This window comes from Panthera leo, chromosome D1 (genome assembly GCF_018350215.1).
Source record: "Panthera leo isolate Ple1 chromosome D1, P.leo_Ple1_pat1.1, whole genome shotgun sequence".
Taxonomy (NCBI): Eukaryota; Metazoa; Chordata; class Mammalia; order Carnivora; family Felidae; genus Panthera; species Panthera leo.
In genome coordinates this window covers 1,109,479-1,252,667 of record NC_056688.1, presented here as the reverse complement: position 1 = coordinate 1,252,667, position 143,189 = coordinate 1,109,479, and the positions used below count along the sequence as shown (strand labels likewise).

The 143,189-nt window shown below is 47.2% G+C and overlaps 4 protein-coding genes and 2 long non-coding RNA genes across 7 annotated transcripts; 4 read left to right on the top strand and 2 right to left on the bottom strand.

Moving 5' to 3' along the window:
- Window positions 1-4,278: 4,278 nt before the first annotated feature.
- MMP7 (matrix metallopeptidase 7) lies at window positions 4,279-13,449 on the top strand. Its single transcript, XM_042906422.1, has 6 exons — window positions 4,279-4,386; window positions 6,625-6,851; window positions 6,938-7,086; window positions 8,898-9,026; window positions 11,347-11,508; window positions 13,064-13,449. Exons 1-6 carry the CDS (start codon window positions 4,279-4,281, stop codon window positions 13,090-13,092), a joined length of 804 nt encoding a protein of 267 aa, XP_042762356.1. The 3' UTR covers window positions 13,093-13,449.
- Window positions 13,450-20,596: 7,147 nt separating this feature from the next.
- LOC122200553 lies at window positions 20,597-23,309 on the bottom strand. The gene is made up of 2 exons (XR_006193852.1): window positions 22,436-23,309; window positions 20,597-22,186 (listed from the first exon to the last, which is right to left on the bottom strand). It is a non-coding gene; the product is annotated as an uncharacterized LOC122200553 (long non-coding RNA).
- Window positions 23,310-23,315: 6 nt separating this feature from the next.
- On the top strand, window positions 23,316-38,392 carry LOC122200554. 2 transcript variants are annotated; one of them, XR_006193853.1, is made up of 3 exons: window positions 23,316-23,629; window positions 29,764-29,884; window positions 37,769-38,392. It is a non-coding gene; the product is annotated as an uncharacterized LOC122200554 (long non-coding RNA). The 2 variants fall into 2 exon arrangements; XR_006193854.1 differs by having other exon boundaries at window positions 23,317-23,629; window positions 29,792-29,884.
- A 6,154-nt stretch (window positions 38,393-44,546) lies between these two features.
- On the top strand, window positions 44,547-103,039 carry TMEM123 (transmembrane protein 123). Its single transcript, XM_042907124.1, has 5 exons — window positions 44,547-44,720; window positions 49,753-49,809; window positions 98,261-98,521; window positions 99,418-99,571; window positions 101,111-103,039. Exons 1-5 carry the CDS (start codon window positions 44,621-44,623, stop codon window positions 101,133-101,135), a joined length of 597 nt encoding a protein of 198 aa, XP_042763058.1. The 5' UTR covers window positions 44,547-44,620; the 3' UTR covers window positions 101,136-103,039.
- Window positions 103,040-108,685: 5,646 nt separating this feature from the next.
- On the bottom strand, window positions 108,686-135,878 carry BIRC2 (baculoviral IAP repeat containing 2). The gene is made up of 9 exons (XM_042904650.1): window positions 135,755-135,878; window positions 132,112-134,258; window positions 131,921-132,020; window positions 128,246-128,324; window positions 127,599-127,647; window positions 111,998-112,240; window positions 109,942-110,196; window positions 109,631-109,672; window positions 108,686-109,521 (listed from the first exon to the last, which is right to left on the bottom strand). The coding sequence occupies exons 2-9, from the start codon at window positions 133,007-133,009 to the stop codon at window positions 109,328-109,330; spliced, it is 1,860 nt and encodes a 619-aa protein (XP_042760584.1). The 5' UTR covers window positions 133,010-134,258; window positions 135,755-135,878; the 3' UTR covers window positions 108,686-109,327.
- LOC122200244 (proline-rich protein 2-like) lies at window positions 134,052-135,869 on the top strand. Its single transcript, XM_042905720.1, has 2 exons — window positions 134,052-134,059; window positions 135,098-135,869. Exons 1-2 carry the CDS (start codon window positions 134,052-134,054, stop codon window positions 135,867-135,869), a joined length of 780 nt encoding a protein of 259 aa, XP_042761654.1.
- Window positions 135,879-143,189: the final 7,311 nt, after the last annotated feature.

The following is a 143,189-nucleotide window of genomic DNA, read 5'->3' as shown; positions in this document are numbered from 1 at the left end:
ATACAAAGAACTCCTACAGCTCAACAACAAAAAGACAAACAACCCAATTAAAAATATGGTCAAAAAGCTTGAATAGATAACCATCTAAGGAAGACTTACAAATGGACCGCAAGCACATAAAAAGATGCTCCACATCATTCATCAGTCATTAGAAATACAAATCAAAACCCTAACGAGATACCAGTTTGTGGTTTTCAAAAAGACAAGTTTGTAAACCCAGAAAATAACAAATGCTGGCGAGGACGTGGAGAGCTGGGAATGCAAAATGTGCCGTCTCTGTAGAAAATGGTTTGGTGTTGGCTCCGCGGTCCCTCTCACAGGGACATGCCTGAACTGATTGAAAGCAGGGATTCAAACAGATACGTGTATGCTGAAGATCATTGCACAATTGTTTATAACAGCCAAGCAGGAAGCAACCCAAGATGTTGACAGATACATTGATAAATAAAATGTGATACATTCACAGGATGGGATATTATTCAGCTATAAAAAGGAAGCTCTGACACCAGCTACAACGTGGATGAACCTAGAAGACATTGTGCTGAAGGAAATAACGCAAATGCGAGTGGACAACCGCGACTCAGCGGGCAGAGCATCTGACTCTTGATTTCGGCTCAGGCCGTGATCCCAGGGTCGTGGGATCGAGCCCCGTGCTGGGCTCCACGCTGAGCATGGAGCCTGCTTGGGATTCTCTCTCTCTCTTTCTCCCTCTCTCTCTGTCCCTCTCTCTCTTGTTCATGCTCTCTTTCTATATATATATAAAATAAAAAATAAATTTAAAAAATAGGACCACCATGAGATGAACACACTTGTACGAGTTGCCTGGGACAGTCATATTCAGAGATCACCAGGGGCTAGGAAGATGGGGAAGCAGAGACTTATCATGTGAATGGTATCGAATTTCTGCTTGGGATGACGAAGAGGTTCCGGAAGTAGATATTGGTGATGATTGTAAAATATAGTGAATGGACTTAGTGCAGTGAACTGCACCCTTAAAATGGTTAAGATGGCCAATCAGCAAAACTAAAAGGCAACCGACAGAACGGGAGAAGAGATTTGCAAGTGCCATATCAGATAAAGGGTAAATATCCAAAATCTATAAAGAACTGATCAAACTCAACACCTAAAAAAACAAATAATCCCGTGAAGAAATGGGCCAAAGACATGAATAGACACGTCTCCAAAGAAGACATCCAGATGGCCCACCGACACATGAAAAAATGCCCCACATCACTCATCATCAGGGAAATACAAATCAAAACCACAAGGAGATACCGCCTCACACCTGTCAGAATGGCTCACATTAACAACTCAGGCAACAACAGACGTTGGCGAGGATGCGGAGAAAGAGGATCTCTTTTGCATTGTTGGTGGGAATGCAAGCTGCTGCAGCCACTCTGGAAAACATTACGGAGGTTTCCCAAAAAACTAAAAATAGAATTACCCTACGACCCAGGAATTGCACTAGTAGGCATTTATCCACGGGATACAGGTGTGCTGTTTCGAAGGGACACATGCACCCCCATGTTTAGAGCAGCACTATCAACAATGGCCAAAGTATGGAAAGAGCCCAAATGTCCATCGATGGATGAATGGATAAAGAAGATGTGGTATATAAACAATGGAGTATTACCCGGCAATCAAAAAGAATGAAATCTTGCCATTTGCAACTACATGGATGGAACTGGAGGGTATTAACGCAAGCGAAATTAGTCAGAAAAAGACAAATATCATATGACTTCACTCATATGAGGACTTTAAGAGACAAAACAGATGAACATAAGGGAAGGGAAGCAAAAAGAATATAAAAACAGGGAGGGGGGCAAAACAGGAGAGACTCAGAAATATGGAGAACAAACTGAGGGTTACTGGAGGGGTTGTGGGAGGGGGCATGGGCTCAATGGGGAAGGGGCATTAAGGAATGTACTCCTGAAATCATTGCTGCACTATATGCTAATTTAGATGTAAATTTTAAAAAATAAAGAATAAAATGTTTAAAAATGTTTAAGATGGCAAATTTTATATTACGCAAATTTTACTACACTAAAAAGTGCATGGTTTTCCTTCTTTTGAAATAAGTCACTCACAACCTGTATCTGCAAGACCAGATCACCCCCATGAGCTCCAGATCTGATGTTCCCACTGAACACACCCAAACTCAACATCCAAAACTGATGTCATTGCTTCACCACAACCAAGTCCCTGCTTCCCTTGAAAAATTTACTTCTTGTTCTTTCTCCCGAAAGCCTTGTCCTGCAATGACAGCACTGCCCTCCACTAAATCCATCAGTCTTTAATTCTCTCTTCCTCACTCCTGCCACCAGTCAGCAACTCGGCTTTTGATTGGCTTTCTCTTCATCGGTCCCACCTTCCGGATGGATCTGGAACCGCCTTCCTCCTTCTCCTCCCAGCAGTCGGTCCTGGTTCAGGACTTCTTCTTTCCTCTCTCACCTGGATTATTGGACAACTTCTTCTTGACCTTTCTGCCTCTCTCATATCCCTCTACGGAGAATCATCTGTCGTCCCCGGCCCATCCTCAGAACAACCACCAACATTTGCTCGCAACATCGCAAATCTGAGAATGCCACTTTCTTCCTCTGAAATTTTCCTTGACACCATTTAGGAAAAAGTCAGAAGCCCCTAGCACGCAAGACTGGCCCTTCACAACTGGACCCCCCTCCCTTCCCAGCCACTCACCTTCCAGCAACACTGACGGCTTGCTCTTCGTGCTGTCTTCTTCCTTCGATGTGCTCTTCCTATAATGGCTACCCTCCCAAATCCAGCTCAAAGGCATGGGTCAATCCTCAGTCCCCATGGGAAGGATTAGCCGCTCCCTCTGGCTGGTAGCATTGCCTACTGCAAGCGTTTGTCCCACTGTTTTAAGAGTACTTCCCTCCCTGCACCCCTACCCTAGAGCATAAACTCTGGGCAGGGACTGGGACTTGATCCCACTTGTTCATTTTTTCACAAATTATAATTCAAAGGAACAAGAGAAGAAAAGACGTCTTTCTTGCAACCCAAAAGTGAGTATTCAAGGGAGTTACTAAAATTTGTTTAAAATATTTGTAACCTCAAATGCTCTTTGAATTACTAAAAATAAACAGAAATAGAAAATATAATATATAGGGAATGCTTTGAACTTTAATTCCAAGCAAAGATCACAGAAAACCTCATATTACCATACTAGCTGATCCAAATCCACACGCAAATATTTATCTTTATAACCACATATTATGCACCCGTTACATGCCACACACTGACTAAAGACACCAGGTTCTCAAGTATAGTTGAACTGTGATGACACAGAATTAACGCATCTACATAAAGAGAGCGTATTTAATTTATTTTTTTTTTTTAAGTAGGCTTCATGCCCAGTGCAGAGCCCAGCATGGGGCTTGAACTCACGACCCTGAGATCAAGACCTGAGCTGAGAGCAAGAGTCAGACCCTTAGCCAACTGAGCCACCCAGGTGCCCTGAAAACTTAATTTATTCATCTGGAAAGTTTACCTTTGCTGACTCACCACACCCAACCTCCAGATGATTTGGGGGATGTTTGAAGAATTAAATTTTTCAGCTCCAGCATATCTGAGGGGTTTTCCATGATGTATTCTAGTCAAAAGCCATGGGGCTCTCCCAAGAAATGTTGACTATAATGACAAAACGAGCTGATGATTGGTGTGATAGAAACAGCTCTGGGCTGGCTGTCAGGACCACTAGCAAGTAACCCTGTGACCTTGGGGAAGTGAGTCATTTTGGCTACTGTCATTTTGGCTTCCATTTCATCTTTGATAAAAATAAAGAAGTTGGACTCAAACCTTGACTTTGGTGTTTATTAAAGAACGTTTGCTTAATAATTAGTTGATTAGTTGTATGTTTTTTGGTAATTTTCCTTGCATTTCACACTCTTAAAAAATTCTTTTAAGATGCATCCTGCTACGGTAAGTCCTAAATGATGCTCCCCAACATTTTAAGTTGAAAAGACGAGTCTAAGTAGCAATTTCATTTTGGCAAATAAAGTATGTTTTCTCATGGTTAAATTTATACACCAAAGGCGGGGGGGGGGGGGGATCCTTTGAAAAAAGGCAAATACATTGTGGGCTTCCTGCCAATAAGGACATAAAACTTCCTTGTGGCCATTAATGAAAACTCACACATGCTTCCAAAGTTCTGTAGACACCGAAAAGAAAGAAAACACTCAAATGAGTCACCGGTTTCCACATGCAGGGCTGACAACTATATAAATCTCTGCAGCGGCCGGCAGAGAATGCGGAGCGACCATGCGGCTCGCGGTGCTGTGTGTCCTGTGTCTGCTGCCCCAAAGCCCAGCCCTGCCGCTCCCCCGGGAGGCGGGCGGCCACAGTGAGTCACAGTGGAAGCAGGCTCAGGTATGTCCCTGCCGCTCGGAAGCGCGTTTTTCAGTTGGGGTAGTTTTTCTGATTATGTAGAATATGGGTTTCGATCGGGGAGCACTGCCCAAACTGGGCTCCCGCTCCCGCCCCTCCTCCCTCACCACACAGACGACATGAGAAGGTTAGTGCCCTTCTGTGAGCTCTGGTATTCCCCGTGCAAACCGGGGACAACGGTGCAGTCGACCCACGGGGGTGCCCCCTCAACAAATTGAAGTTGTTGATATCACTTCTTGTGGCTGGAGATTCTTTCCATAGAGAGCTGAGTGTCACTCTTAAGGACTCCTGGTGGTGGCTTGAAATCAGAAAACAAGGGTAGAGTTGGCAGCTGTCCGCTTACAAGCCGACGGGGACGGCGGGCGGGCACGCACTGGTGACTTCGCCCAAGGGGGACACAGATACTCAGCTCATGGGATTGTTGTAGTGAAGAAGCGAGTGATAACAATGCCAACTATCGTGCAGGCCGTTTCTGATCATACGGGCTGCACTGTGCTGTGTGTCAAGGAACCTGCAGCTCTATCCCAGGACACGGACGGAAAGTCACGCGGATTCCCGTACTTGGTCATGGTAACAGGAGTCAAGGGCAAGTCTTGCTGGTTCAAAAACCATGGTCTTTCCAGTATACGACTTCACAAGCAAACTAATAAGTATAAGTAGTTAATTTTCGGTATTTTTCCTCCCGAGCAGGGAGGAAAAGTTTAAGTTCATAAACTTAAGCCTTAAGCATAAGAAAAGTCTACTTGTGTCTCACGTTAACTCTGACTTTGAGAAACTCCCCGTACCGTGCGAAATTCCTAACATTTGACTGTTTTTTACCTGCAAAACAGCGATTTCACAAGGTTAATATAACTGGTTCCCCCGAAGCAGTACATTTGCAAGAACACTGAGCCCCTGTACTTAGTGCGCCGGTTTCTAATAAACCAGAGAAAGCAGGAAAATTGATATCAAGGATGCAAAAAGATCTCTTCCAAAAGAGTGTCTTTGTAAAGCCTGCAGTTAAGGAAGGGATAAAAGGACTTCTTTGCAGAGCACCTGGGGGCTTAGTCAGTTAAGTGTCCGACTTCGGCTCAGGTTATGATCTCAGGGTTCATGGGTTCGAGCCCCATGTCGGGCTGTCTGCTGTCAGCACGGAACCCGCTTCAGACCCTCTGTCCCCCGCCCCTCCCCTGCTCTCTCTCTCTCTCTCTCTCTCTCTCTCTCTCTCCCCCCATCAAAATAAATAAATACACTTTAAAAAAAGAAAAAGAAAAAAGAAAACAAAATGTGTCTCCTTTGGTTCCTCATGGGGTGACCCTGTGCTGATTTCCTTCTCTGAGCCATGACTCATCATGACAAAGCCGTCCCTACTTCCCGGGGTGGCTCGAGTTTAAATGTATGTGAGGATCCTGGTCTTGTCCCTGCCAGTGACAGGTGCTCAGTACAAGCTCTCACGAAGCCGCTGGCGCTGTTGCATTCACTGTTTACTTTTTGCTACTCAGGCTGCTGGACTGCCATGCTCCTATCCAGACACTCGGGTCCCTTAAGAAAGTGCCAAGGCCCCAGCTGTACATGGAATACACCTGGCAGACCTGCCCTGTCCTGCAGCCTCGAGGTGTGGGCTCTGCTGGAGCTTTAGCAATGAAAAGAACCCAGCACGGGCAGTGAGGGGACAGGGCCAGTTCCGGTACTAATGTAATGGGTGGCCCCGAGCACATCATTCAGCTGTTAGGAGCTTTGTTATCTTCCCCCGGAGAATATGCACGTTCAACAAAATACTTTCACAATATCCTTCCCAGGGCTAAAACTTAAAGACCCTTTAACCTCCACGAGGGCCAGACCTCTCGAGGATCTCAGGCGTGGCTGCTGACTTCGGACCTCCCCACGGCGTCTCTGCTGTGCCCTGCGGGGACACACGGGGTGCTCTTCCTGACGGGCCAGTACAAGCCAGCCTGTGGTTTCTAAAGGGCACAGTGGGTCTCTCCTCAAAACATCTAATGGGGTAAAAGGAAAATGGACGGACTCTTTTGCTCACGAAATGGAATGACTCTGTGTCATTATCGATACTAAATTTTTATCTCATTAATGCACACTTATTTCACTTAATGACCGTGTAAGGACTCTGTCTTCAAACCACCGTTGGAGTCCACAGGAGCCAGAGGCAAAGATGATGCATAGACCTCGGAGACATAAGAAAAAGACAGTAAATACGATGAGAGAACAATTTCTTCTTTCCGACAGGAGTATCTCAAGAGATTTTACCCATCTGACGCCAAATCGAGGGATGCCGACAGCTTCGGAGCCCAGCTCAAGGAAATGCAGAAGTTCTTCCGCCTGCCCGTGACTGGAATGCTGGACTCCCGCGTGATAGTGGTAATGCAACAGCCCAGATGCGGGCTTCCGGACACCGGAGAAGACTTGCCATCCAGAAACAGGCCAAAGTGGACTTCCAGAGTGGTCACCTACAGGTTAGTTTTCCTTCGGTTCATTCGGGCAGAGACCAGTAAAACCCTCTTCCTAGGAGGTCAAACGTTGCCTTCTTGTTTGCCACCAGGATCATATCGTACACTCGAGACTTACCACGTGTCACAGTGGATCATTTAGTGGCAAAGGCCTTGAATATGTGGAGCAAAGAGATCCCACTATCCTTCAGGAGAGTTGTGCTGGGAATTCCCGATATCGTGATTGGCTTTGCAAGAGGAGGTAAGGAGGGTTCCCGCAGGCTAGTCCTGGGTGCTGTTTTGCTTGTTATTTATAGCAGCACCTTCCTCTTTTCAGGATTTAAGATCTTTTCTATACATACGATCTTTCAATATGATATACGTATGACATATATAATAGATAATGATCTATATATAGACATATATAATGATGTATATATGTCACTATACTTTTTCTAGTTTGTTAATGTAGAGCCACTATTTTTTAATAAGTTTAATAAGTTTAATAAGTTTATTTTGAGAGAGAGAATGAGTGGGGGAGGGGGGACAGAGAGAGAAGGAGAGAGAATCCCAAGCAGGCTCAGAACTGTCAGCACAGAGTCCCACACAGAGCTCAATCCCATGAACCCTGAGATCATGACCTGAGATGAAATCACGAGTTGGACGCTTAACAGATTAAACCACCCAGGTGCCTCTAGAGCCACCAGAGGGGTGCCAAATCATCACCCATGAGCTGAACCTGGCCTGCCATCCATTTTTGTAAATACGTTTTTATCCTTTTTTCTCTGTTGGGCAGTTCCAGGATTTTATAAATAAATATTTATTAGAACACAGTGACAGTCAGGGCACCTGGGTGGCTCAGCTGGTTAAGCGTCTGGCTTGCTCAGGTCATGATCTCACAGTTCACAGGTTCAAGCCCCACATAGGGCTCTGTGCTGACAGCTCAGAGCCTGGAGCCTGCTTCAGATTCTGTGTCTCCCTCTCTCTCTGCCCCTCCCCACTTGCAAGCGCTCTCTCTCTCTCTCTCTCTCTCTCAAAAATAAATAAACATTAAAATTAAAAAAAAAATAGAACCTAGTGATGGTCCTTCATTTTCCTGTTATCAGTGACTGCTTTGGGGCTACAGTGGGAGGGCTTAGCAATTGTGATAGGTGCTACCAAGCTCACTAATACTAAATTCCTTATTATCTGGTCCTTTACAGAAAATGTTTACCAACCCCTGTTTTGTAGCATAAATCCTGATAGATGTGTAAATGCATATGTGTATATCTATGGGACAGGTTACAACGTACCTAACATCAACACTAAACCAAGAGAAGGGGTTATAACTTCCAAAGGCCCAGTGGTCTTCCCGATGACCTGTTACCAACAGTGGAGTAGAAAAGCAGAAAATGAGAGCATTCAGATTATAGGGCTTCCAGAGATACAACCCATATACACAAACGGCTATTAATGGCTAGTGTTTCATGATGCCAATTTAGAGAAAGATACTGTTCTTTCCAGTCTGTCCTAACGTTGAAACTGCCCGGGAGCTGTGACTGTAGCTGAAATTTGAATTCCGGCACGGTACTGACAACGTCAAAGAGAACATTGCAGAAAGAAGTCATTGCTCGTGGTGCTCCCGGGTTTCAGGAAATGGATCAACTGGATACAGCCTCATACCAATTCAAAAACAAACATCCCTCCATCACAAATAAAAGCGCTTGGCAAAATTCATTTTGACACTTGGTGCACGGTTCTCCTAGAGGCCATCTGTTCTGCCCACAGAGAACTAGCTAGGCTTTCAAGGAAAAGCTCCTAAAAGGTACACACGTTAAGTTCCCAAACGTAATACCCCACCCATTCTCCATCCTGCCCAGGACCAAATGTGACACCCACATGCCAAGCTCTCAGTCTCGGATGGTTATCGGGGCTGAGCAGTGGTTTTCTGAAACAGAATGTTCCTGAGACCCATAAACACGCACACCGCCCTGCTGGTAACCCCATGTGGACTTTGTGGACGGGGTCGAGCTTCATAGCTGCTGTCACTGTATCAGCCACAGTCACTAAAGGCAACCGCCCTCTTTGTTTCAGCTCACGGGGACTTCTACCCATTTGACGGACCAGGAGGCACACTGGCCCATGCCTACGAACCTGGGCCGGGCCTGGGAGGAGACGCCCACTTCGATGAGGACGAGCGCTGGGCCGACGGCAGGGGTCTAGGTCAGCACCTCATCACTCTTCCCCTGCACGTACTTGCAAACGTCTGAACTTGATCCCTGCTCTAAGCGGTAATAAGTATTGACCCATCGTTAGCTGCCGATGACTGTACCCTGTGCTCTAAATGCATTATTTCATTTCACATGCTTATAATGCTGTGTGGATGGGAGCTGGAAGGGGGTGCAAACCACACCTGGTTCACCCTGCTGGGCCTCTACCAGCCACTCCCTGTGTGTCTCTAGCCAAGTTGTTTGACTTCTCTGAGTCTCAGTTTCCACCTATGAAATGGTACTATAAATAATTCCCACCTCGTGGGATTGTTGTTTAAATTAAATGAGATAGGGGCTCCTGGGTGGCTTAGTCGGTTAAGCGTCCGACTTCAGCTCAGGTCACCATCTCGCGGTCTGTGAGTTCGAGCCCCGCGTCGGGCTCTGGGCTGATGGCTCGGAGCCTGGAGCCTGCTTCCGATTCTGTGTCTCCCTCTCTCTCTGCCCCTCCCCCGTTCATGCTCTGTCTCTCTCTGTCTCAAAAATAAATAAACGTTAAAAAAAAATTTTTTTAATAAATTAAATGAGATAATGTTTATGCAGCGCTTAGCATAGTGTTTGGGATACCTTAATAATTTGATAAATTAGAGTTCTTTATATTTCCCAAAAGTAAGGTGTTTTTCAGGGTTTTTTTTTTAAGTTTATTTATTTACTTTGAGAGACAGAGAGAGAGACAGACTGGGGAGGGGCAGAGAGACAGAGACAGAGAATCCCAAGCAGGTTCCATGCAGTCAGTGCAGAGCCTGATGTGGAGGCTCAAACTGAGGAACCTTGAGATCATGACCTGAGCCGAAATCAAGAGTCTGACGCTTAACTGACTTGAGTCACCCAGGTGCCCCACAAAAAGAAAGCATTTAAAAGGACTCTGAGTCTCTCTCTCTCTCTCTCTTTTTCAGTTTTATTTATTTATTTTGAGAGAAAGAGAAGGAGAGAGAGAGAATCTGTAGCAGGCTCCATGCTGTCAGCACAGAGCCCTACGTGGGGCTTGATCCCACGAACCATGAGCCTATGACCTGAGCTAAAATCAAGAGACATACACTCAGCTGCCTGAGCCTCCCAGGCACTGCAGTAAGTTTGTTTTCCTGGAGGAGAAAGGGAAGCAGAGACTATGATACTTGGGAGTTGTAGACCATTCTGAGATCGTTCACTGTTCACTATGATACTTGGGAGTTGTAGACCATTCTGAGATCGTTCACTGTTCACTATGATACTTGGGAGTTGTAGACCATTCTGAGATCGTTCACTGTTCACTATGATACTTGGGAGTTGTAGACCATTCTGAGATCGTTCACTGTTCACTATGATACTTGGGAGTTGTAGACCATTCTGAGATCGTTCACTGTTCACTATGATACTTGGGAGTTGTAGACCATTCTGAGATCGTTCACTGTTCACTATGATACTTGGGAGTTGTAGGCCATTCTGAGATCGTTCACTGTTCACTATGATACTTGGGAGTTGTAGGCCATTCGAAGATCATTCACTGTCCAAGAGGAGCCCACTCCATGGCCCAGCCCGTCATGGGAGACCACAGACCCCCCAGAGCACTAATGAAGAAAATCTCTGGGGTAAATAATATGAAGTGGAGATGATTCTATAAGTAAATATGTTACACGAAATCACACGGCTGCCAAGCATCCTGGAGACGGAGGTCGGGGCCTGTGCGAAGGGAGATCACAGCACGGTGGTGCCTGATGCGGGGACACTGGCCGCCGCGTCCCCTTTGCGAATGACCCGCAGCTGCCCCTCTGTGAGTCTGAGGAAGGAAGGACAGACAGGAGGACAAGGAAGTCAATGGAACACAGCTGATGCCGCCTGGATATGCTGCCCTTAGTGTGGGCGTCCTCATAGCGGCCTCCCTCTCCTGATACTCCGCACCCCCGTCTGTGAGCGACTAGCCCCTGTCCCCAGGTACCGGGGGGTTCACACCCGTGACAGCCCCACACAGCAGAAGCAATTGCCTCTGAGCAGCAGGGGAGGAACTGACATGTTTGTCCGTCTGTCCGCGTCTCCGGGGGGCTCAAGCCCGCGTCCACATGCCTCTGCGTTCCCTCCAGAAAACTGCCAAGTGACCTAGGGCGGGGGGCCACAGGGACAGAACTGTCATTTCTCCAATGGCAGCAAGGGGGTGACACTGAAGCTCCTGTGACTGTCCTCAGCCGTCCCTGCCTGCGAGTCCTCCCCAGATGGTGTTTTCTGTTTCCTGTTACAAATCTTTTATGTCTCTATTTACATGGCTGCTTCCGTCATTACCATGTGCCGCTCTTCTGTCGTAGGAATTAACTTCCTGGCTGTTGCAACCCATGAACTTGGCCATTCTCTGGGCCTGAGACATTCGTCCGATCCCGACTCTGTCATGTACCCCACCTACGGAGCCAGGGACTCTGAGAATTTCAAGCTCTCGCCGGGCGATATCAGAGAAATCCAGGAATTGTATGGTAATATTTATGATCTCCCATAAGGGGGCTTTCACATTGTCTGCTCGGGGAGGACTTGAACAGGAAACCCTGGGAAACGGAAAAACACCCTGCACCTCACCTCTCAAGCCCACTGAGGAAAGAAATTGGAGAACTTAGACACTCCGAGGGTAACCAGGCTATTTCATACGATGAGATCATTGATTTCAAGTTTTCAGTAACATGGTATCGTTTAGTAAAATCCTGAAAATGACACCAGGAAGGTGTTTTTCCCCCCCAAGCTGCCACTCGCTGTTCTTTCTAGCTCAGTTCAGATACTTTCCATAGAGTGTCTCCCTGAGGGGACGCCCTGAGGAATAGAGCATCTTCCTCCCTAGCTGCCAAAGGGTCTGAAAGATCAGAGAAGCCATAAAAATGCTTCCAGCAGATGGGGTGATGTCCTCAGGAGAAAATTATCCCTAGAATAAAGTGCATTTAAGCTCTCAGTGGCACCTACAACGTACTATCAATCGGCATTTCCTAAACTGTGTTCCCAGAACACTGAGTAGTCCTACAAGACAATTCCCTATGGAAAAACCAGTTCAGGAAACACAACCTACTGTATTTCAGGTGCACAGGATATTCAGGAGTCCCTCCCGTGCTTGTTAAACTCAGCACTTCCTAAGGGAGAATCCTTTCAACGCAATGCCCGAGTGAGCCCTCACAGAACAGTGCTGCAGAGAGCGCATTTTGGAAAATACCATGTAACTGTACCTTAAAGTTCTGGCTCACATTGCTGCTGCTGTCAGAAAAATTCATAAACCACTGACAACTGTCGATAAAGTTATCACCAATAAAACAGCAAATGGTGCCTCCCCTTATATACCTGTGAGATTCATGGAGCGCTCAATGGCATGGGTTATTGTGTTAGAACCTTACGAAAAGTAGAAAGGGAACAAAAAAGGGACAGATTAGATTTCAGAAGAAGACAGACCAAGGCATTAAATTCTTACATGTTAGACACTGAGGTGCCCCCAAGTCAAAGTTGGAAAGAGGTCACTTTTGGACAAATGAAAGCAAGACTTAATTATACAGGTTTTAAATGGAGTGAGTTCATTAATCCAAGAAGTCATACGCACAGAAAATATGAATTCAAAAGAATATGATTAACCTCATGGATGTGAAATTCTCGATGTTCTTTTCAGAATAATAAAAATAAATCTAGCATTTAGCCTACCCAGCATTTCACGAGCATTAGTTCATTTGAGGCAACAATCCGATGAGCGGCTGGGGTCCTCCTCGTGCACTTGATCTAGCATTGAGAGAGATTAAGTGGAATCTTATCCAAGACCACACGGTGGTGACACCAGCAGAGACAGGGAGGGGACACATCGGCCCCCAGGGCCTGCCCCTCAGCCCAGCACCACCTTCTTAGCCTTCTGAGATTGTCCTTCAGAACCTTTGTTGCAGACACAGAAAACCAGCCACATGAATGATACGCTGTACTTTCTGCAACACGTCTTCTGTTCTTAGGGTCCTAGGATGGGTTTTATGTGTTTTACACCAGGTGAGATGTTCCTATTTTCTCTCTGAACAGGAAAGAGAAGTAAATCAAGAAAGAAGTAGGAACTTCGGGGAGAGCACACGTTCATTCATGGGATTCCTTGTAGCTCTTCTCCAACCAGAACTAATGCACACAGTCCTTGAATGTCTCTGAGCACTGACTTGGCTCTTGCCTGTATCGTGGTTGGTTTTCACGTGTCTCTCTCTCTCTCCCTCTCTCTCCTTCTGGGGATAAGCCCCCTTGTGGCCTGAGTGTCCCATTCATTGATGACTTTCCTCGAGCAACTTGCACTTGGTAGATATTAATAAATGTTAAATACACAGATAAATAAAGTTTGTATTCCATGGTAAAAGATTTCTCCCAGGAAGTACTCTGTACAGCGAGATCAAAGACTGAAACAAGCAAACAGACCAACAGGAATCCCACCACATCATTCTGGGTCTTCAGCTGCACTCACCCCATCACTGTGTGGTCAAGGAGGGAGGTCCAGCCCCTTTCATTCGCTCGTGTGGCCCCGAAGGCACACTGAGTTTCCCTTATTGTCTTGGCCTATTCTCACTCTGAGTCTTCTGGTGAGCCCAGGTCTTCCCGCAAAACATGTGAATTCCCAAGGATTTCCACTCCCATAGTCACTTGTGGCTGAGTTCCTACCCCCAACCCAATTTCCCTGCATCTCTCCTGATACAACTGCTCCTCAGGGCCCACCCGACATCAGTCCCATCCTCTTCTCTTCACCTGACTCCCAGCAGCACCTCCGTGAGTCTCCAGAGATGCTGAAGATGCATCAACAGTGGGGTTCACTCCCCACCAGGACAGCGACATCAAACACACCCAAAATTGGACATGATCCCCCTCCCTCAATCCTTCACCTGCCCCAGCATCAGTAGCTTCTCACCGGCCGCCCACCTCCCCAGACCCCAACTTCTTATCCTCAGGTCTATACCCCATTCCTTCTGACTTCTCCCAGAAACTCATTTTCCCAATGTCCACACAGCTCACTCTGCAGCACAGAGACCGCGAAACAGTCTCACGCAGAAATGTGTTTCTGTGGGAGAAGCACTCTCCGAGAAGAAAGGATCAGTAAACTTGGTAATAAGGCAATGGAAATGATCAAATCTGAGGAAGAAAAGGAAAAAGGGTCAAAGAAAAGTGAGAGTAGCTTAACATACCCATGGGGCACCATCGAGTCCCCACGATGGGGTTGCTGATAACGGGGTTGCTCTCTGCATGTGAGAAAAGGGGGTGGTCTGTGGAAAATGGCCATACCTTCCACTTGATTTTGGTGTGAACTTAAAACTGTCCTAAAAAATAAAGTCTTCAGTTTAGAAAAACAACCTTATAGATTAAAAATTAAATTACAATCTGGATTTTTTTTAAATCAACAAAATTCACAAACTTTTACCTGGATAGACTGAGGAAAAAAAGAGAGAAGGCTCAAATTACTAAACATCGGCTATGAACGTGGGGACAATGCTACTGATTTTACAGAAATAAAATTTAAAAATAAGAGAACACTGTAAGCAATTAGATGCCAAGAAATTGGATAACGTAGACTAAATGGACAAATTCTTAGAAACACAAAACCTACCAAGATTAAATCATGAAGAAATAGAAAATCTAAATAGACCTATAATTAGTAAGGAGATTAAATCAGTAATCAAAAGTCTCCTGACAAAGGAAAGCCCAGGACTGAAAGCTTCACCAGTGAATCCAACAAACATTTAAAGGAGAACTGAAGTCACCTCTTCTCAAACTTTTCCAAAAGTTTAAAAAGAAAGGAACACTCCTTTACTCATTCTATAAAGCCAACATTACCCTTGTATCAAAGCTAGACAAAAACAGGACAAGAAAACTACAGACCAACAGTCCTTATGAAATGGATGCAGGAATTCTCAACCAAATTCAACCAAATTAGCAAACCAAATTCGGCAGCATAGGAAAAAGATTATACGCCAAGCAGGTAGGACTTATGCCTGGGATGCAAACATGATACAGTGATATGCAAATCGATCAGTGTCATACACCACATTAACAGAACAAGGGGGAAAAGCCCATAATCGTCTCAATTGATGTGGACAGGCATTTGACAAAACTCAAACCTTTTTATCTTAAAAACACTCAACACACTAGGAATCGAAGGAAGCGCCTACAACATGATAAAAATATGAAATACCCACAATAAACATCATACTCGGTGGTGAAAGACTTAAGTCTTTCCCCCTAAGATCAGGAACATGACAGGGATGCCTTCTTTTGCTGCTGCTACCCAACATTGCCCCGGAAGTCCTAAGCCAGCAGGTAGACAACAGAAAGAAATAGAAGACAACCAGAATGAAAAGAAAGAAGTAAAACTATCTCTGTTCACAGATGATAAGATCTTACACGTAAAAAACCCTAAAGATTACACGTGTGCACGTGCACACACACACACACTTGATAATTAATAATAATAATAAACTAATAAATCCAGCAAGGTAGCAGGATACAAAGTCAACAAGCAAAAGTCGGTTGCATTTCAGCACATGAACAAAAAGCAACCTGAAAAGGAAATGAAGACAATTCTGTTAACAATTCGATCAAAAAGAAAAACATACTTGGGAATTAACAAAGGAGGCGAAAGACTTGTACGATAAAAACCATAAAACATTTCTGAAAGACGTCAAAGAAGACAAATTAGTGGGGAGATCCCATGTTCATGGACTGGAGGACTTAAGATTGTCCACCCAAAGTGATCTACAGATTTAATGCAGAAAGAGGAAAGCTTATGCTAAAATTCATAATGGAATTTCAAGGGACCCTGAATAGCCAAAACAATCCTGAGAAAGAAGAACAGAGCTGGAAAATTCACACTTCCTGATTTCAAAATCACTACAAAGCTACAGTAATCAAAACCAGATGCTACTGGCATAAGGAGAGACATAGAGACTAGTGGAATAGAAGAGAGAGTCCAGAATGAGCCCTCACATACATAGTCAAAGGATTATGACTGCATAATCCTTTCTGTGACTACACCGAAAACATACTTTGATCAGTAGTCTCAGTTAGCCATTCAACAAACATTCACTGAGTCAGGAACTTAGGGATGAAGAAGCCTACAGAGGTGAAAGACACACACACATACCGTCCAGAATCTCCACGTCTGGTGAACACAGCAGACATTCAGGAAATGATTATACATACCATGTTAAGTGCCACCATAAAGGGCTGTGTGACGTGTAATGTGTTTCTGAGCTACATCTACAAACTCTAGCGTACCACAACTCACATGCAAGTCCAAAACTCCAGTGTGACTGTAAAATAGTCTGGACAAGTAGGACGTCTCTAACAGGCTTGGGAGTCCCCACCAGACCGGTCAAGACTGTCTCACAACGATGATGTAACCAAGACTTCACAGACCCCAGACCCGCATCCTGGTCTGAAGGCTCCCCACCTCCTCCACCCCCACCACTCTGCTGTGTCCCCTTTATCCCTCCTAGATGCAGGAAGGATACCCAGCAATAAATCTTGCATATCTAATGTCGTCCTGGCATCTGCTCTTTGGAGGACCTCAACTAACACAACGGGTGTCTCAGTAACCTATCACTGCACTAAAACACTACCCTAAACAGTCACTTTATTACATTTCATGATCTTGTGGATCAGGAATTTGGGTGAGTCTCCACAGGGTAATTCTTTGGTTTCATGGGGCAGATGGGCTGTTTGTGAGGGTCCGAGATGACTTCACTCACACGTCTGGCACCTTGTTGCAGGCGGCTGGAGATCAGGGCTCAGCAGAGATGGTCAGCCCTATTGCATACACGTGATCTCTCCACCATGAGATGGGAAGGTGACAGGACTTCACACACTGTGGTTCAGGGCTCGAAGGGCAGGTGTTCCCAAAAGCAAGGAGGTGGATAGCCTCGGAAGTCACGGGTGCTGGAGTCCACTGGTCGAAGCAACCACAAGCCCGCCCAGAGTAAAGACAGGGGACACGCATGCCACCTTGATACACCAAGCGCCAAAAAAAATTGAGGTTATGCTTTAAAACTGCCACATGGGGTCATCCTTCCTCTTATGAAACCATCTACCGCTCACACTGGAGATTTCTTCATTCTAACACAAGTGCGCTTGCTGCAATTAAATGTCGTAAGGATCGGCAAAGGTAAGTCCTAGTTTGTACCTTTTTGCCACCACAGCCCAGTCATCAATGCCCCAACCAACAAACACCTCTCTTTCAGTGTTAGTGCTTTAGTGTTCTGGAGACAGATGAATCTATAACTGTGGTGACCATGGCTGTGTCTTTGGGGACAGATGTTATATTTTCTTCAGGTATGGAAGGCTGTCGTGCAACATGACCCTGGACACTTATTCACTGATCTTTCTACGTGTGTGAAAGAGTAACTCTGAATACCAGCAAGCGGGAAGAGGACGGTGAACCGCACTTTGGCCCGAGCTCCAGCTAAGGGACAGCTGTGATCTGTGGCAACGTCAGTGGGTGAGGAGAAACACGGTGTCATGATTACCAAAGGGTGATAGGTCCAAGTTGAGGGAACAGCACAGGGTTTTATCCCTGCTCTCTTTCGCTGAGGCATTTTCCTGAGGATTCTAGACTTTGGAACCCAGGACCAGAGACTGTCTCTGATTACAAAGTAATGGTGGACTTGCTGTCTCTGACTTGGATGATGATGACTGTTGAGTTCGTTCTGTATGCAGGTGTATGGGTTACACATTTGCCTGGAAGAGACCTTGAGAACAACCTCAGCTTATTCAGATGCATTTGACAGGCTTCTTTCTCTTGCCTCTCAGATTAGCAAACTCGCCTAGCCCCGAATAAAAACAAGCAACTCTATAGAAAAGTTGACAACCTTACATAATGGGTTGAAGTTCTGTTTGAACTTAACACCTACTCTACTTCCTCAGTTTACCTGTAACTAGATCACACACAGGGAAGAATCCACCTCAAAGTACCTAGACCACAACTTCTTAACCTATGGAATCATTCTAGTACAGACACCATGCTCAATCTAATACTTCTTTAAGCTTCCATGACATTGGTAGGAACGGTGGAGTTCTGAGCAGAAAAGACAGTGTCTATGTCTGAATTGTTCAGAATTAGAAACTTAGTGATTAGCATGATCACTGGCACATAGAAGTCATCTAAAGATATTTGTCGAATGGTTGAATGCATTAATGAATATTAATTTGAGTTAACTTGCTCAATTAAAATTTTCATTTTAAATATCTTTCAGGAGATGATGATATAAATTGAAAATGATAGGCAGAATACAGAGTACTTTAAATTTGAAATAGCTAAATGGTTTCCATTCAGTTTAAGTATTAATAGTTAGAAAGATATTCATTATAATTTACTAGGATAAATTTCCTTTGAACGTCATTTCTTACACATCCAGGTCAGACAAATATAGCCTTTTTAGCTAAACCCTATTATTCTGATTATCTAAATAACTGTCACATCGCCAACAAAGACTACAGGGTATCGTGTTAATTACTTTCAGACAGGGAATTTATCTGTTTTGTTCAGTATCTAAAAGAGCATATGGCATAGAGTAGGCACCCATTTAACATTTGTTGAAAGAAGAAATTAACTGATACATAAATGAGTGGTCCAGAAAAGCAATGACTATAAATAGACTTTTTCCTGAATGATACCCCTTTTCCTGGGCTCACTGGCAAAATTGCCACCATGTGAAAGCTTGGAATAATGATTTGGGATATTCCATATTCCAAGCACTCTGGTGCTTAATAGTTGCTTAATTTTCCTCTTGGTTGTCCATGGCTATCTAGCAAATAAACCCCAAACCTAATGTCTTGAAACTACTACAACCATTTATTCTCACTCATAAATCTGTGGATGGACTCGATGGTCCTGGGGGCCTTGATCAGGGTCTCCTCAGGAAGTGGCTGGGCTCGAATGTCCAAGATTGCTTCATTCACAGGTCTGGTGCCTTGGCACAGGTGGCTGGAGGGATGGTACCTCTTTCTCTCTCCAAATGGCCTCTTTACACCATGGCCGATGCCCAAACCTACAGATTCCAAGAAGCAGGATGCAGAAGCATCACTTCTGCCCTGTCGCATCATGCCAGGCAGCCCGGATTCAATGTGAGGCAAAACAAAGCCCACTTCTCAACAGGAGGGCATGACAAAGACTGTGTAACCATCTCTGTCCACTTTACCTGCTTACGTTCCAGGAATCACGGCAACCCTGAAATGAGGGTAGTATTTCACCCATTTCATAGAAGAGGGAACCCTCATAGCTGCTCTGTGATGACACTTGGGGTTGAAGCCATGGCTGTGTGTTTCCAGTCTTTGTTATTGCCTCTCTAGTAAGATAACGGTAAGGATCTACTTTCTGTCTTGCTTGTCCCTTTCTTGGGCCTGAAAGCCATATTATTTATAGAATTATCGGAGCCTTGGATTGCTTTTGGTTCCAAATACTGTCCCTTCAGGGTTGGCCATCATTGTTGTCCACACAAAAAGCACCCATTCCTTATGCAGCCTGGCCTTCCTTTCTTTCCACAGCCCAGTGAATGGTTTACTTCCTGTGTTCTGGTCTTTCAATAAGGCTGTGCTCACCTGAGTTAACCCCACGGATTTCAGCTCAAGGTTAACTTGCCCTAATAAAACAACCACTTTCTCTGCTAATGTGTCCGCTGAGAACGCAAAATAGTTTAATAGTGGCCTAGCAATCATAATCCTCCTGTACCCCGAAGTCCTGAAGATATTTCATATTTTCTTCTAGCAATTTTATTCTACTGTATTTAGCTTTTTATTTATGTACATGTGTATGTATGTAGGTATGTATGTACTTATTTATTTTATTTTATTTTATTTTGAGAGAGAGGGAGCATGAACCAGAGAGGGGCAAAGAGGGAGAAAGAACCCCAAGCAGGCTCTGTGCTGTCAGTGCTGAGGCTAACACAGGGTTCAGTCCCACAAACTGTGAGATCATGACCTGAGCTAAAATCAAGAGTCAGACACAACTGACTGAGCCACCCAGGCGCCCTGCTTTGTACCTACATTTTGAGCTTATTTTTATATTTTTCCTGAAGTAGGGACCTAATTTATCTTTTTCCATATAGTGAACCAATTTTTCCTACAAAATGTTTAAGTAACCCAAACTCTCATAGGCCTGTTTCTGGGTTCTGTTCTGTTCCGTGAGCTGTTTGTATGTTTCCATACTGTTACTGCATTATTTTTCCTATGGCTGGGTGATGTGTCTGACTGGTTAGTAGGGTGAGTCTGTCTCCTCTTTTCTTTCTCAGGACTTTTTAATTTTTTTAATTTATTTTTATTTAAAAAAATTTTTTAACAATTTATTCATTTTTGAGAGACAGAGCACGAATGGGAGAGGGCAGAGAGAGAGGGAGACACAGAATCCAAAGCAGGCTCCAGGCTCTGACCTGTCAGCACAGAGCCCAACGTGGGGTTCGAACCCATGAACCGCAAGATCATGACCTAAGTTGAAGTTGGATGCTCAACCAACTGAGCCACCCAGGTACCTCTTCATGACTGTCTTAATCAGATATTAGGGAACTACACCCCCTGGGCCAAACTCTGCCCACCAACTATTTGTAATTAAACTTTTATTGGAACACAACCATGCCCATTTGCTTACATACTGCAATGGCTCCTTTTGAGCCCCACGACAGTAGGGTTGAGTAGCTGCATCCAGCCACCAAAGCTTAAATGGTTAGTATCTGTTACAGAAAAAGTTTGCCGACTCCTGGTCTTAGTTATTCACAGACTTGAATTCTTCCACATGAAGATCAGAAATATTTTGGCAAGGTTCCCAGCTCCAGGTTCTTGATTACAAGCAACAGAATCTGGTTCTATCTGATGTAATGTAGAAATGAATTTACTGCAGAAGACATCGGAGTTCACCGGAGCTCTTGGGAAAAAGCCCAGAGAAACAGGCTCAAAATCTGCGCGTAAACCAAGGAAGAGCAGGCGGCAGCAGGACAGACAGACAGAAGGGAGTACCTGCTGGGACGCCAACATGGAAGCTGCCACAGTGAAAAGTCCTCTGAACCCTCCCCGCATCACTGCATCACTCAGGATTCAGAACCCTGAGAAAGAGAATTTCATGTCTGAGCTCAGATCACGTACTCATATGCTAGTTTCCAAAGAGCAAGAAGGGGTGTCTGGCCCTTCTTCCACTTCCACAGAGGGGTTCCTGCCTTCTACCAAGACTCACTCAGTGGAGGACTCATTCCAAATATGAGCAGGGCAGGATCTCTCCAAAGGTGACCGTGACTTTGCTTGAAACTGCATTAAATTAGGGAAAAATTGTTACCTTTAAATATTGAAGACGATTCATCTCACTATTAATTCAACTCTTTCTTTATACCCTTTGCTGGAGTTTTAAATTTTCTTCTGTAATGATCCTGTGAATTTTTGTCTCTTAAGTCCTTGATATTTTGCGGTTTGGTTGTTGTTGTTTTGGTATTTTATTGTCTACTATCTTCTTGACTTTATTATGGCTGATATTGAGGGGTGCTACTGATTTTTGGGCATTGGCCTTATAATATTGACCTTTCTTATTATTTCCAAAAGTCTGTTGGTTTTTAGTCTTCGTGTAAATGATCACAATAGTTATGACTGTGATGATCTCATCTCTTTCCATCCAATCCTTGTATTTCTTAGTATTCTTTTGTGTCTTATTACATTGCCCTGAACCTCCAGTGTTATGTAGAACATTACGACAGCATGCGTCTTGCATTGTTTCAGATCTTAAAGGGAATGCTTTTCAAGTGTTTCCAGGTAAAAAGATAAATACTTTTCTATCCCATTGAGGAAGTTTCTTTTTGTTTCTAGTTTTCTACTAACTTACATAGTAAATAAGATGCTTTTTGTGCATCTGTTGAAATGTTCCTAAGTATTTCCTTCTTTAGCTTGTTAGTATATGAAATTACATTAATAGTTTTTTTCTAATGTAGTATTTTTCTCCTTACACTCCTAAACGTTAACCATAATTTATCACAATATAGTATATTCTTTTAGTCATTGAATTCCGTGAGCTAGTCCACATTAGGATCTTTGCATCGGCATTCACCAGTGAGACTGGACTGTAATCTACTTCTAGTGTACTGTTTTTCATCAAGTTTTCATATGAGAGTTAAATTGGCTTCACGAAAGGCAATGGCAATCTTATCCTTCCTAAAGAAAAGAAATAATAAAACTAAGGTTACAAATCAGTAAGATGGAGAATTTTTGAAAGTAAAAACGATTACCCAAATTCCAATTCGTTCTTTTAAAAAGAGACAGATAACCAGTTGCCCACACTCCTCTCCTGGTAGTTATTAACAGCAGCCCCCGTCACCCACAAGGCCTTACCCACGGGGTGAGCCTGCCACGATGGACGTGGGTTTGATGCTGTGCATGAGCCGAATCACAGGGTAAACTTACCTGGTCTGTCTGGGTTGTAGGCTTCTCACTGGCAGTGTAGAAATCGTAACGTTTGCCTCACTGGGAAGCTGGAAGTGCAAAGTAAACTCTTAACATCTACACAAAAGTAAGTTGACTCCAGCACCAGTGACTGCCGTCCCTGCGATCCACGAAGCGGAGCCAGGATCCCCGCCCACAGACTGCACAGAAGAATCCCAAAGCCATCTTGACCAGAGGCAGGGGACCCCGTGTGTGAGGCCACACCACCACGAAGTGACAGAAAAGATACGTGTTGGTCTCCTCCCCCCAGTTCCTGGCACAGGCCTCCTGATTGATACGCTGGTAATGTCCTGGCTGATCGGAGTGTCTTTTACTTGTATGAGGTGACCCCAGGGGGGGTCTCCTTTCACCACAAAGACCAAGCCAGGATTAGGAGCTTGAAATTTCAGCACCCTCCCCCTCCATTCTCTCAGGAAGGGAGAGGGGCTGAAAATGGACTGATCATGCCTAAAGCAAGGGGCTCAGAGGGCTCCCATGTCGGTGAACACATCCACATTCAGGGAGGGTGACACCCCAACTCCAGAAGCTCCTGTTCTGGGGCCTCCCAGAACTCACCCCACACGACTCTTCGTCTGGCTGTTCATCTGCACCTTTGTCGTGTCCTTTAACAAGCGGGTAAACGTGTTTCCCTGAGTTCTGAGAGCTGCCCTAGCAAATGCTTTACTCTGACGAGGGCGAGCGTGCGATCGCGAGATGTCCAGCCAAGGGGGACAGAAGTCGCGAGGACCCTGGGGACCCACCCCTCATGACCCACAACTGAAATGGGGGTTGAGGAACAGAGTCCCGGGACTGAGCCCTGACCGGGTGGGACCTGAGGCCTCCTCAGGGACACAGCGTGGGGCTGAGTGAAAACGTGGGACACGCAGCTGGACGTTGGGGAGAACCGGTGTCAGAAACGCGTGTGGGCATGCGCACACGTGGGCGGGCGGGAGCTGACGGCGGCAGGCGGGCGGGGAGAGGTGCGCATGCGCACGGGCCAGCGGGACCCAGGACGCTGCAGGCCTCCAGACGCAACGCCAGGGGTTCCCCTGGGACCAGCTCCTTCAGCGCCGGGGTTTCAGAGCTTGGGCCAATATTCCAGCGTCCTAAATGTGTCAGGGAAACTGCCAGAAGCGGCGGAGCCGACAGCACGGTGCCGACGAGGACCACAGGCAGGTGAGGCCACGTGGGCCCGAGCGGCCCCAGGGCGTGACTGGAGGGGGTGCGAGCTGCTGGGGCGGCGGACGCTGGCCCTCTTCCGCCCGAGGTGCCGGCAGCTTGGAGGCCACGTGACGCTGCCCCACGGGGGAGGGCCACGAAGAGAGGTCATGATTCTCGCGTCCCCAGGTCTCCGGTCTTAGCTGCAAACCTGCAGCGGATCCCGGCTCGGGGCTCAGGCTTGTATCTGCGGGTCTCTCGGGGGTGGCCCTTCCGCACCGGTTTTCCCCGCCCTTCCACCTGCCGCGGGCCCCGACCCCGCACCGCTCACCGGTGACCGGGCCGGCCGGTAGGTGCCTTCTCTCCCGTCTCGTCTTGATGCGCTTTATCTCGGGAAGGAGACCCTTGCGGGACGGAAGGGAGTCCCCTCTTCCGTCTTACTCTCCAGGGGTGCCGGTGGGACACGGACGGCATTGCTCACGCGTGTGCGAGGACCTCGGGGTCACCGCAGGGCCACCAGCCAGGCCGCGGTACCTGTGCCCCTGCCCCGGCCCCGAGAGGGTTAGCGCCGGCTCGCTGGGGACAGGTCTAGTATTCTCCGCCCCCTTCCTCTGGACAGGCTGACCCCGCCGCCTCCCTCCGGGATTCGCCCTCCTTCAGTCCTTCCTCCACTTCAAGGCTCAACCCCAAGGTCAGCTCTGCTGTGAACTTTGCCTCCGCTCTCCCCTGTCCTCTCCCATCTTCCCTCCTCACTTAGTATCTGTGGTTGCCAGTCTCAACGTCCTTATCCAAATGTCTGTCACAACACCCGTGACACTTTATTCTCTCTAGCTGATTGTGGCTGTGTCCCTCCAATGGACTGGAGCCTCCTTGAGGACAAGGACTTGGTCAAAGTTCTTCTGTAACCCAGTCAACGTAATAAAGTAGCCAGCACATAATAGGTCACACTTGGTTTCTTTTATCCCCTCTGCAGCCAAATGTAGAGGAAAGTCAAAACCTTTTTTCAGAACAATTAGAGATCCCGCCGTTTCCACCCTATTTACCACTTCCTCTCTTCACCAGATGTCTCAGGAAAGAATAAACAAAGTCAGGCAGAAACTCAATTTTTTGGGTACAGACATGTATATGTTTCAAAAGGGTAAGCAATTACATCTTCCTTACAAAAGGAATTCTGTCTTAAGGCGACAGAATAAAATAGGTGAAAAGGGGATTGTGAGAGTTACTTTGCATTTAGTTCAACATCTACTTGTGAATAAGTCAGTTTGCAGATAATCCAGTTGAATTGCTGGTTTTCAAACCCATTTTCCTAAAATGGATCTGCTTCTTTGTAACTGGGAACTTCCTGGAATGTGAACCATAAACACATAACTTATTTTCACGTTAATGACAAACTTATTTGTCAGCCATCTGCACCCATTACTTTGGACAGAATCTTCCTTTGTGAACATGCCCCTCAGAGAGTGGTCATTTAAACCAGGAACAGGCACAGTGCAGCCCAGGGTCAGAACCACACCAGAGTATTTCCAGAAAGCTCTAGACTTTATCCTGGGAACACGGCTAACTACAATAGGTCTTTCCTTCCTGTAAACATCCCCACCTTTGATAACCTTCACCAACCTCACCGGTTTTCCGAGTATGGCCTGGCCCTGGCATCATCAGCAACGCCTGGGCCTGGTGACTGGTTAGAAATGCATACTCTTGAGTTCCAGCCCAGGCCTGCGGGGGCACAAACCCTGCATGTGAGCGACTCCCCACATCCGGTTCCTTTACCTTCAAATGTTTTTAACCTTTTACAGCCCACGTGTCCCCTCACAGCCGTGGGAAAGAGAAAGTCACCCTGCCTCTGGGAGCTGGCCTGGCCCTCACCGCTAGTGAGTGCACAAACAGTTTCGCAGAACATCCTGAGACTGGGCGGCTCCGTGAGCTTGTCTGAACACAGACAAAAACAGGAACATGTCCAAGCCACAAAAATAACCAAAATGTTTTCCATCCTAGCGGAAATGACTGGCCGTTGTCTCTGGGCCAGTGAAAGCTTTAGATTCTGTTTATCCCTGTCCTCGTCCTGTTCCCACTCATAGAATTGCCCCTGCTTGAGGACAGCATCCATCCATGTCTCAGTATGACCTAACAGAAGCCGAAATCCTCCCCAAAAAGTCCTTTTCAGTCACTTCCTGCTAACGTGTTGCAGGGTGCACTGTCTCCCTGGATACACTGAGCAATAACCCTGCTTGCTCAGGAGCAGGCGCGTGCCTGGTGGTCTTTGACGGTGCCGACACGGGCGTCATTGCACAACCTTGCTGCTAGTTCCCCTCCCTGAAAAGGTGATTCCCAGTCCAACCCAAGGCAAGGAGGAAACGGAGATACTCTTTAGAAACATTTACAGTAATGTGAGAGAGTGATTTTATTGAATCTAAAAGTAGGGCATCGGGCTGCGTTTTGTATACCAGTTACTCAAATTTTATTTTCCTGCTCCTCATAATAGTGTCTTACAAGTGATCAGCATTCAGTTTTTAAAAGAGAAAAGCAGTTGGTTCTTCATCACCAGTTGTTTGAGAAGCACGGTCCCAAAACGTTCTCTGATACTTTTCTTTTTCAGCACTGCTCTCATATTAATCTTCTTAAAATTCTTAAGTCACCTTAAAGTTATACCCTTTCTCAGTCATCTTTAGCATTACAATCTCCTCTGTTTTCCAGTTGGAGAGGAAACTAACGTAGTTTGAATATCTATCATATGTTACTAATTATACAAATTTAAATACACTCAATACCCAGGAAAGAATTTTTATTTTATTCTATTGTTTTTAATTTTTATTTATTTTTAAGTAATCTCTACACCCAACGTGGGGCTTGAAGTCACAACCCCAAGATTAAGAGTCGCATGCTTCACCGATTGAGCCAGCCAGGCGCCCCCCCTGGCCAGGAAAGAATTTTAAATAAGTATCAGCATCCTTTTCCAAAACCTAGTTCCCAATGTTTTTATGGGTGAATTTTTTTTTTTAAACATCAAGGAACATATATATCGAATGTTATTTAGACAAGAATAAAGCAGGACAGGCTTCCTAATTAATTTTTTAGAGGCTATTTAGTAGAACAAAGCTCATCAATACAGCATTTGAATATTAGAAGATGGTACCATTAGTATTGACGTAAAGGTGCTGTGCCAGACCCTTACTGGGATTGCTTCTTCTTTTTTGGCTGATGTCATCAGGTACCTACTGAGTGTTGGCACTGTTCTCAGCATGCTGCGGCCGCATTGGGGCCACCAGCCCTTCTTTCCATTATAAGCATTGTCATCCTTGGCTACAGAAGTAGGGGGACACAGGTAGAGCCGATCAGAACTCCTCACCCCTCTGGTGTCAAGGGTGGCTCCAGAGGTGTGCTTATGGTACACATAGAATATATCCACTTTCCCCAGAATTGTTCTAACTGTAGGCAGCAGGGAAGTAGCCTTTTTTCCTTTGTCGTGCGTCATTAGGATGCAGGACAGACTGCCGGTAAGCCGCCCCCCCCCCCCCACATGCCTGGAGAGAATCTGTCTGACATAGTAGGTAACAGGTCAGTCCAAACTATGGGGATGCAAAAGATACAAGAGCAAGGGAGAGACTCTCAACACTGTCCGTAGGATTCCCTGGGGCCAGGTCTCCCCTGGAGCCCGCACCCTCCCTTCCCCTTCCTAGGGCTTGGTTTCATTCCTAATTCCCAAATTCCTGTTTTAGTTTAAGGTAGTTCGATTTCTTTTTCTGTCATTTTCCACCCAAAAGCCTTCGCTAGCACAGATCCTCAGTGAGCGGCGGGTGTGGTAGAAGGAGCGAGGGCCAGAGAAGGGACAGGTGCAGCCTTAATCCTGTGACCACTCTTCCCTTGGCCTCTCCAAGCTTCACGCGCTTTGTTTGCAAGCTGGAGTTTGAAACAGCCCACTCCTGAGAGTTCCACTCAAGCTCTGGAAGGGCAGGGAATACGTCTCACCTCCCTTCGTATGTCCCCAGCACTTAACCAATTGTCACAGACTGGGCCCTTCATAAATATTTATTGGATGAAACAACAAATGAAAGTTTAAATTGGGAGGTAAATGCCAGAGCGCTAACGCTCCTACAATGGATGGTGAGCGCATGGGAGGCTCACCTTTCTCTTCCGTGGGAAGACAGAAAAGAATCTGTCTCTACTCGCATCTGCTTGTCACTCGTCCCTAGTAGAAACTTCTGACTCACCATTTCCCCCCAGGCACAGTGCCTGGTAAAGGCAGCTGGGAGAGTTGAGGCTGCAGAGCCAGCTAGAGGGAGGGAGGCCCCAGGCCGCCAGGAGACTCCTGCGACTACACTTCCTACCCACTGAGGAAGAGGCATGGCTGAAGGAGGAGGGCCAGGAATGATGACTGGTATGTGACCGGCTTCCAGAAGGAAAGAGAGAGGAAGAAAACTAAGAGGACACTGGAATCTCCAGGCCTTTGCTCTTTGCTCTCCCAGGCCCTGGCCCCTGTGTCCTTCAAGGGCTCCTGCAGGGGAGGAAAAAAGTTTTCCACCCCTCTCAGGGTCCCTGGTTGGATCCGGAAAGTAAACCGACAAGGACAGATTAATAGGAGCAAATAATACAAATTCATTTAATAGAAGTTTTACGTGACCTGAGAACTTTCATAGGGAAATGACCAGCGTTTTTACACCAGGTTTGATGGCGAGGGGACAGGGTGGATAAGTGGGTTAGGACAAAGGAGATGAGGGGGTGAGCTGGAGGAGGCCTAGCCAGGCCTGCCTGTTGGGATTCTTCTCCCTCACCCTGGAGGTGAGGCTGCTCCTTCTCTCCTCGTATCGGGAGGACCCCTCTCACTGGAGGGTCTCATGACCTGCATCAGGGAGAAGGGTCAGGGGAGGCCAGAGAGACCGCCCGCTTCTGCCCTCTTCTAACGCTGTCCCTCATCTTTCAGGGTAGTGTGTCCTGAACCCTGTCACTTGAAAACCAGAGGTTGGTTTAGCAAAGGTCCTCATGGAGAAAGCCAGCTCTTTGGCCTGTTTGTATTTTTGCTTTTCTCACTTCCCGTTTAGCCTTTGAAGATTCCTAACTTCATCAATTTGTTGAAGTCTAGTTTTCTAAATGTCCCTTTATCCTTTATCCAACATTTGTATGCGTTTTCACTGTGAAAGTCAACTGAGGTGTCTAGGATGTTGTATTGCCAGTGACACTGGTAATTCTACTTGACCATTTGCACAGAGTTTCACTGATTTCATTTCAAAAAGGTTCCCTTTATTTAGTGTTCTCTCTCTTTATTATCATGGAAAATCTTAATGTTTTAGTCTACCTGGTCTTTCCTCTCATATTTCATCATTAATTCTAGGGTTTCCCAGACTTCTTAAAACTTTCTGATGTTTAAAGGAAATACGTGCTCAGGAGTGTACACAGTTTTTATAAAACAGTCAGCAAAGTAGGGGCGCCTGCGTGGCTCAGTCAGTCGAGCACCCAACTTCAGCTCAGGTCACCAAGTCACGGTTAGTGAATTTGAGCCTCATGTCAGGCTCACTGCTGTCAGCACAGAGCCCGCTTCAGATCTTCTGTCCTCCCTCTCTCTCTGCCCCTCCCCGATTCACGTGTGCACTCTTTCTCTTTCTCTCAAAAATAAATAAACATTAAAAAAAATAATAATAATTTTAAAAATAAAATAATCAGTCAAACCAAGTAGTTAAGAGCATGAGTTCTGGACGCAAACGTCCTGGCTTTAAATACCCTTTGCCACTTAGCTGTGTGGCCTGTCCCTTGGACTTCCTCGTGTATAAAAAGGGGATGATAATAATAGTACCCCTCCTTGTTGGGGACTGAGTTAGTTAATATACGTAACGTTCTTAGAACCGCCTGCCGCTCATAAGAGCTATATTGTGTTGATTTCATTCAAATTATAACTCTGACCAAATTATTAAAATTATTACTGCTATCCAGTGCCTGTCAGTGACAATATTTATAAATCAGTAACATTTTTGCATAATCATAGAGGCTTGAGCCTTCCTGGAGAAACCGTATGAAACCATGCTCCTAGGAAGCATAGGGAAGCTAGACCTAAGTGTTTTAGACGAAGACAGAAGTAACACTGACCACTTGCTGAGCCAGATGCAACAGTAGGGGTTTTCTATGAATTGTCTCATGTCTTCTTTCTAACATCACTTTGACAGAGGTGCTCTTATTATTCTCGTATCCCAGCTGAAGAAATGGAAGTTCTGAGAAACTAAGGGGCTTCCCTGATGATTGCAGATGAGGCAAGGACGGATGGAGAATCGGGCTTTGGACGCCACAGTGAGTATGTTTAGCCGGGCAGATGCCCAGCCTCACATCTCTGGAGTCAGCACACGCTCGTGTCCCCTGAATTCATGGGTACGGTTCCACGTTGCTGTTGGATGGGACATAAGACACTCCTTTGTCAAATAAGTCCTCCTGGGGCGCCTGCACGGCTCAGTCGATTAAGTGTCCGACTCTTGATTTTGGCTCAGGTGATGATCTCACAGTTCGTGAGTCTGAGCCCCACGTCAGACCTCGCGCTGACAGTGCAGAGCCTGCTTGGTATTCTCTCTCTCCCTCCCTGTCTGCCCTTCCCCTCCCCTCTCAAAATAAATAACTAAACTTAAAAAAAATAAGCTGTTTCCAAAACGTGTGTGTGTATGTATGTGTACACACACACATATTTATCAGTACTCCTTATTCTCATTTCACCGAAGAGGAAACTAGAGCTATACGTCTGTGGCTTGGGCTCCACAATTAGAAGTGGCAGAAATGAGGCCAGAAGTCCGGTCTTCTAACACTTAACGGCAGTGTCATTCACTGTGCCTGTCTTAACCCTGAAGTCAGGCTTTTTCATTGGTGTTTTATAAATACAGTATCTGATTTATTTGATATGGGGAAAATACAAATTGTTTTGTTAATACAGAAACCCAGGGAGTTGAAAATTAGATACTTTATTATTGTTAAACTTATGGCTTACAACAAGCAACAAGACAATTCAAAACCAGACAGTCTGAACATAAGTACCTTCAAAGAAGTAACCTGTATCTAACTATGTTAGATTATAATGCCACTGTCCTTACAGCCATAGCACCTTTCTGATATGCTAGAGGGTCACCTAAGCCATCTGGTTAATAAGAAATAATATTTTAAGCCTCAGTACAACTTCCTTCTTCCACTGAAGCCTACTCACATGTGAACAGATAGAATACAAAATACAGTATAAATTAAGACCAAGGCCACCCTGAATGAGACCGTGGGTCACCACCTCCTCAGGAGCTCACGTCACCAGTCCCTGAGCTCCAGGCACCCAGCGAGGCCAGCGCTCGGTAACGAGAGTGCACAAGACCCGGAGGCCCTCAGGCAACTCGGATTCCGACGTGTTATCTCTGACACCTGGAGACTGGAGTGTCGCAGCTAGCTGAGCAGCTAAGCCTTCCCTTCCCCCAGCCTGTGGGGGTCCTCGTGTTCCACAAGGAAGGGAACGTGACGTTCTCATCTTCGTGTCCCCAGGACCGGGCACAGAGTCCTAATGCAGAGTGGGCGGGGATACCTGTCTTTGGAACGTTGTAACAGGTGAACGGAGGAATCAGTGAGTTCACGGATGTTGCTGTGACCGTGTGACTGTGTCAGGGACAGGATGGTTCAGACGTGGCATCTTCCTCCTGTGGTCACAGACAAGGTCCATGTGCAAACACCAGAAGATTTCTGTTCACCTCAAACTCAATATAAACCAGTCATATGAGATGTGGCTGATAAAAAATCATGAAATAACTTGCAATTGAGTTAACTGGAGTATGGTGCTCAAAAGGGAGAAAGTTAATAGGGCATCCTTCCCTCCACAGTCACTTCCAAATGTTCCAAATGCCATGCTCAATTCAAAGGGGAGTGATCTTTCTTTCCCAGACAGACACTCTCCCCATTGTTCTGTCTTCTTTTCTTCCACTGGCTTGGAGCTTTGTTTGGTCCTCTCTTTCTAGTTCCTTTAGGTGTAAGGTTATGGTGTTTATTTGAGACTTTTCTTATTTCTTGAGCAGGCCTGCATTATTATAAACTTCCCTCCTGGAACCACTCTTGCTGCATTTCAGAGATTTTGGACTGTTATATTTTCATTTTCATTTGTTTACGTGTATTTTTTAATTTCTTCTTTGATTTCTTGGTTGACCCATTCATTCTTAGTAGCATGCTGTTTGCTCTGCCTGTATTTGTGTATTTCCAGAGTTTTTCTTGTGGTTGACTTCAAATTTCATAGCGTTGTGGTCAGAAAAGGTGCATGGTATGACTTCAGTCTTTTTGAATTATTGAGACTTCTTTTGTAGCCTAAAATGCAATCTCTTCTGGAGAATGTCCCATGTGCACTTGAAAAAAAATGTGTATTCTGTTGTTTGGGGATGGGCATGTTCTGGATATATCTGTTAGGTCCATCTGGCCCAGTGTGTCATTCAAAGCCACTATTTCCACACTGATTTTCTGTCTGGATGATGTATCTATTGATGTAAGCGGGGCATGAAAGGATCCTACTATTACTGTATTACTGTCAATTTCTTCCTTTATGTCTGTTAATATTTGCTTTATGTATTTAGATGCTTTCATGTTGGGTGCATACGTATTTACTATTGCTACATCCTCTTGTTGGATTGTCCCCTTTATCATCATGTAGTGACTTTCTTTGTTTCTTGTTACAGTCTTTGTTTTAAGGTCTATTTTGACCAACATAAGTATTGCTAACCCAATTTTTTAAAAAAAGTATAATATAACCTCAAGATTGAGTTAACGGTAGCATGGTGCTCAAAGGAAGAAAAGTTGGTAGAGGATTCTTCACTGCTGTGGCCACTTCCCAGACATTCCAAATGCGATGCTCAATTCAGAGGGCAATGATCTTTCTTTCCCAGATAGACCCTCACCCTCTTGTTCTGTCTCTTCTACCCACAAAAATCCTTCTCATCCTATCTTCCATCTCTCCATTGTCCTCAGAATTCTCTCCTGTTCCACAATACCACTCCCCACAGCACCAATTTATTTCTCTTTCCCCTAAAGCCCTGTTATGTTACGGTGCTTATCTTTTTTACCTAATTTTTTCATTATTTATTTACACCTTATTTATCAAAAGAACACAAACTGCAAAGCACTGATCAAAGGCAATTGATTTTTATTATTTTTGTTGTACTTGCTCCCATGTGCATTTCATGGCATTCGATTGCGATCTTCTAAAGGCCAGTGAGAGACCTTTGTCATTTCTTTCTTTTTAAATTACACACCACACCAAGCTAGTTGTTCTGGGAGAAGAACAGAAGTTACTTATCTTACCGTTGATTCAGACATCTACAAGCCACGACAAGAGGAAGCTGATACACTGGCCAGGAACAAGAGCAAACATTCTCACCAAGCCAGGAGCTGGGTTTTGCAACATCTCTTAGTTTATAGATCTATAGATATATTTTCATGTACATAAATAAGAGTTAAGCAACTAAGGATGTAAACACGTCGTTCCCAGAAGAGGAAATACAAATGCCTAATAAAATAACCAAAGGTGTGCTGTCTCAGTTAATAAAAAGAGAAATGCAAATTGAACAAAATGAGACTCCATCACTTGCCTATCACGTTGGCAAAAGACAAAGAGGTAATGTTCAGTGTCAGCAAGAGTGGGAATATAAATTTGAAAGTACATTTCACAATGCTGATCAGAATTTTTAAAACACACATGCTCTGACTGAATAATCTCCGTGCTAAGAATACACTCCTCAAAATCACTTTTTCCGTGTCGCCAGGATATTGGCTGAGGGATGCGCGCAGTGCCGTAAATTAAAATTAGGAGAAATCAGAGATAACCTAAATATCTGTCAAAATAATTAATTTTAAATAAACTATACCCATGCACTGATGCCACGCTGTCCTCGCAAAGGAGGAAGCATATCTCTTTGTGTAGCTGTGGAAACATGATCACAATATATTGTCCAATTAAAAAAGCAAGTTGTGAAACAATAACTACAGTGTAATTCTTTTTTGTGGAAAAAAACCTGTTGTATGTTTCCATGTTCATATAATTGCACGTACAAATCTCTGCATAACTGTATGTGCAAAAACACACATACAAACAAAAACAGAGGTCTGGAGAGAAAAAACCTAACACCTGTGGTTACCCCTAGGGAGGTCAAACAGGAAGGACTTTTTTTCTTACAGACTTCTGTGTATTGTTTAAATTGTCTTTCAACTTTCATGTGATACTTATGACTCCTTTTGAAATAGAAAATAAACCTAGTAAAAGTAGAGGCTTTTAAACGTTGTTATAAAATGTTTGAATATTCAAGGAAGCAGTGATCAAACTTCAGAGACTTCATGCATGAAAAATCTCTTTATTTTAAGCATTCTTTAGAACTCTGTGCTCACAAAATTATTCACATATATTTGTGTCAGTTACAGAAAACTGAAACCCTGTGTGGTAGCCCAGAACAGTCCCTTCCGTGTGGTAGATGAGGTGAAAGGAACTAAATTAAGAAAAACTTCTCTGGCACTTTGCTTTTAAAGCATTGACAACCCAAGTGTAGGGCTCTCAGAAACAATTCACCCGATCATTGGTTGATGCGAGGGGCCCCAAATTCAAATGCCACAGGACAGGCAAGTCAGGTAGCAACATCAGTGAGGCCAGCTGGGAGTAAGTAAAGAGGGAGGGATGTTTGGGGCGAGCACTGTCTCTAGCTAGTTGGGACTACATCTTTCAATATTTCAAGAGGAATTAGACATGAGAATTTTTTATCGCGATACCCCTGGGTTTTACATTTTAGCAACAAATTATTTAAAATCTTAAGTGCTATGTTGGTAAACTGCAAAAGCCAAACAAAACACCTCTCCCCGCTGGACTTGACCCGCAGTCTCCCACTTGCCATATTTGGGCTCCACTGTCCTCGCGGAGTCTAGGGGACTAGTTACAACACATCCTTCATGGCCCACATAGGCTTGCTCTTCTTTCATGAGCCCTTCGGCCATGGTGTTCTAGAACATGAGTTCAAAGATAGTTTAGATATTTCTAAATCACTAACTGGAATCACATAATATTTGTCTTCTACATCTGGCATATTTCACTTAGCATGTTTCCAGAGCCCATCCATGTTTCAGAACTTTGTTCCCTTTTGCGGCTGAAGAATATTCCATGGTATGGTGTATAGTGGGATTGTTTTTTGAAGTAGGCTCCACGCCCAACCCAAAATCAAGAGCGCACGCTCTACAGACTGAGCCAGCCAGGCACCCCGTGCATACTGGTCCTCGTTTCCCTTTCCAGCAGGACAGCATCTAAATAAAACTCGTGGAACTTCCGAAGTCTGAGAAAGTTCAAGGTGTCTTTTGTTATGTTAACGAGGTGGTTTTTGGAAAGTCCCTCAGTCACTAGCGCAAGATAACTCGTTGCCAGGGGCACCAGCCAGGTGACTCACAGAACGGGGGACTGCAGTCCCAGCCCCTGACCTCCAGGGAGGGGAGAGGGGCTGTAGGTAAAAACACGGCCCACAGGTGATGATTGCATCACCGTACCTATGTAATGAAGCCTCCATTAATACCCAGAAAGGACAGGGTTCAGAGAGCATCCCGGTTGGTAAACACTGTGGAGATCTGGGGGCCAGTGGCTCCCTGGAGCAGGCGAAGCCCCGTGCCCTATCCCCATTCCTTGCTCTGTCCTTTTATAGTAAGCCTGTCTGGTGGTTCCTGAGTTCTGTCCTTTTATAGTAAGCCAGTATTCCAGTGACTAAAGGGGTTTCCTGAGTTCAGTGAACCACTCCAGTAAATCGAACCCAAGGACAGGCCCTTGGAACCTCTGATTTATAGCCAGTCGGTCAGAAGCACGACTAACAACCGGGGTGACGGGCAGCTGGCCACCGAAGTGTGTGTATTGGGGGTGGGGGAATTGAACCCTTCACCTGTGCCATCTGAAGCTCTCTCCAGGTCGGTAGTGTCAGAGGTGAATTAAACTGTAGCGCATACAGCTGGTGCCTGAGCATTGCTTGTTGGTGTAGGGAACTGAGTGTCGAACATTTTCCATGCGTTTACCACATTCGGTTTATCTGTTCCTTTGCTGATGGATGCTCGTTTCCCTTTGTCAATATTGTGAAAAATGCTGTAAATATTGGATTTACGATATCTGAGTCCATTTTTCATTCCTTTGAGTATATACCTGGGAGTAAAATTGTTGGGTAATAGGATAATCCTGTATTGGACTCTGGGGAACTGCCAATCTGTTTTCCACGCCATCTGCAGCATTTTACATTACCACCAGCAGCGCATGTAAATCCCTTGTTTTTACGATGGAGAAGTCAAGAGTAAAACTGGTTAGATAGCTTGACCTCATACACGGTAAGTCAGCTGCAGGGCTGAGATCAGAAACAAATACTGAAGTCCCAGGACGATCTTCTTTCCGAGGTTAACCTCACCAAGATACGAGTCATATGATCAGGCAAATGGCAGCGATGTCTGCACAAAGACCGGACCTTTGGAAAGAGTCTCCTTAATATATCTGGGGGAAAGAATTTGAATAAGTTTTGGATTCGCTCTCCATCATAGAATTTTGTTTTATTGTTTTCTTCCTCGGGTCTAAACTCAAGAGAAGATTAAATCATGCTTATCTTTCATCTAGTGCCCAACCGGGTGCCCAACACATTTTTTATCATTATTACACTTACAGTTCTAAAATTAAGGCTTAAAAGTATTACGTTATATGTAAAAATTTTAACTTTAGAAAAATGGGAAAATTAACAAAAGTGGAAAGGAAAAAAAAAAAAAGATTACCTGGAGAACTATCACCCCTGAGTGCTTTTTCCCCTTGCTTTTTTTTTTCCTAAGAATGGTGTTTTTTGTTTGGTATATATGGTGGAATTGTAGAATCTTCAAGTTTAAGAAAATTATTACAGTTTGGGAGAGGCAAACTTAAAAAATAGAACAGGAAAAAGAGCTATTCATACCCAGCAAACCACAGACAAACCCTCCTACCAACTCAGCAGGCCTCATAGTCTTATGACATCCCTTTTGGTGGTATATTATTACTTATGTGTCCTATGGAAAACTTTCATTTATCCAAATATAAGAGCCTCAAGAGTTTGGCCACAGCTTATACCATTCTGTTCCTTCCTCCATGATGTCATGACAGTAGGTGCCCCTCAAAGAACTTGTGGATGATTTCTACTGACTTCACATCACCTTTGAGGTTAATACTCCCCTGAGTCTCGGATAAGGGGTGACCCAACCCAGTCCCTGAAGGGCTTCCCGTTCCGTGTAAGAAATTAGTTCAGTAATCACAGGCCGTTTGAACGTCATCCGAATCTTTGCCTAACTTGAAGAATACTGAGTGTAATTCCACATGTAACGTAATAGCGCTTCATCCACTTGGCCCCATCCATCTCTCTGGGAGTCTTCAGCCCACAGGTGACTCAAAGCCCCGGTCTCAAAAGCGTCACCGAAAACTCCCTCTAAATGTCATCCCTGTGTTTCTTCGTTTTGCTTTTCTTTTGCTTCTTCCGACCAATAAATTATAGCCCTTTGCATCATCTTGGTATCCGTTCTTGCTTCTTTGGCTCAGCCCCGCTCTCCTGGGCCACTGCTTCTGCTTAAAGAAAGGTTCAGGATGGGGCTGGCACACTCCCCCCTCTCCTGGAAGGGGACTTAGGAGTTAGTTAGGACTGGGGGGAAGGCCTGGGAGAAATCACAAATGCCTATAATGTATTACCTTGCTTTTATTACGTGATGAAATTCTCATATATCATGTATTATTTATTTGGGGTGGGCTACATGAAAGGTCTTGGGAAAAATTACGTGGCCACTTGAAAAGGTACAGTGATGAGTTTTCTTTGACGATGGAGGCCACTGCCTCCCTACCGTCCCTTCTTCAGGATGTCACCTTGAAGACACAGCAGACCTGGTAAAAGTGGCCTGAGCTTGTGATCTCACAAAGCAAAGTCTTGGGCCTCCTGACCCCTGAAAGTGTAAACACTTACTGAGTCAGCTCACAGTCTCCCTCGGGTATGATGAGACCATCACAGGGTCTATCCTCTCGTCTCTCCTGCCTCTCCCCTACTTTCTGTATAAATTTACGTGAAAATCTCTCCAGACTCTGTAGTCACTTGTAGCTTACACCCATGCTATCGCTGATCATGCCTACCCAGCATTGAAACCATGTTCTCTTTCTCTTCTGTGTTGTTACAGAGGGGGCTTTTGTTGGAATCTTTCTGTTCTATTTCCCCAGCATTGCAATGATCCTCCAACAACCAGTTTCGTCTCTTCAGCTATAGTTCTTACTTCCCGTCTGCTGTCACTGCAAGTGATACCCCACGTGCACCTCTCCTGGGTGACAGTGGACTTCGGTAACGCCCAGCGCTGCCCAGACAGAGCACCGCTGACCACGGAGACACCAACACACGATCATCGAAACTTGGTTCTACCGTGGCTCGCTCTGCCCGCGTTCTGGAGAGAGGCTGTCTTGCGGGACTTAGAGACGACAGAGGGACGTTGAGGCCAAGTTCTGAGAATGCGTGTGGCCATTCCAGGGAATGGGACGTGGAGCTATCGCCCACCCAGGTGCTCAAGCCACAAACCGAGGGGTCAGCCTTAATCTCTCTTTCTGTCACCTGCCACGTGCAACCGACTCCACACCCAGTCCACATCCCAAACCCATCTGCGGCTTCCGTTGCCGCCACTTCTATGGTGGTTGGAGACGCCACGCAGTAGGCCTCGGACAAGATTCCCCGTTTCTACTCTTGTTCCTTTAGAAAGCTGGTGTAGTCTTTTTTATTTTTGTATTTTTTAAATTTTTAAAAATGTTTATTTATTTTTGCAAGAAAGAGAGCCAGGGAGGGGCAGAGAGAGAGGGAGACACAGAATCTGAAGCAGGCTCCAGGCCCTCAGCTGTCAGCCCAGAGCCTGACACGGGACTCGAACTCCTGGCCGGTGAGATCATGACCTGTGCTGAAGTGGGCAATTAACCGACTGAGCCACCCGGGAGCCCCTGGCGTAGTCTGTTTTAAAAATATAAATCATAACATATCACTTTGCCAATTCTCGAATGGCTCTCCATCATATGTAAGTTAAAATCCACACTTCTCGCCTGAATAACCCCAACCCTCATCTTGTGCTTCTCTGCCCTTACTCACCAAGCTCTGGCCACAGTGGCTTCCTCTCTGCTCTCCCAACACCCCAGGCTTGGTTGAAATGTACTTCCCTTGGTTTTTTCACAGGCCTCCTTTTAAGGACTCAGCTTGACAGTTACCTTCTTAGAGAAAACTCCCCTGAGTACCTGTCCTGAAGGAACCACCCAGTTCCACATCACACTGCTGTTTCCTCAGCACAGCGCTTACTTCTGGCGGGGCCTTGTGTGTATGTGTGTGCCTTCAGTCTCAAACTTCTGTGGAGTGGATGAAAGCTAAGGCCTATTCCTCCATCTCCCCGGTGGGAGACAGGAACTACTGAGCAGGGGTCAAGACTGTCAGAACTTTGTGGGGTGCACGGTGGCTCAGTCGGTGAGGCATCTGACTCCGGGTTTTGGCTCAGGTCATGATCTCATGGTTGTGGGCTCTGGCCCCACATTGTGCCCTGTGCTGACAGCTCGGAGTCTGCTTGGGATTCTCTCTCTCCCCGTCTCCCTCTCTCTCGCTCCCTCCCTCTCTCCCTCCCTCTCTCTCTCAAAGTAAATAAACATTAGATAAAAAACTGTAATGACTTTATTTCAGATTTCTTTTAACTTCCTCATCATAGCTATTTTATCTTTTGTCAATTTCTTCATCATGATTAGCCCTGAAACTCTGGCCATAGAAAGGGCTTATGATCCGTGCAGCTGGCAGCGGTGGCCTGGGGACTCGCGACCATGTCCATATGCAGGCTCGAGGAAGGAAGGGCACCGAAGAGCCGGGGTGGTCAGCTGTGACTTGAACGAGGAAAGGAAAGTGAGCCGAATCCCCGTGGCCTCCTGCAGAGAAGGTCCGACAAACAAGCAGGGACTAACCGTGAAAGAGCTCAGGGGGCTTCCCCGTGTCCACCACCAGAAACCTCTGATCTCGGATCTCCTCTTCCTCCCATCCTCACGACACGATCCTGCCTGGATCGCACACCGAAAACTCCCCACCCCCTCCTCTCCCCCAGACAAGTGCTGTGGTTTCAGACACAGCTCCCCCCTCCCTTTTGGAGAATTCATTCCTTCTAAACTGTCGTCTGCCCGGAACTTTCTTCTCTGATCTCCTGGTTTGGAGAGCAAAACCCAGTTGTGTAGGAGTTTATGGTCTCTGCCATTGGATCTTCACCTTTACTTGGTTTTTGCTTCTTGTGTTCTTTCTTTTGCTCTTGTCTTAATGCACGAATCCTGCAGAGCATTGAATACAAAATAGACACCCAGTAGATCCTTTTGAATTAATTGTACTCTGGGGGAAGAAGCACGAAGGAAGAACGAAAAGCAGAGGGAGGAAGAAGGTGTGAGTAGAGCAGGGGCTCCAGCACACAAGGGAAGGCAGCAGAGTACAGGAGAGGGAGGAGGCCCAGAGAATCCGCGCGCCCTGTGAAGACTTAATCACAGTGGATGCTCCCGTGCTGTCGATCTGCTAACATGGAAGTTGACAGGAAATTGGCAGCGGCAGGGAGATGGCCACAGACCAACCCACACTCTTTTGTTCAGTTCTCCCACTGCCTTGTCTTATTAGCTGCTCCCTCACGGTCTCCAAGTCTGGAAAACTCGGGCTCATTCCTCATGCAAATACTGATTTATCAACAGATTGGTTTATGTGCAGTTAGAAGGTAATTACCTGTGCACACCTAACCGGACGAGCCTTCCTTTATTACCTCTTTTTCTTTGAATGAATAAAAATTGACCATGGGATGTAAGGAATTGCAGTGATGGAACATGAAATCTCCGTGTCTTTTGTGCAGACTTAACAAGCAGCTTCTGTCATTCCTATCTGGAGACCATTGCCCTTTCCAACCACTCACTGGGGTCTGTCATTTTAGGAGGCAGGTAGATCTGTGCTATTTGCTGCTGTTTCCCAGCACCCAGCACCGCGCTTGGTAGATGACATGAGTTCAGTAAATTTTTGCATATTGACTGATTGAATGAATGAATGAATGAATGAATGAACGAACGATGGTCCCAGTCTCTACTTCATCCTCAGGTGACCTTACGTCTAAGACACAGATGTATGGGAAATACAGAATGGGTGGGGGAAAACATGACCGAGGGAGAAAAGTACCGTAGTTTGCTCTCTTTATGTCCAGCCCACGTTCGTTGCACAAATACACACGCACTGAATGCCTTCTCTATGACGGAAAGTGTGTTACACTCCCAGGTACAAATGCCAAGACACAGACCCTCATTCCAGTGCGTACTGGTCCAGTATCACATCGTGGCATCCACCACCCTCTGTGTCAGTGACTAGACTCTGCCCATGGCGTCTGTCCTCCCACGAGACTGCCAAGTCCATCAGGACACTGTCCATCATACTGTAAGCACGCAGCATTGACAAAGCATCTAGTGGAGATTATAGCCACCTGGGGGTGGGGGGAAAGGCGTGTACAACTGGATAGAGCCAGCGTCCTTAGACAGGAGAAGGAAAGCTGCCCCTTGCTGACCTGGCAGGAAAGGAGGACATTGAAGATGCTGGGTGGCTCTCAGGATTGGTGGATGGTGTAGAGAATCATGACGGAGGCTAAGCCTCCAGGAATAATGCCCCAAACCCTGCAGAACTGGTCCCGTGAGAAACTGTTTCCCCTGCAGCTCCCCACCAGTACCACATCTGCATCAGACACTGGGTCTTATGTCCCCGTCCCCCGGGGAAGGGATGTTGCTGTGACTGCTGGCCTCACAGCCCCCTGCGTCTGCTGCTGTTGGAATCCGCAGAGCTGGGCACTCCAGGCCGGCCTGGTGCCTCTGCCTGCTCACACCGGGACTGAAGCTTCACGTGCACGAGTCGGATTGGCACAGCCTCTGACACGTGCTGGAGCCCAGCCGCAAAGAAGGCTGAGGATTTGAGATAGAAAAGCAGACAAGCTATTCAAAAGATGATGAGTGGCCATAAGTACAACCAGTGTCCACTGTGTTACAGCAATACAGGATAGGAGCCGAACCAGAAACCTGCATCCAGAGACAGTCTTCGGTTCTCATGGGACCTGCATCCCTGGAGGAGAGACAAACACTGAGCATATACGTGAGCGTAACGATGGAAAGTGGTAGGTGCCACCAAGACACATAAAACTGTGAGGTGCAGTCTCCAAGAAAAGCTTTTCTGAGATGAGCAGAGAGCTAAATGACATGAGGGGGTGGTAAGCAGAAAGGCTCTGGGGTGGGAACTGATGTGGCATTTCTAAAAAACTAAAAGGAGGCTGGGGCTGAGTTAGTGAAGGGGGAGAGGGCAAGAAATGGGGCTCGAAGAGCAGCCAAGGACCATGTTGCGCAGGGCCATGATTTTGAACTCTGGAAAGTGGCAGGCAGGGGAATAGCATCATCTGACTTATATTCTAGAAGGATCACTCTGGCTGCTGTGGGAAGAGGGTAGAAGTAGGGTGACCAAGCTGGTCAAAGTATGAGCGGGGAGATCTGAGCACCAAAACCTGCCTGGGTGACTGGGGAGAAGAAGAGGTAGGAAGGGAATCTCGAAAGGTGACTGAAAACTGACCAGGAGAGGACGTCAGAAGGCATCCTGGCAAAAGGAAGACCAAGAGCAAACACGCAGGGCACAGAAGGCCCCGGAACATTTGGAGAACTTCGAGGAGTCCAATGAGGTTGCAGAGAGGGATCCAGACATGAGGCTGGGAAGGTGGGGGACAGCTAGATCGCCAAGGGCTCCTGTGCTGTTGTTTGAACTTTTCACATCAGCAGGGTCTAATGGTGAAGGGGTGGGAGCAGAAGCAGATCTCCCCGGGGAGGGCAGACCTCCCCTAGGACTTTGCAGGAGGACAGGAAGGACATGGTCCCTTCCTTCCCCAGCCCCCTCACACTGGAGGAAACTGTGGGCCCACCCACAGTTCTGTGCCGTTACTACCAAAGCAAAGCTGGTGGTGCGGAAATCAGACAACAGGATGGAGGTCATTCAGGTCAAGGTCAGTTCCAGAAGAAACTGTCATGTTCACATTTTGTCTTCCAGACTTTCTCATTTCTCTTCTGGGGGCATCTTCCATTCTACCCCAGATTCCCAGGTGCATGTACACCGAGCCTGAAAGGAAGACTCACATGTAGGATGGTCGAGAGAACAGAGGGGGGCATTTCAGAAGGAGAAAACAATGTGTCCCAATGCCAAGGAACTGGAAACCTCCCGTGTGCGTGGGTGGCCAAACCAAGGCTGGAGAGGCACGTTGAACCTGGGCTGTGAAATGCTTGGTCAGTGGGCTAAGCAGTTGCCAGAACAATTTATTCCTAACCCAGACTCCCCAGTGGAGCTTGCTGCAGGGTGGAGGCCAGGGAGTGCTTGCTGGGATAGATTGCCCTCTTCAGTCTCTATGATCAGTCAAGTCCATATTGATGGACTTTGTGAGATCAGTAAGTATATCCCTCCTAACATAGTTTTGGGAACTTAACATTTCAAGGCAACGATGTGGCCTTTATGACATGAAATCTGGGTCAGATATCAAAGATCTGCAGCGTGTAGAGAGCGGTAGCTTGGGGATTCATAGGGATTTTAAGTGTCCTGGATCCTGCTGTTTTCCATCTCAGCTGAGGGGTCCCACTCACTCTTTGTCGTTGTCCTGCATCAGCTACCAGTGCCTACAGGTCCCTTTAGGGCTCTTAGCAGGAACAAAAAGCTGACTTTAGAGTCACTGCAAGTCAAGACAAGTGAGTGGAATCGGCGCCATCGGCTTGAGAGGGACTTGGCCCCAAACTATTCCGAACAGGTTATTCCATGAGAACTGGGCAGCAGGCCCGAGGGAAAGAAGGGAGGAGCAGGGCCTGGGTGGCTCCACTCCCGGGCTTTTGCTTGGCTCCCCTCTCCACTGGACTCTGCAGGCACAGAGCTGGAGGGCACGGGCGGCCAAGGATGAGGTACAGTGTGGGGTACAGGACCCCCATGGAAAGTGCATCGTTCCTACAAGACCGAAATGCCGAAATGGTGTCGGGGAAGAGCGGCCCAGAACATAATGGCTTCTGTCCTAAAAGCAAGCTCCTCCTGGGATTTGTTACAACGGGTACTGATGCAGATCCTTCCCGAAAGCCCAGTGGCGTAAAGGGGGGTGCACCTGTCCAGATCGTGGCTGTTTTATGTGTGGATTTAAACTAGGAATTTGTAGAGCCCCCACCACAGCTGAGACTGGGTCCCCTGAAGAGAAAGTCCAGGGGGTCACGACCCCAACAAGAGGCCTCCCCCGGGGCGCGGGGCGCGCAGCTCAGCCAGTCTGCAGCTTCCCCGGTGCCGCTGGGCCACGCGGCCCGGGCCCCACCGACCACCACCCAACAACTCCTTCCGGAGGCCCAGCGCCCGCTCCGGTCCCCGACAACAACACCGCCACTTCCGAGAAGAAAGGAAACCGCTGAAGCTTCTGGGGCTCGCCCGCGAGGCAGGGGGGCCTGGCGCCTCAGCGTCCGGGTGTCCGGGCCGCGCCCCCGACAAGCCCCGCCCCAGCAGAGCTCCACCTCCTACTCGGCCCGGGCCCGCTCCTCCGCCTCCGCCAGGTCCCGCCCCCGCGCTCTGCTTTGCCTCGCAGGCCCCGCCCCCGACCCCGCCCCGCCCCGTCCCTGCGCGCCCGGCTGGGCCCGCTGCCCGAGCCAAGCCCCGCCCCCGCGCCCCTGCCCCTTCCCGCCTCCCCTCTCGGCCCCGCCCCACCTCGAGCCCCAGCCCCTCGCCCGCGCGCCGGCCCTGCCCCGCCCCTCCTCCAAACCCCGCCCTCGCCGACCCCCGCCCCGCCTCCCCACCAGGCCCTGCCCCTCCCTCCGCCAAGCCCCGCCCCTGCGCGCCCGTCCCGCCCCCAGCCGGCTCCCGCGCCCTATTTGGGCATCTGGGGGGCCGGCGCCCGTGCGCAGCGGGGCGGCTGTGCGGCGCGGCGGACGCTCGGTCGGGAGCCGCGGGGCCGACGCGTCCCGCCCTCGGAACAATGGGAGCGGGCGCGCGCGGCGGCTGGGCCGCGCTGGTCCTATGCGCGCTGCTGGTGCTGGCGCTGCTGAAGGCCGCCGTGGACAGCGCGGGCCTGGACGGTAGGTGGCGGCGCGGGCTCCCCGGGAAGGTTGTGCGCGCGGGGGGCCCCCCGGACGTGGCCGGGGAAACTGAGGCTCGGGCCGGCCGCCGTAGCAGGCCCGGAGGGGCGCGTAACCTGTTGAGTGACCCAGGCGCGGGCTCGCGGTTTCCTGTCCCCTTCCCGCGCCCCGAAGTTGGTGTGTCCCGGGGCGGGGGGGGTAAGTGCCCCCGGGCCCCCCCCTTCTGGAAGCTGGGTCGGGTTCCTGCGCACACGTGCCCGCCGGGTGTGCGGAGCCCTTTAGCGCCGGGCTGCGCGGCCGCGGACTGAGGCCCCCAGACGCGAGGTGGGACGTCGCGGGGGGGCGCGCTGCTCCCCGGGCGCCCCCGCGGATGCGCCCCGCCCCGCGCGGTGGGCACCTGCCCCGGCGCGCACCTGCCGCGCAGCCCTCGTGCCACCGCCAGCTGTGCGCGCCCCCGGCGCAGGGCCCTCGTCGTTCTCGGGGTGGGGGTGGTGAGGGGTTCCTTTTGGGGAAGGGCCGGGAAGCTGGGGTTCGCCGCGTGCTTTCCGTGTTCCCTTTGTCAGCCACTGTCGCGGTCGGGTCACCGGGCAGTGGTCGGGAAGCTAGGCTAAGTTCTTTTCAGTGACCCAAGTCCTCCGTAGTTTTAAATTCCGTCCACCTGCTGTGTGTTTAGCGAGGGATGGAGGCTGCGGTTCAGGCGCAACACCTGCTTTGGCTAGAATTATCTGGGTGAAGTTAAGACAATAATACTTTTTGTTTGTTTGGCTGGTTGTTTTGTTGGTTTGCTGTGCTGAATTGTGCGTGTCCCGAGCCGGCTTTGCAGCCCTGAGTTTGATGATCAGTAAATCACGTCCATCCTATTTTCCATACTAATGAGATGTTTCACTGTAAGGTGAACAATCTGGAATGAAACAGTCTGTTTTGGTGCTAATTTTATACCAGTATTTATAAGGGCAGGTCTCCATTTTTTTTATTTGTTATTTTGTGAAAGTAAACTTTATTGTTTCTGCGGTGAATTTCTGGTCAGAGAAACTGGTTACAGTGTCCTTGCTTTCTTTTTTTTTTTTTTTTTTTCCCCCTAATAACAGATTGCCTTGTTTTAATACTCACTGTTGGACCGTTCTGTTTATTACTTAACGTCTCACTAGAGGTGAGCGCTGTTTGGAAATCTGGGAATGAATCTCTGCTGCAGGAGAGCCTTCATTTCATGAACCAACCAGTACAGCAAACAGGAGCTGGAATCCCCGTCTACAGAGGCTAATGTCACTGTGAAATTAGACTAAAAGACGGTTCTGTAGAGAACTTCTCAAAATAAGGAAATGTTTCCTGGCCTTCCTGTGGAGTGTGTAATGTGTATAAAGTATCCTTGTGAAGTACAGTAATTTTTAACAATCATACTAGGGCACGGGGCGCCTGGGTGGCTTAGTCAGTTAGGTGTCCGACTTTGGCCTGGGTCATGATCTCACAGTTCGTGAGTTCGAGCCCCACGTCGGGCTCTGTGCTGGCAGCTCGGAGCCTGGAGCCTGCTTCGGATTCTGTCTCCCTCTCTCTTTGCCCTCCCCCAGCTCATGCTTGCACTCTGTCTCTGTCAAAAATAAATAAACTTAAAAAAACAAAAAACAGTCATACTAGGGCTTTTACAGTGTTTTCAGTAGGCAGTTTCCTGTGTACGTCCTGTCATGCTAATAGGATAATCCTCATCCTGATGAATCCTGACAGTATTCTTCCCATTTTATAGATGAAAAAAACGGAGGCTTAGACCTTACTTAATGTATTCAAAGTAAGAATATATTCATACATGTTTGATTTCAGAGATTAAAATCCAAACCCTTAATTAACCATTTTGCCATTAGGTCACTTTAGGTGGTGTTGGCTGTGCGGGTAAATAATGCTTCAGTCTCCAATGTGCTATTACCTGGAATATTGCAGGAGAAGATCAAAACATTGAAATTCTTGTTTAAAATCTCCTTCAGTCTGCCCTGTAGTTTCGTAAATATCTTCAGTTGGAGGTGTGGGGAAGGCTGTGGACAGTTAGCGAAGCGGCAAGCAGGATAGATGGGGGCGGCGTCCATCAGGACCCTTGGTGGTAAGTCACAGAAACCCACCTTGAACAGCCTTAGTGCAAAGAAGGGACTCTGTTGAGTCTTGGACAGAAAAGTCCAAGAACAAAGGTGGCTCCAGAAACGGCGGGAGTCAAGAGTTCAAACAGGTTGCCCGGAGATGGCCACTTGCGGCTCTCTTGATGACCTGTGTCTACTCTCAGGAAAGCCATAGTTCACATTTCTCAACCCCGGCGAGTCTCAGGGAGGGACTCCTAGTAACTGGGACTTTCTAAAGTGAGTCCCAGGCACCAAACACCACCCTCCTGGGCAGCCAGTTAGGGGATTAAATTAATCCCCAGTGAGTCTGAACCACTTGATGAATGTAACTTTCTACCATTCAGCACATTATTGTATGTTAATGTTTGGTTTCCGTCATAGAAAGCATCAGCCTCTTTGTAGTTAGGTGCTCGGTATCTTTGTCTCCTAGGATGCAAAACCTGCCTACCCACGGTACCTGCTTCATAAGTAATAGACTGCAAAAAGGAGGAAGGTCCTCGAGCTGCAAAGATCATCTGCTTTTGTGTCTTTTTCAAGCAAAAAAGGTTGCCAGGAAATGATGCCTCGTAAGAGTGACAATGGCAGGGACACAGAAACAGTAGCCTAGGAGAAAGATAATGGCGTGTTGGGAGTGTAGACAGTGCATGTATTGCTTATCTGTTTGGGGGTAGAACTGAAACCCCTTGCTAACAGAGGACTGGGTGAGGGAGTGGGGAAGAGGAGTCGTCCAGGCATGACCTCTTGGTCTGGGTTTGAACAACTGGAAACACAACAGCCAAGAAGCCTGGGAAGGAAGCAGGTTTATAGCAGAAAATCAACCGTTGGTTTTCGACGCAGGGGCTTTGTGGTCCAGCAGCCTGGTCCCCATCCACGCTCTGCCCCTTTCTAGCGGGGTGGCCTTCTCTGGACCTCCCTTCCTGGCCCTAACGATGGTATTCCTATCTAGGACCTGTCGGCAGGGCTGGGTGAGCCAGTGCCAGTCACGTGCTCCCCCGCAGAACCCCGCAGAAGGTTCTTCCCAATATCGGCCAGCATTCGATACCAGCTGCCGGATACGTGAGGACGGTACAGTGAGGCGAACACGCGCCGCTGGGACACTGCCTCGTTTTCACCAGGAGTCACTCGTCCGTGAATGCTAGTGCCCCCCTCAAGGCTGCTCTTAGCAGACACGGGAGAAGGATGGTCTGCAGGCCTTGATCATCCGATTTACCTTCACACCAAATGGAATAGTTCATTAAGAGAAAAAAATGTGCGCACACAGTGACAATAGATCCTTCAGACTCATTACTGCGTACCTTGTGCTGTGAGGGGTGTTTGGGTCGGGGAGGGCTATCTTCGTGGGTAATATACTTGCTCTCTTCCTATGTGATGTGTATATTTTATACTCCATGATACCAAGAGCTGGGTTGAATAAACCCCTCTGAAAAGTTGCTTAACTGGGGCATAGAATTCTTCTAAACTTTTTCCAAATCTTAGAGTACTAGTTAGAAATTAAAAGAATCGTACTTCTGTGAGAAGGCTTGCAATTAAAAATGAAAATCCTAAGGGGCTAATATCCAAAATAGATGAAGACCTTAAGTTAACTCAACACCAAAACAATACAATTAAAAAATGGGCAGAGGACCTGAATATATATTTCCCCAAAGAAGACATCCAGATGGCTAGCAGACACACGAAAAGATGCTCAACGTCACTCATCAGATGCAAATCAAAACCCCAAGGAAAAACCACATCACACCTGTCAGCATGGCTAGAAACAGGCAAAAAAGACAGGTGCTGGTGAGGATGTGGAGAGAAAGGAACCCTCATGCACTGTGGATGGGAATGCAAACTGGTACAGCCACTGTGGAAAACAGTATGGAGGGTCCTCAAAAAGTTAAAAATAGGGGCGCCTGGGTGGCTCAGTCGGTTGAGCGTCTGACTTCGGCTCAGGTCACAATCTCGCGGTTCGTGAGTTCGAGCCCCGTGTCGGGCTCTGGGCTGATGGCTCAGAGCCTGGAGCCTGCTTCCGATTCTGTGTCTCCCTCTCTCTCTCTGCCCCTCCCCCATTCATGCTCTGTCTCTCTCTGTCTCAAAAATAAATAAACATTAAAAAAAAAATTTTTTTAAGTTAAAAATAGAACTACCCTATGGCCAGCAATTCCACTTCTGAATGTCTATCAGAAGAGAACGACACTTACTTGAAAAGGTGCATGCAGCCCTATGTTCACTGCAGCATTATTTGCAGTAGCCCGAATACGGAAGCAGCCCAAGTGTCCCTCGGCAGGTGACGGAGAAGATGTGCGCACGCGCGTGATGGAATATTCCTCCGCCGTAAAAAAGAGTGAACTCTTGCCCTTGGCAACCACGCAGATGGGGCTAGAGAGTATGACGTTAAGTGAAGTAAGTCAGAAAAGTATATGATTTCACTCACATGTGGACTTTAAGAAACAAATAAACAAAGCAAAAAACGACAAAGTCTAAAATACAGAGAACAGACTGCTGTTTGCCAGAGGTGAGATGGGGGAAAAAAAGAAAATCCTACCCAGGTCGTCTGCTCTCTGCTGTCCAAAGTCAGGGGTCTTGGTGGTGCAGGACCTCCCGGGCGGTCCACGGCGCTCGGCTGAGCAGAGGGGTCAGTAGCAAAGATTGGTTTCTGTCTCGCTCCTCGCCGTGTCCACGGGCAGGTGGACAGACTTTTCGGTAGCTGGCGCATAGCAAGTACTGCGTGAGTGTTGGTTACATGAGCTGCGTGTTTTGTCTTGAAGGACTCCAGTCACACGGCCCCGCTTTTACTGACACTTACTTGAAAGGTACGTTTCAGAGCAACAGTGGCAAAAGGGGACCCTGCTGTGGACATCCGCCTTCCCCCCGCAGCACCACCACCCGATGCCAGGGGCCTCAGATAAATATCAGATGTTTTTTCATCACAGGACATGTTTTTATTTTTACAGGAGCTCCAGACACAAGGAAGTTGGTGTCTCCAGGAAACAACAGTGCTGACTCAACAGGTGAGTTTAGACAGGTTGGAAAGCATTGGTTTTCATCTGTCTCGGGGACGGGGACGGAAAGTGAGATCGGCAGGGGAGCACGAGGAGCTGGGACGGTGACCTGTTTGGGCCACGAGTCCCTGATTCATAGGTCGCCGCACCCTCCTTCCAGGGCTGCGCTTAGTGGGCGGCAATAACGGGTAGCCCGCCAGGTCATATTCTTTCTCGGGCCGGCAAGGACCTGAATGAATGCTAACACTTTTGTCTTACTGGAATTTCGTACTGAGCTTCGAAGCCCGTTTTTAGACGTGAAGGTCTGGCACCGTGCTGTGGACGGGAAACCTGAGTACTTGAGTCTGCCCGTGTCGCCGGTGCGGCGAGCCGCTCCAGGCCCGTCCGCCGTGGGTGACTCCAGGGAGACCCTGCTTACGTTTCCAGCGCCGGTCAGGTCGCAGCCCCCCGATTGCTTTTCGTTGACACATGGGTATCTTGGTTGGAACTGAGAGCCCACCGGCGTGGAGGGATCTGGGAACCACGCTGATGTCCCGGGCGTCAGCAGTAAACCGTCCCGGCACATTGCTTGCACTGAGGTTGAAACCAGAACAGGTACGAAGGTCCCCTCACCAGACCCGTGGTCTCCACTTTTCATCCACCAAGTATTTACAGAGGGTCTGGAATGTGCAGAGGCGTTCTGGGTGCCCAGGACACAAGGTTGTCCAAGCCCTGACTTCTTGGAGTTCTTGTGGTTTTATTTTATCTCGTTGTGGAAAAATACACATCATGTGAAACCCGGAATGTCAACCATTTCTAAGTGAACGGTTGAGCAGCTTTACGTACCTTCGCATTGTTGCGTGGCTTTGTGGAGTGCCGACTGCCGTCAGCGTCTCCGTGCTCTGCGTATGTCGTGTTCTCAGTTACCTCTGTGCTTCTCATCGTGTCTGCCTCCCCGACTGGCTTCTGGCTGAATAGAGAGCACTCTTCTGTGTTAGCTTTAGTAATTCTGGAGGCAATTCTTCGTCTGGGGAAAAAGACTAGATAGATTACCCCCAGATGTCATAACGATTATTGCCAGACAGTTGTATGAGGGTTTTTTAAAAAATAACTAGGTTATTAGGTGACTTTTCCTGTTGGCCTTTACTGAATCTAATTGAGTACCGCTGAGCATCAACTTTGCACAAACCCAGGAAGTAGAGGAGAGGTAGCAGTAACAACCGTGTTAATTGCCAGCATTTACAGAATGCCTGCAATGCCTAAGAAACTTGTCACACGTTTGCTGATCTAAGTGCAGATGGGAGGTGTGGTTCTCTGTCACACAGGAGGAAACTGAGGCCCAGGGTGGTTTAGAAGCTTGCCCGAGGTCCCATGGCACAGCCCAGATTTGAAACTCGCTTCCTGGGATTCGAAACCTGGGCGCCCTCGCGGCATTTCCTGAAACCGTGGTGTGGTCTTACCTTTAAAAACCCTATTCAGTGAAGAAATACCACTGCTGACACTTGTGGACAAGTTGTTAAAGATCAATGCCTCTAGTCAGTGGGATGATTTCACACGCCCTCTCCTCTGGCACCAGGAAATTTGTGGAGTGAAAAAGAGGCATGCCCTCAAAAGGTTTTTCTTAAGACATCGGATAATACAGCTGCTATAAAAATTTTTTGGTTGTTCAGTGTGTAACCCTTTCCGTGACTGTTAACTTGTTCCTATTACAGCCTCTTTGGATCTTGAAACACATAACGTGTTGCGGTTGTGTGTTTTTATAGGATGTGATGCTTACTATTTTGTCTTCTGTAGTAACGCAAACCCTTCTATATTGGAAACATTGTTTTTAAACATCACCAATTTACTTGATGCTGTTTGTCCAGCATGGTTTATTTGGCATCGATTCCAAAAGGAAAAGAACACTTTTCTTTAGCACACTGCTGTCTTTTGTGAACTGCAGGATGGTGTTCTTGGAAAAAGTGCAAAGTGCCAGCAACACTGCTGGAGACATTGGTGCCTGTCCGTTTTTGAGGACTCCACACATTAGATTCAGCAAATCTTTTTTCTCTGTTTGGTTTGTTTTTAGTCTCCGTCTAAGTTCTTTGAGAGTGGTGTCTATGACTTGATCATCCCAGGCTGTGCCCGGTGCATAGGAGGTAACACGTGGGTTGAACTGAATTGTGGAACCAAATATGTGTTTTGTCACTGCTGACTGACCTCATCAAAGAACCACTGTATGTGTTTTGCAGACGTGACTGGTCCGTGCTCCAGTGTTCTCCATTATTATAGCTGCTTTGTTGGTGTTCGTAGAATAATGTCAATGCCTGAGGTCAGAGAATCAGAAGTTGAGCTCCCGTTGGGGTTGTGCCACTCAATTATATGTAAGGGTTGTATTTTCATACGCCCCCATCGTCGTCTGATGAGTATTAGCTATATTTTTGACACTCTTTTCTAGAGGGTCTTACTTCGTTCTAGTGATTCTACAGAAATTTTTAACTGGAGGGGGAAAGATACATTACCTAAAATGTAATAATGATTGTTGTTGGGCAATTGTGAGAGCGCTTTTTAAAAAAATGTATTTTATCAGATCTTGGGACACGTTTTCAGCCTGTAGAGAAAACAGTTCTTCTCATTTTACATACGGTCAGAGGGCTTCTATTTTAGAGTCTGGATGAATTTATTGTTGACGGTGCAAGGATGCCACATGCCCAGGTTACCTGTTAGCAACAGGTTTGGGCAGAGATACAAGGGAGCTGGACATGGTTCAGAAGGGACAGCATTTCTCACCTGTGACCCCTTATCACTGATGCTTCCCCAGGACAGGGGATCACCATCCAGGCTGAAGCTCTTTCCTTGGGCCTCATCTGCTCTGAGTTCGTCTCCCTTCACGTGCGGTGCACACAGACTTGCCTGGGGCCTGGTGACACATCCCGGGTCCGGCCCTTCCCACGTCTGTACTTGGCGTGGTTTTGTCCACAGATGTGGCAGGACCAGAGCGATTCCGAGCACACAGACCTGGCTTGAGCTCTGATTTCTGGACACGAGGGCGGCAGAGTTTCCCAGACTGCCCCGAGGAGCTTGCTTGCTCTTACAGAACCGCGTCCGTTTCTGAGACTTTTTGTCGTGTTCAACTCCTGTTTTCAAGATTGCATTTCAAAACTGATGGTGATTTTTTTTTTTTTAACGTTTATTTATTTTTGAGACAGAGAAAGACACAGCATGAACGGGGGAGGGGCAGAGAGAGGGAGAGACACAGAATCTGAAGCAGGCTCCAGGCTCCGAGCTATCAGCCCAGAGCCCGACTCGGGGCTCGAACTCACGGACCGCGAGATCGTGACCTGAGCTGAAGTCGGACGCCCAACCGACTGAGCCACCCAGGCGCCCCACTGATATTCATTCTTAATATTATGGTGGACCTTTGTATTTTATTTTTATTTCTTTTTCTTTTAATTTCTTAAATGATTATTCTTGAGAGAGTGAGAGCATGAGCAGGGGAGGAGCAGAGAGAGAGGGAGAGACAGAATCTGAAGCAGGCTCCAGGCTCCAAGCTGTCAGCACAGAGCCTGAGGTTGGGCTCTAACTCATGAACCATGAGTTTATGACCTGAGCCGAAGTCAGACACTTAACTGACTGAACTACCTAGGTATCCTTTAATCTCCTAAAGTATTTTGTGGTTTTGAAACAGAAGTATTGTTTTTTTTAAAAAAAAAAATGGTTTTTAACGTTTATTTATTTTTGAGACAGAGAGAGACAGAGCATGAATGGGGAAGGGGCAGAGAGAAAGGGAGACACAGAACTGGAAGCAGGCTCCAGGCTCTGAGCCATCAGCCCAGAGCCCGATGCGGAGCTCGAACTCACGGACTGCGAGATCGTGACCTGAGCTGAAGTCGGACGCCCAACTGACTGAGCCACCCAGGCGCCCCTTGATGGTGATTTTTAACCTCATCAGATGCTGTCTTCAGGAATGTAGGGCGGGAACGTCACGCGTACTGTGTCCACTCGTGTTCAGTGAACAGGTGTTCGTCTCGTGTGCCACCCGCCCGTGGCCGGCTCCGGCATGGGCTTGTCAACAGGACAGCCCTGCCCGCACGAAGGATCTCACAGCGGGTGTAGACGCCATGGAGATAAAAGGCTGAGGAAGGTGTTTTCGGGTGGTGATTTAAAGAGTAAACAGGATGGAATGAACATACACAGAAGTGAACCAGGAAATGAGGTGGGGGAGCCCCGGAAGGGCTGCTTCAGATTAGGCGGTCAGGGAGGACTTCCCAGAGGTGGTGTGGTCTGGGAGACCTGCCTGTCGGAGGGGGACAGCCCCGTAAGTCCGGGGGAAGGGTGCTCTGGCCAGAGGGACTTGTCGGCACAGGGGCCTGGAACGGGACTGAGCCTCTTATGTGGCAGGGGCACAGGCAGGTCTTGGCTGGCACGGTGAGGCGATGACACTGCGGTCATATCGCCACATGTAGGAGATCAGGGCATGGCAATAGTATTTAAGAAGTGAGGTTTTAGGGGCACCTGGGCGGCTCGGTCGGTTAAGCGTCCAACTTCGGCTCAGGTCATGATCTCACGGTCCGTGAGTTCGAGCCCCGCATTGGGCTCTGTGCTGACAGCTCAGAGCCTGGAGCCTGTTTCAGATTCTGTGTCTCCCTCTCTCTCTGCCCCTCCCCTGTTCATGCTCTGTCTCTCTCTGTCTCAAAAATAAATAAACGTTAAAAAAAATTTAACAAAAGAAGGGAGATTTTATTTGGAGACCTCAAAAATACAGTAGAGCAGGCCTGTAAGAAGAAGAGAGCAGAAGTGTGGATTGAGGCAACTGTGCTAAGTTCTCTGGGCCTTTCCTGGGCGGGGGAAGTCAGCCGTCCAGGGGTTTCGAGCTGCGGCGTTTCTGAGCTGCCGTGGGCCCTGCGATGGCAGGCATCACGGTGGAACTGGTTGGTGTTCTGTTTCCGAAGCGCCTGCCAGAGGCGTGCTTCGGACTGGAGTCAGGGCCCCGGATCACGGAGCGAGCTGCCACCACAGACGTTGTCCTGTGAGCCACGGGGAGGTGGCCGCAGCCTCAGGCCTCTGCCACCGTTTCCAGGCTCGCGGCCGCAGGCCTCGGGGACCCACCAGTCCGCGAGGTGGGGGAGAACCCGGGAGCAGTGCCTGTCGGCTGTGGTTCCGGGGGCCGGGCGGGGGGCTGGGCGGGAGAAACCGCGTGAAGGACGTGGACGAAGAAGGCGTGCAGGGATCCAGCAGTGCTGACAAGAACTCCACAGAAAAGGAAATGAGAAAAGTCCAAGCGGGGGAGTTGTTACACGCTCTTGCCTTTCAGAGGCAGGCAGAGGCAAACACGGTGGAGGTGAAACTCGGCACCAAGGGAAGACCCGGGGCAGAAGAGCCGGCACCCAGACCTCTGGGTGGCGTTGGGCGGGGCATGCCAAGGGCTGGGGTCCGGCACACACGGGGTGCAGGAGCGCCCCCCCGCCCCCCGAGTCTGAAGGCCAGTGTGGGGAGTCAGAGCTGGGACTCAGCTGGGACCAGATCCACAGCACTTCTTGCTTTATGTCTGTTGTTTGGTAAATACTCCTTTTCCATAGGAAGCTGGCGGGCTCGCTCTGGACTCATGACCCACCCCAGCGTGCAGCAGTGCATGGTACAGTGGCCAGAGTCGCGCACTGATGGGCTTCGGGTGCTCAGGGTTGGGGTCCTCTGTATCTCTTTTTTCTTACTGTGTAACTTATTCACAACTAATTTTAACACACAAGGCACGTGCACGATAAGAAATTTCAGCAGTGCTTGGAAATATGCCGAACGTGGCTCCAGTCTTCCTTCCTGCACCGAGCCCCGCCACGTCCTTTCCCAAATGGACTGTACCAGCTCAAAGCTAGACTCCTTGCCCACCCAGACGTCTTCTCCTGGTGTATCCCAGTTAGGGGAATAGCCATTCATGTAGGGTCTGGAGCCGGAAAGGTCTACATTTCCGCAGGTATCCTTGCAAAAAATCGCGTACGCGTGATCTGTCTATGGTGTACACGTTGGCCATTAACATGAGTGGGCGACGCCAGGCACACTGTTGGCTGCCCAGCTGGTCTCACTTAAATCTCGTCCTTCCTCACGGCCACGTGGTAGTGCACACAACAATCACAGCACAGACCTCGTCCTTCCTCACGGCCACGTGCTGGCCCACAGGACAGACGCAGCCTAACTCACTCACGCACCCCCTGGTGATGCACACGTAGGTCATCTGCACTTCGGTTTTAAGCAGGGCTGTGGCGAGCACCTCTCCTGGCCTATCTTGGTGCACACCCGTGCGAGGGCGCCCGTGGGTTCTTTCCTGCCGGCGGAGCCGCTGAGGCAAATGGTGTATTACTTTAATTGGTGACTTTTGCTAAATTTTCTTCCAAGAAGGTCACATTTGTTTCCTCCCACTGGCAGTAAAAGGGGCCTGTTTCCTACAGACTCCAGGTAATAGACATTCTACTGTTTGCTAATCTGAGATGTGATTCATAAAGTCTGTTAGGAGCTAAATTCCTTCAACTGAGTGGGGAGTATTTTCGTACTGGTTTGGGGGGCTTTTCATGGTTCTTTTTTATCTTTATTTTTTTTAATTTATTTTTTTTTTTTTAACGTTTATTTATTTTTGAGACAGAGAGAGACAGAGCATGAACAGGGGAGGGGCAGAGAGAGGGAGACACAGAATCTGAAACAGGCTCCAGGCTCTGAGCCGTCAGCCCAGAGCCCGACGCGGGGCTTGAACTCACGGACCGCGAGATCGTGACCTGAGCCGAAGTCGGACGCTTAACTGACTGAGCCACCCAGGTGCCCCGATTTATGGTTCTTTTTTAAAAACCCCTCTCTTGACGTAAATTTCGCATGCCATACAGTGGAGTGGTTCTCTGTGTACTCACGGATACGTACAACCGTCCCCGCGGTCCGTTTTAGACCATTTTCATCATCTCAGAAAAAAAAAACACTTTGCCTTTGAGCTGTTACCCACTGTGTCCATCCTGCCCACCTGCCCCCAGCCCCAGGCAGGCCCCGATGCACTTTGTCTCTGTGGATGTCCTTCCAGACTTTGATAGGAGTGGAGTCGTGAAGTATGTGCTCTTTGGAGACGGGCGTCTTGGCGTTAGCAGTGTTTTCTAGGTTCATGCAAGTGGTGGTGTGGCCAGCGGTTCGTTCCCTTTTGTGGCTGAGTACTGTCCCACTGGATGCATAGACGACAGTCTGCTCCTCTGTCCATTTGTTGATGGACGCTTAGGCCGTTTCTACCTTTTGGCTGTTGGGAATCACGCGGCTGTGAACATTTGCGTACACATTTTTGTGTGGATGTGTGTGCTTGGCTGTACTACCGAGGAGAATCGCTGGGTCCTGTGGAAACGCCGTGCTCAGTGACCCGCCAGCCTGCTTCCCACATCATCTGCACCCTTTACATTCCGACGGGCGGTACATGAGGATGCTGTCATGTTCGGATTCTACCTGTCCCCAGGGGTACGTGCGGTCCTGAGATTTGTAAGAAATACATACGGGTCATTCGGATTACCCAAGTATATTCCTCTTGTGCTTTCCGTCTTCCTCCATGGTTCGGGCTCACAGCTAAACTCTGGGAATTTCCCAAGTGTTACCAGTGCTAAAGGTGTCTTTTGTTACCATAATGAGGTGACTCTGAGACCCCACCCAGAGGTGGGGCCGGCCCTACCCTGTGGTTGGTTGGTTGGTTGCTTAGAGCTTTCAGTCTCCAACTCTGGGAGGGGAGGTTGGGGGCAGGAGGCTCAGTTGGCCTAGGCTAATGACTTAGTCAGGCGTGACCAAGTATAAAGCCTCTTGGGAAACCCAGAAGAGTGCGTTTGTAGAGCTTCCTGGTGGTGAACAGGGAGAGATACCGGGAGAGTGTCACCTGGCAAGGGCATCAGAGCTCCATGCCTCTTGCCAGACCTCGTCCCCTGTCTCTGTGCGTCTGGATGCTGCCTTGTGTCCTTTATTCCCCGGGTTCTGTGAGCCACTCTGGCAAATTAAAAGAGCCTAAGGGGTCATTGGAACCTCCAGACCGTAGCGGGTGGTTAGAAGCACAGCCAGCGGCCTGGGGGTGGTCTTGTGGGACCCAGCCCTCGCCTGCAGGATCCCATGCTGTGTCTGGGTGGGTAAGTCAGAACTCAGTTTCCGGATACCCTGCTAGGGTCCCAAGAACTGCGTGGTGTTCCAGGGGGGTGGGGGGAATCCCTCTCACATTGAAATGGGGTTGGGGAGCCCCAGTCTAGCATGAGACAGTGTCTCATTTCTTTGTTGACTCACGAAGGCATGAATCTGTTCTGTGTTTATTGGCCATTGGTTCATCTTGGAGAAATGTCTCAAATCCTTTGCCCATTTGTTGATTAGGTTGTCATTGTATTAGCTTGTCTCTGCCTTATTTTTTTTCTACCTATAAAAATAGTGTATGATTCCTGTGGGAATTTGGGAAAAGTTTTTTTTTTAACCATTATTCAAATGACTTCCACTAAGTGTTTTTAGTTCTTTTCAACTTGAACTTAACTACATGGGCACCGATTCTTAAAAAGGGAATTAATCGTCTCCTGCAAAACATTTCACTGTGGTTACGTCTTACAACATGAAAACACCTAGTTGGAAAGTGATGGTTTTAGTCTCTCAACTGACTGTAGTGAGAACTGGCTTGACTACTTTCACTCCACAGTGAATTTGATTCACGAGTTTTTCATGTCTCCCCCCTCCCCCAGCCAGTATGCATGCCCTTATTTCAGGGGAGATAAAAAAGAAGAAATAATTTCTTTGCTTTGAAGTGAGCTTGGGTTAGTTAGGTACTGTCCTGGTGCCTCAGTGCTTTCTGTCAAGTTCAGGTGCAATCATGGGTTAGGTGAGGTAACATGTGAATCAGCTGCCTTTAAAATGGCACCTGGCACAAATGAAAAACTAAATGTGTTCCTGCTTGCTATTTGGCCACAGTGACCCTTTTTTGGTCCCTCCTGTGTTCGCCTTCTCTGCCACAGTGCCTTTGCATGTACTGTTCTCACTCCCTGAAGAACTCTTCCCTCCTGCCTTTGCCTGGTGAACACCCATTCAGCTTTCCAATCTCAGCTGAAACTTCCCTTCCTCAGGGAACAGTCTCTGACCAACTGCGTCTGGTTGAGGGTTTAAGTCGGCCTCCCCAGCCCACAAGTCCGTCCTGTCACTCACCACCTCCTCCTCAGTGCTCAGCACAACACCTCGTGTACCTTTCCGTTGAAACAGGAGAAGCCGGTTTTAACGCTTGCTACCCCAGTCTTACTTGTGAGATGAGCTGGGAGCTCCTTTGTCAATGCGAACCCTTCCCTCCTTCCCTGCCCAGCATTCCTTGAACTGGATACAGGGCCTTTCACTTTACGGTTGTGAAGAGTGGCCTTAAATGTTAGCGGGAGGGTTGGTGGTCGTGTTACCCGGTCCCGGGGCAGCGGGCAGTGTGTTCTTAGTTCAGGTGAAGTCTCCAAGGAGGGCGGGGATGCGAGGACCCAGGAGGTCAGTGGGGATGTGGCCCGGCTCACCAGGGTTGTGCCCCAGGCCGTCTTCCTGCTGAGTCAGGTGCCCCCCCCCCCCCCCCCCCCAGCGGTCAGGCCAGTGACCTTGTGGCCAGGCAGGAACATCTGAGCTCTGCCCTGATCTGAAGGAGCTTCCTGCGGGTGAAGGCGGGGCTGGGAGGAGAGGGGCGGGGTCGCCGAAGCCCCTCAGGGAGTTCGGATTCGCCGGCCATGAGGTGGGAGGCACTGCAGGATTTTAAACAAATCAGCCCAAACGGATACCCTGCCTGGATGGCCGTGGTGGAGCTGGAGACAGGTGGTGCTGGATCGTGGCGAGGGGACGGCCAGCCGCGGGCTCAGGGTGTGAGCTCAGGGGGCTTATTGGCCCGGTCCGGTCCCCACAGCCGGGCCCGCGGATCTCGGGGGTTGTCACGGGTCACGGTGAAGAAGGTACGGCTGAGAACAGCTGCGGGCTGGCGGGCGGAGGGGCGGGTCCTAGGAGGGGTGGCCTCGGCCCCTGCCGGCCAGGAAGGGGTCAGGACCAGGCGCTGCCGGGAGATGCTGTGGGGGGTGAAGCGGCCCCTGGTCTTGGAGAAAGATGGGGGGACGGCGTGGGAAGTACACAGTGTGAACTGGGTGGGTGACCTCAGATTGAAGCGGTTTCTTGCGGGGTAAACCTCAGAGACGTCCCCTGTGGTTATGTTATCCCATCGGCATGTCGAAAACCTGCAAGCCTTAGAGCAAGGCTCCTCGCGTGTGTCAGCACATTAGAATTGCCTGGAACGTTACAGATACTGGTCTGGGGGCACCCGCGAGCCGTGAGACCTGAGTGGGGAGCGGAGCACGTGGCCAGGGCTGCGGCGCGGAGTCAGGGTGACGGTCACGACGGGACGTGGGCAGGTGGGCGCCAGCCTTTCCAGGGAGCCCCTGCTGAGTCGGCGTTGTTTGCCACGGGGGTGCCCTTTTAAAACTGACTGCCTTGGGAAAGAACGATAAGATCTTACGTGGGGAGAAAGGCAGGCAATCCAGGGGTCCTCCTCTTGGGCTCACCCCCATGAGGTCGGGGAGGGGGACACGCGGTGCTCTTAGTACTACCGTGATTTTGTTATTTTTTTTTTCCAGTTTACTTACTTTAAGAGAGCAACAGAGCGCAGGGGAGGTGCAGAGAGAATCCCAAGCAGGCTCCTCACCGTCTGCACAGAGCCCGATGCAGGGCTTGAACTCACGACTGTGAGGTCGTGACCTGAGCTGAAACCAAGAGTCGAACGTTCAACTGACTGAGCCACCCAGGCGCCCCTCATTTTGTTATTTTTATTCCCATTGTTTTGATTGGATAGGAGCCCAGTAGTTATCAAGGAAGGGTAGGGACAAATGCCTTGAGAGAAGTCTCATAACCGAAAGACTTATTTACCTGAAAAGCTGCACGGAATAGTTGCAGCCCGTTCATAAGAGTTTTTTGTTTGTCACCCTTAACACACCTGTTCTTCACATTCGTGCCTGGTGAAAATTCCCGAAGGTGTTAAAGCAAACTGCCTGAGTTACTTAATCCCGCCCGTTAAGTCTGTTTAGTGTGATGAGAAAATGGAAGGAGCAAACAGCAGTTAACTTTACAGATAATGAAAACATGAATCATTTGTGATTTTCTCCACAGGAAACTGGCTGAAAACCCCCTAAGGAGTAGTTTGGCTTTTATCATGAAGGTGTGTGTATTGAGATTGCTTGTTTCACCTATAAACGAGAGGACACTCTTTTTTTAAACCATCGTAATGCCACCATTAGACTTAACATTTTTTACGGTTTCGACGAGAATAGTTGACATACAGCATTGTATAAGTTTAAGGTATAACTGCAATGATTTGATTCAGATTGTGAAGACCATACTAAGTTAACATCCATCATGTCATAGGTAGAAAAACCCAGAAAACAAAACAAACAAAAAAACGGTTTTTTGGTGCTTGTGATGTATGTGGCCTTTGAGGATTTACTCCTAGTTTTGCTGTATATCCTACTGCAGTGTTAATCATGGTACTGTTACACATCACAGCCCTAGTACTTATCCTACAGCTGGAAGCTTGTTCCTTTTGACCACCTTCATTTGCTTCCCCTCCCCAACCCCTGCCTGCGGTGACCACACCTCTGATTTCTTTTCCTGTGAGCTTGGTTTGTTTCTTTATTTTAAATCCCGTAGGTAAGTGAGATCATGGAGTATTTGCCTGTGTCTGATTTACTTTGCTTAACGCGATGCCCTCGGGGGTCACTCATGGTGTTGAAAGTGGTGGGATTTTGTCCTTTTTTGTAGTTGAATAATATCCGTTGTGTATGTATCACGTATCAGAACTTCCTAACCCACCCGTCCCCTCATGGACCCATAGGTTTCCATGCTTGTCTGGCTGTTGTAGATAAGCTGCTGTTAACCTGGGGGTGCAGGGATCTCTTCGACACAGTGTTCTTGTTTCCTTTGGGCAAATGCCCAGAAGTAGAATTGTCGGACCATAGGGTATTGCTGTTGATTTTTGGAGGGACCTCCATGCTGGTGTCTCCAGTGGCTGTGCCACTTGACAGTTCTACCAGTGGCCCTGGAGGTTTCCCTTTCATCCACATCCTCGCCAGCATTTATCAGTGGTCTTGATCTTATCCGTGCTAACAAGCATGAGATGATGCGTCAGCACAGCTTTGGTTTGCATTTTACTGGTACCGAGTGATAGTGAGCATCTTTTAATGTACTCGTTGACCACTTGTATATCTTCTCTGGAAAAATGTCTGTTGAGGTCCTTTGCCCATATTAATTGGATTAGTGATGTGTTGCCGTGGAGTTGGAGGAGTCCTTTTCGTTGTCTTTTTGGAACTGTAGTGGACATACGGGTTTAGTTTCGGCTGTACGACGTTGTGATTCAACGTGTGCGTACATTACAAATTGCTCAGCACAGTAAGTCCAGTTACCATCTGTCATCAGAAGTGTTACAGAACGGACTATACTCCCCATGTTGTACTTTAAATCCCTGTGACTCGTTTCTAACTGGAAATTGGTGTCTTTAATCCCCTTTTCCTGTTTTACCCATCTTCCCGTCCTCCGCCCTGCTCACAGCCACGAGTTTGTTCTTGTATTTGAGTCTCTTTGTGTTTGTTCATTTGTTTTCTTTAGATTTCACGTGTGAGTGAGATCATGTGGTACTTCATTTCTCTTTCCTTGCATTTCATTTAGCATAATACCACTAAGTCCATCTGTGATGTTGCAAATGGCAAGATCTCATTCTTCACGGCGAAGTCCTATTCCGTTGTACGACGCACACACATTATGTGTTCTTTATCCATTGATCTATTCATGGGCACTAGGGTTCCTTCCATATCTTGGCTGTTGTAAAACTGTGGTAAACATAGAGATGTGTGTGTGTGTTTGTTTTTTAATTAGCGTTTGCATTTTCTTCAGTTAAGTACCTGTGAGTGGAATTGCCGGATCGTATGGTAGTTTAATTTTAATTTAATTTTATTTTTTTTTATTTTTTAAATGTTTTTTTTTTTGAGAAAGAGAGAGAGTGCAAGCAGGGGAAGGACAGAGAGAGAGAGGGAGACACAGAATCTGAAACAGGCTCCAGGCTCTGAGCTGTCAGCACAGAGCCTGACGTGGGGCTGGAACTCCGGAATGGTAAGATTGTGACTGGAGCGAAGTTGGGCACTTCACTGAGTGAGCCACCCAGGTGCCCCATATGGTAGTTCTATTTTTAGTGTTTTGAGAAACCTCTGTACTGTTTTCCATAGTGGCCGCATCCATTTACATTCCCACACACTTTTTATTTCTTTTTGATGATAGCCATCCTGACAAGTGTGAGGCGATAGCTCATCGTGGTTTGATTTGCATTTCCGTGGTGATTAGTGATGTTGAGCATCTTTTCATGTGTGTGTTGGCCATTTGTATGTCCTCCTTGGGGAAAAAAGTGTATTCAGGTCTTCTGCCCATTTTTTAATCAGATTGTTTTTTGTGTTGAGTTGTATATGTTCTTTGTATATGTTGGACATTAACCCCTTATGAGATATATCATTTGCAAATGTCTTCTCCCATTCTGTAGGTTTCTTTTTGTTTTGTTGATGATTTTCTTTGCTGTGCAAAAGCTTTTTAGTTTGAGGTAGTCGCATTTGTTTATTTTTGCTTGTTTTGTCTTTGAGGATAAAACTACTATGACTGCTATCCACAAGTTTATGCCTCTGTTTTCTCTTGGGAGTTTTATGATCTCAGGTCTTATGTTTAGGTCTTTAATCCAGTTTGAGTTTATTTTTGTGTGTTTAAGAACGTGGTCCAGTTTGATTTTTCTGCATGGAGCTGTCCAGTTTCCCCAGGACCGTTTACTGAAGAGATGTCTTTTCTCCACTGAAGAGATGTCTTTTCTCCATTGTATACTTTTACCTGCTTTATCTTAGATTAATTGACCATTTGAACATGGGTTTTTTTTCTGGGCTCTCTGTTGGGTTCCACTGATCTATATGTCTAGTGCCATACTATTTTGATTACTATAGCTTTGTAGTATAGATTGACACCTGAATGTGATACCTCTAGATTTGCTCTTCTTAGGATTGCTTTCACTTTTCTGTGTCTTTTGTGGTTCCCTATGAGTTGTAGGATTGTTCCAGTTCTGTGGAAAATGTTACTGGTATTTGATAGGGATTGCATTGAATCTGCTCCAGGTAGTACGGATGCCCTAACAATGCAGGCACGCATCAAAAAAATAACAGGCTTGGTTCCAGACCACTGCAATAAAGTGAGTCAAATGACTCTCATGGGTTCCCAGTGCATGTGAAGTTATGTTTACACCATAGTCTGCTAAGTGTGCAATAGGATTATGTCACTAAAAATGTATATACCTGAACTTAAAAATACTTTATTACAAAAAAGTGCTAACCATTATCTGAGCTTTCAGGAGTTTTAATCACTGATCACAGCTCACCGTAACAAATAAAATGAGAGTATTTTAACTACCTTGAGAATAACCAAAATGTGACAGACACGAGGTGAACAAATGCTGTTGGAAAAATGGCACCAGTGAAATTGCTTGATGTCAGTGAAATTGCTTGATGTAGTACTGCTACAACCTTGACTCTGTAAAAAAAAACAAAAAAAACCCAAAAAACAAAAAAAGACCTCATTATCTGTGAAGCACAGTAAAGCAAAGTGCAACAAAACGAGGTCAGCCTGTATAAATTCCATGAACATGGCGTCTCTTTCCATTTATTTGTGTCATCTTCAGTTTCTTTCATCATTGCCTTACTGTTTTCAGAGTATAGTGACTTGGTTAAAGTGATGTTTTGTCCTTTTTTATAAATAGGATTGTTTTATTTGCTTTTGTGTTTGTTACTCGTGGATGGAAATGCAACCAGTTGATGAATATAAATTTTGTGTCCTGAAACTTTGTTGAATTCATTTATTCTACTAGTTCTTGGGTAGATTGTCGAGGATTTTGTATATACAGTTGGCTATAGGACCAACTTGTGTTGACTGTACTATGTTGAATAAATGTGGTGAGAGTGGATGTCTTTATCTTTTTTCCAGATCTTCAGCTTTTTACCATTGAGTATGATGTTAACTGTGGATTTGTCACATATAGCCAATATTATGTTGAGGTATGTTCCCACATGGCACTTCGTTGAGAGTTTTTATCGTGAATGGATGTTGATTTTTGTCCATTGCTTTTCCTGCGTCTATTGAGATGATATTTTTATTCATCATTTTGTTAACATTGTGTAGCACGTTGATTTGTAGATAGGAAAACATTCTTGTATGCCTGGAATATGTCCCATTTTGTTGTGGTGAATGATCCTTTTAATGTAGTGTTGAATGCAGTTTGCTAATATTTTGTTGAGGATTGTTGCATCCTTGTTCATCAGAGATATCGGTCTATAATTTTCTTTTTAGTGTATCTGTCTGGTTTTGGTTTCAGGGTAATGCTGGCCTCATTGAATGAATTTACAAACATTCCTTCCTCTTCAGTTTTTGGAATAGTTTGACTAGGATAGGTATTAACTCTTTTTCAAATGTTTGGGGGAATTTGTGAATCCATCTGGTCCTGGAGTTTTGTTAGGAGTTTTTTCATTACCAATTCAACTTCTTTTCTAGTAATTGGTCTGTTCAAATTTTTCATTTTTTCCTGATTCACTTTTGGAAGGTCGTATGTTTCTAGGAATTTATTTCTTCCAGGTTGTCCAGATTGTTGGTGTAATTATGCATAGCAGTTACTCTTACCCCTTGTGTTTTTGTGCTGTTGGTTGTAATTTGTCCTGAGTTTCTGATTCCGACTTCTCCCTTTTCCTTGATGAATCTGGCTAAGGGTTTATCAATTTTATGTCTTTAAAGAATCAGCTCTTGGTTTTATTGATTTTTTTTATTAGTCTGTTTCATTTTTCCGTTTCTTTAGGTATCAGTGTTGATGGGCAATTTTCTTGTTTCTTGAGGTAGGCCTGTATCACTATAAGCTTCCCTCTTAGAATGGTTTTTGCTGTGCCACAGATGGGGGGAACTCAGGAACCGTGAGATCATGACCTCAGCCGAAGTGGGACGTTTAACAGACTGATCCACCCAGGCGCCCCAAGGCATTCTTTCATTGCCTCTTGGTTGTCTTCCTTGACCCACTGGTTGTAGTAACATACTGCTGAACATCCACCTGTGTCTGTTCCAGTTTGTTTCTTGTAATTGACTTTTGGTTTAATACTTGTGGTTGGAAAAGATGCTTGATATGATTCGAGTCTTAAATTTTTTAGACTCGTTTTATGGCCCATCATGTCCTCTTTTCTGCACAGTGTTCTGTGTAACACCCAAAAGAGAATGTGTATTCTGGTTTTGGATGGAATGTTGTATATCTCTCTCTTAGGTCCATCTGGTCTAATGTGTCATTTAAAGCCACTATTTCCTTACGGTGATCTGTCTGGATGATTAATATAAATGAGGTTTGAACATCCCCTGTTGAAGCATAGATGCTTTCAACTTTCTTACACCATACACAAAAATAAATTCAAAATGGATGAAAGCCCTAAGTGGGAGACACGAAACCATCAAAATCCTAGAGGAGAACACAGGCAGTAACCTCTTGGATCTTGGCCAGAGCAACTTCTTACCAGAGAGATTGCCGGAGGCAAGGGAAACAAAAGCAAAAATGAACTATTGGGACCTCATCAAGACAAGAAGCTTCTGCACAGAGAAGGAAACAGTCAACAAACCTAAAATGCAGCCTAGGATGGGAGAAGATATTTGCAAATGACATAACTGATAAAGAGTTGGTATCCACAATCTATAAACAACGTATCAAACTCAACACCCAAAAAACGAACAACCCAGTTAAGAAATTGGCAGAAGACATGAATAGACACTTTTTCAAAGAGGACATCCAGGTAGCCAACAGACACGTGAAAAGATGTTCAACATCACCCATCATCAGGGAAATATCAGTCCAAACCACAATGGGCTATAACATCACAGCTGTCAGAATGGCTAAAATTAACAACACAAGAAACACCAGGTGTCAGCGACGATGTAGAGAGTGGGGAACCCTCTTGCACTGTTGGTAGGAATACAAACTGACACAGCCCCTCTGGATAACAGCATGGAGGTTCCTCAAGAAACTAAAAATAGAACTACCCTACAGTCCAGCAATTGCACTATTAGGTATTTACCCAAAGGATACAAAAATATAGATTCAAAGGGGTACGTGCACCCTGATGTTTATAGCAGCATTATCAACAATAGCCAAACTGTGGAGAGAACCCTAGTGTCTATTGACTGATAACATGGATAAAGAAGATACGGTGTATATATACAATGGGATGTTACTGAGCCGTCAAAAAGAATGAAATCTTGCCATTTGCAGCAACATGGATAGAACTTGAATGTGTTATGCTAACTGATAGAAGTCAGAGAAAGACAAATACCAGATGATCTCTCTCATATGTAGAATTTAAGAAACACAACACATGAACATATGGGAAGGTGGGGGCAAGGGGAGAAGAGAGGGAAACAAACCACCGGAGACTGTTAAATACGGAGAACAAACTGAGGGTTGATGGAGGGAGGAGGGTGGGGGAATGAGCTAGATGGGGGATGGGCATTAAGGAAGCCCCTTGTTGGGATGAGCGCTGGGTGTTGTATGTACGTGATGAATCACTGGGTTCTACTCCTGAAACCAAGAGTGTACTGTGTGTTAACTAGAATTTAAATTAAAAAAAAAAAAAAGTCCCTGACTGTTACTGCCATTTTCTCCTATATTTGGGTGCTCCTGTCTCAAGTACATAGCCATTAGAATTGTGGTGTCCTCTTGTTGGATAGCTGCCTTTATCATCATATAACACCTTTCTCTTGTTACATTTATCTTGCACAGTCCATTTTGTCTGGTGTGAGTATTGCTTCCCCAGGTTTCTTTTGACTTGATTTCCAGTGCAGGGAATGTCTGTTTCCGTCTCCTTGCTTTCACTCTATGTGTGTCTTTAAACCTGAATGAGGCTCTTAAATGCAGCCTGTGGGTGGGTCTCTTTTAAATTTTTTTTTTAATGTTTATTCATTTTTGAAAGACAGAGGCAGAGCATGAGCGAGGAAGGGGCAGAGAGAGAGGGAGACGCAGAATCCGAAGCAGGTTCCAAGCTGTCAGCACAGAGCCCGATGCGGGGCTCGAACTCACGAACTGTGAGATCATGACCTGCGCCGAAGTCGGGCGCTCAACCGACTGAGCCACCCAGGTGCCTCTGGGTCTCTTTTAATCCCTTTAATCCCTGTCTTGGAATTAGAGCATTTACATTTAACATAATTATTAATACATTTGCACTTATTGCCATTGTGTTGATTCCTGGTTTTGTAGTTCTTTGTTTCTTCTCTTGTTCTTCACTTGTGATGTGATAAAAATTTCTTCAGTGTTTGGATTTCTTTTTCTTTAGTTTTTGTGCACAGGCACACCTTAAAGATACAGTGGTTTCAGTTCCAGACCACCACAGTAAAGAGAGTTAAATGAATTTTTTGGTTTCCCAGTGCATTTAAAACTTAGGTTCACACTATAGCCTATTAAATGTGCAATAGCATTCCATCTAAAAAAGTACATATCTTAATTTTAAAAAGTTTATTGCTTACAAAATGCTCATCGTCACCTCAGCTTGAAGTGAATCCTAATATTTCTCCTGGTGGAAGGTCTTGCCTCTGTTGTTGGCGGCTGCTGACTGATCAGGGTGTGGTTGCTGAAGGCTGTGGATTTATTAAAATAAGAAGACAAATCTTGCCACATTGTGTGACCTTTTTTTCCCATGAACGATTCCTTCTGTGTCACGCGATGCCATTAGATAATATTTTACCCAGAGTAGAACTTCTTTCAAAACTGGAGTCCATCGTCTGAAACCATAACTGAAAGTCCATCTGCTTTATGAACTAAGTTCGTGTCCTATTCTGAATCCTGTGTTGTCATCTCAACAGTCTCCACAGCATCTCCACCAGGAGTAGATTCCATCTCAAGAAACCACTTCCTTTGCTCGTCCGTAAGAACCAGCTCTTCATCCGTGTACGTTTGATCATGAGATTGTGGATGGATCCGGTCTGTCTTCAGGCTCCACTTCTGACTTGAGCCCTCTGGCTGTTTCCTCCACATCTGCAGCAACTTCCTCCACTTTGCTCTTGAACCCCCCACAGTCCTCCCTGAGGGCTGGAATCAACTGTTGTGAAGCCCTGCACCCCCCCCCTTTTTTTTTTTTAACATTTATTTATATTTGAGAGAAAGAGACAGAGCGTGAGCAGGACAGGGGCAGAGAGAGGGGGAGACAAAGGATCGGAAGCAGGCTCCAGGCTTCTAGCTGTCAGCACAGAGTTGGACGCGAGGCTCGAACTCAGGAACCACGAGATCATGACCTGAGCCGAGGTCAGATGCTTAACTGACTGAGTCACTCTGGTGCCCTCAGCCCCACCGTGAAACCCTTTTTAATGTTGATGTTTTGACCACTTCCCATGAATTGCTCGTGTTCTTAATGGCATCTCAAATGGGGAATCCGTTCCACAAGGTTTTTCATTGACTGTGCTCCCATCCATCAGAGGAATCACTGTCTGTGGCAGCTACAGCCTTAGGAAATATATTTCTTTCCTTTTTTAATTCCACCGTAGTTACTGCACGGTGTTTTATTAGTTTCAGGTGTACAACATAGTGATTCAGCACGTCCACATATGACTCAGTGTGCAACATAAGCGTACTCTTGATCCCCTTCACATAATGAAAGGTATTGCTTAAATAACAACACTTGAACGTAGAAATTACTCCTTGGTGCATGGGTTGCAGGGTGGGTATAGTGTTGGCAGACATGAGAACATTGACCTCCTTGCACATGTGCATCACAGCTTTCGGATGACCAGATATCTTGTCAGTGAGCCCTGATGTTTTTTTGTTTTTTTTTTTAAGATTCCATTTTTAAGTAGTCTTTATACCCAGCGTGGGGCTTGAACTCACAACCCCAAGTTCAAGAGTCACACGCCCTACCCACTGAGCCAGTCAGGTGCCCTAGCACTGATATTTTTAAAGGAAACTATTCTTCTGAGCACAAGCTCTCAACCTCGGGCTTAAAATAATACAGCGTGGCCTCTGGGCCAATAATTCACCAAAATGACCGACACAGAGGGAAAGAGGAGAGGCGCCCACTGCGTGTTCTCTGGCCTCCTAGAAAACGTGGCCGTGTCCCTGTAGCCACATACCTGTGAACCCAGGGGACGCTGTGGACGCGGAGGGAACGGGCTCCGGTGAAAGGAGCGCCCCCTGCAGGTGCCGCCGTGGCCACACCGGAAGTGTCTGCAGAGACTCCCAGCATGCTCCTGGTACCGTGGCGAGCAGGCCGGTGAAGGGCAGGATTCGGCCGAGAGCTAGCGCACGTGGCGAGCCGCCGGCTTCCCGAAGCGCGGGAAGGAACGTGACTGGGAAGGAAGGAAGCCACGCAGCGAGGTGCTGGGGCTCAGCGGGGGCGCCGGCCTGGCCGGGGACCCCGTGGGAGGGCCTGAGCTGCTGGGGCCCGGGCCCTGGGAGTACCCGCGCGGGCGGTGTGAAAAAAACAAAAACCTCTGGACTGTTAAAATACTAAAAATGAAAAGCTCGAGCGCTGCCGTAAAGAACAGTGCCGTCATCGGGCTTTGCTGTTCCAGCCGGGGCGGCACCTGCAGAGTGGCCCCTGGGCCCCGGGCCCCCGCGCGGTCATCGCCGCCCTGGCCCTAGCGGGAGGGTCGGCCTGTCCTGGGAAGCCGGGCGCTGACCCGTCTCCGGCTAGGACATCCTGGGCGGGCCCTTCAGCGGGGGCCGTCTTGTCCACACTGAAAATCTGTCGTTTAGTGTAGCTCCCTCAGGTGGGCCTTCCCAGTGAGTCGGCGGCCTCTCCACCGGGTGGCTGCGCTGGGGCGTCGTGGAGACGGCCTCTTTCCCGAGGCCTCACGCACCCACCTGGCCAGTCTTGAGCTCTGCGGCTTCCTCACAAGTGCCCTGGGTGACACTTTGGCGTAAGAGAGCGTCGTGGCTGGTCTGATCCTGTATTGGGACCTTTAGATCGTTGTCCATACTGGCAGTAAGGCCGCCTCACTCGCTCTCTTGCTCGTGTGCTCACCGGAGCGGCGCCTTCCACGTCTGTGTGGAACTTCTCTGCTCACAGCTCGCCGTTAGGCCGCAAGTGAGGCTTTCCTCACTAGGCCCAGTCACTTGCAGCGTTCGAGGCGAGTGGAGGCCTGAGACCCTTCTTTGCACTTGAGCGCTTAGCGGCTGGCACGAGCAAGAATATCCTGTCCCCTTGAGGTCGTTCCAGCCAGACTGAGAGTCAAGTGGACATGAGACGTGAGCAGAAGAGCGCATTTAATAACGTATGTACGAGGAACCCACACAAACATACAGACTCCAGCAACACACACAGTGAGGTGTGTCCGTCATCCTGAACCAAGGGGGTGGGGGTCTGAGTCTTGAAGGAATGAGTCCTCGGGAAGAAGGAGGCGTTTGCCGGGCCACTCACACGATGGGCCTTGCTAGGCTCCTCCCTGTCCTCCGTCCCTCATTCGTACTGGCGGCTCTCTGTGGTGACCGCTGGCTTCCTGGGGCAGGCCCGGCCCCACATGTAGGTTGTTTGAGGTTGTTGAGGGCTGGTGGGGGTGGAAGAGCCTCTGCTAAATCTGCTGGTTCCTGATGGCTTTTAGCTCAAAATGGTCTTCATGCCGAAGTGGCCCCTCCCCCTGTGGTGCAGCCTGCCCTGGGCTCCTGCAAGGCTGTCGGTCTGCTTCCCATACCGTTGTGTCTCAGGGAAGAGGGAGAGACCAGAACGGCGGGTCAGGGCGGCGGTCAGAACACACACACAGGTGCGGTTTGTGGCGCCCCGAAAGAATTAAAATAGGAACGCCAAAGATGACTGGTCGCCATAACAAATGTAATAACGTAAAAGCAGGACACGTTGCCACGATCGCCAAAATGTGGCACAGACACGAAGTGAGCAAATGGTGTGGGGGAAACGGTGCTCGTTCGATGCAGGATTGCCATAAACCTTGAATTTGTTTAAAAAAAAATAATAAAGCGGTTGTAAGGTACAATAAAGGGAAGCACGAGAAGAGGTCAGCCTGCATCCCTTACGGGTTTTGGGAGTTCGTATAGAACACCGTGTATCTTAACAGTCTCTCCAGTTGGTGGTCCCTGAGGTCAGAACACATCCTAAAAGCACTACGGTTTTACTCTCCCCTCCACGTTTTATGTATTTGACATCATATTGTATGTCTTTTTATTTCATATGCCTTCTAACTATTACAGATACGGTTTATTTTTACCCCTTTTGTTTTTTAACTTTCATGCCAGCTTTTTTTTTTTTTAAATATTTATTTATTTTTGAGAGACAGAGCGTGAGTGGGGGAGGGGCGGAGAGAGGGGGACACAGACTCCGAAGCAGGCTCCAGGCTCCAAGCTGTCAGCACGGAGCCCGATGCAGGGCTCAAACCCACGGACCGTGAGACCATGACCTGAGCCAAAGTGGGACGCTTAACCGACTGAGCCACCCAGGCGACCCTCATGCCAGCTTTAGAAGTGGGTCATTCGCTGCCTTTATTATATGTGTGCTTTTGCCAGTGAGGTGTTTTTTCTTAATTTTCCTCTAGTTATGGCCTGTTCATTTCTCCTTTAAAAGGTCCCTTTAACAGAGGAACTCCTTTAAGTTTTCCTTGTATGGGAAACTCCTGATCTTTCCCTCAGTGCTAAGCGATAATATTGCTGGGTAGAGTGTTCTTGGTTGTAGGTTTTGTTCTTTTTACTTTTTTTTTTTTTATATTAGCCTTTTTTTAAAGCTACTTATTTTTGACAGAGAAAGAGAGAAAGAGCGCACAAGCAGGGGAGGGGCAGAGAGAGAGGGAGACAGAGATCCAGAGCAGGCTCTGCACTGAGAGTGGAGAGCCCTATGCGGGGCTCGAACTCACGAACTGCAAGATCATGGCCTGAGCCGAAGTCAGACACTAAACTACTGAGCCACCCAGATGCTCCTGTAGGTTTTTTTTTCTTAAGGCACTTTGAGTAGATGCCTCTCCCTTGTGACCTGAAAAGGTTGTGCTGAAAAATCAGCTTGTGGTCTTTGAAGGCTTCCCTTTTATGTGACTGGTTGCTTTACTGTTGCTACTTTGCAGCTCTTTCTGTCTTTGTGGACCTCTTTGGGTTTTTCTTGTTTGGGACTCTCTGTGTTTCCTGGGCCTGGACATCTCTGTCCTTCCCCAGGATAGAAAACATTATCCCTTCACATACCTTTTCAGCCCTTCCTCTCTTCTCCTCCTGGTTCCCCTGTAATGTGAATGTTAGTATGCTTCGTGTCATTCCAGATACCACGTCAACTTTCTGTATTTTAAAAATTCCTTTTTGTCGGGGCACCTGGGGGCTCAGTGGGTTAAGTGTCCTAAGCGTCCGCCTTCAGCTGAGGTCATGATCTCACGGCTCATGGGTTTGAGCTCCGCGTCAGGCTCTGTGCTGACAGCTCAGTGCCTGGAGCCTGCTTTCAATTGTGTTTCCCTCTCTCTCTGCCTCTCCCCCGCTTATTCTCTCTTTCTCTTTCTCCCTCTCAAAAATAAATAATAAACATTGAAAAAATTTTTTAATTCATTTTTGCTACAAATTAGATAAAATTCCTTTCTGCTGCTGAGCTTGGGTGATTCCCACCACCCAGTTTTCCAGATCTCGGATCATTTTTCTGCCTCCTCTGCTTTGCTGTTGATTCCTCTAGTGTATTTCTCAATTATTGCAGTTTTTCTGATTGGTTCTTATACTTTCTAATTCTTTGAAGTTCTCCATATGTTCATCCATTCTCCTAATTTGGGGGATTACCTTTTGACTCTCACTTTGAACCCTTTCTCAAATTGTTCATCTGTTTCATTTAGTTATTTTTCTTGAGGCTTTGTCTCATTCTTTTGCTTAGAACGTATTCCTGTGTGTCCTAATTTTGCCTTTGCATTCATCTCTTCTCTTAGGTAGATCAGGTATGTCTCCTGATCTCGAGGGAGTGGCCTTCTACAGAAGGCATCCTGCAGGGGTCTGAGGCACAGTCTCCCCGGGCCACCACAACTGGGCACTCCAGGGATGTCCCCTGTGGGCCTCATGCACTGCCCCTCTTGTGGCTGAGTCATGACTGCTGCTGGTGAACTGGTGGGGCGGGACTCCCCCATCCCCCAGCTGGAGCTGCTTTGGAGGGGGGCGGGGGCTCGTCCTGTCTGAGGCGGCCCACTGAGTATGGCAGGGAGGTGCTTCGGAGGGGCCCCGGTCCCAGCTGAAGCTACACTCCAGGTGTGGTGTGGGTGCCTGCCAGGGTGGGCAGTTTGAGCAAGGGGGCTCTGCGGGAACACTGGCGTTACAGGAGTGACGCTCACACGGTGGGTGGGGAGTGTCGGAAGTGTTAGCAACTGGTGTTGGGTCAGCTAGGCAGAAGGAGAGCGAGAAAAGGTCCTCTGCTGGCCCTTCTGTTCCCGGAGAAACTCCCACGAAGATGCCCCTGCTTGGACTTGGTACGACTTGTCTTGCGGCCTGTGGAACATACAGTCAATGCTAGAACACGTTCCCCGTGCTCTTGAGAAGAATGTGTATTTTGTTGTCGGACTGATTTGCGTATGTCTCTTGGGTCCATCTGCTGTGGGACATTCAAACCTCCTGCTACCTTAGTAATTACTGTTTCTCCTTTTGCCCCTTAGTTTTTGCTTTACATATTCTGCAGCGTTTGGGTACATAAATAATTATAATCGTTACTGCTTTTGAGAGAGCAAGAGCAGAGGAGAGGCGCAGAAGGAGAGAGAGAGAATCCCACGCAGGCTCCATGCTCTCAGCAAGTAGCTCGACTTGGGGCTCGATCCCATGGCCTGAGCCGAAATCAAGAGTCAGGTGCTGAACCGACTGAGCCACCCAGGCACCCCAACAGTTGTAACATCGTTTTGAGGGATTGGCTCCTTTATGATTACATCATGGCCTTGTCTGTGTATTCTTGGCACTTTCAGTTCAAAGTGTATTTTTGTGTCACCTAAGTGTAGCTACTACGAATTCTTCTGTGTACCATTGGCTTGAAATCTCTCCCATTTGTTCACTTTCAGTCGGTGTGTGTCTTCAGGGCTATAGTGAGTCTCTTGTAGGCGGCATGTCCTAGATCTTGTTTTTTTGTGTGTTTGTTTTTAATCTATTCGGCCATTCTATGTCTTCTGATTGGAGACTTTAATGCATTTATATCAAAAGTACTTGTTCGTAGGTAAGGATTTACTTTCGCGTTTTTGTTGATTTCTGGCTGTTTTGTAGGTCCGTTGTTACTTTTTTCATATCCTGCTTTTCTGTGTTTGATGTTTTTTGGTGTTTGAATGCTTTGACTTCTTTATCATGTTCTTTTGTGTAATTAACTGTAGATTTTATCTCGTGGTTATTATGAAGCTTACATAAAATATTTTAAAATTTAACACCCTGTTTTAAGCTGATAACAACTTCAATAGAATTGCTAAGGTTGACACTTCTACCTCTGGTCCCCCTTACACTTTAGATAATTAATGGTAGTTTATGGTTTTTTTATGTCGTGTAACTTGTAACACATCTTTGAACATATGGGTATTTTCTTATCGAACTTGTAGAGTTCTAAATGAATTCTGTACCACCGTTACCACAACAGTATCAGTGAGTTTTACACTACCTTTGTAAGTTTTTGTGATAACTTTTGTTTTTATTTTTTTAAAACGTTTATTTTTGAGAGAGAAAGAGAGGATGAGCAGGGGAGGGGCAGAGCGAAGGGAGACGGGGGATCCAAAGCAGGCTCTGCATGACAGTAGCAAGCCCGGTGTGGGGCTTGAACTCACAAACCACGAGATCATGACCTGAGCCCGTCAGACGCTCAACCGGCTAAGCCACCCAGGTGCCCCGACAGCTTTTTTCCCATCAGTATTTGAGTGTATCCTCCCCTTCCTTCCCTGCCTGGAATACTCTTGTTGAGAACCCTGCCTGTAACCTCATGGGCATTCCCTCATATCTGATTTTCTTTTCTCTTACTGCTTTAATGAAATCGTTTTGGTTTTTTTGTTTTTTTTTTTTTAAGGAAAAAAAAATCATTCTTTGTCTTAGACTTTGACAACTTAGTCATAGGGTGTCTCGGCACAGCCCTATTCGTGTTTGACCTTTCGGGGCTCCTTGTGGCCTCCTGAACCTGGACGTCTATCTGTCTCCTGGGGTTTGGGAAGTTGGAAGCTAGTAATTTGTTCCTTTAGTGTGACGCTCACTCAGTTGTTCGTGATTCTGCGTGTGTAAGCAAGCCGTTGTCTTCTAGAGAGTCAGGTCTTCACCTGATGTGTCTGTTTGGGTTTGTGAACGCGGGCAGGTGGGCTTGCTCTTGGGGTCTGTGCAGTCGGCCGCAGAGAGATGGGCGGGACTGGTGGCTGGGTTCCCTGCCTGGGCGAGGCGGCATGGTGGGCACTGTGGCTGCCTGGACTTGGGTGGGGCTGGCCGTCCGGGCTGTCCACAGCGTCTGGGCCATCCACGCTGTCTGCACCGTCTACATTGTCGGGGCCATCCGTACCGTCTGGGCCAGCCGCACCAGCTCCTGAGCAGCCGGGGGCTGGGCTCTGAGCCAGTGTCTCTGCCGTGGGGGGCCGGGCGCTGCCCTGACCGTGTGGGGCCGCCAGCTTTTCTGCAGGTCCGTTGACCCACCCGCCGTGCGCCGTGAGCAGCCCTGAGGACGGCCCGTGATGCGTGCCGTGTGCGGTTTTGTCTCCACGGCTGAGCGGGCTGCAGGGGGAACAGCGCTGGAAGGGGTTGCGAGGGCGCGTGAGCAGAACGAGCTCCGGGGCCCACAGGGCTCGTGTCTGGATTCGGGGTGACTCTCTGGCTGAAGCGGGCCACCGGCTCTGTCCTGCGGGCTGACCCCCGTGTGCACTACTCTTGAGACTCCAAGCGTTTTGCGGGCCTCCCTGGTGGGGCGGGGCGGGGCTGTGGCTCTGCTTTCCCACCGGGACAGGGCCGGGAGTGAGCTTCCCGGCAGGCTGTCTGGGCAGGAAGGGGCCCGAGGCCGCACCCCATGGTTGACCGGCCTGGGCGGGGGCAGGCCGGGCTGCAGGGCCAGCAAGTGTCTTCATTTGAGGACCCGCAGAAGGCAGGGCTGCGGGGCACACGCTCCCTCGGCTCACCCCTGCCTGGGCGCTGCAGATGAGCGGGGTTGCTGCTGGGCCGGCCGGCTGGGCCCTGCGAGAGGGACGTCTGTTTGCTAAGATCCCCGTTGGGCACAACCTGAGTGGGGGCTCCCAAAGAGGCACTGGCGGGATGGGGGAGCTGGATATGCGTCCCAGGTCCTCTCCCGCCTGGAGGGACCACAGGTACGGGGGCATCTGCCTGGTGCAGCGCTGGCCTGGGGGAGGGGCACTGCGATCACCTGTGGCCGCCTCCTACCTCCTGATGTGCTCTGTCTTCGGCCTCTGCCTCACGGTCTGGGACTCTGTCGCCGGTGTCTCGGGTGTGAGTAGTTGTTGAGCGTGTGAGTAGTGGTGGTTCTCGGGGTGGGGGCACGTCCTGTGTCGCTGTCTGGCGCCCTCACTCTCGAGGATTTCTTACCAAATGCCGACGTGCAGTCCCTGCTGTTGGAATTTTTCCTCATCAACATGTACTGCTACGTAGTTTAGGAAAAGGAGTCGTACAAGTATTTTTTAAGTAAAAGTGTGGATTTCTAATGTGTTTAAAATGTGGACCTTGTTGACCTACCTCCTTTTATTGATGAGAATCTCCTTTTTCACTGAGTAAAAGAACACGCGACTCCTGTGTACAAGGAATACGGATGGGCTCATGATACAGCTGCCAGACGGGATCCTTGACCTTTCCACAGTCATACCCTGTGGTCATGAGAAACTCAGGAAGGACTGGCCAGTACCATGTGATGTGTGGTCTCCAGGGTCAGTGAGACCCCAGAATAAGGCACTACCTTTGCCAGACCGGAACAGCCCCTCCAGCGGGTGATGCAGGGCGGGGTGGAAACTGAAGAACACTGTGGAATCCGCACCCTCAACCCCCCGGGAAAGTAAACACTTACACCCTGCTACTTAGAGACAGATGGTATAGACTTAATCTGGACAGTGCCCATCAAGTGTCTTAACAGGCAAAATCCAAGGGACTCCTCGGGGTATCGTTCTGGGGAGACCACAAGATTTAGGAAAGATGTCGGCAGGAAACGTCACTTTGCCTTACTCGTAGGATTTATCTTTCCGTGTGTTAAGCCCTATCCTGAATCTCAGCTGTGTGATAGTCACTGTGTCAGCTCACGAGCACCCTGCAGCTCTTGCCTGAACCCTCAGACTGAACGAGGAGAAAGTGTTGAGTGGTGCTTGTTGGCAGTTAAATGGACGATTCAGGGCATTCGCTTTCCTTGGAAGTGTCGCTGTGTGATCCAGATTTGGCGTGACTTCGTCCTTTCCGTCCACAGAGCTCCTGTTTCAGGGTCGAATAGTCTGGAGTGATTCTGTACCCAGGACGCTGTGTAAGCGTCATCATGTTGGTGAGACTTGGCACCACACATACGGTCCGTGTGTCACTGTCTCTGCAAAGAGCGTAGCCTCCCTTCCTGCTGGGTCTCCCGGGGTTGCTGCTCCTAATCGAGGCTCCAGGTTAAACTTCTTAGACTAAGTGCTTCAGGCGCTAAATCCCTGTGAATTCAGGGAGTCTGGCCGCGTCCGAAACCTATGCCGGCTTACCACCAAAACGTGCCGTGTGTAAAATGTAAAACTTGTGCTTAGTGCAGTGCTCTGATGGCAGCAGTCGGCTTGGCTTAAGTATGGTGACATGTGGCAAACAAGACAGGAGTTTCTGTTTCTGTGTTCATTTTAGGAAATGTTTTTCTCAAGGCTGGAGTGGAAGATTCAGAGAGGGGTGCTGAAGACCATCTCCAAGAGAAAAGTCTAATTGTAGAAGCTTCCACTTGATTCTCCAGAACTTACCGTGTAACAGAACACTTTCTATAACTGTCCCGCAGGCACAAGCTGAAAAGTGCATTCTGGGGGTGCCCGGGTCGGTTAAGTGCCAGGTCTGGGGGTGACCAAGCTTCGGCTCAGGTCATGATCTCATGGTTCATGGGTTTGAGCCCCACATAGGGCTCTGTGCTGACAGCTCAGAACCTCTTTGTGGTTCTCTCTCATTTCTCTCTCTCTCTCTCTCTCCCCTCCCCGCTCAGACCCTCTGTCAAAAATCAACATTTTAAAAAAGTGCATTCTTGTAGAAAGACAATTTTTGAAAAGGATAAACCATAAACACTATTATGAAGAACCAGAATAAAATCAAGAAGGAAGTGGCCTCACCTGAGTTATTACTACTTTAGGGCTGGAATGAACAGAAGATCTCTTACAGTGTGGCCACCAGGGTGTCTGTGTGGATTGTGTTCCATCTGGGGAGAGGGACAGGCTGGTCTGGTCACTTGTCCGTCCGCCGTTCCTCAGCCCCACAGGGGGAGCCGGTGGCCCCTGTCGCGGATGGTCGTGGATGGTGCTGGCCTCCGGTCCCTCCAGGACCCTCCATCGCCTCTGTGCTCACCCGTGAGCTGCGGCAAATGCGCTGTGTCCCCTGGAGTCGGTGAGTGGTCACGCCCGTGACCCGCGGGGTGTCGGTCCTGCTCAGCAGGAGCGTCTCCAGGGAGTCAGTTACCCTGGAGAGGCTTCCCCGTGAGCTCTTCCTGCGGCTTCTCGCAGGTGCAGCTGTGTGCCCTCTCCAGTCTTCACAGATAGGACGTCCCGTCCTCTTCCTGTCCTCTCGGCGGGATGTTTCCTGAAAACTGATGCCCTCCCTGCCCCTCCCCTGCGGCAGCCACCCTGTCCCCTCGCTCCCGGGCCACGGGGGCCTGGGCCCGCCTGACGCTCGCCCTAGTCGGCAGAGGCCAGGGAACAGCAGCCGAAGTGTGTGCAGTGAGCACGGCCACACTGGACACCAGACGTTGTCCTGCCCCGCGCCGCCCACGGGCACGGTGACCAAGAAAGTGGGGGAGCGGACATGCCTACTCTGTCACCGGTGTCCCCAAGCGCAGGACGGTCCCAGAGGTGCACGCCATGCGCTCCCCGGAGAGCCGCCAAGGTCTCCAGGGACAAGTGTGCACCCAAGTTCACCGGGAAGAAGTGGGAACACACATCCTGCCCCGAGGAAGAGGGGGAGCGGGCAGCGAGCTGCACAGGGAGGGCAGGGAGCCATGTCATCGGTGGAGAGGATGGAAGGACGCCCCTGTGTTCCCAACGCAGCCCGGAGGCCTCAAGGGGACCAGGACACAACCTTTTCTGGGGCTCCCTCCCCTGCGCACGGGCTGGTGCGGCATCAGACCGCAGATGCACGGCCCCTGACACACACCTGCTGGTCCACAGTTGGCTACTCCCGTGGTAACAACCCGATGTCCTGGCCCATGCTGGAGCCACCTGACGCCGCGTGATGGACGGGGTGTCCCCAGACCGATAGAAGTTTTCTCCCCGTGTCCGTCTTCACGGGTGAAGGATGCCCATCGAGACATGGGGATCAAACGGCCTTTGACACACGATGCCGCAAGCTCATTGGGTCTCATTTCTCACGCTGCAGGAAACTGGCCCTTGCTGTTACACAGCAGTTTCGGAAGGGATCCCAGATCGTGGCGTGCATTATTGGTTGTGAACCTGCTGCTTTTTTCCATTTCTATGAAGTTAAAGACCATCTCGGTAACTTCCTGGAGACAGCTAAGACTCCTGAAGTCACCCCTTCAGGGAAAAAGTGGAAAGAACTTGATCCTAGGGAAACTTGCACCCAAGACGATGGCTTCACTTAGATAGGTTTTCCTGTTTGTAAAAAATCTGACTGGGCGCCTGGGTGGCTCAGTCGGTTGAGTGTCCGACTTCAGCTCAGGTCACGATCTCACGGTCTGTGGGTTTGAGCCCCACGTCGGGCTCTGGGCTGATGGCCCAGAGCCTGGAGCCTGCTTCCGATTCTGTGTCTCCCTCTCTCTCTGCTCCTCCCCCGTTCATGCTCTGTCTCTCTCTGTCTCAAAAATAAATAAACGTTAAAAAAAAAAAAAAAATCTGACTATTTGCCCTTTGTTAATGTGGTTCCCTGCAGAGCAGCTGACGGCAGGCGGGCAACCAACCAACTCAACAGATCGGTGGGAATAGATTATAGCTGGTAGAAACTTCCCTTGGTGGGGGGAGGGCATAAGTGTTAGTAGCCCTTAAGATAAGAATGGGGGAATGGGAAATAAAACAGGCATCTGATTTTAACCTGCAGGGGTTCTGTGAAAATTGACGGAGGCAAACTGTCAAGAGTGTAGCGATGCTTGGGAAACTCTTAGTTCACGAGTGCATTTTTACATAACTTTTTAAATGTTTAACCATTTTTTGACAGAGAGAGCACAAGTGGGGGAGGGGCAGAGAGCTAGGGGGACGGAGGGTCCCAGGCAGGCTCTGTGCTGTCATTAGAGCCTGATGCAGAGCCCAAACTTGCCAACTGTGAGATCATGACCTGAGCCAAAATCAGAGCTTCACCCCCAGGCACCCCCACGATAGCATTTTTGAACTGTTGGCTCCTGTTGACTGGTCCATTGGCCTTGCTTTTTCTTACCTTAGTTCAAAGCAGAAGAATTACGATGTGACCTGACGCATCTGTGTGCCTCAGTTTCCCTCTACTTAATGGGGTTGTAGTGCGGATTACGTGGGTGACTGTTCGTGTAAGTGCTGGCTCTTGTTCTGGCGCACACACAGCGGTCGGGGGCCGGGGCAGCGGTGGGGGGGTGGGGGGGTGGGTCCGAGCTCTCAGAGGTCACTGCGGATCCTCAGACTCTGCCTCGGGAACCCGGCTGGTCTTGGATCCGAGCCACCTGACGGTTCTGCGGCCCCTGATAGGCCCATGACGTTCCCTCGCCGTGTCCTCTGTGCGCCGGGCAGGGTGCGAGATACGGCGGGAGCCTGGGACCTGATGCAGGCAGTGCCCTTACCCTGCTTGAAGTGTAAGTGAAAAGGCAGGAAAGAAACTGCCCTACCGAAAGGTGAGTGGGCGAAGTGCGGCCCCACAGGGAGCGCTCGGAACAGGAGAGGTGGCTTCCAGGTAGAGGGTCTGGAAGGAGGTCGCCCCTGAACTGGCGAGTGGACGTGCCCGTCAGAGACGCCTCCCGGGGGAAGAGGTGAGCACCGCAGTCAGGAGGAAGCGGGTCTGTGCCGCGGCCGCGTCTGTGTGCGCGTCCCCTGTGGGGATGGAGGCCGTAACCATGGCAGCTGCTGGGCTCTCAGGCCGGGCTTGGTACAGGTATCTCCCCTGTCCCCGAGTTCTGCACGGTAACCGGGTGAGAGGAGGAGCGTGGCCCTGCTTTAGAGGCGGGGTACGCGGGTTGGAAAGCGTGTGGCCGTTTGAGCGCCGGAGGCGTTAAGTGCACGAGCCTGTGACGTCCGGCTGCCTCCGCAACGTGTCTCGAGTGCTCGATGGACAGAGGGTCAGACGCGTCACAATTGTCCTTGTTCCCACTGCTGCGTTTCCAACACGCAGGTTCTCTGCCACCTCGGGCGTTTGCCGGAAGCCTGTTCTGAGACGTGCCTGCCCGTGAAGGTGAACGCGGGTCGGAACAGAGCTGCCCGGTCAGGAGGAGCCCCGCGAGCGGCCCCCTCGCCCTTTTCTGTATCACATCGGGGACCCGGGTGACCCAGTCAGCGTCGTTAGCGTGGGATTCAGGGTGCTGTGGGTCCCGGCTCCACTCCCTGGTGTCTCCCCGTCTGTGAGATGGCGGGAACAAATACTTAGGGAATACTTAATAAACCGCTCACTGTTTTTATAGTCACGTCCTCAGGGCTTCTGGATACACGGGGTCTTTGTTCGTGCCCTCGAGTGGTTCACGTGCCTGTTTCAGCCTCTGCCTTGTGCGGAGACCCGACCGTCAGCCTTGCCTTGGTGTCTGCCGCCTTCCCGGGGCCCACGCCTCTCTCGGTCTGTGACTTTGAATCAGCAGTCGGCCAGAAGAGCACATAACAGAAACTTGTTAGCAGGGTCTAAAATTAAAACTGAGAGTCTTTTTAATTTCAATTGATGCAAGTTTTTTTATTTTTCTTTTGTCACTATGGGCTTTGATAAACCCGTTCAAGTTAATGTGGGTGCGCTTACTCTTTCCAGCAGCGTAAAACACAGACCATCTAAAAGAGGATCTGCCCCCCCATCTTCCCCTCCCAGTAATTCCCTAGAAATATTACTGGTGTGAATGCACCAAATGGGTGTATACGTGCTGTTCTGCAGCTTGCTGGGAAACACTGATGTTTCTGCATCGGCACAGTGTTGCATCTGCTGTGTGACCGAGCCCCGGAACGCGGTGACGGGAGGCTCGTCTCCGGGCTCCGTAGGTCAGGAGCTGGGCACTAGCACAGCCGGTGCTGACGAGTTAGCTTCAGGAGGCTGGGGGCCGGGCTCAAGGGCCCACTTCCCAGGTGACTCCTCCGCTGGCCTCCAGGCCTCCGTTTCTCCTGGTGTAGCGCCAGTGCCCTCACAAGAGGGTGCCTGCTTCCCCTGAAGCCAGCAGTCCCAGCGGTCACTAAATCCTGGAGCACCAGGCAGGAGCTGTCCTTCCTAAGACCTGGCCTGAGAAGTCACAGAGCGCCGCTCACTCTGCCCTCTGCTTGCTTAGAAGGAGGTCAGTGTCAGGCCTCCATCGGGGGAGGATGGGTTAGGGTTCACCTTGCAAAGGGATCAGAGAACCCACGGATGTGCATTAATCACATCACTGTGTGTGGCTCCGTCCCCTCCTTGGTTACGTTTCACGGAACGGACGCGCTGTGATTTTCTTAGCCCTTCCCGCATCAGTGCGTATCGTCTTGTAACAAGTGCTGCGCACACACACCCCTTTCCCCCGTGCGCCTTTCCTGGACGTGGGATGTCGGTCAGTGCTGGCTTCCGCGCGAAGGCCCAGGAGGATGGATCTCCTAACACTCAAGGGCTGGAACGCGTACGAACACATCTCACCTGTGAGCCTTGGAGTGAGCCGTTACATGTCATCACAGCATGGAAGCAGCATCGTGAAACGGCTCTCACGATAACATAGTTAAATGTTGTGAGAAGGGAGGTGGAGGGGTAGATGGCGGCGTGACGAAATTGATGAACATAACGTTAAATACAGAAAACAACGGAAAACACCTCCTGTGCCGAGTTACTCGCATAGAATTTGAGCATGTGATACTACTGTATCACTTAGAAGTAAAATTGCAAAGAAATCTGGGGTAAATTCAGGATTGTGCTTACTCTGGGGACCACAGCTTCCAGGAGTTTCTTAATCAGCAAATTTTTATTAATCAGGATAGTGAGAACACAGTGGTCATATAATTCTTTGTACCTTTTTGTACGTCTTTCAGTTTTAGTTACTTAGCTTTTTTTTTTTTTTTTGGCTTAAAAAAATTAAGAGTGTTTCAATATTTAAATTTTCAAAAATCTATGATCTTTTTTTTTTTTAGATGTATTTATTTTGAGATAGAACAACTAGGGGGGAGGGACAAAGAGAAAGGGGAGAGAGTGAATTCCAATCAGGCTCCGAGCTGTTAGCACAGAACCCAACATGGGGCTCGAACCCATGAACCTGAGATCATGACCTGAGCCAAAGTTGGACGCTAAACCCACTGAGCCACGCAGGCACCCCCAAGTATTTGTTCATTGATAGTGGTTTAGTGCAGTGAAGGTGGTGAGTGATAAAACAACCTTCATCGGGAGACAGCAAGCAAACACGTGAAAAGGTCACCAGGCTTGGAGTCTGGTGACGGGGTGAGATTTGCTCACCGCCTCCTGCAGTGACGTGGGGCATTTCTCTGGCGTTGGGGTCCGCGTTCTCGCCTGTGGGTTGCAGGGGACAGCCCTGACTTTGAGAGGCACCTATGCACAGCGACTGGCGTGGGCTCCCACGGGCACCTGCCCCCCTGGTTCCGATACTGCTCCCAGCACTTAAACGGATACGGATCTTTCGTAACTGCAAAGTGGACGTTTTTCTTTAGTCTTGCAAGAAAAAAACGCTCAGTATCAAATACCTTCTAACGCCTTCATACAGTGAAATACTGTTTACTAACGGATACTGGGCTATATGGTTGTCATCTCTGAAGATTTCTTTTTGCTGACATTTGAGCAGATTGTTTTTTTGCTGAGCGACCATCTCTCTGTGGTGACGCTCCGAGCGAGCGTCTTTGGTGGCGCTCTGAGCTCTTTAATGACCGAATTCTCCTGTGGTAGCTGCTCCTCACACTTGCTTTTTGTCCGTGTTTAGACCAACAATCTTCGTAACTGAACGACAGCACCACCTGCACAGGCTTTTGACATTGCAAATAACAGCCCTAATCGGACACCTAATCATGGTGTTGCAGAACAGTCGGGACGTGTTTCCTCACACGTTTTAGCCCTGCTGGGACAACGAGACAATACAAGGGCGTGAGCGTTTGGGACTGTCGTGTGTGTATTTCTCAACGGAGACGCGCTGGTGTGTGTCCTGCGTGTAGGCTTGTAGGACGTGTGGGAGAGCAGGACTGTTTGGTACACACCCAGCTCGGGTTTATTAGACACGCAGAGCAGTTCCGAGAGAGCTGTTGTCTCTGTCTAGAATCTGGTGACTGGCGCCTTCTCAGCCAGCTGCTTGTTGAAGGCAGCAGTGAGGCGACGACACAGTCACTGTCCCTGAACGAAGCTTCGCCACTTGCTTGTACTACTTTTCGTGACTAGCGGCCAAACACGGTGCCTGAGAACGGGGTCTTGAGTCGCCTGCCCAAGGTCAAACCCTGGCTTCTCTTACTAGTTAGAGCTCACGTTGAACCCCTGCCTGCCTCAGTTGTACCTGCAAAGTGGGGATGACCATAGGATCTGCCTCCAGGGGTGGTTATGAAAATTGCTAGTGTTTATGGAATATTTTGAACGGGGTCTAGCTTGCAGTGAATACCGTTTACTTATCCAGTATGTGTGTGAGGGGTGGACAGATCTCTGTAGAGCCTGTCCACTGAGCTCATTCCCGGTCGGGTCCATCCCGACCATCCCCCATGGTAGTAAAGGCCATGTCCTTCCGGCCGTGTGAGTCACACAGGGTAATAACGGTAAGGAGGACTAACGCTTATTGGCAAATGGTACTTGCTTCCCTCGGGCCAGACCAGAGCCACGGAGCAAGGGGCCTCAGTGCAGCTCCCAAGAGTCCCTGTCAGGGCAGACAGCAGGCAGGACAGGGTGGGGAGGGGTTTGCAGGGACACACAGGTGCTAAGCCAGTGTCTTTGTGCACATTTATGTACGGTGCATGTGTAACACGTATTCGTGCGCCTATTTCTACACCCAAATTATCCTTTTCCATTCTCTTCCAATACGTTTTCTAAGTTACTACAGAGAACAGTGTAGTTTCGGCATTTAATTGGGAGGAGAGATAGAAATGATCAAAGCCACCTAAAATGTACTTCCAGCATCACTCTTTCTGGACTTAAAACAAGGGAGAAACCATTGATGTTCTAGCTAATCCAGAAAAGCTACTCCAGGCCCAGGAGGAGCAGACAGAGCCAATGGCGGAGGTGAGAACCCTACTTCTAAAGTGGGAGTACCAGCAAAGCGGCCCTGTCTTTATACCAAATGCTTCTACTCTGTGCCGCTAACTTCTGTTCATAAATAAGTGGAATTCTGTTTTTGGATGAACAGCTCTACCCCTGAATCTGTCCCCTCCTCTACTAATGGAGCCCCGTCGAGCCCCTCTGCTGACGTGCGGGGATGGAATGGACAGAAAGGGGAGGTGAGCGGCCACTCTCTGGGGACTGGACACAACGGTCGTCGGGGGAGGGGGAGGTGGGTCGAGGCTGCGATGGTGGATGGCAGTGTCCAGTCGTGTGGGTGGGGACCGGCCTCCGGCCGGGGGCTGTCATGCTTACACCCTTGGATTAATCCCACGCCCATGCGCACGAGGGGCGGGATCTCCTGGTTTCACGCTAAGCTGCTGGCAGCCAGTAAGTGGTTGCTCGCGACATGAGGAAGCACGCTCTTCCTCCGTTGCAGGCCTTCCAGAAGACGTCTAGTGCCCAGCGTGGGCGGTGGCTCCATCGGCCTGACTGCTGTGCGCTGCGTTCAGGGAGAGTCTGTGGATGCCGTGTCGCCTCCGACAGCCAGGAGGATGTCGTTCCGCCAGACTGTCGAAGCGAGATCGCCTTTCTCGGAACCCTGTGGTGGGCACAGTTGTAGATGATCCCCGGGGCCGCTCACACCGTGTAATTCCTTCTCTTCGGGGACGGTGAGCCCTCATTCCCGTGGAAAAAAGGATCTTGCAGATGCGATTAGAGTTACCAATCCGTTGACCTTTCGGCCCCTGGTCAGGTGGGCCTGACCTAAAGCCAGCAGGTGTCTGTGGCCGGCGGCAGGGGGGTGGAGAGATGGCAGGCGCGTGGCGGACATGCTGATGCTGGCTTTGAAGGCAGAGGGGCTGCAGGAACGAGGGCGGCCCCTGGAGCGGAGAGGGGGCTCGGAGCCACAGGCTCGGGGACCTGGCTTCCTCCAGCAGCCTGCGGAGAAGAGCTCGGCTCGGAAACCTGGCTGAGCCCTTCCGCTGGAACTTGCTGGAACATCCACAGCCAGGGGCTAATCCAGGGTGGTGTGGACGCTTCTGAACACGTGGACGTGTTCACCCGGCAGCGCAGGACGGTCGTGTCTGGGTCCCAGGCTCTTTCATGAGGCGCTGGATGTCAAACCTCGTCTTCGTAGGGAACTCCTGTGTGTCCCTCTCACAACTGCGGGGGCGGGGGGGGGGGGGGGGGGGCGCGGCTGCCTTGTCCTCTTGGTGGGTGTGGCTGGTCTTGGATCGCTGTGCACCCCGGCTTTTAAAAGAGCAACACTTCTCTAAATGATAGACCTTTACTTTCACGAAGTAGAGTCCATCTAAAGTGTGTGCCCGTGCGGGGCGCCTGCGTGGCTCAGTCAAGAATCCGCCTTCGGCTCAGGTCATGATCTCACGGTTTGTGAGTTCGAGCCCCACATCGGACTCTGTGCTGACAGCTCAGCCTGGAGCCTGATTCAAAGCCCGTGTCTCTCTGTCCGCCCCTCCGCCCCAAAATAAACAAACATTTAAAAAGATGGCGATAAAACGTGGGCCCGTTTCTTAGAGGCCTTTCCCACGAAGGTTTTCCCCCACGAGGAGACAGACCTCAAGCACTGTTCCTCCTCGACCGTGGTCGTCACCCGTGGCGGGAGCCGTGCGGACCGCTGGCAGATCGTATGACGTTGGCGAGGAGGGACGCTCCGGGCTGAACCACCCAAGGTGCCGGCTTAGTCTCCGCACTACCGCGGGGGGCAGACTCGGAGGCCGTCTCCTGGCTCCGACCAGAGCGTGCCGTTGAGGGAAACAGGCCCGCCTCTTGCCCCGTCCCCTCCTCTGGTCTCCGTTTAACTTGCTTCTTCCTCATCTGGGCTCGTGGGAGGAACTGGAGGCGCCCTTCCTGTTACGGTAAGCAGGTGAGGGCGGCTTGTGGGCGGCCGGCGTCCTTTTGTCCTTCCACGGCGGTTCTGCCCCGGTGAGCACCTGCCTGTGAGCCGTCGTGAGAGCAGAGCCGTCGCTTCTGCGCGCGCCCCGTGTACGAGCTGATGTGCCCGCGTCTCCCGGGCTCCTCCCCGGGCAGGTGGGCCCGGGGACCCCCGGCCGGACGTACAGCCCCTGCCGCGCGCGAAGTCTCCACGTCGAGGGGCCCAGACGTACACCGTGCGAGCAGCTCGTCCCGGGGGGGTTCTGGGGTTCCGCTCCCGTAAGCCGTGTGCGCCTGGTGCCTGAGGGACAGCGTGGTGACCCTGAACTCCTCTGTTAGTCTTTACAGACTAACACTCAACGGACCGCCAGGGTTTCTGTCACGAAGAGCCACGTGGCCTCTCTCCCAGCCCCGCTCCGCCCCCACATGGCAGCAGCGTGGACCGCATGTAAACAAGTGGCCACGTTCCAAAAAAACTTGACTCACGAAGGCCCGAGAGTCGGGCCTTGCCGATCCTCGCGCCTGGGGTCTTGGACGGGGAATTCAAGTTGTCTAAATCGCGGCGAGCGTCTAAATCGCGGCGGGCGGCAGGGCGCCACGTCGGGGAGCGCTGGGGTGGGGGTGGGGGGGGCTGCAGCCACTCCTCCCGAGCCCTCGTCGCCCAGCCCCTCGTTGCAGGCGTCGTCACTGCCTCGCGTAGCTCAGTCCCTGCGGTGGGTCCTGGCCTCCGCTCCTCCTGGCCTGTGTGTCACCCCCCCCCCCCCCCCCCCGTCCCCCTGCAAGCTGGAAGGGGGGGCGCGGGAAGAGCTCGTCGCGGAGGCACGTGTGCTACCGCCGGGGAGTCCTCGTGAGTTCACGCGCACCGCTGTCTTCTCAGGCCGCCCCGCACGCGGGTGACCCTGTGCCGCGTCGCCCCCGGCGGCACCCCTCCTCGCCACGCTCCTCCTGCCTTCGCGCTTGAGCTTCCTTCCGCCCTCACCGCGTCCGTCCTCTGTGGCATGAGTGCCCGTGCCACACTTGAACGTTAGGCCGTGCACGCCCCCTGTGCCACAGCAGCTCGGATGCCCTTGGAGTGCTTGCTCCTCACATCATTGGTAACAGCGCGTCGTCTGCAAACGGGCAGCAAGTGTGTGTATTTACTCCAGGATAAGTTATGCCAGATTTGTAGACTCAAATAATTGGTGGGTTTAAGTGAATTCGGCCTCACCCAGCACTTTGCTCATCCGTGTTTAGGGCTCGCCGTGCAGGGCTGATCTGTCGCCGCTTTCCTCCCCCTAGACGGGTACTTGAGGGCTGGGAGGTGTACTCAGTACCGTATCTCAGAGCCTGGCACACAGGGTGCTCGATGCTGAGTGAATCCGGGGGTTCGAATCATGTAGCAATGAATGGATGATCAGTGGGTTTCTTAGCGAGATGTATACTTTAAATTTTAAGAACGGTGAGTGTGAACGCTGAAGAAGTCCCAGAACGCACGAACTTAGAATGGAACCCGTACGTGGAAGAGCCACCTCGAGATGCCGGTTTCAGCAGAGCTGGGGCCAAGCTGGGTGCTCCTGGGTTCGTTCTCCGTGTGCACGAGCTGTCCCTTGAAGGGAGCCTCTGAAAGTAGAGTTTGGGGCCACTGGGTGGCTCAGTCGGTTAAGCGTCCGACTTCAGCTCAGGTCATGATCTCATGGTTTGTGAGCTCGAGCCCCACGTCGGGCTCTGTGCTGACAGCTCAGAGCCTGGAGCCTGCTTCGGATTCTGTGTCTCCCTCTCTCTCTGCCTCTCCCCTGCTTACGCCCTGACTCTCTCTGTCTTTCAATAATAAATAAACGTTAAAAAAAATTAAAAAAAAAAGTAGACTTTGGACTCTGGCCTTCAGGAGTTCTTACCTTTCCTCCTGGGGAAACCTCTGTCTGCGTCCCAGGAAGGGGTGGTGTGTGTTTGCCGGGCTGACCATGTCAGAAGTCTGTGCGAACCTAGATTCCTTTCTGGTAGATGGATTTAAGCTGCACATTCCTCTCTCTCTCTCTCTCTCTCTCTCTCTCTCTCTCTTTTTTTTTTTTTTTTTTAGTTTTTTTTTAATGTTTTTATTTTTTGAGACGGAGACAGAGCATGACCAGGGGAGGGGCAGAGAGAGAGGGAGACACAGAATCGGAAGGATGCTCCAGGCTGTGAGCTGTCACCACAGAGCCCGACGCAGGGCTCAAACTACCAGACTGTGAGATCATGACCTGAACCGAGGTCAGACGCTCAACTGACTGAGCCACCCAAGGCGCACCTCTCTCTCTCTTTTTAAATGTTTATTTGTTTTGAGAGAGAGACAGTGTGAGCAGGGGAGGGGCAGAGAGAGAGAAAATCCCAGGCAGGCTCCACACTCAGTAAAAAGCCCAGCATGGAGCTCAAACCCACAAACCACGAGATCATGACCTGAACCGAAGTAGAGAGCCGAACGCTTAACCAGCTGAGCCACCCGGGCACCCTGTGAAATGTCCTTTCTTAAAACGTTTCTGGTTATGACTTTTGTCTTAAACACTATTGCATATGATTATTTATAGTTTCAGCACTGTTTTTTGAGTATAATCGGTGAACATTTAAGTACAGATGTACAACATATAATGACTCGATATTTGCATGGTGAAATGATCGCAGTGAGTCTGGTTAACCTTTGCCACCGTACATAGTTAGAAGTTGGCATCATAAGAAGAAGCTTTCTTAAGACGTACTCTTAGCATGTTTCAAGTATGCAATTTGGTGTTATTAAGTACGGTCACCCTGCTGTGCCTCACATTCCCTTGACTGACTGACTTTATAACTGGAAGTTTGTACCTTTGACCCTCTAGATTCATTTTGCTCCCCTTCCCTCCCCAACCCCAGCCCACCTCTTAGAACCACCAATGTATCCCAAATGGCAAGGTTTTTTTTATCACTGAATAGTATTCCATCGTATACGTACACCACGTCATATTTATCTTTTTACTTGTCAACCGACACTTAGGTTGTCTCCATACCCTGACTATTGTAGGTAATGCTGCAATAAATATGGGAGTGTATATACGTTTTTACATTAGCGTTTTTGTTATCTTAGGGTAATCAGAAATGGAATTTCTCGATCATAGAGTATTTCTATTTTTATTTTTTTATGTTTGTTGATTTTTGAGAGAGAGGGAGAGGGAGAGAGGATCCGAAGCGGGCTCTGCGCGCTCAGCAGAGAACGTGATGTGGGGCTCGAACTCGTGAACCGTGAGATCGTGACCTGAGCCAAAGTCGGATGCTCAACTGACTGAGCCACCCAGGCGGCCCTGGTATTTCTATTTTTAATATTTTGAGGAACCTCCATATTGTTTTCCAGAACAACTACACCAGTTTGCATTCCCACGAATGGTTTAAGACGGTTCCCCTTCAGCCACATCCTTGCTAACACCTGTTGTTTCTTATGTTGTTAATGTGAGCCATTCTGACAGGGGTGAGGGGGTATCTCATTTTGGTTTTGATTTGTATTTCCCTGACGATGAGTGACGTTGAGCATTTTTTTTCATGTCTGGTGGCCATCTTCATGTCTGTGGAAAAATTACTCTTCAGAGCCTCTGTTTTTTTTTTAATTGGATTGTTTTTCTTTTGCTGTTGAGTTGAATGACTTCTTTATGTATTTTGAATATTAACCCCTTATGCAATGATTTGCAAATATCTTCTCTCATTCCATAGGTTGCCTTTTCATTTTATTGACGGTTTGCTTTGCTGTGCAGAACCTTTTTAGTTCAGTGTCCCATTTGTTAATTTTTGCTTTTTTGTTGCCTTTGCTTTTGGTATCTGATCAAAAAAAAAAAAAAAAAAACAATAGCTATGGCTGACGTCAAGGAGTGTACTGCCTATGTTTTCTGCTAGGAGTTTGTGGCTTAAGTCTTAACATTTAAATCCTTAATCCATTTCACGTTAATTTGTATGTGTGGTGTAAGCTAGTGTTTCCGCTCACCCAGCGTCATTTGGGGAAGACGCTGTTTTCCCCATGGTATATTTTTTTTATCTTTTGTTAGAAATTGACCACAGGTGTATGGGTTTATTGGGGCTCTTCTGTTCTCTTGATCTAGATGTCTGTTTTTATGCCAATACACGCTGCCTGGATCAGTACAGATTTGAAATACAGTTTGAAATTGATGTCTCCAGCTTTGTTCTTTTTTGTCAAGATTACTTGGGCTACTTGAGGTCTTTTGTTGATTCCATACAAACTTAGGGATTTCCTCTTTGTGTGAAACATGGCATTGGAATTTTGATTGGGACTGCGTTGGGTTATAGACAGCTTCGGGCAGAATGGATTTTTTAGCGATAGTAATTCTTCCAGTACATGAGCATGGAATAGTTTCCCATTTATTGGTGTCACCTTCAGTTTCTTTTATCAGTGTTTTACAGTTTACTGTCATTCACCTTCCCGGTTACATTTATTCCCGGGTATTTTTTTTTCTTGATGCAGTTGTAACTACAATTGTTTTTTTAACTTGCCTTTTTGCAGGTTCTTGGTCAGTGTTTAGAAATGCTGCCGATTTTGCATAGCGATGTCTGTATCCTGCAACTTAACTGAATTTGTTTATTAGTTCCAACACTTGTTTTGGTAGTGTCTTTAGGGTTTTCTGTATGTAATATGCCATCTGTAGATGGCGACAGTTTTACTTTTTCTTTGCCAATTTGCCTTTTATTTTTCTGCCTAATGGCTCTGGCTAGTACTTCTGATACTCCGCTGAATAAAAGTGGCAAGAGGGGCATCCTTGTCTTGTTCCTGAGCTTATAGAAGTTTTCATTGAGTATGAAGTTTGCTCTGGGTTTGTTACATATGGCCTTTATTGTGTGAGTTATGTTCCCTCTATACCCACTTTTTTGAGAGTTTTTATCATTAACAGATGTTGTATTTTATCAAGTACATTTTCTGCATTTGTTGAGATGATCATAAGATTTCTAACCTTTATTTTGTTCATGTGGTGTATAACTGATTCAGAGATGCTGAAGCATCCCTTGCATCCTTGGAAAAAAATCCCACTTAATCATGGTGTAGGATCCTTTTAATATATTGATGAATATGGGTCGCTAATACTTTGTTGGAGATTTTTGCATTTATTTTCATCAGAGATAATGGTATTACATTTCTTTGCTTGTGGCATCCTGATCTGGTTTGGGGATCTGGGTAATGCCGGCCTGGTAAAATGTGTTGAGAAGTATTCCCTTCTCTTATATTTCCGAAAGTGTTTGAGAAGGAGTGTTGTTATTTCTTTGAATGTTGAGCAGAACTCAGCCTGTGAAGCCGTCTGGCCCTGGACTGTGGTTTGTTGGGAGGTTTTCTTTACTGATTCGATCTCCTTAGTAGTGATAGGTCTGATCTGGTCTGTTCGGATTCTCTTATCTTCTCATGCTTTCGTCTTAGAAAGTTGTGTGTTTTTAGGAATTTATCCGTTTATTGTAGGTTGACCGATTTTTTTGGCAGATAATTGCTCCTGGCAGTCTCTTACAGTTCTTGCTGATTTTGTGGTATCCATGTATCTCTTTGATTTCTGATTTTATTTCAGTCCTTTCTGTCTAGGTGATTGTAGCTAAAAGTTTGTTAATTGTGTTCATCCTTTCAAAGAATCAGTTCTTTGTTTCACTGGGCTTTTCATTCTCTTCCATTTTTATTTCCGCTGTAATCTTTGTTGCTTCCTTTCTTCACCTAACCTTGGCCTTTGTTCTTTCTCTGGTTCCTTGAGCTATAACGGTAGGTTGTTGCTTTTGGAACTTTGTCTCTCGAGTAGACGTTCATCTCTGTAAATTTTCCTCGTAGAGCCGTTGTTGCTGTATCCCATTCGTTTTGGTGTGTCGTACTTGCATTTTCATTTGTCTTCAGGTATACTTTGATTTCCCTTTTGATTTCTTCTTTGAAGCATTGTTAAGTAGCATGTCGCTTAAACTTCACGTATTCGTTGGGGCACCTGGGTGGCTCAGTCGGTTGAGCGTCTGACTTTGGCTCAGGTCATGATCTTGCAGTCCATGAGTTCGGGCCCCGCGTCGGGCTCTGTGCTGACTGCTCGGAGCCTGGAGCCTGTTTCAGATTCTGTGTCTCCCTCTCTCTCTGACCCTCCCCCGTTCATGCTCTGTCTCTCTCTGTCTCAAAAATAAATAAACGTTAAAAAAAAAAAAAATTTAAACTTCACGTATTCGTGAATTTTCAAGTTTTCTCCTAATTGATTTCTAGTTGCATACTGTTATGGCTGGAATATATGCTTGGTATGTTTTTTTGTTTTTGTTTTTGTTTTTTAATAAGACTTGTTTTGTGGCCTAACATAGTATCTATTCTGGGGAATGTCCCACGTGCACTTGAGAAGAATGTGTCTATCTGTGAAGTCCACCTGGTCTAACATTGTTTAAGGTCAATATTTTTCTTATTTCCCTGCCTAGTTGATCTGTCTTAATGAAAATAGGGTTGCTATTATTGGTTTTCTTTCTCCCTTTTGGTCTATTAATGGCCGCTTTATACATTTCACTTCTCTATGTTGGGTACATTAAATACACACAAATATCTTATTCTCTTGTTGAAATGACATCTTTATTCAGTGCCCTTTTTTGTCTTATTACATTGTTTGTTTTAAAGTCCATTTTGGGGGCACCCGAGTGGCTTAGTGTGTAGGGCACGTGACTCTTAATCTCAGAGTTGTAAGTTCAAGCCCCACATTGGATATGGAGGCTACTTAAAATTAAAAAAAATAATAATAAAGTCTGTTTTATCTGATTTAAGTGTGGTTACCCCAGCTTTCTTCTAGTTTCCATTTGCACGGAATACCTTTTCCCGTCCCTTCACTTTCAGTCCTTGTCTTTGGGTGAGCTCCACTCAGAGACACGAAGTGAAAAGGCACCAGTGTCCCATTTAAAACTAAATGTGATTGTAGAGTCTCCATGTGTATTTTCCACTGCACTTTAAGTGTGTATTTGATGCCCTGATGAAAACACACGGTCACCCTCAACCTTGAAATTGTTAGGTTAAAGGGAAAACATGGCACCTAGCTATACCCTTGGACCCAAGGCTGCAGGAGTGAGGGAAGTGGCTTGAGCAGAGCCGTAAGGAGACAGCCAAGTAAATCCAGACGGTGGACGCGGTGTCCCTGTTGTCAGTGGTCCTGGACACTGGCCTGGTTTCACATTATTGTCCTGGGTAATTGTCTCGATGAACTGAAGAACCCCGGCACCCTCTTTGATACGATGATGTTCAGATGGCGTTGGTGGTGACCCTGGGGACAGGGGATGTGACGGTGCAGCTCGGTGCAGGAAATACATACAGCTCCTGAAGCTCATGCTCAAAAAAGGGTAAAAATTGGTGCAACTGGGGGAGGGGGGCTCAGTCAAGCATCTGAGTCTTGATTTCGGCTCAGGTCATGATCTCGTTGTGAGTTCAAGCCCCGTGTGGAACTTTGTGTTGTCAGCGAGGAGCCTGCTTGGGATTCTCTGTCTTCCTCTCCCTCTGCCCCTCCCTCTCCTGGTCTCTCTCTCTCTCTCTCAAAATGAAAGTAAAAGGAATAATGACTCACTGATGTTCCCTCTGTCACAGGCACTGTGATACTTGCTCAACCTAAATTATCTCTGTTGCCTCTCGTAGACCCTTGTGTGGCACCGTGTTTTCTAGAGGCAAGAGGGTGAATCTCCTTTTATGAGATCCCTCCCAGTGACCTCATTGTGACTCGATCCCACGTAAGGATCCTGTGTGCCAGTGTGTGGGACATCCCGCGGTCCTGGGGCGAGGGTGTCCCTTTGAGTTGGGCCCGCCCCACGGAGCAGCAGCTGGCATGGGTCGAACACGCCCTTCCCCCACAGCTGTGTCCACTGAGCGCTGACCTGGACCTCGGGTGCCTCTGCCTTCCAGAATAATCCTAAGATGATGAAGCCGTGGTCATCCGAACCTAGGGCTTAACCCCCTCTGCCAGGCTGGGCCACGGCAGCATCGGGGCTGGCGGTGGGGAGGGGACATCGCCGGCTGCTGTGCTCTCGTCGTCCTCACATCGCAGGACTGGACGCTGGTGGGCTAGGAGGCCGGATGCCTGCTTCGGGCCGAGGTGGACTCCTGGGCCTCCCCCGGCTGGGGCCCGACTCCTCCTGACTCGGACTCCACACACCCGTGGCCCGGGTCCTGTGTCCTCCCCGCCGGTCACCCTCCTCCCTCTGCGGAGTGTTGCCACAAGGCAGTCACGTGGGGCAGGTGCAGCCGGGTGCGGGGTGGGGGGTGGGGGGGAGCGAGCTGTGTACACTGTGCAGGGCCTGGGGGCTGCGTGGGGCAGGGGTGGGGGCCAGACCGGGGTCGTGGGAAATACCGCCTTTGCCGTCGGTGTGAACAGTCTACACCCAGCTCCGCTTTCTGAGCTTCACCGCCGGGACCGGGCCCTCGTCAGGCCAGAGTCACTCAGTCTCTGTGTCCCCACAAGTCCAGGGGCTGCTCCCCCGAAGGCTCTCCTGCTTGGTCTGAAGCTGGGGTAGCGTTCTCGTCTGCTCCTTCCTGAGCAGAGGGGCGAGCGGACGGACACACGCTCCCTCCAGTGACGACCGTGTGTGCCTCGACAGCGTCTCGTTTCGGCACTTTTAGTGAGACCCGGTCCCGGCTGTGCGCCAGCAGCTGTGCGTTTTTGCAGAGCCGTCCCCACAGGAAGTCCGAGCTTTAGGCCCCGAGCGCAGTCACGGGGTTTTGCCTTGTGATGACGACCTCACAGATTTATTTTCGGCAACTTGCAAACGCAGTAAGAGTGCGTGCTCGTGCAGTGTGCTGCGTCCCGGGGCTTGCTCCGTGCCCGGAGCCCTGGACCTTGCGAGCCCCTGGCCTGCCCCGGGCGCCACCCACACCCGCACAGCTTCTGTCCCTCGGGGGCCGGAAGACCCGCAAGTGCACATGGGCGCACGAGGGCGTGGTGTCACTGGACGGGAGCTCCTCGCCGGCCTCCTGGGATCACGGTGCCGCTCGTGGGCATCAGGACAGTTAAAAAGCCTAGGGGCCTGTCGTGTCCATTTGCAGAAATGTTCAGCTGCTCGCTTCTTGAACACGGTTGGATTTTCTCACTTGGAAAGACTGCGCCGTCGCGGCTCCGTCTTTGCTCGGGTGACCTGGCGCAGCGAGGGGCCGGGTCTCTGGGCGGGGGCGGGGCAGGCACGCGTGTCGCGCCGTGCCTCCTGGTGGACTGCGCACAGATCGTGCTGGGCTGAAAATGCGATAGAAACGCGAGCTCTTCCCCGTGTCGAATCCACCGCGATAGCACGCACGCACCGGTTTAGAACAAAAGCGAGCGTGTCCGTCCTGAAGCGTGTCGTCTGAGCACAGAGCACCCACAGTAGCTCAGGTTCTTGCCACTTGTGTCCCCCGCTCGGAATCATGAGAATTTACTGGTTCACCGGTGTACATAGCACAGCAGTGTTCCTTGGGCCTTGTTAAAAAAATGGGGTCACACGGCGCGGACGAGAGCGCACAGTAGGGACCCGCGCCCGGGGAGGTACCGGGAAGCCGGTAGACACGCGAGCCTGGCGTGTCCGCAAGTCTTCGAAGAAAAAGTCCAGCAGACTGGAGGCAAGGGTGTTCCTGTCGGCGGCAGTCCCCTCCGGCGGTGACGGAGCGCGACACCCCCGGCCCGAGTCGCTCTCCCCGGGCCGGCTGAGAGGTGGAGACAGGCCCCGTGGGACGGCAGCGCCGCGGGTGAGCCCGAGGACAGGGAACAGGCGGAGATCAGCACGGCCGTGCGAAGGGGCGGAGAGAGGACGGAATGTCTCGGTCCCCGGCAGCGTGCGCGTGGGGTGAGCCGGCGCTGCCGTCGCCGGGGCGGGGACCCGGGACACGTGCTCGGTGCGCACGGGTCCGAATCGTCCTCGTGAAGGCCTCCGCCCCAGGCGCGAACGGGGGTCTCCAGGATTCAGGGGCGTCTGGAGCTTGCAGCTGTGGGAGGTCGTCCCGACGGCCACGCCCCGGGGGGCAGGGGGCCGGGGGGGGGCGTCACCCCTGACGGGCTCGCGGCCGGCCACGTCGCATGGGGTGCGCGCTCCCGGCCACCCACCACTCGCGCCGTCTCTGCCCTCCCGTCAACTCCCTTCCCAGAGATGAGGGTCCTGTGTCACGGGCACGTGACATGTTCATGTGTCTCATTCTCGCAGGCAACGCCACCACGGTGACCTCCAGCCACACGGGTGCGCCCCCCAACACGACGAAAGCCCCCACGCCCGCCCTGTCCCACGTCCTCAGGACACACAATGTCAGCACCTCGACGCCCACAGCAGCACCCGGATTCACAACAGGGGGGGCCTCCCAGAATACGACCTCCGCCACCCACGTCTCCCACAGCGCGTCCCAGACGCCGTCCACCGCGACCACGGCCCACAACCGTTCGGCCACCTCCGTGCCTTCACCCGTGACAAGTACGTATGGGAGCTGAGCCCCTTCCGTGCTCAAAGCCGGTGTCAGATGCCGCACTTGCGTGGCTCCGTTCTGGCGGGAGTGCGGACGACCGTGTCGTGTACACAAATCACCGTGTGGGTGCTGCCAACCTTGTCCCGGTAGGAGGCAGGTTTCCCCTGAACCAGGCCATGTGACTGGAGGAGGAAGTCCTACCCGGATGGTCCTTCGCGTGGTTGTCCGGGCCCCTCGTGTGCGCCTGGGCGGGGCCTCCACCCCCACAGCGTGCTCACGGTGGTGGTGGCTCCTGGGTGTCACGGGCGCGGCCACACATACGGTGTCGGCCAGCACGCTTTGTGCTTAGACTTAAGATAGAACGTGAAACCACGAGCTCGGAACCTTGGCATCGTCCCTTCAAGGTTTTCCAAGTTCAGGTCCGCTTGAAGGCCAGCACAACCGGCGGGCTTCGTCGTGTCTGCCGCACATTTCTGTATTTTCTACCCTAAAACCTTATTCCTGCAGTTTGTGTTCTGAAATCCGCTGTAATGTCACCAGGGCCCTGGGTGTGATACAACAGTCTATTTATCGAACGGAGAACTTCCGTTAGATGCCCTCATTCAGACGGGCGGTCCAGACACCCTGGTTAAGGCACCGATTCTTCCCGGGACAAGGGAATAAGGAAACCGTCCCAGAGGGTGCTGCCCGAGGCTGTGGTCCCCCGGCACAAACACCCTCAGGTGGGGGAGGGGCGGGGGGAAGCTCTGCGACTGCTCGACTGCTCGAGGGGCCCCGGGGCCACCAGGCAGGAGGCCGGCCGGGGAGCTCCTCCCCGGCTCTGCTTCCTTGGATAGAAATTCGAGTAGCAGCTTTTTGTAATGTTTTTTAAAAACCACTAAAGCCTACTTTTCTTTCCTCCTAGTCACAGCAACTATCAATTCTAAAGAAAACCCAGGATCGAAATTTGACATTGGCAGCTTTCTCGGTGGCATCGTATTAACCCTGGGAGTTCTGTCGATTCTGTACTTCGGATGCAAAACGTACTATTCACGAAGAGGCATTCGGTACAGAACCATGTGAGTTTTGATCGGATTTCTGTATTTCTTTCACGATCGTGACAAAATACCGAAAGGGGGCCACAGATTTATGAATTGTACTCGCAAACAAAAAATGGATGCACGTGCGGGTACAAATGTCCCGCTTCCTGACGTTCTCCCTCTTCACTCACCCCTGTAACCGTACCAGGAGTGTGTGGCTGGTGCTCGTCAGTAGCACTAAGGGAACATCCTTGGTAGAAACCTGGTTTTAAAGAAATTCTTCACGGTCTCATTTTCTAAGTCATTGCCTCAAGTGAGTTAAGAGCTCTTACCACGTTCACCCTTTCCATAACTGTGTGGGTCTTCCATTGTTTGTTTGGAGGGCTTAAGTCCCTTTTGGGGTTTTTTCACTCTTACTAGAATACAAGAGCCAATTCGTTCTTTTGATTCTTAATGTACTGTAAATACCACCGAAGGGCTACTTTTCCCAATTTTTTAACTCATCGTACACGTGTGTCCCACACCAACTTTCACGTCGGGAGCTGATTTAACAAAGTAACACATAGGACGGGTTACTTTGAAGGGAATAAAGTAGGAAAATACTTCTCATGTATTAGTTCAAACTGGTTTAGCACACTTGCTTTCAGAGCATCGACGTGTTTGGCCAGATTCTGTGTTTCTGGAAATATTTATCACGTGTGCTTGATGAATTTCACCAGCTGAACAGAAGGTACGTCTCGATCATAGGACATGAAATGCCACTCACTTTGTTATAGCATCAGTGTGTATTGGTGTAAATGAGGCTACAAGTAGTGAAGCAAACACAGCATGTGGCTGTGGCTAGTAGGAGCCAGTCTTTACATACACAGCCGTGCACCGCTGCCTGGGAGGGGCTGTGCCTGGAGTCTGTTGACAGAGCCCCAGAGAAAGTACCTCACGGACTCGAGCGAAAGTCCGCACTGCTTTCGTTTTGTTCCCACTCTACGGCACGTCTCCGAAGTTAGGGTGCACCTTACCATCCGCGGACCACAGCGCCTTTTTCTTAGTGCCACGTGACAGCACATTTAGAAGCCAAGAGCTGCTCTGAAGTTCGAGTTCTTACAGAACGCTGGACTTGTCTGTCCCGCTCAAAACTGGAGACGTTCCCCATGTAGCAGTTGTAGCAGTGAGACAGAGAAGCGTGCAGGGGTGGGGTTTGGTGCAGGAGCGGCAGTTCTGGGCACCTTCCCACATGCTTGCTTGGCTTCAGGTCCTCTGCAAAAACGAATAAAGGAAGTCAGTACGTAAATAGGGTTTCCGGGAGGATGAAAATGAGGTATGTGACACCCGACACACAGGGGATGGTCAAGGAAGGAGGGGCCTGTTGTAGATTTCTGTGGCTATCGGCCGAGAAGCCACAAGGGGCAGAGCAGACATTCGAGGGTCACTATGGGAACCCTTACGCCCCATGGTACACTGGACACTTGAACAAATTTCACGTAAATGACAATTTTCATTCTGCAGCTTTGAAGTTATTTAAAAATATGAACCGAAACAGCTTTGGCACGAATACAAAACAATTTTACCTTTTGATTACAGCGATGAACACGATGCCATCATTTAAGGGACTCCAGGCACCAATGGGAAGATCAATACAGCCCTATCGATGAATTTGGATGATTCTCCTTGGAAACAGTATACGCGGATCATGTTTATATAGTACATTGTACGTTATACGCATGTAAAGATTCCTCAGGATTACCGAAGATAGAGTTTGGTTTCGGTTTTTAAATGAGCATTTGCAGTGGTTACAGTCACTTCTAAAAACACACAGACCAGTGCCGTTCTCCTTCTTGTGGTCTTGGTCACGCTGGGGGAGTAACTCACTGTGACGGCACGTACCGACGACACAGACCTTCACTGCTCCCCAGAGCCGGCTCTGCTCTAAAGCCACACCGCAGAAATGCCGAGTAAATCAGGTCTCCGACATAACTTTAGTTTTACAGCTTCACGCTTGGGTGAGAAACAAAATGCACCACCCCGCCCCCAGCACGAGAACGTGTGGCTGAGCCCTGTTAGAGCTTGTGTCGTCATTACAGCTTCTGTGGCACTTAGTCTGTCTCTTCCCTCTCTCATTTCTGCACGTCGTAGCAGCGTGTTCACGATCTCGTCCGCTTACCTTCCTACTGTGAGTGTTGCCGCTGCTGGAAACTGCGCTGTTTCATACGCACCAGTTAACTGTAGGTTGAGTTGTAGGATGGTTTAATGTAGTGTAAACATACTAACGTAAGCCCCTGTGGGATTTCTCTAGAGCTCTAGAAGGCTGTGTGGATCGATCCAGGGACAGGAGGGCACCCCTCAGGCTACTGACCTACAGGAAGAAGATGCTGTATTTTTGTGCACTGTTGATTTTATCTGATTTGGGGATAGACTAAAAAACCTTTATTCCAAATACAAATCCTTAAGCAGTTTTTAAGACCAGAAACTCTTCAGGCCCCTCCTCTCCTGTAGAGGGGCACTTTAGGCTGTATTAGGTTAACAGAAAAAGCACAGTATTGTCGGGACACCAGTATTAGTCAACTTATGTTGGGTGTTCAGTTTTGTTTTCGAGTTTACGTTACAGCAGTCAGAACTCACGGTCAAGTTTTGACAAGAAAAAAAGCTGTTTCAGTCATACTAAATGACTACGCAAAGTCAAGTACCACCACTTTCCGCCCACAAGCTAAGCTGTCCTGATGACGGTGCGTCTACACTGAAGAGGTTGGCCCTTCTGGGACCAGCTTTTGGCCTTCAGACAATGTCAAGAATTTTGATACAGGACAATCCTTCCTAGTCACTGTGCAGCCAACTGAGGTGGTGACCATGGGTAGTGTGGTGAGGACAGAGAGGTGGGCTGATTGTGTAACTTGCCTACCTGGTCTTTAAACCGCTTGATGGATACAGTGATGGGGGCCTTTTACCTTTTCCTCCTTTTGTCTTCTGCATTCTTCAGAGTTCAGTACTTGAGGTCGAACCTTGTCTTCCCTGATACTTGCTTCTCTAGCACTTTGAAGATGTGAAACCACTTTTTTAAGTACTGCAGGTCATCATATGCCTTTAAAGATAGAAATAATGTAGTTAATGTTTTCTCTCTGTTACCTTCAAATACCAGTACTTGGGTGCAGTCACTTTTTTTGGTTATCTGCAAAAATAGAGGGAAGTGGTAACATGAACCACTGTTTCCCTAAGCATAAATTCATATCCCAATTATGTTTACTTAAATATTTAATCGCATTCTCGGAGAATGTATTTACTTGAAGATACATTAGAATCCAATCTGTGACTTTAAATGTCTTTGGATCATCAAAGTTAATTTGCATACAGATAAATGAGAGTTCGCAATATAGTACGGTGAGAATTTTGTATTTTTGAGGAGGAAAATTTAAAGCAAATTTTTTACCTCTTTTTTCTTTTTCTTGTAATGACCAGCTTTTGGTATTTCATTGTTACTGAGATCTATTTTTAGAATAAAACTTTGTCTTCACCTAAGAGGTTTGTGTGTGGTTTTCTTTCATTTCCACAAACTCAAGAGAAATGAAAAGCCCCAAATAAAGACACTATTTAAGTGGGTAAATTCTTACCCACACCCAGACATCCTGATTCAATGTGTTAACGATCCCACCTGGGGAATTCGTAGGACCACCAACCTCTGAGAAGGACTGCTCCGGATTCTCCTTTCATGTCCCTGCTTTATGCAGTTGGGTAGAATTATAAAAACAGGTATATTTGTGTTAGAAATAAAAAAATGACTGTCCCCAGAATACAGTCCAGCAATACACTGAGGGGTCTGCCCTGCACCTACGAGACCCCCATTGTGGTCTCGACCACTTGGAACCTGTCACAGGAGAGCTTGGGGGGGCCTGCGTGGTTCAGTCACTTGAGCATCCGACTCCTGATTTTCAGTTTGGGTCATGATCTCACGGTTTGTGAGACTGAGCCCCACGTTGGGCTCTTGGTGCAGAGCCTGCTCGGGATTCTCTCTCAAAAATAAACACTAAAGAAAAAAAGAAGGGAGGTCTTGTGGCAGGTAGCACTTCGGTCTGTAGGGGTCGGATGGCATCCTACCTGCAACGCCCGAGTTCACAGGCATCCCTGCTCACGTGCAGAAGCAGCAGACTGGTGCAGTTCTGCCCGGCTCGGATCCTCAAGACCGTCAGCAGTCCAGGAAGCCTGGTCTGTCCCTGCCCAGACAGGAGCTGAGCTCTAAAAGCAAGAAAAACATAAACATACATCCTACCAAGACTGAATCACTAGGCAAAAATCTCCCCATGAACAACAGCTGGGACCAGGTGGCTTCACTGGTAAATTTTACCAAAGAAGAAATAATGCCAATCCTTCCCAAACTCTTCCAAAAAAATAAAGGAGGGAACACTCACAAACTCGTTTTTTATTTTTTTTACCTTTATTTTTGAGAGAGCATGCAAGGGGGAGGGGCAGAGAGAGAGGGAAACACAGAATCCCAAGCAGGCTCCAGGCTCTGATCTGTCAGCACAGAGCCCGACGCGGGGCTCGAACCCACAAACCGTGAGATCATGACCTGAGCCGAAGTCGAACGCTTAACCGACTGAGCCACCCAGGCCCCCACAAACTCATTTTTTAAAGTAATCTCCATGCCCAACATGGGGCGTGAACTCACAACCCCGAGATCAAGAGTCACGTGTTCCGCTGCCTGAGCAAGCCGGGGGCCCCCCCACAAACACATTTTAAAAAGCCAGCATTACCCTGATCCCAAAGGCAGAGTCCCTGATGAATATAGATGCGAAAATCTTTAAAACTAGCAAAGAAAATCCGGCCCATTTAAAGGATCATTTGCCGGGACACCTGTGATTTATCCCTGGGATGCAAGGCTGTTCTGACACATGCACGTAACCAACGTGATACACCACAATAATGGACTGCGATCATACAGGTTTGGTTTTCTTAGACAAAAGCATCGGACAAAATTCAACATCTGTTCATGATGAAACCTTAAATTAGATCTGGAAGGAATGTCCTTCCGCTATCATACGTGGACAGCGTACAGGCTATCATCAGGGTCACAAGGAAGACGGGGGTGGGGCACCTGGGCGGCTTAGCCAGTTAAGCGTCAGACTTGAGCTCAGGTCATGATCTCGAAGTTCATGAGGTCGTGCCCCCGTGTCAGACTCTGTGCTGACAGCTCAGAGCCTGGAGCCTGCTTCGGAACCTGTGTCTCCCTCTCTCTCTGCCCTTTCCCTGCTCACGCTCTCTCTCAAAAATAAGTAAACAAAAAAGAAAAAGAAGGATGACGGGGTAATCACTATTTGCACACAAGATGAGAAGTTCGAGCCAGAGCAGTTAAAAAGAAAGAAAAGGCATCAGAATTGGAAAAGAGTAAGTACAATAGTCTTTATTTGCACACATGTTCTCATAAACAGAAAACCCTAAAGATCCACCAAAACCGGTTAGAGCTAATGGACACAGTAAAGTTGCGAGATAAGAAACCAATGCTCAAAAAGCAGTACTTCTATATACTGACCACAAAGCATCTGAAAAATAAAGATGATCCCATATTTATAACACCAAAAACAAAGTACCTGCGATTAAATTTAATCAAAAAAAACACAAAGATTTCTACACTGAAGACTACAAGACACTGGGGAAAGACACTGAAAACATAAACAGAAAGGTATCCTGTGTTCATGGATTGGCAGAATTAATGCTGGCAAAACCCCTAATCTGTAGTCCTCTTAAACCTGGTACCCATCCTGCCTGTCCAGCCTTGTTTCTCATCTCAGTATTCACTTTCTTTTTCCAAAAATGCCTCATCCATTTTTGTCTTTCTTCATATTTCTCCCTCTGCCTGGAAAATACCTCTGTTCTCCAATTCAGCATACTCTAATCCTACTTAATCCTTGATAGCCAACAGTAGACAAAAATCAATGACATTGACAGACTACAAAACCCAGAAATGGACCCACACCTATATGGTCAGCTCATCTTCGGCAAAGCAGGAAAGAATACACAATGGAAAAGAGTCTCTTCAACAAATAGTGACGGGAAAACTGGATGGTTGACATGCAGGAGAATGAAACCGTACCACCTCTTTTTTTTTAATGTTTGTTTCTGAGAGAGACAGAACGTGAGTGGGGGAGGGGCAGAGAGAGAGGAAGACACAGAATCCAAAGCGGGCTCCAGGCTGGAACCAACGAGCTGTGAGAACATGACACTAACCGAAGGCGGACACTTAACTGAGCCACCCAGGCACCGCCTGTACCACTTCCTTACACCATACGCAAAAATAAATTCAAAATGGTTGAAAGGCCTAAATATGAGACAAGAAACCACCAAAATCCTAGAGAACACAGGCAGCAACCTCTTTGACATCAGCTGTAGCAACTTCTCACTAGACTTGTCTCCAAAGGCAGGGAAACAAAAGCAAACATGAACTATTGGGACCTCATCAAGACAAAGACCTTCTGCCCAGTGAAGGAAACAATCAACAAAACTAAAAGACAACCTACTAAATGTTAGAGGATGTTTGCAAAAGACAGACCCAATAAAGGGATAGTATCCAATCTCTATAAAGAACGAATCAAACGGGCAGAAGACATGAATAGACCTTTTTCCAAAGAAGATATCCAGATGGCTAACAGATGTCACACATCTCAAAAAGTGTCCTATACTTACATATTTTATATATATACTAATATATATTTATATATACTTATACACACACACACACACACACATATATACATATATATATATATATATATTTTTTTTTTTTTTTAAAGTGTATTTATCTTGAAGGAGACAGAGAATCCCAAGCAGGAGCCATGCTGTCAGCACAGATCCTGACATGTGGGGCTCGAGTCCATAACTGTGAGATCATGACCTGAGCTGAAATCAAGAGTCCGACGCTCAACCAACAACCTCCCAGGCACCCCTCAAGTGACTTACTTTAAAAATCTGCATAGGGGCCCCTGGGTGGCTCACGTGCTTAAGCATCAGACTTCGGCTCAGGTCATGATTTCACAGTTAGTTCATGAGTTAGAGCCCCGCATCAGGCTCTGTGCTGACAGCCTGGAGCCTGCTTCAGATTCTGTGTCTCCCTCTCTCTCTGCCCCTCCCCAACTCGCATGCACTCAAACATCAACATAAAAAAAAAAAAAAAAAATCCACACATACTGGTCTCACACAGTATATGTGTGCTGTTCAAGGCTCATCCGTACCATGTGTAGACCGCCACCCAGGCCTCCAACAATCTACACTTCACTGAGCCTAAATTTGCACCGTTTACAAGTCTCCTAGGGTTTTAAGCATTAAATAAAGCAATTAACAAAGCATCTGACATTTGCCTCTTGGTTCAAGTACACCTGTTATGATTATCATCGTTAGGAGAGCAAAAAGGAAGCGACTAAAACCGACTCACCCTGATCTAGGCAGACAGGACTCAACAGGTAGATAAAATGTGAATCACGTTACCACTTCCTTACACTTCATGCAATATTTTTACCGAATGCAAGAAAGACGTTCTTACACATTAAAATGGACTAGCTGAACAAAGCCAAGATAGATAAACTTTCAAATACACAGAATTCAAATTTAAACACTTGGTTCTTATGCTGGATCACAGTCCATGCAATTTTTAAAAATGTTAACGCAACTTACTAGAATAATTTGTCCAAAAAGCACAGGCTAAGGAGCCAGGCAGACCCATGTTCAAATTTTCCTTTATGGCTGTTGACAGGATTCGGGCTAATGTGCTTCTCGCACATTGCTGTCTTCGAGGGCCACCGTAACAAAGAACCGGACTGAGTGACTTAAACAGAAACTTACTTTCTCGCCGTTTCTGGAGTCAACAGGCTACAAGATCTGGTTTCTTCGGAGGCTTCTCACCGCGACTGCTGATGGCCACATTCCTCTGCTATCTCTGGGTGTGTCTGCATTCAGATCTCTTGTGAAGACACCAATCCTCCTACACTTGGGCTCACCGGACCTCACTTTGCCATCATCACCTCTTTAAAGGCCCCACCTAGAAATACACTTCCATTCCCAGGTACTAGGGAGAGGAGGATGGGGAGCATAACTCAGCCCGGGACCGCATCCTAATTGTTTAAAGAATACAGCACTGGGCCTGGCACACATGGATCCTCAACATATACAGCAGCGATCAAGCAAAAGAAACAGTTTCTAAAGTGATTTAATGTGCTCTCAACTCCTTCTGGAAGGGCAGGGACCGACTTACCTGCAGACACACGCACGCGGACCTACCAACTCCACCAGCACCTCCCGCTGGAAACAAAGGTGGGAAGAGACTGAAGGATGGAGAAATCTGGATTCTTCCCGGTCTCTGTCTAAGGGATCTAAGGAGTTACAGGGTAAGAAGAAACACGGAGCATCTCAAGTATCGGAGCTTTCCATGGGACCTCAGCCATCGACCAGATCTGGGACAGTAAGCCGGGCCCAAGGAGGGGTCCCCCACCACTGCCTGCATTCCACCTCCTCAGCTCACCAATGCCCACGCAGCAAAGCCATCACACTCGTTTTTAAATCCCAATGCAGGTTGGGGCGCCTGGGTGGCGCAGTCGGTTAAGCGTCCGACTTCAGCCAGGTCACGATCTCGCGGTCCGTGAGTTCGAGCCCCGCGTCAGGCTCTGGGCTGATGGCTCGGAGCCTGGAGCCTGTTTCCGATTCTGTGTCTCCCTCTCTCTCTGCCCCTCCCCCGTTCATGCTCTGTCTCGCTCTGTCCCAAAACTAAATAAAAAAAAAAAAAAAAAACGTTGAAAAAAAAAGAAAAAAAAAAAAAAATAAATAAATCCCAATGCAGGTTTACCAGATTTGTTTTAATATGGATTTTAATAATTTCTATAATATAAGGGCACCGGGTGGCTCAGGTGGTTAAGCGTCCAACTTTGGCTCAGGTCATGATCTCACGGTTTGTGGGTTCGAGCCCCACGTCAGGATCTGTGCTGACAGCTCGGAGCCTGGAGCCTGCTTTGAATTCGGTGCCTCCCTCTCCCTCTGCCCCTCCCCTGCTTGCACTCTCTCTCTCTCTCTCTCTCCCTCTCAAAAATAAACATTAAAAGAAAAAAATAGTATCTATAATATAAAAGCAACTAGATACCGTCATCTAAAAGAATTTCATAGATCACATTAAACACTTCTTAGTAATCTGTTTTATGAATTCAATTTTTTATTTAACAGCTAACATCTGTGTGCTTACAGGGTGACCGACACTACATTTATGTACATTATTAACTCATTTAAATCTCACAAGGCATATAGAAAATAATTTTTAAGAGAAAAAAATGATGGTGCAATCTTTTTAAAGAACTTTATTAAGATGTTTCTCACAAATTAAGAAAAAGCTTATGTACCAGTAAGAAAAACACACTTATTTCAAAACACAAATGAAAAAACACCACGGAGAATTTGGCATCAGGATTTGGGGAAAGTCCAGAGCTCCCGGTGTCCGTTTCTTTTACACTACATGCTAATGAAGCCCTCAAAGCTTCCAGAAGGAATACCAACACCAGGCACTGCTGCAGTGACTCCCCAGCGCTGAGGCTGCGCCTGTGCTCACACACGTACGGCACTAGGGCCCGCCAAACGGAAACCTCTCCTTTTGTAGCAATAAAGACTAGCATTAAATAGGATAAACGATACTATTTTTTGAAACAAGATCACTAGTACCAAAGCAGATTACAAGTGTCATAATTAAAGAACAATCATTCTTTCTATACTCCGGATGGCTTCAAATGTTCAACCATGTTTTCGACACTTTCCTATATAAGCAAACATACGGTTTTTCTTTTATGAGAGAAAGGTCCGGACGGTGCCCTTGATTATACCCCTGCAAATGGGGCATTTTCTGAGGGAAGGGGCGCAGTCTTTGCACACCACCAGGTGGCCGCAGGGAATGAACACTATGGACACTTCTCGGTCCATGCACACTTTGCAGGTTCTTTCCTCCTGCAGCCTCCTCAGCTGCTCTTCCAGCGACAGACCTGAGACGAACAGAACACTTGAGTGAAATTCAGTTCCTACTTAATTCCCGTTAGAAATTTTAACCACGGTAATATTTCAGGTTGGTCTTGAGTCTGAATTTTGTTTTACCTGAAACATCTTCTGTTGGAATATACTTCATGTTCTTGTCCACTAAGGAAAGAAAAACAACAAAAAGCATTTTTCTACCAAACAGAAGGTGGCTTCACCTGCTCGTTCCTCCCCACCCGCTGTCTAGTGAACACAGGTTCTACCTACAGACTGTAGGACGTTCATCACGTACGTCCGTGATGAAATCTTCCTTTTCTTAGAGCGAGTTACATTTATCGACTACAGTTTGTGAATTACATTTATCTTGTTTGTCAAACTTAAAAGTGAACATCATCTCAAAGGTTTCTAAAATAATTTTACCAAAAACTCACCAAATAAGTTCTTATATAATGTAGGGTCAATTTCTTTTAAGCAGCTTTTGAAGATGCTGGCAGCAGCATTTCCTTTGACCAAAACGGTATCAATCAGTTCTCTTGCTTGCAAAGGTATCTGTGTTTTTTGCTTAATAATATCATGTTCCTGTTTATTAATGACATTGGCCTTTAAAAGATTATCCAGGATAGGAAGCACACACATCAACTGTTGAAAAAGAGCCATTCTGTTCCTCCGAATTAATGACAGATCATCTTCATTTAAAAAAGAAAAAAGGAAAAAAATCCGTGAGATTTTAAAACGTTCCAACCGTGTGCACACACAGTCACTAACAACCAAGCCTACAAACAGTGCAGGCAGTAAATACATAGGAGCTTGAAAAAGCAGCACAAAATTACCTGTTTGCGATTTAATGCCTATCATCTAGAAAACTTCTGGAAGATACGGCTAGGGCATATTGTGTAGTGCACACAACACACAGTGTCTGTTCCTGTCACTTCTAAAAGTCTACATACTTACCTGTCTCATGACCCTGCTACCTAAGAGAATTTTAAAGGACAGTAGAAACTTCCCACCTCTACTTCTCCACCCCCCAGCGAAATTGATAATACTGACTTAAGTTTTTTTAACGTTTACTTATTTTTGAAAGATTGCACACGTGCAAGTGGAGGAAGGGCACAGAGTGAGGGAGACACAGAATCCGAAGCAGGTTCCAAGCTCCGAGCTGTCACCACAGAGCCTGAAGTGGGGCTCGAACCCAAGAACTGTGGGATCATGACCTGAGCTGAAGCCGGACACTTTACCGACCGAGCCACGCAGGCGCCCCTAATAATACTGACTTCTATTTGCATTATATCACTTTAATTTCATTAGCACTTTCCTATCAACTGCCTTATTTGATAAAAAGATCCCGTCAGGTAAACAAGGCAGGTACGACGGTTCTCACTTTCAAATACGGACACCACCGCCTCAGCAACGACTGCCGTCCCTGCGGTCAGAGAAAGCACCGGCGGCAGAGCCAGCATCCCAGCAGAGTGCTCCCTCCGAGTCCATGGCTACCGCGGAGCCTCCCCCCCAGCCCAGCCCCCCTGGCTGCCTGCCCTGAGCGTGACCCCTTCCGGGTCGATCGAGTGAACACGAGGCGTCTTCAGGTGCTTGCAGCTTCTCCCTTCACCCTAGAGCGACCCACACAGCGCGTGCCACTGTCATCTCCACTCCACAGGGCACACGGCCGACGTCTGGTTACGGAAACTGCAGCGTGCTGACTGACAGAGCCCGGATTTAAACACAAATCTGTACCAACTGAGAAACCAGACCTGAAATACTTTCCTACATGCCAGAGTAAGGTCCTCAACTCCTCCTGTGGTTCCTCACAAGCTGCAGCCCAAACCCCAGTGGACACTACAGACACCACCTCCCTCCCCTCTGCCGGCTCAACTCGGGGCCTCCCCTAGACCCCACACCCAGTCTGGGAGCCCCCGAGCAAGCACCACAGTCGGCACAGTACTTGACACAGGTGCTCGCGCTCAGTGAACACTGCAGAAGGAGCGATCACTCGGGGGGCTTAGCCTGACCCGGACGGACACCAAGAGAGTGCCCTTGGGCCGGGGCTGCTCACCAAGGCCTAGGACTTCATCACTAGCTCTACCTTCTGTATGAGGACCACTCAGCAAGGATCAGGGAGTTAAAATACTGCTTTAAGAGTACGATTTGAAGAAGGTAATCTTAAACAAAAACAAAAAACCTGCACTCAACTTTAAATCTTCCTTTCTCAAAACAATTTAAAATTGTTCTATATCAAGAAGAAAAGCAATACGGCTCAAGAAAAGTGATGCTAAGATCCTCTGATCAGCGTAAGTCTCAGGTGTTACTGAAAGATAAACATATTTTAGAAAGCCTAGAAAGCCACGGTCAATGATCGTCAGCACAGCCCACAGGGCAGAAGGAGACGACGCGCGGCCGCCAGCAGTGAGCAGAGGCGGGTAGGCCTGCGTCGGGTCACGCATTCCCAGGATCCTCGTGGCAATAAGGCAGGTGACTAACACTCCCCAATACCTGATGCCAGCTCTTCAGTTTGTCTTTCCTTCTCTTCTTCTCTGGTCTCATCTTCAGCATCAAGAAGTGCCAACACAATATCACTGACTGTTTTGTAATTCTCCCCGCTCGTCAGGATCTTGCTTTGAACGGTCTGCTTCACCAGGTTTCTACTGAAGCCCATCTCCAAGGCCGCTTTCACCACGGGTGTGTTCATCATGACGGCATCTTCGGAGGAATTTTCTCCAGGCCCAAAATGAACAACTATTTGAAAAGACAGGTTACCGATGGTAAGTTCCACAAACATAAAAATACGGAGAAAAACAGTATGTCCCTTACCAGGCATATATCCTGGTAAGGGATATGAGCTATATGCACCAATTACCTATAATTCCAACAAAAGTATCAACTCAAGAAGGTTCAAGTGAGACTGTAGTAACAAGTGAGACTGTAACAAGTGTAATACACTTTTCCAAAATATCACTTCCTGGGCTGTGTCCTGGAACCTACTTGATGAGAGACTCGCTAAGGACAGCACTTAGGAATTCATGTCTTTTTTAAATCCCCAAAATGATTCTGAAGCACGGCCATTTTGGGGAACCAATACACTATACAAACGTAGGTACAGTCCAGGAAAGTGGGGGGAATCAACAAAGACTTCATTAAAGATGGCATCAGAGTTTGGACTTGAAGGATAAACAGCATCTACAGAGGTGAACAGACGAATCAGAACAATATGGGAAGGAGAGTGACATGGGAGACCAGTTCGTGCAAAATATGTCTCAAGATGTAAAATGTGGGTGAAGAAGTAATGTGATATCAGACAGTGACAGGTGTGGAAAACAAGAAAACGAGTAAGATAAACTAGGAGGCAGGTAGACAATGGAAATGATGGGGGTGGGGGGTGGCCAGGAAAGCATTACCAGGGAACAGGGACACTTGCGTGAAAATTACACAGAAACCTGACTGCCACCTACTGGAGAACTGGCATAACAACAACTCCCTTGTTCCAACGTCTGGGGAAAAGCTGTCTGAAGGTAACACCAGAACACATATGGGAACCAGAAGGAGCTCCGGGAGTATTGGAAAAAAATCTCTAGGCAAACAGAAAAGCAACCGTAAAAGCCCTAAACAAGACAAAAATCTCAGTGTATACAAGAAGTGTATAAGTGACAAGTAGTCAAGAGATACAATGATCCCCAGATCACGTAGAGCCTTGCACATTTGTATTTTACTATGTACTAGAACGTTCTGCAAACACTTTAAGCAGAAGAAAGATGAAATTTGATTTGTTTTTCCCAAAGGTGACTCTGGCAGCTCTGTGATCAACTCTCATGAGGTAGGATGGGATGAGGAGACCAATCAGGACACTATGACAGACAATGATGACAGGTCTCCATCAGGTGGACGGGGGCACAGGCAATGAAGGCACGTGGACGGTCGTGCTGGGCAGGGGCGCTGAGATCTGGGGCACAGTATGAAGGCAGGAGATGGAAAGACCTCCACGGATTAAATATACAAAGTAAAGAGAAAAACTGGGATGATGCCTACCCAGAGTCAACTTTTTGACCTTAACAGGTGGGGGCCGTTAACAGAGCTAGGGAAGACCAGATAAAGAACAAATCCAAGGGATGACGGACAAGAGAAAAGATTTACTTTGGTCATATTAACCCTGAAATACTCACTATAGTCAAGTAGAGATTCAAACATGTAGTTGGACATGCCAGCCTGAAGCTCATAAAATGAAGAAATAAATTTGGGCCAAGTGTTGAGGGATACTCTATCATTTGTGGTTTGAAAAAGGAGCCACAAAGGAGACTGTTCGTGATTAAGCAGAGAAATAGTGGAAAACCAAGAATGTGGTGTCCAGGAAGCCAAGCAGAGAAGATGTCTTCAGAAGGATGCAGAACAATCATGTCAGCAAGACTTCTGAGTAAGATGTCCCCCCACATGTATCTTGACTCAACAGCAACTTGGATTCCACCTGTCAACAACAGTGCTTCTGAGCAAGCTTTGAGATGCAGGCAGATTTTGAAACCCCAGTGGAGAACAAAACCAAGAACTGTTTTAACAAGATGGGCGGGCACCCACAGGGCTGACAGTCCTGGCTACAGACCCACGCACAACTCCATACCCTTCAGGACTTGGATACAGGCCATCTGGCTTGGTCCTGCACCAGCACCCCACACGGCCTGACCCTGCACCAGCACCCCCCCCCTACATCTTGGTCCTAAACCAGCACCCCACACAGCCTGACCCTGCACCAGCACCCCACACGACCTGACCCTGCACCAGCACCCCCCACGTCTTGGTCCTACACCAGCACCCCACACGGCCTGACCCTGCACCAGCAACCCCCCTACATCTTGGTCCTAAACCAGTACCCCACACGGCCTGACCCTGCACCAGCACCCCCCCTACATCTTGGTCCTAAACCAGTACCCCACACGGCCTGACCCTGCACCAGCACCCCCCACGTCTTGGTCCTACACCAGCACCCCTCACGTCTTGGTCCTACACCAGCACCCCACACGGCCTGACCCTGCACCAGCACTCCCCACGGCCTGACCCTACAGCAGCACCCCCACAGGGCCTGACCCTGCACCAGCATCCCACACGGCCTGACCCTGCACCAGCACCCCCCACGTCTTGGTCCTACACGGCCTGACCCTGCACCAGCATCCCACACGGCCTGACCCTGCACCAGCACCCCCCACGTCTTGGTCCTACACCAGCACCCCACACGGCCTGACCCTGCACCAGCACCCCCCACGTCTTGGTCCTACACCAGCACCCCACACGGCCTGACCCTGCACCAGCACTCCCCACGGCCTGACCCTACAGCAGCACCCCCACACGGCCTGACCCTGCACCAGCACCCCCCACGTCTTGGTCCTACACCAGCACCCCACACGGCCTGACCCTGCACCAGCACCCCCCACGTCTTGGTCCTACACCAGCACCCCACACGGCCTGACCCTGCACCAGCATCCCACACGGCCTGACCCTGCACCAGCACTCCCCACGGCCTGACCCTACAGCAGCACCCCCACACGGCCTGACCCTGCACCAGCACCCCCCACGTCTTGGTCCTACACCAGCACCCCACACGGCCTGACCCTGCACCAGCACCCCACCACACACAGAATGAGGAGCAGCTAGGCCTACCCATGCTTTGGCAAAGAGACATACAGACCTCAGTTCCAGGTCTGTAGACACTGAAACTGCCTGTGAACTGGATCTGGCATAGTCTGGGAGCCTCGAGAGATAAACACACCGAATTCAGTCAAAAGCCAGACTATGAAAGGACCTCGTAAGGAGGCTCCAACCTATCCCAGCTGCAATCTGCAGACAGGCCTGCTAGCCCCGGGACCCAGCAAGAGACATCCCCAGTACACACCTAGAGTGCCTGAGGGACCCCTGTACTTGGCTCCAGCTCCCCTAGTCTCGGTCCACAGCAATACAACTGGCACAGGACACTCCTGTCTCCACCTCAGAAGATCTTGAAACGGCTCCAGCCTCCAAATGCAATCAGGAAACAGTCCTGCCCGCCAAGCCATCTAGCAGGAGACAAGGCCACCTGTGTCTCCACAGCCAGGTCTACAGACCTCAATCCTGGCTGTAGGACCTGAAACAGCCCTGGGACTCAGTTCCAACCCCTCTCAGCCATTGTCCAGGGCCAGTCCCGCCAACCCAGGAACCCATCAGTGACCAAACAGGAACCCTCCCGAGGACCCAGAGGGAGCCACACCCATCTGTGTATATGGTAACTGTCGTGCTGTCTGAGGACCCAACTGTGGACACTGAAGCAGACCCTTATCCCAACATCCTACAGAAGAATGTACTGGCACTGGAGGCAGTACCGCCCGACAAGGGATGGACCAGACAGGATCCATGCCAACCCCAGCCACTGGAAACAAGACCAGCCACAGATTCCACCACAGACCTAGCAACAGCTTTGAAACTGGCTCCAACCAAGCATTGGCCAAGGGAAAAGACAGGAAAAGGTCTTTATCTGCCAAAAACCAGTGTAAAGACCAGAAAAGAAGGTTCTTCCTTCAAATGCAGACACCACGGAAATGCTACTCAGATCATGCAAAACAGGCAAAAGGACAACACCACAGAAAACCAATAAAGGTCCAGTAATTTACCCCAAAGAAATGAATACAGATCTATAATTTGTTACCATCTTACACTTAATGAAATTTAAGAGAACAAAGGAAGGCAACTAAATGAAATAATACGTGAACAAAATTAGAAATTTAATAAACAGAAACCACACACAAAAAAATCCTAGGGCTGAAAAATACACTGAAAAATTCAGCACAGGTCTTTAGTAACTGCCTTGACCACGGAGAAGAAAGAATCTGAGAGTGAAGGGAGATTATCTGAAATTAGCCGGTTATAGGAACAAAAAAGTGAAGAAAGCCTATGTGAATTACAGGACACCACCGAACAAGTGAATATCCCATCACAGGGGTTCCAGAAGAGAAAAAGCAGGAGAAAACTTATTTAAAGAAATAATAACTAAAAAGTCCCAAATCAGGAGACAGATATGGATACCCAGCAACAGTAAAATCCAAGAACCCTAAACATGATCAACCCAAACATTCCTCTAAGATAGGCAATAATCAAAATGTTAAAAGTCAAAGATAAAGAGGGAACTTTGAAAACTGAGGAAAAAAAAAGACTCCTTGTATACAAGGCGCACCCTCAGGCTACCTGCAGACTCTGGAGAAACCCTGCAGGCCAGGTGAGACTGACAGGATACATTAAAGAGTGAAAAGACAAGAACCACACTAAGAATAACTGCAAAACTGTCCTTCAGAAAATAAGAAAAGGTAAAAACATTCCAGACAAAAGTTGAAGGAGTTATTCACCCTAGACCTGCCCCACAAGTAATGCTAAAGGGAGTTGGGCAAGCTGAAGGGACACTCAGTAACATGAAAACATATACAAGCACACAACTTACTGGTGAAGGTAGACAATCAGTCAAATTCAGGATTCCCTACCATGTAACCATTCCTCTGGTATAAAAGCTAAAGGACAGTAATAATGGTAAGTATAGCTAGGAGCACCTGAGTGGCTCAGTCAGTTAAGCATCCGACTCTTGACCTCAGCTCTGGTCTTAATCTCAGGGTTGTGAGTTCAAGTTCCATGATGAGTGTGGAGCCTACTTAAAAAATAACTAACTAAATAATACCTATAGCTAAAATAACTTGAATAGATACAAAATAGGAAAAGATATAAAGTATGGCACCAACAGTGTAAAATGTACGGTAAAGATAATAAAAGGGTAAGTTGTTACCAGCTTAAAACAGACTTACATCTATACTTTGTTTTAGGTTAAACCTCATGTGAACACAAAGAAAAAACCTAGAATAGATACACAAAATGTAAAGAAAAATTAATTAAAAGCATACCACTACAAAAAATAAATTAAAAAGAACTGCAGCCAGAGAGGAAGAAATGAACAAAGGAATTCAAATGTCTTCACATTACCAGTAATGACTTTAAAATGTAAATGAACGAAGTTCTCTAATTAAAAGACACAGAACAGTTGAATATTTTTTAAAAAACAAAAAACAAAAAAGAATGCAAAAAAAGAATGAACTAAGCCCATGGTGGGCAGAAAGAAGACAATATTAAAGATTAGAGCAGAAGTAAGTGACACAGAAACTGTAAAGACCATAGGAAAAAACAGTGACACTAACAGTTGTTTTTGAAAAGATATACAAAAACATGACAAACCTCTAGCAAGACTAACCTAGAAAAAAAGACTCATACAAAATTATAAATGAAAGAGGACACATTAAAACACATCCAAAAATGCAGAAGATCCTAAGAGACTACTGTGAACATTACAAACTAAACAATCTATACGAAATGGATAAACCGCTAAAAACCTACAAATTAACCACGAATGAAATCAGGAAAACATAAAATATCTGAACCGACCAATAACAACTAAGATGACTGAAGCAGTAATAAAAACCTCACAACAAAGAAAAGTCAAATATTAGATGACTGAATTCATGAATTCTACCAAATATTTTAAAAAGGATAACACCAATCCTTCTCAAACTCTTTCAAAAAGATGAAGAGAGGGAACAATCCTAAACTCATTTCATGAGGCAGCATGACACTAAAGATAGATAAGGACACTACACGAATAGGAACCACAGGCCAATATCCTTAATGAACACAGACACTAAAATTCTTGGGGACGGTGAGGGCTAAAATGGCAGTGGAGTAGGAGGACCCCAGGCTCATCTCATCCCTCCAACACAACTAGGTAACTATCAAATTATCCTCCATATCCAGAAATCAACCTAAAGACTAACAGAACAAACTCCACAACTCAAGGGAGAGAAGAAATCACAACTGAGGAAGGTAACAAGTGTACAGACGTGGTTTGGGGCCGGGGGGGGGGGGGGGGGGGCGGGGGGAATGGATCACAGGTGCTGTGGATGAGGGCGGGGGGGGGGGGGGGGTGGTTGGGCATGGTCGCAGAGAAGGGAGAGAGAGAGAGAGAGGGGAACACACAGGTGAATGCACAAGGAGAATGTTTCCCCAAAGCCACTGGCTTGGAAAATAAGAGGGGCTGATTTTCATGAATTCTTACCACCAGGAGGGCTTAAAGCCTGGAGTTTCAAAGGTCAGAGGGCTTGACTGAGATGGAGCCCCTAAGAGTTACCTGGGGAGAAGGCAGGCAAACAACCTGGAGGCAGACAGCATGGAAACAGGATCTGAAAAATGCCTGGGGCACGTGGCTTACCTGTGAGGCAGCATTCTGGGAGACAGGGGAAAAAGAAGCCAGCTGCTGCCATTTCCCTCCCCTGCCTCTCAGCATCAACAGAGAGCCACCTGCAGTAAACAGCACAGCGCCCACACTGGCTGCCTAACCTGCTTACACCAGATCCCACGCCCCTGCGCTCTACCAGTACTACCCTTCTCAGTCAGGTTTGCCTCAATCCCAGTGTGGGCGACTCCTTCCTCAGAAGACAGACAGAAACACCTGCCCACACCACATAGAAAACACCCACCCACACCACATCTCCGAACCAGAGAGCTCTGCAGAGCTTTAGTTCCAATGGAGGTGGTGACAGGTCTCACTTCACAAGCAGACCAGAGTAAACATCGTCAGAACTCGCTACACTCAGGCCAGGGACCAAACGCTGCCCACAGCCCTGCAAGAAATATTAAAGGGGACTCTGAGTGGAAAGAGAGACCAAAAGTGACAAAGATAACAAAGGAACAGAGAAAACCTCCAGAAACAAAGTAATAAAAAAGCACTGAATTCCTATTTATTGACAATTATTCTGAATGTAAATGTACTAAAGTCTCCAGTAAAAAAAAAAAAAAAAAAAAAAAAAAACAAATAAGGTATCAGAATGGATTAAACAACAACAACAACAACAACACACAAGACTTGTCTATATGCTGACTATAAGACTTTTGGACCTAAAGACACCTGCAGATTCAAAGCAGGATAGAGGGGCGACTGGACGGCTCAGTCGGTTACTTGGCTGACATCATGATCTCACGGTTCATGAGTTCAAGTCCCACGTCAGGCTCTGTGCTGACAGCTCAGAGCCTGGTGCCTGCTTTGGACTGTGTGTCTCCCCCTCTCTCTGCCCCTCTCCTGCTTGTGCTCGCTCTCACTCTCGCTCACTCTCAAAAATAAATAAAAAAACATTTAAAAATTTTTTTTAAAAAGTGGGGATAGAGAAACATTTATCATGCAAACGGCGTCTAAAGAAAACGGTCTAAATGTCTAAAGAAATGGTAGCACTACTTACATAAAACTAGATTTTAAACAAAAGACTGTAACAACAGATGAAGAAAGGCATTATATCATAACAAAGGAGACAATCAACAAGATGACAACTATATATATTTATGTCCCCAACACGGGAGCACCCAAATATATAAAACTATTAATAACAGAAAAGGACTCATTGATTATAGTTCTGTAATAGTAGAGGGCTTTAACACCCCACTTACATCAATGGACACATCATCTAAACAGAACTATATGTTAAATATTATTTAATGTCAAATTGGTTTCCATACAACACCCAGACCTCATCCCAACAGGTGCCCTCCTGAATGCCCATCACCACTTTCCCCTCTTCCCCACCCCCCATCAACCCTCGGTTTGTTCTCAGTATTTAAGAGTCTCTTAAAATACACATACTTTTCAAGTGCACATGGGACATTCTCCAGAAGAGATCAGATATTAGGTCACAAATCAACAAGCACAAAAAAATGAGATCATCATGCATGTGTTCTGACAACACTGCTATGAAATTAGAAGTCAACCGCAAGAAAAAACTGAAAGACCACAAATACATGGAGGCTAAAGAACATGCTACCAGGGGTACCTGGGTGGGCTCAGTCGGTTAAGCACCCAACTTTGATTTCAGCTCAGGTCATGAGCTCACAATTCTTGAGATGGAGGCCTGTGCCTGCTTGGGATTCTCAGTCTCCCCTGTCTCTGCCCCTCCCCCCTGCTCATGCTCGTGTACTCTTCCTCTAAAATTAAATAAACGTTAAAAAAAAAAAAAAAAAAAAGAACATGCTCAAGAAGCAAGAAAAATCTCCAACATACAACCAAACATTACACCTAAAGGAGCTAGAAAAAGAACGACAAAGTCTAAAGGCAGCACAAGCAGGGAAACAATAAAGATCAGAGCAGAAATAAATGATATAGAAACTAAAAAAATTGAACAGATCAATGAAACCAGGAGCTGGTTCTTTGAAAAACTTAATTAAAAGTGATAACCCCCCAGCTAGACTTATCAAAAAGAAAAGAAAGGACCTAAAAATAAATAAAATCACAAATGAGAGAGGAAAAAGAACCAACACCACAGAAATACAAACAAGTATAACAGAATATGACGAACAACTATATGCCAACAAATTGGACAACCCTGAAAGAAATGGATACATTCCTAGGAACATATAAACTACCTAAACTGAAACAGGAAGAATAGAATACTTGAAGAGACCAATAACCAGCAAAGGAATTCAATCAGTAATCAGAAAACTCCCCACAAACACAAGTCCAGAGCCGGATTGCTTCCCAGGTGAGTTCTTACCAACATTTGAAGATGAGTGAATACTATTCTTCTCAAACTATTCCAAAAAATAAAAGGGGAAGGAAAATTTCCAAATTCCTTTTATTAGTCCAGCTTTACCCTGATACCAAAATCAGACAAAAACTCCACTAAAGATAATTACAAGCCAATACGCCTGACGAACATGGTTGCAAAATTCTCCACAAAATATGAGCAAATCAAATCCAACAATACATTAAAATAATCATTCACCATGATCAAGTGAGATTTATTCCTGGGTTGCAAGGATAGTTCAATATTGACAAATCACTCAATTTGATACACCACATTAATAAAAGGTAAGAACAATATGATGTTTTCAACAGATACAGAAAAAGCATCTGACAAAATATAACATCCATTCATGAAAAAAGCCTCAATAAAGTATGTTTGGAAGCAATACAACTCAACATCATCAAGGCCATATATGAAAATCCCACAGCTACTATCATAATCAAGGAAGAAAAACTGAGAGCTTTCCCTCTATTGTCAGGAAGACAGGCATGTCCACTCTCACCACTGTTATTTAATACAGTACTAGAAGTCCTAGCCACAGCAATTAATCAACAAAAAGAAATAAGTCATCCAGATCAGCAATGAAGAGGTCAAACTTTCACTATGTGCGAATACCATGACATTCTAGATAGAAAACCCAAAAGACTCCAGCAAACAACTGCTAGAACTCATACACAAGTTCAGTGAAGTCACAGGATACAAAATCAATGTACAGAAATCTGTTGCATTTCTATACATCAATAATTAAAAAGAAAGAAAAATTCAGGAATCAATCCCATTTAAAATTGCATCAAGAATAAGATACCTAGGAATAAACCTAACCAAAGAGATTAAATATCTATACTCTGAAAACTATAAAATACTGATGAAACAAACCGAAGATGAGACAAAAGAAATGGGAAAACATTCCATGCTCAAGGATCATTAAAAACAAATATTGTGAAAATGTCAAAACTACCCAAAGCAATCTAAACATTTGCAATCTCTAACCACAAGAGACCCCCAATAGCGAAAGCAACCTTGGAAAACAAAAAAAAAAACCAAAAAACACAAAAAAACAATACTGGAAACACCACAATTCCGGACTTCAAGTTCTATAACACAGCTGTAGTAATGGAAACACTATGGAACTGGCACAAAAGTAGACCCATCGCACAATGAAACAAATAGAAAACCCAGAAATGGACCCACCACGATATGGTCAATTAATCTGTGTCAAAGCAGGAAAGAATATCCAATGGGAAGAAGAATGTCCCTTCAACAAATGGTGTTGGGAAAACTGGATGGCAACATGCAAAAGAATGAAACTGGACCACTTTTTCAGCCAAACTAAATTCAAAATGGATGAAAGACTAAAGTGAGACAGGAAACCATGAAAATTCTAGAGAACACATGCAACAACCTCTGACATCTGCCATACCAACTTGTTAGATATGTCTCCTGAGGCAAGGAAAATAAAAGCAAAAATAATCTATGGGGACATCATCAAAAGGCTTCTGCAAAGGAAGCAATCAAAAAAACTAACAGGCAACCTAAAGGAGAAAATATTTGCAAATGACGTTATCTAATAAAGCTTTAGTGTCCAAAACATATAAAAAAACTTGTAAAAAAAAAAAAAAAAAAGAAAAAAGGCAGAAGACACCTGGGTGGCTCAGTTGGTGAAGCGTCCGACTTTGGCTCGGGTCATGATCTGGTGGCTTGTGGGTTCGAGCCCCAAATCAGGCTCTGTGCTGACAGCTCAGAGCCTGGAGCCTGCTTCAGATTCTGTGTCTCCCTCTCTCTGTCCCTCCCCTGCTCACACTCTGTCTCTCAAAAATAAACATTAAAAATTTTTTTTTAATGGGCAGAAGACATGAATAGACCTTTCTCCAAAGAAGACATCCAGATGGCTAACAGACACATGAAAAGATGCTCAACAGCACTCATCATCACAGAAATACAAATCAAAACCACAATGAGGTATCACCTCACACTGGTCAGAATGGCTAAAATTAACACAGAAAACAACAGATGTTGCACTGATGATGGTGCAAAAGCAAACTGGTGCAGCCACTCTGGAAAACAGTATGGAGGTCCCTCAAAAAGTTATAAATAGAACTATTCTACCATCCAGCAATTGTGCTACTAGGTATTTACCCAAAGGATACAGACACACTAATTCCAAGGGATAGATGCACCCCAATGTTTACAGCAGCACTATCAACAACAGCTGAATTATGGAAACAGCCCAAGTGTCCACCAACTGATCAATGAAGAAATAAGATGTGGTATGTATACGTAATAGAGTACTACTCAGCCATCAAAAAGAATGAGATCTTGCCATGTGCAACAACATGGATAGACCTAGAGTGTATTATGCTAAGCAAAGTAAGTCAGAAGGACAAATATCGTATGGTTTTACTCACGTGAAATTTAAGAAACAAACAAGAAAATGGAAGAAAATAAACAGACAGCCAACCAAGAAATAGACTCTTAACTACAGAGAACAGACTGATGGTCACCAGAGTAAGGGTGGGTGGGGGGATGGGGAAAACAGGTAATGGGGATAAGCAGGGGGACACTTGCTATGATGAGCACCGGGTGATGTGTGCAAGTGTCGAATCACTATACTGTACACCTGAAACTAGTGTATGTTAATACACTATACGTATGTTAAAGGGAATTTAAATAAAAACTTAAAAAAAATTATCAAGGGGCGCCTGGGTGGCGCAGTCGGTTAAGCGTCCGACTTCAGCCAGGTCACGATCTTGCGGTCCGTGAGTTCGAGCCCCGCGTCAGGCTCTGGGCTGATGGCTCGGAGCCTGGTGCCTGTTTCCGACTCTGTGTCTCCCTCTCTCTCTGCCCCTCCCCCGTTCATGCTCTGTCTCTCTCTGTCCCAAAAATAAATAAAAAACGTTGAAAAAAAAATTAAAAAAAAAAAAAAAAAAATTATCAACAAAATACTACCAAACTGAATTCAACAGCCTATTAAAAAGATCACATATATGATGAAGTGGGATTCATCCCAGGGATGCAAGGATAGTTCAACATATGCAAATCAGTAAGCATGATAAACAACATTAATAGAATAAAGGATAAAAAGCACACGATCCTTTCAATACTCAATAGATGCAAAATTTGAGAAATCTGAATGTGAAAGTCAACACCCTTTCAGAACAAAAGTTCTCAACAAATTGCATATAGAAAGGACAAACATGGACATGGAAGGACACAACATGAAAGCCATATATAACAAACCTGCAGCTAACATGCTAAATGGTGAAAAGCTAGAAGCTTTTCCTCTAAAATCAGGAATAAAACAAGGGTATCCACTCTCACCACTTTTATTAGTACTGGAAGTCCTAACCACAGCAATTAGACAAGAAGAGAAATAAAAACGAAGTTTTAATTGTGTATGTTCGAAGATGACGTGATCTTACATATTTAAAATCCTAAAGACTCCAACAAAAAAGTTACAATAAACAAATTCACAAAGCTGTAGAACTAAAAAGTCACATTTCTATACACTAACAACATAGTATCTGAAAGAAAAAAATCCCATTTATAGCAGCATTAAAGCAACTGTATCTCAATAAAACAATAAAATACTTAAGAAAAATATTTAGCCCGGGGGGTTAAAGATCTGTACACTGACACGGATTTAAAAAAACAAATAAACAAAAAAACGGAAGACAAAAATAAGTGGAAAGATATGCCATGTTCACGAACTGGAAAAATATTGTTAAAATATCCATACTACCCAAAGCCATCTATAGAGTCAATGCAATCTCTGTCAAAATCCCAATGTTACTTTTTCACAGAAATAGAAAAGAAAAATTCTCAAATTCACCCCACACAGCCAAAGCAATCATCAGGGAGGAAAAAAACAAAAACAAAAACAAACAAAAAAAAAAAACAACCAAGCCTGGAGGCATCACACTTCCCGATTTCAAACTTAATCACAAAGCTAGAGGAATCAGAACAGTATGGTATTGGCATGAAAGAGACATCTAAGGCCCATAGAACAGAACACAGAGCTCAGAAAAAAAATAAATTCGTGCATATAGTTAACTAATATTTCACAAGGGAGCCAAAAACAAACAGGGAAAAGCGAGTCTTTTCGACAAAGTGCTGGGAAAATGAGAGACTCATATGCAAAAGAATGAAACTGGACCCAAACCTTATACCACCACAAAAATTAACTCGAAATGGATTAAAGAGTTCAATATAAGCCCTGACACCATACAACTCCTAGGAGGAAATACAGATAAAAAGTTCCCAGACACTGGCCGTGACCAGAATTTTTTGGATAGGACGCTAAAAGCACAAAAAACAAAAGCAAAAACCAATCAAGGGCACTGTATCAAACTAAAAAGTATCTGCAAGAAAGTATCCGGAAGTATGTGAAAGAAAGTATCTGCAAACATGTATGAGAGAAGCGGTTAATATCGAAAAGTATATGAACTCCCAGAACTCCAAGGCAAAAAAAAAAAAAAAAATTTAAACATGGGCAGAGGAGCTGAAGGTATTTTTCCAAAGACATACAGATGGCCAAGAGACATATGAAAAGATGCTCAACATCACCAATCAATGGGAAATGCAAATCAAAACCACAATGAGGTATCACCTCACACCTGTTGAAATGTCTAGAATCAAAAAGACAAGAAATAACAAGTGCCAGCAAGAATGTAGAAAAGGGAACCCTGGTGCAGCACTGTTGGTGGACATGTAAATTGATGCAGCCACTGTGGATAACATCATGGAAGATTCCTGGAAACGTTACAAACACAACTTCCCAATGATCCAGCAATCCCACTTCGGCATATGTATCAGAAGGAAATGGAATCACTCTCTCAAACATTTATCTGCACTCCCGTGTGTACTGCAGCAGGATTCACAACAGCCAATTCATGACGACCTCTAAGTGTCCATCGACAAATATGAATACAGAAAATGGAGGCCACGCACACATCGGAGTATTATTAACCCATAAAAAAGAAGGAAACGCTACCATTTGCAACACGGATGGACTTTATCAGAGGAGTATGCTGTGAGGATCTGATGAACGGTGTATTGGCGACAGCTGACAACACTGTATTACACACTCTGAAGTCACTAAAAAAGTAACCCTTAAATGCTCCTATCTCACAAAAAAACTAAAATTATGTGAGGAGACCAATGTGTTCATCTTAATGTGGCTCAACTGTGCACTTCACACCCTAGACTTACATGGTGCTGCATGTCAATTACATCCCAATAAAGCTGAGACGAATCTAAGGCTGAGGACAGATCAGTGCATTTACCGAGCTGGTGGTTCTTGGTGACCATGACAAGAACAGCCTACAGTCGAGTAAGCTGAAGAAAAAATGACAAAGAAGAGCGTAAGCTCAGATTAAATTCTTCCTTTGTTGTAAAAGGAAGCCAAGAAGTGAGACAACAGCTAGAAGACAACACAGGTGCAAGAAAAGGTCCTCTTAGGGCGGTGATGGCAGAGGAAGTTTGCACGATGAAGTAAGTAACTTGGAGACAGAAAGGGAAGATCACTGCCCAAGCCAAGATCTTAACACCGGCAGCAGGTCTGAGATACGAGGACAAAGGCCAAGTGCAAGAGCTGGCCTCAGTTCTTTCAAGAGGGAATGGACAGGAGACGTTAGGATGGACTGCGGACGCTGACTCTGCTAGGGGAGACGGAGTTCTCTCTGCACCCGTGAAGCAAGGCTATGAGCTGCGAGGAAGTCAGGGAAGAGGGTGTCGAAACTTAGGGAGAGAGGCAATGCCATTTTCTGAGGGAATCACGGCAGGGCGGCCCAAGACCACTCGGCCCCGGTAGCTTTTCCAGTTCTAACATACAGGAAGGAGTTATCATGTCAAACACCAATTCCAAATCCTCAACAACCTCCCATGTCATGGTTCCCAAGACCCATATGCATCATGGTCACCTCGTTCTGGTCCTGCTGCAATTCTGACAATATTCCTTTCAGTGGCGTGCCACCAACAGAACACCCCTTTCTCAGTGCAGGGCAGAAACCATGGACTGTCACCTTCACTATTTTGGACACACTAACGTATGTAACTTACATATGTTAACTAAATGCCTATCCTTGCACTAGAATACTACATACCTCATAAATAACTAACATGTAGCGTAAGTCTTCCATCATGTCAACTGACCCTTTTCAAAAACACCAGCTCGTGGCAAGCTTCCCCTCTACGGAGGGCGTATTGCTCACACCTCTAATCTGGTACCTGTGAGCTACCTGTGATGCTCAGGTCTCTTCTGCAGGTGTCTGGTCTCCCCAGTTGTAACGTCAGCACTTTAAGAACAAAGATTAGTATACCTGCCAGAATCTTCTAAAAGGGTCATGAATCTTAGTAAATACGTCATATTTGTTAACTTCCCTACACTTTTTCCTATGTCCTTATAAATCAAATTCTCTTTACATCCTTTCATGTTTAACATTCTTATAAAAATGTCCATTCTATATGTGGAATATTTTCATACATACTTGGTGGATCAGTATTTTCATCTCCAGGAGTATCTGAAGTTGACAAAAGCTACAAAACAAAAGAAAAATTAATAGGTAAAATCGGAACTCTCAAACAACCTTGAACAGTGCACCATTAAGATCAGTGTACCTTAAGTAATGTACATAATCAGCTGACAACTAGATAATTTATAAACTTACTTTGCTTTGTTTCACCTTAACCATCATAAAAATCCCCATAAACTTCACCTACTTCCAAATTAAAGTTCAAGTATTTCTGTAGTTTCAGGAAAGGAGGAACAAATATGAATGGCTTCTCATTCCACTGAAAAGGTGTATTTCAGCTAGGTCACTGACAGTGATTCCAAACTCCTAACAAGTTGGTTGGTTTGTTTTTTCTTGAAAAGACAGAGGAAACACTACAGATCCTCCTCCAATTGCACCACAAATCTGTACAGGGGCAGAATGATTTTTCAAAAGACTAAAAGCAAAAAACCTTTTCTAAAAAGCCTTGAACAACGTAGTTACAAAAAGTAAAATTACAGATCTCACTAATTGGATATAAATTAACCATAATTTACAGGAAAACAGATGTAAATATTATTCATAATAATTTTTGGTCATTATTACTTAAGAGAATTCAGTGTTGCCAAATATAACTTACTCACCTGCTCAAGAAGGTGAGGGTATCGAGCTTGAATCTCATCAACAAAATCCTGCCCCTTCATGCGAATCAAGAACTCACACCTAAAAAAAAGGAGAAAAATTACTTTTAACAAGTATTATATACCAAAAATATAACCTGATCATTCTAGACAAGTGGCTTTCAAACTCTGTGTCCCCGAGTATAAATATTTTACATCACAACACAAATATGTATGCATTTGTACATATCAAACAGAAAAAAAAAATCCTTGTATAACACTACTAACTCTTACTACGTATTGATGCATTCTGGTATTTTCTATTTAACCACATTTACACACAACAACAATGAAAGGGTCTGAAACTCAAAGGGAGCACAAGGTAAACCTTGAAAAATGCTGTTCTGGTCAGTTCACTTTTGGGGTTTCACATAGTTTCAGAAACTGTAATTTGGTATTTCTAAGATATAGTCTTTCACAACAAAGTAACTAATGATCTTTCTCCAGGGTCCGTTCTTCCATTATATGTGATTACATGTGAAGCACAAACCCTCCCTCCAAAAAATACGCAAGTATTTCTATCTACATACAGTGTCTCCCAAATTCTTGCTTACAAACCACAACTTGTTAAAGAAGTTCCCAGTAACCTGCATTCCATTCCTTTTGTTTTTCAATAAAATGGTTCTAAACAACTCAATACCCATTTGCAAAAAAAAAAAAAACAAAAACAAAAACAAAAACAAAAACCCTCCATCTTTGTTTGCCATACTACAGGCAAAAGTCAACTAACAAAGAAACACAGAACTAAGCTTTAACCCTAAGGCAATGTAACTTCTAGAAGAAAAACAGTAGAAAATTCTCTTGTCCCTAGGTCAATTAAGACTTCTTAGCAAAGAGATCAAAAGCATAATCCAGATAAAACTGAAGAACTACCATCCTTAAAACCCACTGTTAAAACAATGAAAAGACCAGCCACAAGCTGAAAGCTGGCAAAACACTCTTGATAAAGAACTTGTACCCAGAATTTAAGAACTTTTCAAAGCTTAATAATTAAAAAAAAAAAATTAAAATGGGCAAAAGATTTGGACATTTCACCAAAAGACATATGTAGAGGGGCGCCTGGGTGGCGCAGTCGGTTAAGCGTCCGACTTCAGCCAGGTCACGATCTCGCGGTCCGTGAGTTCGAGCCCCGCGTCAGGCTCTGGGCTGATGGCTCGGAGCCTGGAGCCTGTTTCCGATTCTGTGTCTCCCTCTCTCTCTGCCCCTCCCCCGTTCATGCTCTGTCTCTCTCTGTCCCAAAAATAAATAAAAAATGTTGGAAAAAAAAAAAAAATTAAAAAAAAAAAAAAAAGACATATGTAGATGACAAATAAGAAGCTCATCATCATTAACCATTAAGGAAATGCTCGCTGAAATCGCAGCGAAATACCACGACATACCTCCGAGAACGGCTAAAATAAAACCACCTGCTGATACCAATCGCAGGGAAGAACATGAGCACCTGGGGATCTCCCACACCGCGGGCGGGCTTCCGAAAACAATAGAGGGGTTCTCAGGAATTTAAAACTTGCCATACAACTCACCAATCTCACGCCCAACTATCCACCCAAGCAAAAGGAAAACGTATGTTCCCAAGTGTTTACAGTGGCTTTATTCAGTATCACTCCACGGTGAGAAAAACCCAAATGCCCTTCACCTGGTGACTGGGTAAAATCAACAGACATCATCCAGGCTTGCTCAAAACTTAAGTTTATTGTCAGTGAGATAAAACAGCTGGTTGTCACTATGTTCTCGGTCTTCACACGGTTTTAATTTATTTTTATTCTGGGACCAATTTATATTCCTGATGATTACAGCAGGAAGTAAAATGAACCCTGGTTAATATATCTCCCCTCCTCTAATAAATTTGATAAAGACAGATTTGTCTTAGTCACTGCTACGTCTCCCGTATCTACAATAGCATCCAGCAGGCACTCAAATATTTGACGAATGAACCGTTACAATACAGTGATTAGCAATTAATCCATTTTGGTTTCTCATTTACTGAGATTAAAGGTTATCCCCAACTGAAATTGCTGTTTTCAGACGGTTTACTAAAAGCACCCTGTCTTTTCCCTTATTTAGCCATCTAAAGACACAAATGACAGAAATAAACCAAGGTTTGGTTTGGTTTTACTTTATAAAGGACAAAATGCAGTAATTCAAACACTGGAACAGGAAAGCTGTTTTTGTTTTTTTCATACAGTATTAAATTTCAAATTACGTGTACACAACCCCCTGGAGCTAGGCATAATCAAATCATTTAAAATTCTGACAATATGCTTTTTCCTACATACGTAACTTAACCAAGATATAGGTCACTTTGAGAGTTAAAAAGTCAAATGTTCTATTATGAATTTAAAGATAAAATTTTAAAACACAACTTTTAACAATGTACTGATCCATAATAAAATATTTCTTACTTCAGGTTTTTTACTGTATCACACAAAAATGACAAAAGGATGTTTCAATTTCTTCAAGGGGTTCAAGAGACGACTCATTACTGTGAAAGGCACTCACAGGTCACAACCCTGTGCTGTGCAATCCCACCTACATGAGGTAACTAGCTCAGTCAGATTCAGAGACAGGAAGGAGAGTCCTGGTGGGAGCAATGGGTACAGATGACAGCTTGGGAAGGTGAGAAAATCTGGAAATGGAGGGTGGTAATGACGAGGAACGATGTGAATGCACTTAATGCCACAGAACTACAGACTTAAAAATGGTAAAAATGGTAAAAGTGATAAATTTTGTTATGTGTTCTTAACCACAATGTAGAAAAATTGTCTAATCCAACGCCCCCATTATAGAGATGAGGACAGAGTTTCAAATGGGTCACACGACGTCCAAGTTCACACAGCTCCTCAAAAACGAAAAATTTCTAGTTCTATTTCCACTAACAACAGGGCCTCTCAATTCTTTGTAGGCGACAGTATAAAACAAGAGACACCACTAGAGACACCGTGACTAACAGGAGATGAGCAACAGATCACAGATAACCCGTAAAGGGGGCAGCCGGGGGGCTCAGTCAGTAAAGCATCCAATGTCAGTTCAGGTCATGCTCCCACGGTTCCGGAGTTCGAGGTCCCGCACTGGGCTCTCTGCTGTCAGCACAAAGCCTGCTTCAGATCCTCTATCCCCATCCCTCTCTGCCCCTGACCAGCATATTCTCTCTCTCAAAATAAATACAGTTTAAAAAAAATAAGATAAACCGTAGAGAAAAAAATAATTTACAATCATAACCAAACTCAATCAGCTTTCATTCTATGTATTTTTAGGTCTTCTCTAAATCATCTTACGTCCCTTATTCTTTTTCCTTTTTTCCTATGTATGTTCTTTCATGCTATTTTACATATCCTTGTAATCCTTAAGATTTCTTTAAAGCAAAATGGGAAACTCATAAATAAAACGCAGGGCCAAAATGGTAAACCAATCAAGAGTAAGTTAAACTACATCCTGAATACATGGCTTACAAAAGAAGAGACCATTCTGAACCACTTTTCATCAAAATAATTAATGCTAACTAACATTCGGGGTTTTAAAATGTTCCCCAATGGCATAAAAGCAGCTTTGATATACTGAAACGTAAACATAAACCACTCAAGGACGTCTACCCCTTGTAAGCACAGGGTTTTGTGCAGAAATACCTTTCAGAAGAATTACCTTGGAAACCACTTGGCGTGCTCCACCCACGGGTCGTCTCCAGACTCCCAACACCTTAAGCCACCATCACAACAAAAGCATTTGACGTCATCATTGCGACCTAAAGAAAACAGACCGAAGTTCAACACGCAGGTTCTAATACGTAAACAGAAGTGAACTGGAGAAAACACACAGCTGTGCTAGGCTCTCACCCACGTAATAGAAGCCGGCACTGGCGAGCTGCTCAGGTTGGACCGGGACGCTCGACGGCCAGCACACGAACGTTCTCAGCCGAGCTGCGTGCGTCTGCATGCTCAGGTTTGAAATGCTAAACCTCAGCGTCTCCAGAGAATTTTCCAGAAACGGGCAGTTGGGAAAATGTCTCCGATGCTCTGACAGAGCGTCATCCTTCGGCTCCCAGTTACTGAGAGTGCCACCGCAAGCAAAGCAGGCCACCTTGTCCCCAGGCCCTATGTAATAGAAGCCGGCTCTCGCCAACTCTGAGGGTGACAAGAAGGTTAATGGCCACATGTGGTAAGTCAGAAATCGAGCTTCCTCAGTACTCATCGCGTAACTGTAGGGGTTAGTCCTCAATGGGGAGAAGTCTTCGAGCGCTCTAGAATTCACAGGGTTTGGTGAAAGGTTGGAATGAGAACCACTGAATGTGCCACCGTGTTCCAAAGTGGGAGACAACAAATGTGGAAAACTGTTTCTCATTGGAGAAGCACTCTTAGAGGTGGATTCCAGACTAGTAAGAGAAACCAGACTGTGAATGAAACTACAGCTGGGATACAGCTGTTTGTGCTTTTCAATAGGACTGTCTCCATGCTTCCAGTTGTCCAGCATCAGGCCACAGCAGAAGCATCTGACCTTGTCCTTCACACCAGTGTAGTAAAACCCAGCACGCGCGAGACTCCTTTCTGAGACAGGAACACCGGCGGGAAACGTCGAATACGTCGACATCCTATACAGTTCACATGAAAGGTCATACTGTATTCTTTGTTTGCTGCCGACTGTCCGATTTGCGAAGATCGTGCTATCTTCCATCGTGCTCTTAATTCTCTGACAAGAAGAACCTGGCACGAGTCTCTGGGAAGTAGTTTTGTGCATGAGTGATTTCACTTTTTGATGGCTAAAAACCTTCACATGAAATTTGTCAACTCTTCGCCCTATATTAGGTTTTTTTTGTTTTTTTTTTTTTTTACCGTAAAAAAGAATCAAATAAGGTCCTACTTATGTGAAGTTCACCACACCCTCTTTACAGGATTTATACCTGAGTTTACACTCAGGTGGGATGAATATCTTTCCTTAATTATCAAGATACTATTTAGTACTGTTTAAGATTATAACATCATTTGGTGTATTGCTAACATAAAGGCCTCAAAGAAGCTGATACACGAATGAAAATATGTTAAAACTGCTGGATTCTGCAAGGAGGCTGATATTCCCAAAATTCTAAATTAACAATGTACCTTAATTATGCCTTTAATTTACTCTTAGTTATAAGGTACAAAGCCTGTTTATCAAGACAATTACTGATTATGCCTCAAGAGGGAAAACCTATACTCAGATTTCTTTCAAGCACTTTAACATTTTTTTGAAAAACTTGTTTTATTCTAATAAACAAGAATTAAAGTCTTCATAGAGTCATATTATCTAAAAGCTAATTTCACATAGGTTATCACAATATTCACTTAAGTGGGTTACATTAACTTCAGTACCTACTTCTGGGGATATCAACACCCACAAGCTTTATTGAACCTATAGCCTGTTTAGTGTGTATGATGTGAAACGAAACGAAACGAAACCTCCCTAAAGCGAACTCTTCTACCTTTGTTAAATATTGTCTATATCTGTTTCTATTTCCTGCAGCATCGTTATGTTGTCTTTCTTCCTAACTCTGCCTACAGATTTATTATACTTGACCAGTTGAAGGTATTTTCTTCATCAACTACTGAACCATAAAATTCCCACGAGAGAAACTTCTACACTGCATTTAAAAAGCCAATAAACTATCCTTCATTTAGAAATCATGTATATAAAATATTCATTTTGTAGAGATAAGTCAACTTACGAAGATAACAGCTTATTGTTTCTAGTGTTACCACAAATGCTTAACAAAACATCACAAACAGAATTACTATTTGTGCACATGTACCAGCAACTGACCCTACTAGGCTTCTTTCTGAAAACGCTTAATGTTTTAAAACTGTAATTCACACACAAAATTAACTCTATAGGATTCAAACTATATCCCTTTATAAAGTTCCTCCGTAATGGGACTCTCCATAACGGGATTACTGCAGGGGAAAGAAATGGGGGGCGGAGGGGGGGGAGTCGACTCTTCAAGGCTGAAAATCTGGAAAGAAGAAAAAAGCTATTTTAGAAAACTGTACTTTCATGGTAAACAACTAATAGACTGTTCAGGGTATTCACTAAGTCTAAAAACGATTTACACTTCAGATAACTCCAGAAAGTCACCAAAATTTTCCAACTAGAAAAACTCTTAATTAAAATAAATGCAACACACCCCATGAGCACTGATTATACCTTTTTCAAAAATGATTTTCGTATTTATTTCTCTGTTCCTTTTTTAAAAATGTTTATCTTGAGAGGGAGACACAGACGAGCAGGGGAGGGGCGGAGAGAAGGCCAGACTCTCCAGCAGGCTCCATCTCAGCAGAGCCCCAGGCAGGGCTGGATCCCACGACCCCGGGAGCACCACCTGAGCGGAAATCAAGAGTCCCGCGCCCAACCGACTGAGCCACCCAGGCGCCCCAGCACTAGGATGATTTGTAAAACACAAACAGTGCTGAGCACAGACATCAGCTCCTAGAAAGCTACGCTGCTGTGGGTCCCCCCACTTCTGGTGACCACTTCTAACAGCTTAAGGACACGTCTGGCAGCTTGCTGGACGCAAAAGACGGCAGCGGAGGAGGGAGCCTGCGGTCCCTAAGAGGCACACGAACAGCAGTAACCTGACGGTCACGCTGTGCTAACGCCGAGTCTCTGCAGGGCCCGGCGACTGGCAGTTAAGAAGACAGGCAGCGAGAGCTCGCCCCTCTCAACACCTCACCCGCGCGCACAGAGCAGCTAGAAAACCCGCACACACCGCGGCCCGCGCGAAGCTTCCCTCACCTCGGACCCCGCCCTCCCGAGGCCGCGGGCGAAGGACCCCCTCCCCCCCCCCCCGCACAGCGCCGCCCTCCGGAGGCCGCGGCCGAGGGATCCCGCGCGCCCCGGACCCCGCCCTCCCGAGGCCGCAGCCGAGACGCCCAGCGGCCCGCCCCCGCCCTCCCGAGGCCGCGACCGAGGGACCCCGCACGCCCCAGACCCCGCTCTCCCGAGGCCGCAGCCGAGGGACCCCGCCCTCCGCAGGCCGCAGCCGAGGGACCCGGCGGCCCGCCCCCAGCGCCCCGGACCCCGCCCTCCCGAGGCCGCAGCCGAGGGACCCGGCGGCCCGGCCCCCCGCACCCTAGATCCCGCGACCCGGACCCCGCCCTCCGGAGACCGCAACCGAAGGACCCCGCACCTCAGGTCTCGCGCCCGGAACCCCGCCCTCCAGAGGCTGCAGCCGACCTGCCCCCGCGGGGACGCTGAGCGCGCGGCTCTGCCGGAGTCCGATCGACGAGGCGGGGGCGGCGGCCGGAACGCATTTCCCGGCAGCTCGGCTCTGACTCCCCTCGCCCGCGAGCCTCGGGGCCGGGCTCTCGAGCCGCACGGGAGCGTCGGCGACCGAGAGCACAGAGCCCGGGCGCCTGGCCGAGGGACCCGCGGCCTTCCCCTCCCCCCACCCAGCCTGCGCGCCCCGACCGCCCCGAACCCGCCCCGGACCCAGACTGGGGCCGCCCTCACCGCGGACACGGCGCGCCGGCCTCCAGAGGGCCCGAGCGGCGGCGTCCACCGGAGATGCGGCCGGCCGGCACCTCTGCGGCGTCCCGAGCCCCCGCCCAGGCGGGGCACGCGCTGACGCACGCTGACGTCAGCGCGACGCCGGGGTTGGCGTGAGAGGGCGGGGCCTCACGCCAGCTGGCGCCCCGGACTCACTTCCTCCCGAGGGGCGGGGCACACCCCGCGGAATTCCTCCGGAGCTGCGTCGGCGCCTGCGCCTGCGCCTGCGCTTGTGCTGTGGGCGCCCGCGCCTTCGGACGGTCGCGGGCTGCGGGGACTTTCGCTCGGCCGGGCTGGGCGGATGGGGCAGTCCCAGCGGTACGCGGACGAGCGTCCGGACACTAATCTTGCAGTCGGGACTTTGTACTCTCTCGGGAATCCCGTCTATTCATAATCGCTCAGTGTGTCCTTTGTTCTTAAACTGTTGGTGTTGCGGTCTGGGAGCACGTATGTCAGGACAGCGTCCTCGTCCGGACAGCGTCCTCGTCCCGACAGCGCTCAACCCTGCCGTGAGCGCAGTACGGGGCCGGGCTTGGCGGCCGGTCCGCTGTGGACGGGGGACCGGGGCCTGCGTGCACGGCGGGCAGATAGGACGCCCAGGGCGTCCACGCACGGTGATAAGCCGCGAGTGACTGCTTTCATACGCGGTCTGTCTTCTCGCGGGGACCCTGGGGGCGACCTTTCCAGACTCCCAGCTTGCGAGCCACGTGGTCAGGCGGCCGGGGAATTCCAGGACCTGAGCGGTCTCCGTTTCCTGCCCCTGTCCCTTCTGCCGGGTCACCGAACAGGACACAGGGCTCCCGGTGACTAAACACTTCCAAATACGCGCACATGCCTCCCTACTGTGTCGGAGTGCAGCTCAGTCCCTGTTTCTCGGAAAGTTGCAGAACCTTCCAAATATAGGTGGGAAAATACATGTAGTAACACTGTGCGTTCTCGAGTCAAGATTATTTCTCTTTTTCAGTTCTTGTCCTGACCAAAAAAAGTAAGATAATGAATATACTTCCGTCTAGGGAACATTTCACGTTTGAAGCACTCAAAAGCCTTAAATACTCTTCCCAAAAAGTATGTAATAACATTCAGGTATAATAAATACTGCTTTTTAACCTTAATCTTGTAGAACCTGGTGGTTTACTGTTAAATTTACTCAGTTACCCATTTCTTCATATTTCCAGTGTGGAGTTGGTGGTAATTTTTAAAAATAGGATATATATTTCTGCTGAGGTTGCCATTCTAACACTTTTCACATTCATGTAGGAAAAACACAGAATCTGAGACAATTTTGCGAAAAATAGGACTGAAGGGACTTGTTCTCCAGACACCAAGTTATATGATGAAGCTGTAGTAATTGAAAGGGTATGGTATTAGCACATGAGTGGACAAATACAAGAACAAGATGAGCCCAGAAAAAAAGACGTACTCATATTATGTATATATGAATTCGATGTGATGTTGGTATTACACATTAGGGAGAAAAGGATTAACTGGTCAATAAGTAAGGCTAAACAAATGGTTATTCCAGAGGAAAATGAAATAAGAACGTGACCTAAGCTATTCAATTCCTGGTGGATAAAAACCCTGAAAGTGAACAGCTATCATTATGAATCCGGGGATTAAACCTTTTTCATGACTTGTACTCCATTCAGTTCTTGTCATTATTGGTGGGCGGGGGAGATAACTTTTTCCTCCATCCTTCTAGGTTCTTGGCTGAGACGCCCCTGTGGCACAAAGATGAACGAGAGAAAAACAAACACAAGTTTAATAACATGTATACCTCCTGTATACCATGGGAGAGACGGGAAAACAAAAACTCCGTGAAATGGGGGAAGTCATCACCTTAAACAACACCTTCAGCTGAAGACCAGACGTTGGGGTGGGGAGTCAGTTAAGGGAAGTTACAAGAAAAGCACAGTTGACAAGGCTAAAAGCTTCTATGCAGATATAAGTCCTTGCCTTCTCCATTGATAAGAATTTCTAGAGATGTGATCATCCCCCTCTTCCTGGTAATGCCAAGAAGACACCCTTACAAATGGGGATTTCCCTTGTACACAGAAACATCTCTTACAAAGGGCAACTTCTACTTGGTTTTCAGAGTTTATCCTGTGTCTGCTGTTTCTTAAAAATAACCAGCTCAAAAAAATTCTTATGTCAAACACATTTTGGGATGGCAAAATTCTACTCCGCCTCAGGGCTCAGGTTTTATCTTACTCACCTTGGTTCCTGAGTCCTTTTTAACCTGGCCCTAGTAGTCTTTGCTCCCTGGGCTGGTTTTCTACATTTCTTACCCATACCTGTAATAAGCATTTATTCAAAGTGTCCAGGTTCATTGAGTGGTAGTTTTCAAGTATCATAAATCTGAATGTTTGGGGTGCTGATTCTTCTCAAGTTGTATTGTTTTTATAACCTGTTTCATGAAGAGAGCCAGGTAATATGGTCTTGTGTTTTGGGGGGGTTCATTTTTTTTCAAGTTCATTTTTTTCATGGTTCATTTCATGGTTCATTTTTTTTCAAGTTGTAGTTAATCAAATACTTATCCATATCTCCCCTTTTCTTAGATAGATGGCAGCATACATTCTTCTCCCCTTTTTCACTTAATAATATCCTGTCTCCATTCTACTCCCTCCCTAACCCATAGGTAATGATTTAAACATTTTTTATGGTTCATTTTTTTTTCAAGTTGTAGTTAATCATGTATTTATCCATATCTCCCCTTTTCTTAGATAGATGGCAGCATACATTCTTCTCCCTTTTTTCACTTAATAATACATTCTGGAGATCACTCAATACTGGTGTATATGTAGAGAGAGATTCCCCACTTCTGCACAGTAATCTGTTGTATAGATGTACCATAATATATTCAACTAGTATCATAATTATTCAAATACTTCCCTCTTGATGAACATCTTGGTGGTTTCCAATGTTTTGCTTTTACAAATAGTACTATAATGAATAATCACAAACATACACCTTATTTTAAGATATATTCCCAGAAGTTGGACTTAAGGTCAAATGGTAAATTCATATGTAATTTTTCTAGACATGGCCAAACACCCCTCCCCTTCCATAGGAGTGCTAGTGTTTTACAATCCAGCCAGCAATATATGTGAGTTCCTTTCTCTGCACAGCTTCAGCAGGGGAGTACATTGTCAAACCCACAGATTTTTGCCAGTCTGTTAGATTAATAGTATTTCAGTATAGTTTTAATTTAATTGCTCTATTTTGAATGAGATTGAACATCTTTTCATGTGTACCAATTGCATATGTAACATTTTATGTATTTTTAAAAATTAAGTATAAAAGAATGTTAGGATTGATTATGTGGTACTGCTAAAGAAAACCTTATTCCGACACTTGTTGAAATGTCAACAGGTGAGAACAGGTAAGGGAGACTTTATTCAGGACGGTTGCAACAAGAGCATTGCAACAGGGAGACACAGCAGGCTCGAGTCTGAATCCCACCAAGGCAGCTAAGGATTTACAGCCAACCAGCAGAATGAGGGGGTTCATGGAGTCATCAAGGGCAGGGGGATTCTGGTTGAAGACAGGCTAAGGGCTTATACATCAAAGGTAGAGGGTAAGAAATTTGTTCAGATATCAAGGGTGGGGACATTCTCACTAAGCAGAAGTAGCGGGATTCTTGCTAAAACTGGGAAAAGGGAAGGCAGACAGAAGATGCGGGGCTTGACCTGCAGAGAAGGCGCAGACTTAAATCTGCAGAACAAACCTCACCCTTCTTTCCTGTACTTTTCCTGCTAGCCTCCCAGAACCAGCCTCCTTGTACCTTTATTTTCTTTGGTCTTTAGCTGAAGAAGGTATTTAAGCCTGTACTTAGCCAATTCAAGGAGTTACTAATTTTTCCCATGTATGTGTAAGGTGTACATGTTGAACTGCTGTTTCTTCTTCTCTTGTTAATCTCATAGTCATGAACTCAGAAGGGTAGAGGGAAAATTATTTAAAAAGAATTTACCTTTATTTTGAGAGAGTGAGAGCACAAGCAGGAGAGGGGCAGAGAGAGACAGGGAGAAAGAGAGAGAGAGAGAGAGAGAGAGAGAGAGAGAGATTCCCAAGCAGGCTCTGCACTGTCAGCCCAGAGCCCAACATGGGGCTCAAACTCACGAACCATGAGATCATGACCTAGGCCGAAACCAAGAGCCAAATGCTTAACTGACTGAGCCACCCCAGACACATTGAGAAAATTATTTTATAGTACATAGTCATATACTGCAAGGAGGGTTCTCCAGCTGGGGTCCTGTAAACTAGACTGGACCAAGATATAGCAACAAGAGAAAAACAGTTTACTAAAATGTGCATCACACATGTACATATGAGAACCCTCAGTAATGAGTAACCCGAAGAGGTAGTTAGAACTCGGGTTTAAACACCAACAAAGGAAAAGAGGTTTGGGGATTCTGGGTGAGAGAGGAAAGTCATAGGAAAATGACCAGGAAAAATATGGTAAGGGTTTCTTAGTAAGATGTGTTTTGGCAGATTTAAGACCATGCCCTCTGCATTGGTAAGAATCAAGAGTCCTTCTCTTCCTGATACTTCAGAGGGAGACATGTCTACAAATGGAAATTTACTTTGTAAATATAAATTTCTGTTTGGGAAAGGAAAACTTGTGCCGTTTTTAGAGTTTTTCCGGCATGTGATGGTTCTCAATGGCCTTCAGCTCAAAAGAATCCACATAGCAAAGAGACACATTTTGGCGTGGCATTTTCTGGTACCACTGAGTACACAGATGAAATGTATACTTTCCTGAATTTTTGAAATTCTTCAGTAAAAGGAATGAACAGAACCCAGAACATTAAGCACTGGAACATTTCGACCCCATCGCGGTTCTTTGGTCCAACTTTTAGTTACAAGCATTCCAAGCACTACATTTCCACCTGTTGTTTTTTTTTTTAATCGCTTTATATTTCTGTCTTAAGACTTTGTTTTGTGTTTTCAATATATAAAACCTTTTCATTAGGGTTTTGAGGGGAACTAGAAAGAATCTGAACTCACTTGCTTTAATCAGCATATTTTACATATGAAGACTTGACCAAGATGACTGCAGAAAAGTTTGTAGAGCTCTCTCCTGGAGAAGCTGAATGTTCATGGCAGCTTTAAAACTGTGTTGTCTACCAAAGTCAAATTTTCTACATTTCAGAAATATTTAAAAGCTTAATAAGTAAACTTTAATCATTTAATATGAATTAAAATCTCAGCAGCTCTAATTTATTTTTTTTATTTTTTTTTTTATTTTTTTTTTAACATTTATTTATTTTTGAGACAGAGAGAGACAGAGCATGAACGAGCGAGGGGCAGAGAGAGAGGGAGACACAGAATCGGAAACAGGCTCCAGGCTCTGAGCCATCAGCCCAGAGCCCGATGCGGGGCTCGAACTCACGGACCACGAGATCGTGACCTGAGCCGAAGTCGGACGCCCAACCGACTGAGCCACCCAGGCGCCCCTCAGCAGCTCTAATTTAAAAAAAATCAATGAATTAAAAGGATGATAAAGGTGTTGTACATATGGGTTAAATCTGGTCCCTATATACGGGCCTCATACTATTTACTTCTCTTTTTTTTTTAATGTTCATTTATTTATTTTGTGAGAGAGAGAAGAAGCAGGGGAGGGGCAGAGAGAGAGGGAGAGAGAAAATCCCAAGCAGTCTCCATACTGTCAGTACAGCGCTCATCTCCTGGCTCGATCTCACGAACCATGAGATTATGACCTGAGCTGAGATCAAGAGTCGGACACTTAACCTAGTGAGTCACCTGGCGCCCCTCAGACCATTTACTTCTTCACAGCAGGGTGGGATCAGTCGCTGAAAAGCTTGCCTGCGCCAAACTCAAAATTTCACACATCTCATCGCTTTAAAATAACGCTATTTTGCCTGCCTGCTTTGCCTGCCTAGCTAAAGACAAGCCCTCAGGCTACAAAAGCCCCTAGGCCACCGCTGCCCTCTTGGCCTCCTGACTCCGAGCTTCCCCGTCCAGCTGTTGTGCAACTTCACATGTGAGCCTCCCTGCTAGCGGAGGCCCCACCTCTTGGTTTCTGGAAGGTCTGCTCTGAGGGTCTTCGGCTTGCACGTTGTCAAGGCACCACCAAAACAGCGCTCACGTTATACGCTGCTGCCACCTGTTGCCGTGTCTTTAATCAGCCTCCGCATCCTCCTTGAAGTTATCACAAAAGGAATCACAATCCCAAGGAAAAGCCTCACGAATGCAGAAAATTAGTCACAAGAAGTCGTGCGGGCAAATACAAGGCAGAGGGGAGCTGGTTCTTTCTGTATGTCCTGACAAAGGAGGCAAAGATAAAACATTTCTAGGACCCACAAAGCTGATGCAGGTCTGGGGTTTCCCAGACAGCAATCATGTGGGTGACTCTGGACAGCTGAGTCCATAGTTAATATTGTTAGAAAGCCTTGAAAAAGTGCAATAAATAAATAAACAGAACTGTAGGTGACTTAGAAAGTCGCGTTCTCCCCATGCCCATTTATGTAAACGAGATTACATAAATATGGAAAACATATATTTTTAAAAATGACAGCCTGAAATGATTCTCATCTTTGCAATATATCCAACACGTCACAATGTATTAAACTTAAGCATGAAAATGAAACAGCCTTTACTTTAATCTCTGCTGCTTTTCCTTGGGTTATATGGCCTTGAGCAAATTATTTGACTCTTTCATTCTTTTAAGAAGTATTTATGGAGTGTATACCTTGGACATAAGTTCTAAAAGTGCCATGCCTAGGAGCTCACAGGTGACACAGAGTAGCTTCCTAGAGAGAATAATATTTTATAGTGCACATTACCTTTGTATACACTCTGATGAGTCTCTAATGTCTTGGAAGTGAGAAAATTAAGAGCAACTCTATTTATCTAGACCTGGCTGTCCAATAGAAATGTAATGTCATCTACATAAGTAATTTTAAACTTCTAGTAACCATATTAAGTAAAAAGGAACAAGTGAGTTTATTTGTAATAATATATTTATATAACCCAATGTATCTGAAATATGAGTCAACATGTAATAAATATAAATTATTGGAATATTTTCTATTCTTCTGTACTAGAACTTTGAAATTCATTGCACATTTTAAACTTACCACACATCTCAATTTAGACTAAGCTACCTTTTAAGTGCTCAGTAGCCTGGCTAAGGACCTACCGTGTCAGAGCACACAAATCTATTTTCCACCAATATTTTCAAGTTTGAAGACCTCCTTCTCAAAATATTTTGAGAATAACCACATTATAGTTCGACACTTTTAATATCCACAGATTGATAAATCATTGAAAACGTTCTTAGGAATAAATTCAACACTGCTTTTCCGTGTGTATTTATTTTGCGTGTGTCTACTGTTAAGAAACAAAATTGGGGGTGCCTGGGTGGCTCAGTCGGTTAAGC

Coding starts and splice junctions, on each gene's coding strand:
- MMP7 (XM_042906422.1), top strand. CDS start 4,279: ATGCGGCTCGCGGTGCTGTGTGTCCTGTGTCTGCTGCCCCAAAGCCCA. Junction 6,852..6,937: donor TCCAGAGTGGTCACCTACAG/GTTAGTTTTCCT, acceptor GTTTGCCACCAG/GATCATATCGTACACTCGAG. Junction 11,509..13,063: donor AGAAATCCAGGAATTGTATG/GTAATATTTATG, acceptor CTCTCTGAACAG/GAAAGAGAAGTAAATCAAGA.
- TMEM123 (XM_042907124.1), top strand. CDS start 44,621: ATGGGAGCGGGCGCGCGCGGCGGCTGGGCCGCGCTGGTCCTATGCGCG. Junction 44,721..49,752: donor GGACAGCGCGGGCCTGGACG/GTAGGTGGCGGC, acceptor TTATTTTTACAG/GAGCTCCAGACACAAGGAAG. Junction 49,810..98,260: donor CAACAGTGCTGACTCAACAG/GTGAGTTTAGAC, acceptor TCATTCTCGCAG/GCAACGCCACCACGGTGACC.
- BIRC2 (XM_042904650.1), bottom strand. CDS start 133,009: ATGCACAAAACTACTTCCCAGAGACTCGTGCCAGGTTCTTCTTGTCAG. Junction 127,648..128,245: donor ACCCTCACCTTCTTGAGCAG/GTGAGTAAGTTA, acceptor TTTGTTTTGTAG/CTTTTGTCAACTTCAGATAC. Junction 109,522..109,630: donor TCCAACAGAAGATGTTTCAG/GTAAAACAAAAT, acceptor TGTTCGTCTCAG/GTCTGTCGCTGGAAGAGCAG.